This window comes from Camelus bactrianus, chromosome 19 (genome assembly GCF_048773025.1).
Source record: "Camelus bactrianus isolate YW-2024 breed Bactrian camel chromosome 19, ASM4877302v1, whole genome shotgun sequence".
NCBI classification, from domain to species: domain Eukaryota; kingdom Metazoa; phylum Chordata; class Mammalia; order Artiodactyla; family Camelidae; genus Camelus; species Camelus bactrianus.
In genome coordinates, this window is record NC_133557.1 from 20403396 (window position 1) to 20538577 (window position 135182).

General features: G+C 51.0%; 12 protein-coding genes and 1 non-coding gene across 23 annotated transcripts; 7 read left to right on the forward strand and 6 right to left on the reverse strand.

The window, feature by feature from the left end:
• Positions 1–1884: 1884 nt before the first annotated feature.
• On the reverse strand, positions 1885–4692 carry TNNC2 (troponin C2, fast skeletal type). Its single transcript, XM_010958668.3, has 6 exons — positions 4586–4692; positions 3120–3171; positions 2837–2980; positions 2629–2743; positions 2336–2472; positions 1885–2061 (listed from the first exon to the last, which is right to left on the reverse strand). The coding sequence occupies exons 1-6, from the start codon at positions 4586–4588 to the stop codon at positions 2030–2032; spliced, it is 483 nt and encodes a 160-aa protein (XP_010956970.1). The 5' UTR covers positions 4589–4692; the 3' UTR covers positions 1885–2029.
• A 3672-nt stretch (positions 4693–8364) lies between these two features.
• On the forward strand, positions 8365–13679 carry SNX21 (sorting nexin family member 21). Its single transcript, XM_074347351.1, has 3 exons — positions 8365–8931; positions 9374–9552; positions 12592–13679. Exons 1-3 carry the CDS (start codon positions 8670–8672, stop codon positions 13264–13266), a joined length of 1116 nt encoding a protein of 371 aa, XP_074203452.1. The 5' UTR covers positions 8365–8669; the 3' UTR covers positions 13267–13679.
• On the reverse strand, positions 13675–24611 carry ACOT8 (acyl-CoA thioesterase 8). Its single transcript, XM_010958667.3, has 6 exons — positions 24399–24611; positions 22972–23108; positions 18086–18311; positions 16020–16177; positions 15307–15501; positions 13675–13920 (listed from the first exon to the last, which is right to left on the reverse strand). The coding sequence occupies exons 1-6, from the start codon at positions 24515–24517 to the stop codon at positions 13802–13804; spliced, it is 954 nt and encodes a 317-aa protein (XP_010956969.1). The 5' UTR covers positions 24518–24611; the 3' UTR covers positions 13675–13801.
• A 153-nt stretch (positions 24612–24764) lies between these two features.
• ZSWIM3 (zinc finger SWIM-type containing 3) lies at positions 24765–39632 on the forward strand. Its single transcript, XM_010958664.3, has 2 exons — positions 24765–25175; positions 36349–39632. The coding sequence occupies exons 1-2, from the start codon at positions 25021–25023 to the stop codon at positions 38264–38266; spliced, it is 2073 nt and encodes a 690-aa protein (XP_010956966.1). The 5' UTR covers positions 24765–25020; the 3' UTR covers positions 38267–39632.
• Positions 39633–40860: 1228 nt separating this feature from the next.
• Positions 40861–42808, forward strand: ZSWIM1 (zinc finger SWIM-type containing 1). Its single transcript, XM_010958665.3, has one exon. The coding sequence runs from the start codon at positions 40861–40863 to the stop codon at positions 42229–42231; it is 1371 nt and encodes a 456-aa protein (XP_010956967.1). The 3' UTR covers positions 42232–42808.
• Positions 42809–42957: 149 nt separating this feature from the next.
• Positions 42958–45331, reverse strand: SPATA25 (spermatogenesis associated 25). The gene is made up of 2 exons (XM_010958663.3): positions 44484–45331; positions 42958–44092 (listed from the first exon to the last, which is right to left on the reverse strand). The coding sequence occupies exons 1-2, from the start codon at positions 44536–44538 to the stop codon at positions 43461–43463; spliced, it is 687 nt and encodes a 228-aa protein (XP_010956965.1). The 5' UTR covers positions 44539–45331; the 3' UTR covers positions 42958–43460.
• Positions 45332–45484: 153 nt separating this feature from the next.
• Positions 45485–47642, reverse strand: NEURL2 (neuralized E3 ubiquitin protein ligase 2). Of its 2 annotated transcripts, none has more exons than XM_010958661.3 (2): positions 46485–47642; positions 45485–45726 (listed from the first exon to the last, which is right to left on the reverse strand). In XM_010958661.3, the coding sequence occupies exons 1-2, from the start codon at positions 47224–47226 to the stop codon at positions 45611–45613; spliced, it is 858 nt and encodes a 285-aa protein (XP_010956963.1). In that variant the 5' UTR covers positions 47227–47642; the 3' UTR covers positions 45485–45610. The 2 variants fall into 2 exon arrangements, with proteins under 2 accessions (XP_010956963.1, XP_010956964.1); XM_010958662.3 differs by having other exon boundaries at positions 45485–45740.
• On the forward strand, positions 47514–53508 carry CTSA (cathepsin A). Of its 3 annotated transcripts, none has more exons than XM_010958657.3 (15): positions 47514–47645; positions 47850–48037; positions 48201–48312; positions 48542–48592; positions 48684–48770; positions 49013–49168; positions 49502–49593; positions 50019–50103; positions 50654–50745; positions 50826–50904; positions 50988–51127; positions 51721–51796; positions 52448–52537; positions 52712–52816; positions 53042–53508. In XM_010958657.3, the coding sequence occupies exons 1-15, from the start codon at positions 47592–47594 to the stop codon at positions 53123–53125; spliced, it is 1491 nt and encodes a 496-aa protein (XP_010956959.1). In that variant the 5' UTR covers positions 47514–47591; the 3' UTR covers positions 53126–53508. The 3 variants fall into 3 exon arrangements, with proteins under 3 accessions (XP_010956959.1, XP_010956958.1, XP_010956960.1); XM_010958656.3 differs by having other exon boundaries at positions 53055–53508; XM_010958658.3 differs by having other exon boundaries at positions 47584–47680; positions 53055–53508.
• PLTP (phospholipid transfer protein) lies at positions 53439–61884 on the reverse strand. Its single transcript, XM_010958659.3, has 16 exons — positions 61727–61884; positions 61020–61130; positions 60833–60932; positions 60035–60163; positions 59590–59745; positions 58531–58594; positions 58370–58433; positions 57437–57528; positions 56208–56384; positions 56066–56125; positions 55750–55914; positions 55586–55653; positions 54463–54505; positions 54317–54380; positions 54155–54231; positions 53439–53761 (listed from the first exon to the last, which is right to left on the reverse strand). The coding sequence occupies exons 2-16, from the start codon at positions 61117–61119 to the stop codon at positions 53630–53632; spliced, it is 1491 nt and encodes a 496-aa protein (XP_010956961.3). The 5' UTR covers positions 61120–61130; positions 61727–61884; the 3' UTR covers positions 53439–53629.
• An 11187-nt stretch (positions 61885–73071) lies between these two features.
• PCIF1 (phosphorylated CTD interacting factor 1) lies at positions 73072–85245 on the forward strand. Of its 3 annotated transcripts, none has more exons than XM_045519329.2 (17): positions 73072–73209; positions 75927–76197; positions 77459–77601; positions 77707–77831; positions 78983–79120; positions 79281–79411; positions 79533–79687; positions 80362–80509; positions 80610–80693; positions 80899–80998; positions 82054–82216; positions 82885–83057; positions 83197–83283; positions 83369–83553; positions 84255–84348; positions 84444–84619; positions 84705–85245. In XM_045519329.2, the coding sequence occupies exons 3-17, from the start codon at positions 77478–77480 to the stop codon at positions 84934–84936; spliced, it is 2115 nt and encodes a 704-aa protein (XP_045375285.1). In that variant the 5' UTR covers positions 73072–73209; positions 75927–76197; positions 77459–77477; the 3' UTR covers positions 84937–85245. The 3 variants fall into 3 exon arrangements, with proteins under 3 accessions (XP_045375285.1, XP_010956957.1, XP_010956956.1); XM_010958655.3 differs by lacking the exon at positions 73072–73209 and adding an exon at positions 73536–74184 and having other exon boundaries at positions 75927–76097; XM_010958654.3 differs by lacking the exon at positions 73072–73209 and adding an exon at positions 73537–74184.
• Positions 81353–104432, reverse strand: ZNF335 (zinc finger protein 335). 6 transcript variants are annotated; one of them, XR_012500653.1, is made up of 29 exons: positions 103225–104038; positions 101677–101917; positions 100795–100872; positions 100231–100536; positions 100009–100140; positions 99040–99186; positions 97605–97857; positions 97348–97525; positions 96452–96633; positions 95609–95627; positions 95362–95478; positions 95195–95271; positions 94953–95113; positions 93970–94202; positions 92978–93071; positions 92763–92857; positions 90045–90304; positions 88996–89107; positions 88539–88913; positions 87677–87819; positions 87442–87596; positions 87202–87305; positions 87031–87108; positions 86715–86798; positions 86568–86633; positions 86402–86483; positions 86130–86308; positions 82785–84610; positions 81353–82381 (listed from the first exon to the last, which is right to left on the reverse strand). XR_012500653.1 is itself a non-coding variant. In XM_074347348.1 (28 exons), exons 2-28 carry the CDS (start codon positions 103423–103425, stop codon positions 86181–86183), a joined length of 4101 nt encoding a protein of 1366 aa, XP_074203449.1. In that variant the 5' UTR covers positions 103426–103475; positions 104145–104432; the 3' UTR covers positions 85903–86180. The 6 variants fall into 6 exon arrangements, 4 of the variants coding, with proteins under 4 accessions (XP_074203449.1, XP_074203451.1, XP_074203450.1 ...); XR_012500652.1 differs by having other exon boundaries at positions 81353–84610; XM_074347348.1 differs by lacking the exons at positions 81353–82381; positions 82785–84610 and adding an exon at positions 104145–104432 and having other exon boundaries at positions 85903–86308; positions 103225–103475.
• A 7095-nt stretch (positions 104433–111527) lies between these two features.
• Positions 111528–111600, forward strand: TRNAD-AUC (transfer RNA aspartic acid (anticodon AUC)). The gene has a single exon. It is a non-coding gene; the product is annotated as a tRNA-Asp (tRNA).
• Positions 111601–127596: 15996 nt separating this feature from the next.
• Positions 127597–134778, forward strand: MMP9 (matrix metallopeptidase 9). The gene is made up of 13 exons (XM_074346908.1): positions 127597–127856; positions 128387–128619; positions 128993–129141; positions 129438–129566; positions 129656–129829; positions 130035–130208; positions 130597–130773; positions 130896–131051; positions 131781–132066; positions 132188–132327; positions 132663–132813; positions 132904–133007; positions 134389–134778. The coding sequence occupies exons 1-13, from the start codon at positions 127719–127721 to the stop codon at positions 134505–134507; spliced, it is 2130 nt and encodes a 709-aa protein (XP_074203009.1). The 5' UTR covers positions 127597–127718; the 3' UTR covers positions 134508–134778.
• The last annotated feature ends 404 nt before the right edge of the window (positions 134779–135182 follow it).

Here is a 135182-nt window from a genome sequence, read left to right on the forward strand (position 1 = left end):
AGGTAATGACCGTGCATTTGGGGCTGGGGAGAAAGGGAAAAGGCCACAGTCCTGTCCTCAAGGAGGATGAAGTTTAGGGAGTAAACAAGCATGTGAACAGAGTAGAATAAGGGCTGTACAGAGTAGTGGTTAAGAGATCAGACCAGGTAGGCAGAACGACTGTTAGAATCCCCCCTCTACCCCCATATATACACTTGGGCACTTAGATTTAACTTCTGTAAAATGGAAATATTGATAGTGACCTCATAGGATAGATGAAGGACCTTAGAAGAGTGCCTGGCACGTAGTAAGCACTCAATAAATTTTGGGTGATAGGCTCACATGTTGCTAGGAAAGCTCAGAGGTGGGGCACCTAGTGAAGACTAGGAGGGTCAAGGAAGGCTCCAGGGACAAGGGGATTGGGTGGTGAGGGAGGTAACTGGCAGTTAATGAAGCCTTGAGCAGGACAGTGACATGATCAGATTCAGTTTTCAAAAGAACATTCTGGCTGCCACCTTGTCTAGGGAGTGGATGGCTGGGAGGAGGTTCTCAGCACCTTGGTAAGCTGTGGTGATGGCCTGAGTTATGACACTGAGTGGACTTGGAGAGGAGGGGTGAAGTAAGGAGACAAAGGAGAAGGCATAGTAAGGAAATTCAAGGTACAAAACAAGCTCCAGAAGTCGTGACTTGGGTCGCATCCCTGAGATAGGGGACGCGGGAGAGCAAGATGGGGCAGGATCTGTTTAGGGCAGGACCGGTTTGAAGTTCTCAGGATGCCCGGGTAGAACCATCAACAGATAGGTGGTACCACAGTTAAGAGCCCTGATCCTGTTTCCACCACACAGCGATATCATCTAGGTTGTTATCTGTATGGCTGGGTACCTCACCCCACTCTGCCCTCTTTCCTCAACTGTAAAATGGGAAAAAGAGCATCTGCCTCTGGGGTTGTGTGGATAAATGAGGCGATGCTGGCACAGCACTGCTCCTGGCTGGAAGTACAATCTGGGAAATGTGAGTGAGACAGAAAGGGGAGAAGAGCACATGGAGCTGGAGAGGGAGGGCTGCAGCGATGAATAACAGAGTTCAGTGTTTCAAGATGATAATGATATGACTAATAGCATTTATTATACGCTCACTCCGTGCCAGGTTCTGTTCTAAGCACTTTGCACACATTAACTCGTTTTCACAACCCTGTGAGGTAAGTACGGTCATTGTCCGCATTTTACAGATTAGGAAAGGAAGCAGAGAGCGGTTTGTCACCAGCACTGAGGATTCAGTCTCAGCCTGACTAAAGCTCAACTGCCACTGCACTTAATTAGTTTTGACCCAACACCTGCTATAACCGAGTTGTGTATAAAAGGGCTGTGGGTGCCAGAGGGCAGCCAGTCAGGGCAAGGATCAGGGAGGAGATGCTGGTACCTGATCTGGGTCTTGGTAACTTGGAGATGGCATCTGAGCTGGGTAGAAGGATTTGCCAGACTTTAAAAGGAAGAACGGCATTCCAAGGAGGGGGGAACAGAATGTGCAAAGGCCCAAGGGCTTAAAAGGGCACCTTAGCTCCATAGCAAGAAGGAGGTCATTTGCCCAGGGAGGCTGGAGCCTCTCAAGGGGAGAGGCGGCTGTGGGAAGGCGGGGAAGGAATCTGGAATTGATTCTAGAAGCAAGGGGAAGCCTTGAAGCGTCAGGCGCCACCCAACCCCCGGCTGAGCTGCTCACTCCCAGCGCCAGCAGCCGAGTGCGTGGAGCGCCGCCTCGAGCTCCTATGACCCAATGCTTTGGGTCGTCTCTCCTTGTAACCTCGAGGGCGCTCCGGTGGCTCCGTCCCAGGTGGCGCGCTGGATGGTGCCCAGCCAGGCGGATCCCGACCCCCACTTCCCAGGTCCGCCCCTCACTCAGGCCACGCGCTTTGCAATGTTTGCTTTTATTCCTTCTAGACACAGACCCAGAAGGGGCCGCGCCTCCCTCCCGGGGCGGAGAATGGGACCCGGAGGGGGTGGCACCGCTCGCGTCCGAGGGGCGCGCGGTGCCGGCGGAGGCGAGGGCCGACTTCTTACTGCACGCCCTCCATCATCTTCAGGAACTCTGCGGGGAAGGAGGGGGAGAGGTGGTCACGGGTGCCCTCGGGACGAGAGAGACCTGCCCGGGCTCCCGGCCAGCGGAGGGGGTGCCTGGTCATTAGTGGATAAATTAAATTGCACCAAACCGCGGGGAGCTCCCTATCCGTCACCGGTGGGTGGGGAGGAACTTGGCCCCGCCCCTCATCGCCCCGCCCACAAGGCTGAGGAAGCCCAGCTGCACACCCTGGACCCTTCGGCGTGGCTCGGTCCCCCACTCCCTGCGCTCCCGCGGCCCTCACCATCGAAGTCAATGCGGCCATCATTGTTCTTGTCGCCGTCTTTCATCAGGGATTCGAGCTCCTCGTCCGTCACGTGCTCGCCAGAGGCCCGGAAAATCTCAGCCAGTTCCTCAGCATCGATGTAGCCGTCTGCGTTCCTGTGGGGGGAGACACAGGGCGGGGCTCAGAACAGGGGAGCTGCCCGGGCCAAGCCTGACGCCCCTTCCTGCACCCCCACCCTGAGAACCTTCGTGCCCTGCGGGCCAGATTCGGGCTGCTCAGCGCCTTGCTCGGCTCCCAGGCCCCCAAAGCACCTGTCGAAGATGCGGAAACACTCAGCCAGCTCCTCCTCACTCTTCCCCTTGGCGTCCTCTTTCATCTGGCGCACCATCATGACCAAGAACTCCTCGAAGTCGATGGTGCCGCTGCCTGAGGGAAGCAGGTGGTGAGTGAGCCTGGACCCTGGCTGCCAGCCTCTCCCCACCACCATCGCATCCTTGTCTCCGAGGGCCACCCGCTCACCGTCCTCGTCCACCTCCTCGATGATGGCGTCCAGCTCCTCTTTGGTGGGTGTCTGGCCCAGCATCCTCATCACAGTGCCCAACTCCTTGACGCTGATGTCCCCACCACCATCAGCATCAAACATGTCAAAAGCGGCCTTGAACTCTGCCCGGGGAAGGAAGGCAGAGGGCTAGGGTGAGCCTGGCTAGACTGTCAGCCTCACATCTACCCTCCCACCCTGCCCAGAAACCAAACATTCCCCAGCACACGTCCACCCAGCAGCAAGCCTGCCCACCCCACTCACCAGCGATCATCTCCTCGCTGAGGTAGGACCGGGCCTCAGCCTGCTGGTCCGTCTGCAGAAAACATGCACAGTCAGAGAGCCAAAGGTGTAGCCCCTGGAGCACATTCCTGCCTTAAACCCACACTATTCTGCACCCCCACTTCTGTAAGTACCCCTTGGTCCTCCAGAGGAACAGCTCCAAACCTGCACACCCTCTGCATTCTCCCACGGCAGCCAACCCCAGTTTTAAAGAACTAGGGGTTATGCCAAGACTCCCTCTCTTGTCAATAAGAGGTCAAGTCAGGAACCCCGTCCAGGAACCTTGGGCAAGTTACTCAATGTACCCTCACCCACTCATCTCTTCTCAGCAGCTTTTCAGGGATGAGATGAAATCAGAAGTGTGAGAAGGCTTTGGAAAGAGCCAGCACCATCCCAGTGTGATTTTCTAGTTTGCCCCACCTCCTCACAGTGCCTGGGACTTTAATAGGTGCTCGATAAATGTTTGTTGTCAAATAAATAATAATGCAACACAAAGTCATGGAGCCCCTCCTGAGGGTCAGGCACTGGGAGCCCCAAGAAGAGTCAGACACATCATCCCCCCATCTGAGAACTTGCAGAGATGGAGATTTTAAGCTTCCTTCTTATGATTCAGTCATGGGAGTCAGTACCACTCATGCTGGGCAGGATGTGATGGGGGCCTTGTGAGAGCGACAATAAGATGGCAATAGGGAGTTCTGGTCACATCCTAGCCAAGCCAGCTAGCCAGGGGGCTTTGGACTGAGGCTGGCGGCAGTGAGGAAGGGCTGAGGCATCCGAGGAGTTCTTCAGCTGGCTGGCTGCTGGCCCTCCAGCCTGTTTCCCTCCTCCTCCCCTCCCCGCCTCCCCTCCTCCTTGCTTATGCCAGAAGGGCAGGCTATTTTTAGTTAGGAATGGGCAACAGCAGCTGTCCTCCAGGGTCTAGTTACTCCTTGAAGTGAAGTGGGGAGGGCAATCTCAAGAAAAGGACAGCCTCAAATCACAACCCCTCTCCGGGAGGCTGAAGTCTCTCTAACTCGAGTCTGTCATCTTCTGCCCCTTCTCAATCCCCTTGGAGCTCTTGGGGTCCTGTGCCTGAGCTGGTTCGAGGCCCTGCAGATCTCCCATCTTCCAGAGGAGTTCTCCTCTCACTGGCTTGCTGGGTGACTCCCTCTGGCCCTCAGGGTCCCCATCTCCACCATGGACACAAACTAAGACATTGCTAGAAGCCTTAGAAAGTCCCAGGGAGTCGGCAAGGCTTGAGGATGTCTCTGGGAGTCCCAGCCCTCCCCTTCCAAGACAAGTCCGAGGCCTTCTTCCCAGCCTTCCTCCCAGGCACCTGGGTTCCAGGAACCTTCATATTACATCTTCAGACATCCAGGTTATTGGCCCATGGAGCACCCAGGTCTGGCCTGAAAGAGGCCCAGAGGTGCTCGAGGGAATGGAGGGATGAAGTCCCTTCTTGTCCTTACCATGGTTGCTTGTCACCCGGACTCCTCCGCTGCAGGTCACCTCTTCTGCACTCCACCACCCAAAGATACCCTGGCCCGCTCTAGCCCCTAGGATTTGTAGGGGCACCCTCTCCTCCCACCTCCCTGCTCCCCAGGACTCGATGCTCTGGCCAATCAGATCCTGGGGTCAGCGAGCCTCCCCCTCCCAGAGTCCTAGCCCATTACCTAATTTAGCCAAGGGCCCTTGCAGAGAAATTTAAGCCTCCGAGCAGGTGGCAGGACTTGACATCTTAGATTCTTGGGGGGAGAACCCGCCCTGCTCTGATGCCTTCATGACACCCCCCCACCACCACCAAGAAGCACACTTGATCCAAGATGGGTAATGACAATCAGAATAGAGAAAAGTGAGACAGCATGGGGGAATGGAAGAGCACAGGCCTCGAAAACCCAAGATCCAAGTCCTGTCTCTATAAGCTGTGCAATCTTGGGCAGGTGGTGATGCCACTCTGAGCTTCAGTGTCCTTATCTGTGAAATGGGGCCAGTCACAACCTCCTTCACAGAGAAACTGTGGTAAAGAAGAGCCCAGGTATAAGTCACCTAGCTTGTGCCAGCTCCATAGGGCTGGTGCTTGGTAAGTGGGATGTCCTGTCTTTCAACCATGGTAAGGAGCCAGGGACAGGAGGCAGGGAAAGTGACAGTCACAGGTATCGAACCTCGGCAACGTGCCACAGACTGTGCTAAGCATTTTAACGACATGCTCTCCTCCAGTCCTCACCCTGTGAGGTAGCAATTATTATAACTATTCCCTTTTTACTGGGGAGCCTTGTAAAACATAAAGATCTATCGTCATGCTGGTGATTCTTATTAACCCTAACTGAGAGGTCCAGGAAATGAGGTGTGCCCTTGGAGTAGAAATAAACATTGAAAGCAGATTCTTCCCTCAAGCTGACTTCTGTACGGAAAGAGCTATCGGGAGTCACTTTTTTGGTGGGGAAGAGGGGCAGGGGAAGGTTCTCTAGGTGAAGGGGCAGGTGGCCCGTTGCTAGAGCTGGCTGGAGAAGTCTGGAGGAGCTCAGCTGGCCATCTGGAGAGTGAAGGGGTGGGCAGATCGAGTCAAGTCCAAAGGGATCCCGCCTTGCGAGTTCACAGGGTCCACGCTAGGTGCTGGGGGATGGGGACATTCATGGACAGTATCTGAAGTCAACAGGAGCACTGAGATGGCTGAATACAGGGTCCGGGGCCAGTGAAAGGGGGCTGGACACCAAGGGAAGCAGATGGACAGTGGCAGCTGGGCTGCCCTCTTCCCCTATATATAAATATTCCCAAGGAAAGCTCAGTGGAGCCAGGCCAGGCTAAATAAGGCCTCCCCCAGCCAGGCAGAGGGCCAAAGGGCAGTGCCACCCAGGGGATTCCAATTTGGACACAAACATTGGAACCGCTTGATCTCTTTGGAGCAGAAAGTGTAGAACGCTCAGCAGTCCTTTGTTCATTAATCTGTTCTGTCATTTATTCAGGGAACTAGATAAGGTCCAAACTCAGCGTGGCCACGCCAGGTCCCACTGACCCTTCCATTCTCATCTCCCTTCCTTCTCTACCTCGTGTGCCGCTTTGCTCTATTCAGACTAAAATACAGCTCTAAGCATCTGCCTTTACACCCCTCAGGCCCTTGCACATGCTGGGTTTTTTTTTTTTTCCCCTGCCAGGAACCCCCATCTTCCCCCTCTTCACCTGCCTACTTCCCTATGGTCTTTCTCACCTTTAACATCCCTTCCTCCAGGATCCCTCCTCCCCTAGTCCCAGTCCAAGGTGGCCTCCTGTAGTCACCCCAGTCATAGCACTGGGCATGCCACTGGGTCATGCCCTGTGCTAAGTTCCACAGGCCAGAGACTGTTACCTGCCCATCAGTACATTTCCACACACCCAGCACTTGGCACTTAGCAAGTGTTCAATAAACCTGATGTTCTTGGTAAGAGTAACAGAACTGAATGGCATCCGGTTCAATAGAAGAAGGAAATTCCTCAGAGTGGTGGATGAATAATCTTCAGAATGGGCCGCTTCAGGAGGTAATGAGCTTCCTGTAACTGAATATATGCAAAAAGAAATTTGATGACCATCTCTCAGGGAGGCTGGGGGTAGATATCCGTACAGAGTCTAAGAGGAGTGGAGAATACAAGATATCAAGAGATCTCCTAGTTCTGGCCCTGTGTGTATGACCCAGGGTCAGCCCCTTCCCTCCACTGAGCCTTAGACCATCTGTAAAGTGGAGGTGCTGGACCAGATTTCTGGACCCTCCTCCAGACCCTCGTGGCTCTGACGACTCAGGGTTTTGTAAACACTTTCTTGGTACCCAGACTTGTGAGGCATTTGCCAAAGTACAAGTTGATATTTAGCCAAGGTCTGGTGAATGGGTGCATGCTGAGTGAATGAACAAATGAAGCACGTCTTTGTTTTTTTTGCCCCAACGCCCTGCTGGGAAGGTGAATGAAGCGTTGTTAAGGCTTTGAAATGGCACAGCCTAAGCCTCAAATCCAAGCTCCCCTATTTCCTAGCTGTGGGTCTTGGGAAAGTCAATTTGCCTCAATTTCTTCATCTTGAAAATGGATGATTATTGTCCACAGACAGCCTCCTCCCCAGGATGTTCTGAGGGTAAGACATGACCCCATGTAAAGGACCAAAGGGAAGAGTAACAGTTCAGTGGTAAAACACGTGCTGAGCATTCACGAGGTCCTGGGTTCAATTCCCAGTACCTCCATTTAAAATTTTTTAAAATAAATTAATTAACTACAAAAAATAAATTAAATGTCTAGAACAGGATAGAGGACACAGTGGAACCTCAGGTAATGAGAGTTCAGCTCCTTCTGCACAGAGGGAGGGCAGGGAGTGTGTGTTCCATTCAAAGCTATTCTCTCACCCCTCTCTCCTGTGCCGTTTAAACAGGGTAGGAGCTACCAACAGAGATATTTCGCTTCTTTGGTTGTATAACTAGCAACATCTGCCCTAGTAGGGACTAATATCTAGGCCTTCTGACAGGAAGTGACAATTAATTCTTGACCTTCTGCTGCTCTCTGGATAAAAGATAAAAACAGCGCACTGAGAAGTGGCAGAAATTACCAGGGCTGCAGCGTGAGAAGAGAACATGGTGCAATTCCGGAGACCTGGGTTGCAAGGCCCAACACTCTGAATCCTCTGGCAAGCTGTGTGACTTTGGGCAAGTCACCCAACCTCTCTGGGTCTCAGTTTCCCCATTTGCCTCCTTCCTATATGTGAGGCTCAGATGAGATTTGTAAAAGCCTGTGAACACTGTAGAAACAATAATCATTGTGTAACTGATCGTTCTGTCAGCCCTTGCTCTGTGCCGGGCACTGGACAGAAGAGCTGCAAAAATAGTATTAGTATTAATTATTCTTGTTTTACATATGAGAAAAACGAGGATCAGCAAGGTCAGAGGTTAGATTCCATCTCAGATCACGTGGCTTCTCTTGGCCTTGGTTTCCTCAACAGAGAGACGGGCTTCCTACTGTTGTTGGTTGCATAAGGACTTTGAAAAGTTGAAGAGTGAGGGGTGGAAATTTGGAGACTGGTTGGGGCCAGGCTGGGTCTCCCAGAGGGGCGGGAGGAGTTAAGAAGGGTGTGAGCTCCTCCAGATTGGGCAAGATCCCGCAGGAGGCCTAGGGTCACCCGGGCCTACCCAGGATTCCCAAATCCCTCCTAGAGCAAAGGGCCCGGGATTCCCGGGCGGCTCCGGGAGCGGGCGGGGCTGGAGGCGGGGCGGCGGCAGGAAGGGGGCGGTGGCAGGAAGGGGCCGGAGCGGCGCTCAGAGAGGCTTGGGCCCGGCGGAGTCCGGTCAGGCTCGCTCAGCCGCCCGGGGCTGCACGGGGGCCCGCCGGGGCCCCGGCGTGCTGCGCCGGACGCGGGAGGGGAGGCGCGCCAGGGGGCGAAAGAGAGCTGAGCAGAGCAGCAGGACCCCCGGCGGGCAGGGGCGGGGCCTCCGAGTTGCCCCTCCCTCCCTATCTGGGCCACGCCCCGCCTCCTCCCCGCGCGGGGCCGGGGTCAGCCTCCCGCCCTGGCCCGGGACCTAGCGTTGCACGCTCCCCCTAGGGTGCCATGGCCTCGCGGCTTCTGCACCGGCTGCGACACGCTCTGGCCGGCGACGGCCCCGGGGAGGCGCCGACCGGCCCCGAAGCCGAGCAGTTCCCGGAGAGCTCGGAACTGGAGGATGACGACGCCGAGGGCCTGTCGTCCCGCCTCAGCGGCACCCTGAGCTTCACCAGCGCCGAGGACGAGGACGACGAGGACGACGAGGACGACGACGAGGCTGGCCCTGACCCGTTGCACCCCCGGGACCAGGCTGCGGGAGAAGACGCAGGCGAGTGCGGGAGGATGGAGGCGGGAACCCTGGTGCTCGATTAGGCCTCCGCCCCGGCCGCGTTCCCGAGTTGATCCAGCTGAAACTCGCACTTTTTTAAGTGCCCCAGCTACTTCTTGGCTGTGTGACCTTGAGAGAGTCACAACACCTCTCTGGGCCAAGTTCGCTTTTGTCAAATAGGGAAAATCACTCCCATATCAGGGTTGTTTAGGGCATTAAATGTACAGGGTCTGGGAAACAAACGGTAGTAATGGTATTGGCAGCTATGTTTTAGGGGTGGAGATACTTGTTTAACGCCTACTGTCTGTCAGGCAGGTGCTTGGCACCCGGCCCCTCTCTGGCTCTCCGTTTCCTTTTATATCAAATGGGGATAAAGCCTTTATCACCTGTTGGGAGGATGACTGAGGTCATGGCACGTAATTTATTTCGAACCTGGCTCCAGGCCCATCCTGTGCTCATGCAGAACGGAGTCCCCCACCTGATGGGCAGCGAGGCAGTCAGCCCCTGGCGCGGCAGTTGCAAGATTTCTGGAAGAAGTCCCGGAACACCCTGGTACCCCAGCGGCTGCTCTTCGAGGTGACCAGCGCCAACGTGGTCAAGGACCCGCCCTCCAAGTACGTGGTGAGTGAGGGTCCAGGAACCCCTGGACTGAGTGAAGAAGTCTGGCTAAGAGAAAGCAGGGAAAACTCCAGCTTCCTGGGGGATCTGGCTGTGTAGTGAGAAATGGCTACCCCATTTTAGATGGGGAAACTGAGGCCAGACAGGGGATGTATCTTGAGCAAGTCCTCAGGCAAATGACTTAGCTTTTTTGAGGGATTATGGACCTGCCTCCTAGCCTGACTTTGAGTCTAAGAACTGATATATGTGTCCCCTGTCCCCTGAGTGTTTTCAAATTGTAGCAAGATGCAACATACACAGGGAAGAATATTATCCAAGTCAGATTTGAGACCCAAGTTGCATTGGTTAGTGGATAGAAAAATGGGTTTTGGAGCTTGATTCAGATCCTAGTTATTACCAGTTGTTTGACTTTGGGTGAGCTGTGAAACCTTGATGACCCTGTTTCCTCATCAGAGCAATGGGGATAATGCCGGGGATTGTTGCAGGAACTACAGGAGACGGTACACAGAAAGCTGTTAGCATTGTGCCTGGCATTATGAAGTGTTCCATAAAATGGCAGTTCTTTTATTATTACTTAAGTTTGGGTAGAACATGTCTGGCATCTAGGGCCTGTTGTGGCCCTTTTACAACCCAGGGGAGTCAGTTCTCCAGCACCCACAGCTGTACAGAATAAGCTTGTCCTAAGGATGGGGTTTAGGGGGTTGGTGGGGTTGGGGTGAAGAGCAGTGTTGGGGAGGCCCTGTTTTCCTCGCTGTGGAAAGGAGACACTGACGTGGAGAATGTGCTTAGCCTCCCTGAAACCCAGCCTAACTGGCTGGCCGTGGCAATGGCGGCTCCCTGCCTCTCACTTCCCTCCTCTTCACTACCCTCCTCCATTTCTGACTCAGCAGGAGGGGGGCCTGGAGCCCTGTCCCACATCTGGGCCTCTCCACCCATCTTGGAGACTCTTAGTAAAAAAAAAAGGCCACGCCCCTGGGGTGAGTGCTCAAATTCCAGCAGGCGTTGACTCTGATGATCAAGTCTTAAGTGGCAAAAGTCCTGATAGGGGAGCGGTGGGGGGTCATGCACAGGAAGGGGGCACCAAGGATCAGGTACATAGGAGAAGCTGAGAGGCAAGGAAGTAGTGGGGGGGTAACTCTGGGAAGAGAATGACAAGACAGCCAAGTATGGCCTGGCCCATGTCTGGGGAAATGAATCACCTTTGTTCAATGAGGACCCTAAATCCTGATTTAAAATCCCTTGAGGGTTAAGAGCAGAGGCTTTGGAATTAGGTCGGCCTGGGTTTGAATCCCAGCTGGGCTTTGTGACTTAGGGGAAGTCTTTGAGCCCTTTGCCTCCTCTTGGAGCCTACTTCCTCAGCTGTCAAACAGATGAGGACACCTCCCTTGCAGTGCTGTTGTGAGGATGAAGTAGTAGATGTGAAGTGCCTGGCACAGCACGTGGCACAAGGTAGGTGTGACTCTCACATCTACCTTAATTAATTAAGTTAGTGGAGCAACTCCCTCTTGTTACTACCTATCTCAGTGGGACATTAGAAGGACGAGATGAGTTAATGGATATAAAATGGGTTTTTGTCTAAAAATAAAAGCTAGATGAGCACAAGGGGTCACTACAGACCAGTGCGTCTGGTTCCCTGGAATATTTAATAACTGTTCCTTAAAAAAACAAATGAACAAAAAACACAAGGTTTTGCAGTAAATATGTAGTATGTTTGGGGAATGCAGAGTCGAATGAGAGTAAAATAAGTTTCTTTATTGTTAAACTTTCTAACCCTGAATATTAACGTACACGGTGAATCTTCAAGAGAAGGATTCAGCGGGCAAACCTAGTTGACCACGGGTGGCCAGGATATTGGCAGTTTCACAGAACAAATTCAAGAGAAAAATCTGGGTTTGGTGTCAGTAATGCTTTATAGATTAATCCATATTTGGGTTCTCACACCTAGGGGTAGGCTTCGTGGTCATCTTGTCCAGTATCGCTTTCCCAATTCTCGTCCTATCTAAATGCTACTTGGACCATTCTTTGCTTCACATTTGTCTTCAAATCAACCTATTTTTTTAAATTATCTTAAAAGACAACTTTATAGCACAACTGTATGGGGAAAGCCTCCCTTGCCATAAAGAGAAGAGAACCATTATAGTAAAAGCAGTGAAAGGGAAAGTGTCGTGAAGCTATGCCCCAATGGTGCTGCCTGAAGAAGGCCCTGACCTGAGATTCACTTTATGGCTCTTTTCTAAAACTGGAGATGAGAAGTGTTGGAGAAGAGCTTTTTTTTTAAACCAAACTGGAGAGCCTCTCAATTTCTAGTCAGAAAGATTCACAGAGAATAAGAGGGGGAACCACCTCCTGCCTCTGATTCACTGTTACTTACTCCAGTACCTGCCAGCTACAAGTCAACATCAGTGCACATTCCACATTTGAGTAAAGGCTGAGCTGGGCCAGCGTTGCATTCAGTAGAGCTGGAAGCAGACCCAAGAAGGGGACTGCCTTGCCTGACCTCACCTAGTGAGGGAGTAGCTGACCTGAGGTTAGAAACTGGCCCTGAGAATGGTGTACTTTTCACGATGGTCATGATGGGGGCTGTGATGGGCCCTCCAGGTCTGGATTGGGGTAACCTGGCTAGGGATGTGGGGCTGTGTGTCCAGAGTAGAACAAAGCTCCAAGCTGGTATAAAGTTGGCTTTAGAGGACCAAGCAATGGGCCTGGGTCTCAGCACACCGCTGTTTTCCAGAAGGGCTATCATTAGAGCTAACTGTCCCATGGGAAGGGAGTGCTCCCTGGCAGGGGCAAAAGGGGCGGTGGTCCAGGCACTGAAGCTCATCTCTGTCTTTTTCTCCCTGTGCTGCCTTGGGCCTGGGTCATTTCAGACGAACCTCAGGTAAGATGGGACTGGCCTCCCGAGCTGCCACCCCAGCAGCTCCCACCCTCCTGGGCCTAGCCCCGGTGGGAAGAGGTGGGGGACGAGAGTTGGAAGTGTGGGGGTGGGGAGGGCAGGGGTCCGTGGACAACTTGCACCCGCCCTGACCCCCACCCTCCCTGCAGCTCTACACCCTCGCCGTGATGGGCCCGGGGCCGCCGGATCGCCAGCCGGCCCAGATCTCCCGCCGTTACTCGGACTTTGAGCGGCTGCACCGAAACCTGCAGCGGCAGTTCCGGGGCCCCATGGCGGCCATCTCCTTCCCCCGGAAGCGCCTGCGCCGGAACTTTACCGCAGAGACCATTGCCCGCCGCAGCCGGGCCTTCGAGCAGTTTCTGGGCCACCTCCAGGCCGTACCCGAGCTGCGCCAGGCCCCGGAGCTGCAGGACTTCTTCGTGCTGCCCGAGCTGCGGCGGGCACAGAGCCTCACCTGCACCGGCCTCTATCGGGAGGCGCTGGCGCTCTGGGCCAATGCCTGGCAGCTGCAGGCCCAGCTGGGCATCCCCTCAGGCCCAGACTGGCCCCTGCTGACCCTGGCCGGGCTGGCCGTGTGCCACCAAGAGCTGGAGGACCCTGGGGAAGCCCGGGCATGCTGTGAGAGGGCCCTCCAGCTGCTGGGGGACAAGAGTCCTCACCCCCTGCTGGCACCCTTTCTGGAGGCCCATGTGCGGCTCTCCTGGCGCCTGGGCCTGGACAAACGCCAAACAGAGGCCCAGCTCCAGGCCCTGCAGGAGGCAGGTCTGACCCCGACACCACCCCCCAGTCTCAAAGAATTACTCATCAAGGAGGTGCTGGACTAACCTGGCCCAGACTGAAGGCCACTGTGGGGAGAGGCACTGCCCCTAGATGGGCGCTGGAGTTGGGGCTGATGAGGACATGGACAGCAGCTGGGAGGCTATAGGGGGTGCTGGGAACCCCTAGAAGCTCCACAGAGAATTTGCAGCAGACCAAGGAAACATGGTTCTGTTGAGCTGGGCTCAGGACAAGCTTGGGCTAGGATGGTGCAGGGAGAAAGTCTGATGCAGCCTCTCCAGCTTATGAATATCTGGGGACTGTGCCCCAGGTCAGGGTCAATGTTCCCCTTTCCTTGGGCCTCCAAGCCAGAGGCAGCCTGACCAAAGGGCCAGGGACTCTGCCTCTGGAATCCTGGAGTTGATGGCTGGAGGGAGGGCTGCAGTTCTGGCCCAGGGGAATTAAAGGCCAGCAGCTCCAATGGTATGCGTCTCTTTATTGGATGCCACAGACAGAGGGCCCAGCCCTGGACTGTAACTCCTGCCTCAGGAGTCTGGGTAGAAGGGAGAGCCTTGAAGCCCCAGGCCAAGCTGGTACCTCTGGCTACAACTTGCTCTTTGAGCCCTGGGGTGTCACTCGGATCACACCTTCCTGGGCACAGGTCACAGCCAGGACCCCGTCCTGACGCCACAGCCGCCCTTGAACCAGGCCCCGGGAGCCACCTGCAGGCAAAAGGAAGGGTGAGAACGGTCTTCTCTCTCCAGCACAGCCAAACGGGCTCCTTGAAAAAGGTGGGACTCAGGGTGGGCTACCCCATCGCAGGCACGCTGGGTGCTGTGGTCACTCCCAACCTCCACGTGCCCTTTTAGGAGTCCATTACATTGGGTCACTGGGGTTAACGCCTCCCATGGGAACCCCGCCTGGCAATTTAAAAGCACTTTCACGTATCTGCTGGCTTCCTCAAAAAGATCTCAAGGGGAGAAGTTCTGAGAACAGTCCTCATAGCTTGGTTAAATAGATTTGCCCTGCTTCTGGCCACTTGTGTTAGGAAACTAATCAGTTCCCTTTATAATAAGTCAAACCAGGCCCTCCAGGCTGGTCATTCATTTAAAAAACAAAGAAAAAGAGCTATGCCCAACCCAAAGGGGCAACCCTCCCTCCCCACCAAGGGATTCTCCCTTGCCTGCCCTGGGCCTGAGTCTGATGTTTCGGAAGGGAACTGCTGGTTTGTCTTACCGCAGTAGCGTTCACTTAGTTCTCACAGTAGCCAAGTGAAGCTGGTTTTGTCCCACTTTTCAGATGACACTACAGTCCAGAGAGGCTCAGGAACTTGGCCTTAATGATCAGGCCAAACCCAAACCCAAGAGAACGAACTTCAAGGTGGTTGTTCCTGATGCTGTTGGTACTTGAGAACCCCCCTGCCCTGAGTTTAAAGCGTCCTTTAAGTTTTGTCCCTGTTTCACAAAGCTTTTCTTCCCTTGAAATGTTACTTCCTTGAGAATTCTGGGCTTCTCTCTTATCACCATAAGGAGTGTCCAAGTAGTGGGGCCCTGGGAGACTGTCGAGTGCCCTGACCACCACCAACCAGGTTAATTGTCAGAATCACTCAGGGAGCTTCTTAAAAATAGTTTCCTGGACCTTATCTAAGACCTGCAGAGTCAGAATCTTGGGGGTAGAATCACAATGTTTTGAAAAAGCTCTCCCAAGTAGTGGTCTGATGGGCCACAAGCTTTGGATACCTCTGCTCTAATACAACCCTGTTTGTTTAGATGGGGAAACAAGCTCAGAGGAGAGATGGGACTTGCCCAAGATCATACAGAGAACCTGAAGTGGTTCTAGACTAGACCTGAGTCTGTGAGATAAAGTGAATCACTTTCCCATCATGTTATACAGAAATTAAGAGCTGAGCAGGTGTCCCAATCTCAGGCCTCACCCTGTCATTTTGAAGACAAGGATGCCACAGCCTAGGGGGGCAGGAGAGGAAGTGATCTGTGTGGTGCTCCAGGGGAAGTGGGCTGGAGTCGGGGGCGGGGGAAGCGTCACCCCAAAAAGCAGGCCCCTTGCCACCCCAAGGTCAACACCCTCATCCCATGTGGCCTGACACTCACCAGCCCAGGGGCTCTCACACTCATAGAGCATCCAGTGGTCAGCTCGGAAAGGAGCGTGAAACCACATGGAGTGGTCCAGGGAGACCATGAAGCGCACCGTATGCTGACACTGGTGGGGCAGTAGTGCTGTGCCCAGGAAGGCATAGTCCGAGATGTAGGCGGCCACGCAGCAGTGCATCTTGATGTCGCCCTCCCCTGCAACAGGTTCCGGCCCCATCATCCCTGGGCTCCTGGGCTTTACAGCTCAGGACCTGCAGAGAGGTGGGGCGAAAGGGGCTGCCATGCACAAATATGCAGACTGTTCAAATGCATGAGGGCACCTGGTCAGAGGTTGTTTGTGACGGGGAATAAGGGAGGTGGGGACGGGGGAGGGCGGGGTGAGTGAGGGTTGAAATCCAGTCTTCATTCCCCAGGTGTCCCTCCCTGGACCCTGGAAGTTTTTCCAATTTGCACAAAGGCACCTTACGGTTAACAGCGGACCTGGAGAATTTCACTCGGCAAGGTGTCTTGCCTTCCCCAGAAAGGGCTGACGTTAGGATGATAGTCACCTCCCCGTTCTCCCCATGCAAGGGGCTGAGCCAACTTCCCCATCATGTGGATAAGGAAACAGGCCCAGAGAGGGGAAGTAACATGCCTAAGGCCACACAGGGCAAATGAGGTGCAGGTCTAGACCCCCAGAGAGTGTTTTCCTCCAGTCCACAGGGTCCTCTTACCAATATAGCCCCGAGCTCGCACCCAGAACATCTGTCTTGGCTCCATGCTCTGCATCTGGCCCAGAGTGGGAGGGTTTACCAGCTTGATCTCAATGGGCACCTCCTGGGCAGCAATTCGGTTCAGCCCCACTCGGTACTTCTCCTGGAGGTTAGGGTCCCTGAAAGTAAAGGGAAGATGGACTGGGGGAGACCCAGGGAGATGGGGGGCCTCTCCTCTGAGCTGCCTCTTCTGACCCCCTTCATTCCTCTCTAGGGACTCCCGACTTATCCCCAGAGCTTCCCTCCCTCTGGCAGGCAGGACAGGATAGTATTTGCATCCCTTCATTGCCCCTTAAGAGCCCTGTGGCCTTGTGCAAGTTAGTAATCTCTCAGCCTGCCTTCCCATCTGCAAAATGTGGATAATGCCAGTAACCAAACTGGAGAAAACAAGATAATGCATCTAAAGTCAACACATCATAGAGTCCCATGGCGTACCCTGTAACAGGCACCGTTCCAGGCATTTCACACACCTTCCACACCCCTGTAAGATCAGTGCTAGCATCACTGCCGCCTGATAAATGAAGGCAGCACAGAGAGTGCAGGTAGCTTGCTCAGGGAGTGGGAAGAAGCGGGAAGAGAAGGCGGGTTTCTGACGCAGGCCGTCTGGCTCCATGGTTCGTACTCTTAACCACTTCTCTATTCTAAATACTCAGAAAACAGGCTCCCTGCTGGACCCAGGTATAACCTGAGTAACTGGGGACACTGTGTCCCAGCCAGGGAACCCCCTTCGCTCCAGTAACGATCACCCCTCATGCTCTTCCCTGGTATTTCCATTTCCATCCCTATCCTCTCGAGCACCGTCTAAAAGAACCTTCTGTGATGATGGAAGTTTCTAGATCTTCACTGTCCACTATGGTAGCCACTAGCAGCATGTGGCTTTCGAGGGCTTGAGCTGTGGCAGTGTGACTGAGGAATAGAACTGCTAATTCTCTTAAACATTAATCAACTTCTTATAGCCACCTATGGTTAGTGGCTTCTCAAGCACACCAGTAGATTTAGAGACCTTTAGGAACAATGTCTTCCTTTCATTTCCCAAACATCTCTGGGTTCTGACCACATCCCAGGCTCCCAGGCTCCATGCTTATATAGTGCTCTCTGTCAATAGTGCTATAACTTCAATTTACTGAGCACTCACCAGTGCCTTACTACCTATTCTCTCATTTAATCCTCACAGCAGTCTTCTGAGGTAGGAATTATGATTAGGAATTATGATAACTGAGAGCACAGGGTGGGAGAGCAACTCACCAAACTCACACAGCTGGCAGTGACAGAGTCCAGATTTGAACCTAGGGCTTTCCCGGGTTCAAGCCTACCTCCGTTCCCATCCCATCATCCTGCCCCACCTCGTGTGGCAGAAGAAGCGGAGCTCTTTTTATGATACAGTGGTGAAGCAGGCAGGGCAGAGACAACTGTTCCCGTTTCTCAGATGAAGAAGCAGGGCTCTGAGAGGCTGGGGAGTTGGGCAAAGGCACACAGCAGGTGGGCTGGCCCAAATCCATGTGACTGTCCTGTGTCAGGACCCAGAGCTCCTTCTGCTGCCCTGGCATTTTTCCAACTTTCTTAGCTGTGATCCAACTAAGTAATCTCTTTGACCAGGTGATGTTCAGAATACTTAAACACACTACAGGAAAGGCAGCGGGGCCATCACTCTGCAGCAGGGACCCTCACCCCTGCCAGGCTGCTGCATCATGGGAGACCCCGAAGTAGGGGGCAGATCACTCAGGGATGGGGAAGGTGAGCATTTACCAAGCAGTTATAGAAGTTTTTCAATATTTTAACAACCAGTAAAGCTGTACCACTACCTGAACTGTCTGAATCACAAGCCCTGTATTTCACATTGCAATCCAATACACATGCTCTCACACACAACAGGATTCCTGCCCTTATGACAGGCCAGACCCTCCAGTATCTTCTTTTCTAGTCTATTTTTTTAAAATGCTGGTCAAGATCCACTAAAGGACCCCAAGACCCGCTAACAGGCAGTAACTGCAGTCTGAACACAGTCCTGAAGGCTCCAGGTCTCTCACCTTAAATACCGGTCAATGAGGGTCTCGTGGCCAAGCACCTCCTCCGGTGGGGGCACAGTGGGCATGGAGAACTGGTGCTGCATGGGGCTGGGCTGGGCCCGCTGGAAGGAGGCCTGGCAGATGAAGATGGGCTTGCCATGTTGCACGGCCTTCACAGAGCGCACAGAGAAGCTCGCCCCTGTTCGCGTCCGCTCCACCTGGTATAGCACCGGCACCTTCGGGTCCCCTGCAGCAGGCACAGGGGACACGGTGAGCCTGAGTGAGCCCCTTAGTCCCGGTCACCATCACCATAGCGGTGGGGTGAGGGGGCACCTCTGCTGCTCGTTCTCCTCTCTTCTGCTCAGTAGCTACTGACTGAGGCCTAAGGCCCAGGTCCTGGAGATACAGAGAACACCGGATTCTGTCATCTAGATGCTCCCGGTGCAGGCGGAGCCCCTCTCTGTCAATAGTACAGAACAGAAGGGACATTGCCAGATTCCCTGCGTTTAAAGCCCAGCTCTACCGCTCACCAGCCGTGTGACCTTGAGAAAGTAACTTAACCTCTCTGAGCAGTTAACCTGCGAAACTGGGATCCTTTCAGGATTTTAATGAGGATTAAATGAATTCAGAGTTATAAAGTGTTTAGAATAATATATGGCACATAGTAAGTGCTCTGTAGGGGTTTGTTAAATAAATAGCCTCAGTTTTTGTCTTGTTCCCTGTGTGACTAGGATCTTGTCATAGTCCAGTACCATTTTTCTAGATCAGGGGACAGCAGATCTGGCCTGCTGACTTTTTTTTTCTTCTGTTTTCTTTCTTCTCCTTCTTCTTTTTAGAACAAGCAGAGGCTATTTACTCAGAGTTTAGTACAGCAAGGGAGTCATCCACTATCACTTAAAGTTTGGCAGAGACTCCAAGGCACACAGAGGAGTGGGAAAGCTTGACAGTGAGAAAAAAGGTTTCAGGTAAGCCCTGCTTGGAGGCTGTTGGCTGGGGGAAAGCTGTAGGCAGGCTAACTAGAAGCAGGAGCCTATGTAATTGGTTAGGGGTACAGGTTTGGCTTTCCCTGGTTGGTCCTAAGTTGGAAGCAGGGGCAGAAATTAGGGAAGCTGTCAGTTATTAATCAAGTCCAGGCCATTTGGGGCTGACTGTTACAGGGGCTATGGTCCAGCTTCTTGGATCAGTTACTAGAGATGATGGTCTGACTTCCCACAAGTCCCATTTGTAGCCAACAGGTTGGCTTCCTGTGCTAGTTGCTACCAACTGTGGGTCAGAGTTCTATTTTCTATATGATCTGGCCATTGTCTGAATATTCATTCTCTCAGGAAAAGGCTGCTGTCAGTTACTTCATCCTTAATGCAAATGGAAGCCACCTGGCCTTTCTCCTTCAGTATCTGTGATCCCAATGCAGGATGGAAGACACTGGCCCTAGGGTGAGGACTATCAGCCCCCAACAAACAGGTTGGAGAGGGTCTTTAGAGGGAGCGAGTCTTCCTGGTGTCCCTGAATTCCTTTCGTCTGAGTCAGACCGACCTTGGAGAACCCTGCCGCGTAGGTAGTGAGATGGGATGATTTTCAACATTGAGATGAAAGAAGCAGTTCTAGGGAAGTGTTACTTCCTCCACCCCAACCAAATGGAGAACCCTCCAGACACTGGAGGCTCATTCAACAGCAATAAACAGCACTGTGAACCCTGAAGCCCAGGGGGTTGGCTCGGAGGTTTATTACCCAACATCGCCAAAGGGGCATTTTTATCAGAATGGGGGTTCCTCAAGGTCAAAAGCCTTTGAGAATGGCTTCCCAAGAGTCCAGACACTGGAAATAGCTACAAGTGCAGCCTGATTCTAGGGGCTGGGAAGGAGGTCTCCCTTCCCTATCAATGAACTTAAAAAAAAAAAAATTAGCTTTCATCCAATCCTTGGGCTGCAGCAAAATGCAGTACTTTCAGTTACTAGTGATTTACCCTTCAATGTGAACGAGTTCCAGACCTGCTCTTCAAAATTCTTATTGGAGAAGAGCAGGTAGGCTCTGCAATATATTGAAGGAAGGGAGCTAACAGTTAGAGTGCATTAGTCATGTTGACTGGCAACAAAGAGGCTGCCAGATATTTCTCCAGCAAAGATGAGTTTATTAGGGAACAGAATTGCAATTCAGGATCTGCAACTATGACAATCCACGTGCAAGTCCTCTGCACAGCAGAGGAAGGAGAATGCTCTTATTGAGGGGAAAAGGGAGGGCTATAGTATAGTATAGTTGAGAGGGCTATAAAAAACAAAGAATACGTGGCTTTTCATTGGCTGAGTCCTCGGCAGGAAAGAAGAGAAGTCTCTTCTCTTCCTGCTGGTCTCTGCTATTGTTGTAGGGTGTGAGATCTTCCCCTTCTGGCCTCCCAACTCAGTAGAGGTTTCTGTGTACAAATCTTTTACAGTTACTATGGTATCTTTTCTCCCATTGGTCTCACATTAACTATGCAAAGTGGGCTTTACCCTCATTGTATAGATGAGGAAACTGATGCCCTAAAGAACATTTTTTGGTATACAGTCAAGCCCATTTGTTTATAGTGTCTGCTAGTGCTTTTGCCCACAAAACCTAAAATATTTACTATCTGGCCCTTTACAGAATGTTTTTTGACTACTGCTATAGAGTCTCCAAGTTCTAAACCTATACCAGTCAGATGACTCCTGGATTACACTCTTCTACCTATCCTATAAATACTTTTTTGTAAATCAAAATACAAACCAAAACCCCTAACTGACCAACATTCTATTCCAGGCTTTTACAAAAAGAATTGATATGATAAATGGCCAAGGACTCCCAGTATCTTTTATTTTCAAATAACATTGGAGCACCATCACTGTTCATAAATCTTGATGTACCTGGTCATCAAGGGGGTCACATCACAAACTAATAAAAGAGCTTCCCTTTTTGCCTTGCTGCCAGGAAGCTCAGAACTAATTTTTATATAAAATTGCAACAATATGCCTTAGCCTAATTTTTTGATCATTTCCACCAAATCCCATTACTACTAGCCTCTTGGCCCTTGAATTTTATTTACCATTATTTTTTAAAATTTTGTACCAAATGTTTTATTTTTTCCATACTTTGTTATTTATCTTTATTTGCAGATTATATTCCATTATAGGTTATTATAAGATATTCAATATAATTCTCTGTGCTATACAGTAAATCCTTGTTGCTTCTATTTTATGCATAGTAGTTTGTATCTGTTAATTCCATACTCCTAATCTGCCTTGACTTTTATTTTAATAGGCCTATAATAGCTGTCAATTATTTTAAGCCATCTTGCAGGCTTCCAAGAAGCAGGTAGGGACACAAATAATTGGTGATTATTATGAAATACGAGTGTGAGCCCAGCTCATTTCAGACTGCCCCTGGCTGGAGAATTTCCAAAGAAGTGGATCCTTCCCCTGGAAGCTGGGATGGGCTCTCTCATGGTTTGGAATTATTGCCCAAGAGTGGAAGAGAAAAGCGCAGAAGGAAGCCAGAGTGTAGAGCTTGGAGCCACACAAACTCAAGTTCAAATCTCGGCTCTGCCGCTCTGAGCACTTGTGGGAGCTGCTTACATAACCACTTTGGGTCCAAGGTTCCTTACAAGTAGAATGGTGGCAAGAATGCTCACCACCTCTGTTTACTTATGAGGATTAAACAAGGTACAAAGCTGTGCTCTGTAACATGCATATTTTAATTACTCCCATAAATTCATCATCAAAAAATACTGATAGCAATCATTTATGGAAAACCCATAACATGCCAGGCCCTGCACTAGTTATTTAACCTGCCTGCAAAGACTCTTAGAATTCTTTTCAGAAACAAGACAATGAAACTGAGTAAGGGATCAGGTAATGTCCCCACCCCCACAAAATAAAACAAGACTGTCTCACTAGGCTAGAAGGATTACAATATCAAAAGGCTAGCAGTTTTGGAGTTTTCAACCAAACTGAGGAAACAAAGAGCACATTTGCTCCCAACTAGCATAAAGGTTAACAAGGTGGCTGGCCTGCCCCGAGATAAGCATTCAAATACTTTATGACTGTCAGGGCAGGACAGGAAATAAAAGGATGGGAAGTGAGGGGCAAGGGAATGTAGTATGAAAAGGTGTATTTACTATTAACTATTTTTATATTTGTAAAATAAGGGGGGAAACCCATTTTTTAAGATATGGATCACATATTATAAAGTACCATAAACTCTTCTCAGCTGATGGAACTATGAAGAAGAGACTGTCAAAATTGGGAGCATTGGCTTGCAAGGGAGGGAAAGCAAGTGAGATTTTGATGTTTCTCAAAAGAGAGCCTGGGTTTTAAAAAATTACTCTCTCCTTCTTTATTTGACCCCAGACCTGTAAGCAGCTATAGAGATCTCGCTCGGTCCCATCCCTCCTCCACTTTTCAGATGGGATGAAGGAGGGGCCGGGGAGGGTGGTTATCTCACTCGAGGTCGCAGGGCAAATCAAAGGTAAAGCTCAAACTAGGCCCAAGGTCTCTAGATTCCCAGGCTGGTGCGCTGTTCTCCAAGTTAAGCTGCCTGCCTCCAAACACTCAGGTTACAGCACCCCTCTGAGGACCCAGCACAGCACTGGCACCAGGTGTGTAAGGAATAAAGAACCAAAGACCCACGGGAAACAGTTAAATAACAAACTCTTGAGCCAGAAAAGAAGTCCCCAGTGTCTTAGCAGGTATGAGATCTAAGGCCCTTCATGGTTCCAGGCCTAATTCCTCTCTAGGGTCCCCTGAGGGTGATCCACTAACTCTCCCTCACCACCCCTCTCTCCTCCTCTTCCCCCTCCATCTCTCTCCCTCTTCCTCCTCAGTCAGCACCCCCAAGGCCAGGAAGAAGTAGCTGCTGGGCCACCAGGGCTGGGGCAGGGTAGGGAGGGGGTGATTTACCTCTGCGAACAAAGTAGCAGTGCAGGGAGTGCACGTGGACATCCTCACTCACAGACTTGGCTGCAGCCACCAGGGCCTGGCCCACGATCTGACCCCCAAACAGCCGCTTGGTTGTAGGTACCCAGTAATGTGTTCCTCTGTAGGGAGAGAGAGAAAGCACGGAAGACTTGGGGGCTGGGCCAAATCCTGCAACTATCAATGAGCCTCTAGTGCAGGATCTCAAAACCTGATTGGGGTCTGGGATCCTTCGAGAATCTGGTGAAAGCCATGGATCCTTTCTCCAGGCAGATTTCCTAACATCACTCTACATACAACTTCTTCAAAGCCTGAAGGATCGCCCAACCCTTCTGTGGATTTCACTTAAGGATAATGAACCAACTGTATATTTTACACTAGGAGAACAGGGGATCAGACAGAGAAGTTGACTTGAGCAAGATCACACAGCTCAAATATTGCCATCCTGAGCAGCATCTGGATCTTTTGACCCCAAATTCAGTGTTTCTTCCATTGCCTATAACAGGGTAAGGCAGAAACTTCTCGAGGCGTTGAGTAGACCAAGACAAACCACCAAAGCTGGGAGTCGACTGCATTAAGGCCTGCCACTATGTCCCTCAACTTCGACAGTACAGTTCTTCTAGGAACTAGATTGAGTTCAAAGGGTCCTCAGACTTCAAGTCTAACCCCTTCAGTGTACAGATGAGGACACTGAGGCCCCCAAAGTGTAAAGTTTTGCCCAGTGCATGAGCCCTGTGGAGACTTAAGATTTAGGTTTCCAACTTCCCACTGCCCAGCCTAGCATTTTTTCATATAATGCATTGTAAATAGCTCTCCAGGGAGTTATTTGTAATTTGTTAAGAGGGGTGGGTGGGCAGGGAAGACAAGTTAATGCCTAAAATAGCTTCCAATCAGCCAGGAGGGGCCTTGGAAGCCCAAACTGTTAAATCTCCAGCAGTCAAGAATTTAAGTGGCATCAGGAAGGAAACTGGCACAGGGCTCAGAATGAATAAAGACCTACTAGACCCCCACCTAGTGGTGGTGGGGATGGGGTATATAAGAGAAAATGACAGTGAATATGCAATGAACTGCAGATAAGTTTGTGCCCTTGGACAAATCACTGTCCTTTGGAGCTGGCTCCCCCAGGGACGTGACTCCTCAAGGGAGTCTGCTGAGGATATCTTAGATTACCCCTTTATTTGCCCAGATTGCCGGGACCTCCTAGGGATGGGATATGCAGACCACTGCGCCGAGGAGGAAGCCGGGCCAGCTATGTCAGGCACAAGTTCCCTCCCAATCGCGGCAGAGGGATCCCGCGCAGAGCCCATCCTCATCCTGGGCGCTACAAGAAGGGGCAACGAGGTGGCGGCAGTCAAGATCAGAAGCCTCCGTCCCAGTAGTGGGTAGTCCGCGGACCAGATGCAGCCGGCTACCTGAAGAGATCCTCATCCAGCAGCTCGAGGTTGAGCACGCTAGTGACCAGGACGCTGCGAAGGTCCCTGGGAGGATCGCCGTCGCCCTGTCCGTCCTCTGGAGCCCGCGGGGACGACATGTAGTTCGTTTGCTGCCGGCCCAGGACACTGCGCTGGGCGGCACACGCTGAGACCTGGACCTAACGCGCAGCTTCCGGCAGAAGCTAAGTAACCGGAAGCCCCCTGCAGGCACTGAGAAAGTGGGATGCAGGTTATGATTGGTCGGTGCTCCTGTCAGTCTTCGGGTAAGTGTCCGTATCTGCTCTCTAGCGATTGGACAAAATGAGTGCCAGTCCGGGGAACCCGTGTGTAATTGGATGTGACAATGAGGGGGCGGATCCCTGGGACTGGATAATAAGGGCTGAGTGTCACTTCCCCTCTGTCAGATAGCAAAGACGCCCCCCAGCTCGTGGCAACCTTCCCAGGCTTAGGGCTTCTCCTGAGCTCCGTAACGGGCCACCCAATTGGGACCGACCTTTAAGGCATCCTGGGCCCACGCCAGCCTGTAGACCCTCATAGTGTGACCTGTGACCCCTGGTGTTGATTTGGGGGCAAGCCCCTGGTGTGGGCTGAGAGGGCGGCCATGGAGCTAGGCAGCTGTTTCAAGACTTACGAGGACTTCAAGGAATGCTTCAGCGCCTACAAGAAGGAGAACAGGTGCTCCTTCATTCTCAGGGACTGCGTCTCCGTCCGCTTCCACAACCTCAACCACGGCACCTCCATCCGCGAGGACATCCTGTAAGGGCGGGGCGGGGGCGGGGCAGGAGGGTGGGGAGGAGGCCGGAAGGTCCCCAGGAGGGCGGCCTGGAGGAGGAAGTGCAGTTGGGCCCCTGTCTCTATGAGCATTCCACAGGCATTCATTGAGCACCTGCTGTGTGCCTGGTGAAAAGAGACAAAACCTCCACAGGCATCGCTTTTTGACCACCCAGTTCACCTGCACTTACTCTTTCACAGCTTTTCTGAAATTCATAATAACTGCAGTTTGTCCCATTTTTGAGCACCCACAGTATCCCAGACACAAATTATGGCCTTCACAAATGGATAAAAACTCCTTGGCGAGAATTTTCTTCATCAGTCTTCTCTTTACAAAGCAAGAACACTGGTCCATTGTTGACTAGTTCGTTCATTCATTCATTCATTCATTCGTTTGTTTGTTCTATAAATGGTTCTTGAGCGCCTGAGATCAACAACCATTTTTCAGACACTTCCCATGTCCCAGGCAGCGTTCTATATGCTATATACGCTTTACCCCGCAAGGCCATGTTGAAAATTATAGGCAAATGTTATTTTTACCATTTGGCAGATGAGATAAGAGGCTTGGAGGCTAAGCCAAGGGTTGAAAACTCAGTTGCCTTCAGGACTCTGGTGAAACACCCCAGTGTAAGAAAGTTTAGCTTTTACTTTATAAGAAAAACAATGATAAAATAACAACCAACACCAAGTCTGTATTAGGGAGAACAGATGTGTGAACTGGGCAAAATGGAGAACAGGCTCTATCTAATGAACTCCAGCTGATGGTTGCCATGTGAATATGAAGATCCAGTGTTGCCAGAATTTGGGGCAAGAAGAATCAGGATTCCAGGCTTTATGTGAATTTATCCACTTTCTTTAAAAATGGAAAATCAGTTCAAATTTGAACACATACCATGTGGGCCAACTCTGAGAGTCAAAATATATCTGAATTTGAGACCTCTGGGTTGAGACATTCAGCCAAAGCTCCCTGTCTCGGGAGGCAGGCTGTGTTTTTTCCCCTTCCCTGAAGTCTAGCACTGTGCTGGGTATAGATAACATAAAGATGAATAAGTAACTAAACCTGCCCTCAAAGAGCTTGAGATGGCACACAGTTGGACTCAGGCAAACTGACTAGAATGTGATCAGTGCTTTGAAAGAGATGTGCAGAGGACGACTTGACAAATGCCTGTGGAAAGGTGAAAGGCTTCACACTGGAAGTAATGGTTTCTGCTGGGCCAAGAATGAATGAGAAGGGCTAGTGTACAAGTTCAGTGGGTAACTGTTGAGTAGCAAGAAGGATTTGACCAGAAGGAGCTGTGCTGAGGCACAGATATGTGAAAGAAGTTGGAGAAGCAGTGTGGGATGCCGTGCTTGGCGCGAGACCATGTCAGTTGCAGTTCACCTAAAGGGTCTTAGGTACCACTGTGCAGTGTTTGGACTTTAACCTATGCCAGTAGCATCTTTCTAAGCAGTGAATAATTACAAAATTATTATCACTGCTCTCAAGCTGCCCACAGTCTAGGTCAGATAAAGTTCAGTAGCCTCCCATTGCCCTCACGATTAAGTCCAGGATCATTAACCTGGCTCACCAGACCCTCGGACCCTTCTGACCTCTCCACCTTGCACTGTGTGCCCCACCCACACCGGGTCTACTCCACATTCAGCCTCTGTCCCAAGCCCTCAGCTTCCTGGTCCTTGCACTTACCACACCTACTGTTGGAATAACCTTGCCCATCCACTTAGCTCGCTTCTCCTCAGATATCAGTCGTTTTGCATTTTTAAAAAATTGTAGTTGATTTACAATGTTGGGTTAGTTTCAGGTATGCAGCAAAATGATTCAGTTATACATATATATTTATATTCTTTTTTGGGGGTTCTTTTCCATTATAGTTTATTACAAGATATTGAACATAGTTCCCTGTGTTATACGGTAAATCTTTGTTGTCACTTTGTATACTGTCCTCTCTGTACTATATATCCTGAGCTACAATTTACTTAACATTTTTCTTTAAGTTGTTCTAATGTTCAAAGAAACTTATTTTAGAACCTATCTAAGCAATAATATATAAGAAGTTACAGTATAGTGGCAAAAAAAATAGTATATAATTATAAATAACTATTATTCTTGTGTAATCTGAGATCATTTTGGGCCATTTGTGGAAAACTCTGTCTTAGCAAATTATTACTTTTCCTTCAGATATTAGCATGATTTCCGGGAAGCCTTTCTTAACTGCCTGAAGATTAGGTCAGATGCTCCTGCTCTGAGTTCTGGCAGCACCCAGTGCAGCTCCTTGCCTGTTGTTTTGGGATACACTTTACAGAGGTTTCCCCGGTTTGCTGAGCACTTCCAGGGAGAGACTCTGGTTTATAGTTTTTTGCGTTCTCACTGATGAACGTAGTGCTGCTTGCATAGGATCAAGTCCAAACACCTCACATTCGCTCTGAAACACTTTTCAGGTGGATCATCCCCAGGTCTAGCACAGGGCTTGGTGCATAGCGGGCATTAAGTAACTGTTGAATGAATGAGTCAAGTGTTAAACATGTGATTCACGGAAATTAGGACTGCAGGGACTCAGACAAATCACAGTGGGCTGGAGAAGGAAGCAAGAAAGGAGGCTTCAGCTGAGCACCCCCAAAATGGGAGGTGTCCGGAGGTGTATTTTCTATTTGCTGCTCTCACAAATTACCACAAACATAGTGGTGTAAGCAATACACATTTAGTATCATTCTGTTCTGCGGGTTAGAAGTCAGGCACAGGTCTCACTGGGCTAAAATCAAGGTGTCAGCAGAGCTGCATTTCTTTCTGGAGTCCCTAGAGGAGGATCCATTTCCAAGTCTTTTCCAGCTTCTAGAAGCTGCCTACACTCCTTGACTAGTGGTGCCCCTCCTCCATCTTCAAAACCAGCAATGGCTGGTTGAGTCATCACACCACATCACTCTGACCCTGCCTCGTCCCATCTTCTTCTCTGGCTCCTCTTCTGCCTCCCTCTTCCACTTTAATATTCCATTTTCTATTTTATGTTGGGCCCACTCAGATAATCTAGGATAATTTCCCTTTAAAGAATCAGCTAATTAGCAACCTTAATTCCATCTGCGATCTTAATTCCCCTTTGCCATGTAACCTAACATATTCCCAGGTTTTAGAGGTTAGGAAGTGGACATCTTTAGGGGACCATTCTCTCTATCACAGGAGGATTAACACCCTGGAGGGAGAAATGGTGTGTGAGCTAGTGCAGATGTTAACATGCTGTACTTAGAAGGCGGTGAGGAGACCTGCTTAGCCAGAAGGAAGATTTATGCTGGAGCAGTGGGAAGAAAAATGGAGGGACTCAGCTGATAGATTAGAGGCTGGGATTGGTTTTATTTCTTTTTGTTTTTGCAGGTTGAACCATTTAAAAAATGAGTTTGTTTTTGAATGGTTAACGTAGTCATTTAATTTTTTAAAATTTCAAACCATATAAAAGGGTCTAAAAGCCAGTGTCTCTTTCAGTGTGTAGTCTAGATACAACCACCATTACCTTCCTGAGATACTGTGAGCCTGAACAAACATATCTTGTGTGTACATATGTATCTTTTTTCTTTAAAACACAGGTGGCTGCCTACTATTTATACCCATCATTCTGCACCTTGCTTTTCTCACTTATCAATGTATTTTGGAGATTATTCCACATCATTTATTCCATCGTATGAGCCCTTTAATTCATTGATTTTAGCAATTGTTAACAGAAACCTGACTCCAGGCTGGTGTCTGGAGACACAGTGTTGAAAACGATAAATTGGGTCCCTGACCTCATGGAGCTTCCCCTCCGGTCAGGGAGACAAATATTAAACTCTAATCACAGAAATAATGACTTACTTAAAATAGTAGTAAAACTTCCAGAGGAAAAGTTGGGGAATGACAGGAGTGGAGGTGTTGGCTGACACTTAATACCAGTGCAGGCTCTTGTTTAGAAAAAACCAGTCCATCCCTAACATTTTGTAGAGATAGTTTACTCATGTTCGTTGTCTGACTTGGTCCTCTGAATCACCGTGTCAGAAGTAGGTTTTGTTATTTGCATGAAATGAGTTACCACGCGTAAAGTGTTTACTACAGGGCCTAGCACATAGAAAATATTCCGAAAGATTAGTGCTATTATAATAATATGAGTGTGCAGATAGATGGAGAAACAGCAAAAAGTTGACTGTTAAGAGAGCTAATAGTTCTCCCTCTCTGCTTTACATTAAGGCTCAGAGTTTCATTATGTAACTCTTTGAAAGCTGTTACCCTCCTGAGTTCCACATGCTGCAGCAAAAGGCGGGAGAGAGGATTGTTACAGTAAAGGGGAGGCCAGGAGCAGGGCCAGAAGTAAGCAAGACTTGAAAGAGGAGAATAATAAGAGAACCTGTAACAAAAAGCACAGGCACACCCAGAACCACCAGGTGGGAGCCAGGGAGGTCTGAATTGGGTACAATTACAGCCAAGAAAAATGAGAATAGGCAGAAAGGAGGGGGCAAGTAGGAGCAGAGAGTAGGGGAAGAGTTAAAGAAACTATAAGAAAGCAGCTTTCAATTAAAAAATTAAAAAATTTTCAAGTGCCTAGTTAAAACTGAAGATCAGACCCAGCCTGTTTATTGCCAGAGCTCTTAACTTCCCTATTTAACCACTAGGTTCTAGCAACTCTCTAGTATTTATTCATTACACAAACTTGTAGTAAGAGGTAAAAATGTTTACCCCAGGCATTGAGCTGTGTGGGGTACAAAGATGAGTCAGTTGTGGTCTCTCCCCTTGAGGACAATAATGTGCTGAGCTAGTCTGTGAGGAATTGAATTCTGAGCAGCTCAGGCCAACAGATTTTAGCAGGTTGACTGCTTGTGGGGATGTTGTAAAGAAGATTGTTAGATCCCGGATTGGATGCTGGCTCTGTGCAGAGCACACTGTGTGGGGCTTTTTGAGTGATACATAGATATGTGGGATGAGCACTTCCCCTGCTGGGCTGGAGGGCAGGTGGGGGAAGCGTTTTCAGGAGATAAATGAGCAGAGCAGTGTTTCCCGGCAACCAGATACGCATGTTACTGGTGGTCCGGGGAGATGATTCTAATACTAAGTATTTATGTTAATATCTAAACATAAAGATCCTTATTACATAAAGTGAGCTGATTCAGAGAAAACCATTTGAAAATAATAAGGCAAATGTTATATGAGTGGCTATGGCAGATGTGAAGGTGGTTTGTGATTCCTTGAAATCCAGAAAAAGTCAGCATAACGGTTAAAAGTGAAAGCTTTTGTCAGGGAGGGTATAGCTCAGTGGTGGAGTGAGTTCTTAGCATGAATGAGGTCCTGGGCTCAATCCCCAGTACCTCCACTAAAGATAAATAAGTAAACCTAATTACCCACCCCTCCTCACACTATATATATATTGAAATATATATATATATGTGTGTGTGTGTGTGTATATATATATATATAATTGTATATATATTATATATGTATATATATAATTTTTTATATATTATATATGTGTATATATATAATTATGTATATATATATATAATTTTTTTTTTTTAGAGTGAGAGCTCTGAAGTCAGGAAGGCAGGCTTTAACCCTGGCCTTGGGCAAGACTTTTAATGTCTATGGCACAGTTTCATCCTTTGTAAAATGAGGAGAATGTGGTGAAGATTAAATAAAATACATGTACTGGCTGAAACATAGAGGTCAGTAAATATTTGCGAAGTCATAACTGTAGGACATGATGGAAAGCGGGAGGTATTTGTAAGAGTCAAAGAAATGTGCTGTGGGAGTTCATGCTAAATGACCAAAACTCCCAGTCGACTGGGAGATTCTGTGATTTTATGCCCAGTTTCCCTTCCCATGTATTTATACATGGTTATTGTGTTTTTCTTTCTGTTATGTCTTTTGGGGAACTGATATTCTTCAGAGTCCATAAAGTATTCTGATGTCTCTTTCCATTGCTGTTCAGTTTAATAGCTATCTTTTTTTTTTTTTGTTATTGTTGTTCCTTTTTTTCTTTTTTAAGTTTGGGGTTTTTTTTTTGGTTTATTTATTTACTTATTAAATAGTTACCCTTTGAACACTTTTCTGGAAAGCATTCCAGACACTCTGCTGAGAACTTTACAGGCATTGTTTTAGTTAATCCTCATCACACTCTTTCAACTAAGCCTTTGTTATCTGAGTTTTCATTTTCCATGTATCCACAGTCACAAGATTGTGTAGGAAAGCAAAAATCTCCCTAATAAACTAGCCACTTTTAAAAATTAGCCCCTACTTAGTCATTCCTTCCTGCTGATTCCTAGCAGTCCCATCAACACTTTGGTAGTCAGTTTCTGGCTAATGAATAGATGTGGTGAACAACAGGATAAAAAAAAAACAAAACAGGATAATACAGTGCAAATAAAACTGACTGTGGACTGAAACTGCAGGTCTTCCAAGAGCTGGAGGACTTGCTGAAGTCCCTGCGAGTAATGACAGAGAAATCCTTACGTCACCCTCAGCCTTGTGTCAGTTGACAAATGGAGACGGGAAATCAACAGGGACAAAGATATGATACAAACTTGAAAAGCAAAGGATTTGCATAACAAAAAAATTAGGCCCTTGAGAAACGTGATAAAGCCCAGGAATATTCTGGTAAAATTGACTTTTACATATTACACAAGTGAGACAGGAAATAAAATATCATAGTGTTTGGGGAAAAAATACACCAGGGCAGGAGAAGGTTGACACTTTAAGTTATTCTTGATTAATCTGAGTTGGCAGGTAGCTGCCATTATAACTTCAATTTTGTTAAATATAATATTTTCATAATCCTAGTCTCATTTTTTTAAAGATAAAATTCCACTTGAATCAATTTTCCACCATTTTCTTTGAAATATGGTTTCTGGAGAAGTTTTTGGCTGCAATTAACTGAAAACCCTGACTCAAAATGCCTTATTACTTGGCCACGAGATGATCGTTTCAGCAGCCCAGGCTTCTCCCTTCTTGCCGCTTGGCCACGCTCAGGGCTCAGCTCTGCCCTCGGGACGGCTTGGCACAAATGTGGCAGTCACATCCAGGAGAAAAAGCCTGCCTCGGTTTCCTGCAGATCTCCTATCATGTCTCTTGGGGCAGAATTGGGCCAGTATCCTTGGCCATTCCTAATGAGATTGCCTTAACTGGTGCCTTAATTGGCTTAGACTAGCCCTGAAGCACTTAGCAGTGTGGGGGAGGAGTGCCAACCTGGCCTTCAGTGAGGGAGGAAGAAGGGGGCTCAGGGATGTTGGGTTGGCCGCCAACAGATCCTGCCACAGCCTCTTTTCTGTTTTATTGAAGAACAGTTAATGTCTAATATTATATACATTATGGGTATACAATACAGTGATTCACAATTTTTAAAGGTTATACTCCATTTAGAGTTATTATAAAATATTGGCTATATTTCCCAGGATGTACACTATATCCTTGTAGCTTATTTTATACCTAATAGTTTGTACCTCTTAATCCCCTACCCTTATATTGCCCCTCCAGTCTCCCCGCTGGTAGTTTGTTCTCTGTATCTGTGAGTCTGCTACTTTTTTGTTATGTTCACTAGTTTGTTGTATTTTTTTAGATTCCACATATAAGTGATACCATACAGTATTTATCTTTCTCTGCCACAGCTTTTTAAATGAATTCATTTTTGGTGGTACTGATTATTCTTGGATCAGGTACTGATTATCCTTAGACCAATACTCTTATTATTTGCATATTTATAGATAAGGAATTGGAGGCTTAGAGGAAGTAAAGTGACTTGTCTAAGTTCACACAGTTAAGTGGTAAAGCTGGAATTTAAACTCAGATCTGCTGGCTCCAGAGTCTTGTTCCTAACTCAAGCTTTATTGTCTAAAATAGCTTTTTTCCACCTGTAAAAATCCTATTTATTGCTCAAAGTTCAATTTACACAAAACAAGGACACAGATCTTAGGCAAACTTAAAAGCTTTAAATCTGTTCCAATCCCTATAGTCAAGGTGAAGTCACTCTTTATTCAGTTATGAGTATTTATTACTTGTACCTCTAACCATTCATTTAATTTTGACTTTACTGGCCATCTCTTTGCTCACTAGACTTTGACAATAGAGACTATCTAATCTGTCTCTGAAGCCTTCTGAGCAACTAGTATAGTGTTTGGTACATAGTAGGACTGTATGAATGTTTGAAATTAAAGGACTTGTCCAAAGTTACAGTAGTGCTAGGACTGGAAGCGAAGTCACGTGACAGAACTCTCCCAGTGGCTCAGTGATCTTCCTAATATACCACTCATGTTTTAAGAAGGATTTTCTGTGTCATACAATCACTAATTTAATGTTCATTCAGGATATGTATTCAGAGCACCCCGTCTGCCAGGGGCAGTGCCAGGCACTGGGAGTACATAGAAATAAGTAGAGATTTAGATGACTACAGTGCCCAAAGAATTCTTCCTGAAGATTTGTGTACTTCACTGTATGGAAGTTGTGTCTCAATACAGAAGATTAAAGGAAGCAGGAAGGGAAAAAATAAGAGGCTTCAACCTAGTACCCGTTAAGTATGAAATGCATGATGCCAGCAAGGACGGCATGCTTAGAGATGTCTGAGGAAGTTACTGAATCTGAACAGTCAAGAGTGTTGAGGCTCAAGTTGAAGAGGGTAAAAATGAGAATTCAGAGAAAGGAGAAATATTTTGAAAAAAGACAAGCAGCATAATGGTTAACTCCATAGACTGCAGCCAAACAGGCTTAGTTCAAATCCCAGATCCTCCAGTTTTAGCTGAAGGATTAAATCCCAGATTCTCATCCGTGAGAACCTCCTTAAGCCTGTTTCCCCATCTGTAAAATGTGGATGGTAGAACCCTTTTCTTGGTGTAAGATGATGCGTGTAAGGTGCTTACATGTAGCCTGGCATATAATAATCCTTAATACATGTAATAGTGGTAGGAAAGAATTTAAAAGACTTAACATAACATGGATATAGACATGGAGAAGGAGGAATTAAAAAGAATGCCGAAGTCTCCCCCTGCGAGATGCCGTCATTAATGGAACCAGGAAAGGTAGAAAGAGCTTTATGGTTGGCACTCATGAGTATCTTTTCTTCCTTCCTTCCTTCCTTCCTTCCTTTCTTTCTTTCTTTTTCTTTCTTCTTCTTTCTTTTTTCCTTCCTTCCTTCTTTCCTTCCTTTCCTTTCTCTTTTTCTTGTTTTTTTTTTGGATGAGGTTAACAAACATACACTTTGAGCACATAAAGTCAATATAATTTGATGAGCTAGAGCCATGCTAAGATGTTGAGCCCCCAGAAGGGTAGGGCCCAATCTGAGGCGTTGGGGAAGGCATCTTAGGAAGGATGGTGATTACACGAAGTCCTGAAGGATGAGTATGCTCTGAGATGAAGACAGGTGGGCAGGGCACAACAGAGACATGAGTAAAGGCACGGAGGTGAGACACAGGATAGTGAACATGGGAAGCTGTAGACAGTTTGTCTTTGTAGGGTCCTAGGGTACAATAAAACAAGGTGGCGGGGGCGGTGGAAAATGAGGCAGGAGAGTTAGGCAGGGGCCGTGCAGCGGTCTCCCCTTGCTGGTCTTGCTGAGCTAGAGATGACGTTGCCGCTCTGGCACTGTGCACACAGCAGGTGCAGGCATTTTCAGCCTCAGGCCTCTCCACCCTGTTCTTGTGGGCCTGACATATCCTATTTTTCTAAGCTTGCCCCACAGGGCAAGCAGACAGGACTGGCTGGATTAGAGTGTTTGGAAGTGGGTGGGTGAGATGCCCAGGCTGTGTGTCATGTCGTGCCAGGGCTGAGATTTTTTCTCTCTTCCCCAGTCTTTGGATTGGGACACTCCCTGAGGAGGCAGAGTGTGACCACGTCCTGCCCACCTATGCTCCCTGAGTCATTCATCCAGCATATCTTTGATAAGCACCTGCTGAAGGAATAACATTTATGTTAGGTACCTGGAATACACAGAGGACTAACTTAACTCTTGCCACTTGAAGATAGCCCCACCAATTGGAAAGGTACTGTGTAAACACCCAAGAGGTCACAAGGTTTAGGGGCTGTAACAACAGTAGATGACTTTTATTTAGAATAAATAAAAGGCTGAACCAGGCTCTGTGCTAAATATTATGACTGTGGCTAATTCTCATAATTAGACAACCCCAATTAGATAGTTTGACTTTATGATGAGGAAACTGCAGCAGAGAGGTGAAGTAACTTGCCCAAGGTCAAACAGCTTCTGAATAGTAGAGTCTGGATTCAAATTCCGAAAGTCAGCCCCCAGCGTCCGTCCCCACTGTTAACTACTACTGCTACCCAGAAAATCTGCTAAGCATTTTATTTTAAATAAATGTTATAAATCCGAAGTAAGGAGCACTTACTGTGGCTTGAGGGCATCCATAAAGGTTTCCTGGAGAAGGTGGGACCTGCTTTGGGCCTTGGAGCATGGGTTGAATGAGGCTAGGAGAGAAAAAAGAGCAGATACTCAATTTAATCACCATTCTCCTTTGAATCAGCACTGTCAGCCTAGAATGGCAAAGCTAGCAGCACCAGACAGACCGTCTGGCCCAGGGCTTCTCACTCCCTTAGGATGTGGATGTTTTTCTTTACAAAAAGATGAACACAGATCTTCCCTCTTAGAGAGGGAGCCCAGAACCCCTGAAGTCCTCTTTTATCTCTGCTGCCTGGAGCAGGAGGCGGTGGCTCCAAAAGGCAGGAATGAAGGGGAAATTTTATTTTATTGTTTTAAATTTATTTACTTACTCATTTTAATGGAGGTACTGGGGATTGAACTCAGGACCTCGTGGATGCTAGGTGTGTGCTTTACCACTGAGCTCTACCCTCACCCCAAAGGGGACATTTTAAACAATGAATAACCAGCTCTGCTGCTGCTGCTTATCCTCCCTTGTATCTTGCCTCAGACTGAATTGTTGACGACTACAGATGGGCAAATGAGAGTAAATAAAAGGGGTTGGGGCTTAGAAGTGCTACAGATGAAAATGAAGGGTGTTTTAGTTGGAGGGGTCTTGAAGAAAGGCCTGAGTGCTTCAGGACTAGAGAGTGAATGTAAGTCTTTCTTTCTTACTTCCTGTGCCGCACTGTGGTCTCCAGGAAACTCAACAGCAGCTCTAAGTCCCTACAGGGGCTTGTCTTATAAGAGAAAGAGGTGATCAGCACCTTTTTCATTGTGACCTCTGCCTTCCCTAGATACGTGCAGGTGAAATTTGTCTGTATTCGGACCCAGTCAAACAGGAAGAAAACACTGGAGGCGGACTTGTGCCCAGCATACTTGCTCCTGCAGTACAATGAGAAACTGGATAGACTATTTATCAGTGAACTCAACACGCAGCATGTACATGTTGACACCAAAACTGCGGGTCCTAGAGGAAACAAATCTCAGAAGACAACATGCCCGCCGAAACTCCAGCCTGTGCAGCCCGCAATCAAGAAAGACCTTGGCACGGCTAAGAAGTCCCCAGTTGAACCGTCATTTTGCTTAGATAAGGTCCATGCACCCTCAAAGCCAGAACAGGAGGGCATGACTCCTTCTGACCTCGCCAAGATAGCCAAAGTGATGAAGAACTTTCTTAAGGTGGATATGGGTTCCATGGCCTCGTTCAGTGTGGGCAGCAGCCAAGACCTGGACCGGCTCAGCTTCCAGAGCAGCAAGATGAGCGACCTATTCACCCGCTTCCCAGAGAATCTCTTGCTGCACCGGGTGGAGAACGCCCAGGGCCACATCCTCTATGCTTTCTTGGTGGAAAACAAGGAACGAGAGGGGCGAGTGGTACACTTTGCAGTGCTCAAGGCTGAGACAGCCACCTCTGTGGCCAAGATGCTGAATACCTTTACAGAGTTCAACTCCGATTGGTCCAAGGTCAAGGTGGTCTTTGTGGACCCATCTTTCCCTCATCGTGCCATCCTGCAGGAGATCTTCCCTGCTGCCCGCATCCTCCTTTCCATCTACCACACGACCCGACTCTTGGAGAAGAAGCTGCATCGTAGTTCAGCAGATCCGTCCTTTAAAAGGCTCATGAAGGAAGCCCTGCGGGAGGCTGTATTTGTCACTTCCGAGGCTAGCCTGCAAAATCTCTGCCAGATGTCCCAAGCCCTGCTGGATGAGCAGCTCTTCAGCTTCCTGCAGGCCCACTGGTTCTCCTGTGAACTGCTGTGGTACATGCATGTTAGGAAGGGCCTGCACGCGTGTAACACCTACATGGACAGCCTGGATGTCGTCACCAGCAAGGTGTCGAGCCTCTTCCGGGAACAGCAGTCCCTGCTGGACTGCATCCTTCGCTTTGTGGATTACATAGACTTCTTCAATACCAAAGGCTTGAAGAACTTGCCCACTGCTCCGCCCAGGTTAAAGAGAACTCGGTCAGCAAGCATGGCACCAAAGTCCAAGAAGGCTTTTGGGATGTGTGGAGGGAGCCTCACCAGGCTTCCCGTGCAAGAGACAAAGCCAGACCCACAGCAGGTACAGCTGCAGCCGCTGCAGCCCTCCCAGGGTGGCATGCTAGACTCCTTACACCAGAGTGGCTCCGATCTGGCCTACAAGCTGTGCCACAATGAGTGGGAGGTGGTACAGAACTCCACCCACCTGGTGGACATGGCTGGCTCCTCCGTGGACGTTCAGCTGCTAGAGGACTCCCACCAGGTGAGCAAAGACGGCTGCAGCTGCAGCTGCTCCTTTCAACAGTGGTACCACCTGCCGTGCCGGCACATTTTGGCCCTGCTGCACACCAGCCAGAAGCCGGTGGGCGAAGCCATGGTGTGCCGCCGGTGGCAGAAGAGGTACCAGCATCTCCTTGGGCCCAGCGGGGAGCTCCAGGACCCTGTTGTGATCCCAAACACAGGCCAGCCTGGGAAGCACACCAGGCACGACATGATTCAGGACCTAAGCAGGGAGCTGGCAAACCTACTGATGCAGAGCGAGGGACCAGAGCTGGAAGAGCGCTGTTCCACCCTGCGCAAGATTGTGGACATCTGGGCTGCCCCCTGCCAGCCGCCTGAGCCCTGTCAGCAGCCTGGGGATTTCAAGGATGTGGGCCGCCTCCCTTTCCTCTGGGGAAAGCAGGAGGAAGGGGAGGGACTTGCTCTTGCTGGAGCCACAATTCACAATTGAAACACTTGCACTGGGTCACTAACCCCTCTCCTTGGAAGTCTGAGAGGTCATAGTGGGCAGGACATGCAAGGGGTTAGCATTTTAACCAATGTCTTCCTAGGTGGGGTTCGGAAAATCGTTACAGTGGGAAGAAGAGGAACCTCACTGTGTGACAGTCCTTTGAATCTACCCCCTTTCTGCCCTACCTTTGGCTTTCCTTGGGAGCCTCATTTATTGTTCAAGGCCAAAGTTATCTCCATGCTGAAAGGTCATGCCTCTTTCTCCCTCAACCCCTGAGGTCTGGTCTTACCACTTTACAGAGATGAAACCTTGCCCCCAGGATATTATCAGGAGAGATAAGATTCACCTGGGAAAAGGGCCAGTTTGCAGGGACAAAGGGAAGGAGGGTGATCCTTGGCTGTTGTTGCTGCTCTTTACAAAGAATTTGTTATTTGTATTTATTTTTATTCATATTAAAGTTTTCGTTTTGTTTTGTTTTTTTAAATAAAATGAAATAAGCAGGGAAAATGTGTGCTGCTTGGACAGGGAAGGAACTAATGGGGGTTGTGGATCCTAATAGAACCTGATGTCTGAAATCCAGTGATTAGCAGTCTGCCCAGTACTTCATCCTCTTCCTCCACCAAGCCTTCAACATTGACCTTAGGCTGCCTCATATTCTGGCAGGAAGAAGCCAGGTAGTTTGGGAGGGAAGAAACCTGAGTCCGAAACAACAGCCAGCAACTTGCTCAGGGCCTGTCAGCAAGCCCCTAATTTCTTTGACCCCAGTTTCCTCATCTGTAAAAATTAGTTGGCCTGTTCTAATTCCAGTTTCCCCTCTAGATTCAATGCAGTTTTAAGCACCAACACTGACTTTTGTTGTTGTTGCTAGTTTGTAATCTGAATCAGGTGAAGCCTGGTAGCCACCCAGCTTGCTAGGAGCCATCTTCGGGGCAACCAAGATCAAAAGATAGTAGTCAGGCTTGGTTCTTGCACTAGTTCACCATGACCTTAAATGGTCACAGAGCCGTTCTGGATCTCTCTCTCTCTCTCCTGTAAAATACTAGAGGGGGCTGAGCTGAGGTTCTGCGCTCTCAAGGAGATCTGGAGCTCCTCAATTCCAAGGGCTGGGCCCCTTGACCCTTTTGGAGAGGCATAATTTTGTTCTGGGCCTCTGTTGCCCCATAAGGCAGAAGATACAGTACAATTACAGACACCCCTTCCTATCCCTTGGGCTTTGGAATTTGACCGAAAAAGAAAAAAAAAATCCGTGAAACACCGATATTTATTTTCTTTTTTCCTTTTTGGCTGAGGGGGTTTCCATAATAACGTGCTCTTCCCAGGTGTTAGGCTCCAGAGTTTCAGCCTCAGGGCTCAGACTCCCCTGGATTCAAGTGTCGTCAGGCCTTCATTGGTTGCCGCCAGCCGAGCCCCCTCGTAACCCTGGTAACAGTGCCCGCCTACGAGCCGCCGGGCTACGATTGGTCGGCCCTCTAAAGACCGAAAGCGAACTCCTCAGGCCATTGGCCCGAGTCACGGCGAAGCTGGCGCCGCGGTTGGTGAGCCTAGAGGTCAGTCAGAGTCAGAGGCAGGGTCAAATAGGGAGAAATGGCGACGGAGCCAAGGTGTGGGTGAGTAATTTCTGAAGGGGTGGAGGTGTGAGGCAGCTGGTAACCGCAGTCACCATGACACAGTTCCCATAGGGTTGGGAGGTTGACTTCTCTTCTGGCTCCGGGCAGACTCCAAATGGGAACGTCAGACAGCCGCATCCTCCCACCCAGGTTAGAGGTGAGAGGTCAGAGGCGGCGTCCCTTCTCTGTTCCCAGTTTTTGGACTTCAGGTACTGTGGAAAGCAGTCAGGAGCCCAAGCCAAAGACTCAGCTTCCAGCTACTTACAGAGTAATGGTGGGCAAGTCACTTAACCTCTTTGAGCCTCAGTTTCTCATCTGTAAAGTGGGGACAATAACCTGGTTTGGGGGCTACATAGAGGAAACATTTGAACAAAGTATTGCAGTTAATAGAGGGATTTACGTAGAGGTTGGAGAGGCTATGCACATTTGTTAAACCTATTTTATGGCTAAAGGGATTGAGGTTCAGAGGGTGTCACTGACTTGCCTAAGATCACACAGCAAATCAGGGGCAATTGCAGTTCTCTTGTATATAGTATACCAGGACCAAATGAAAGGATGGATGCCAAAAAGTAATTTGTAAATATAAAGTGCTATACAAATATTTTAAATGCTCTTCAAGGAGGAAAAATAAAGGTCACTCTGGCCTTCCCATCCATTTAAATCTCATGGAACCAAGTTATTGCCAGACTTCACTATCTGATATATCCTTGTTCATTTACGTGTTTATTGTGTATCCCCCAGAACAGTGCTGATACATAGTAAGCAATAAAATGTTGTCTGGATGAATAATTGAAGAGCCAAGCCTCTTCTGTCTGCTTAAAACTTCTGTTCTTCTCCATAGGCCCATCTTTGGAACAAGATCTGAGAACTACAGTCCAGCCTCAAGCCTCAACTTAGTTGGAGTTTGAAAGACTGAGAGCCTTCTGTATAGCAGCCTCACATTGAAGATATTTTGACCTTGGCGTCTAGACATCTCCCATCTCCCCCATGGCTCTGAAGATGCTGAATGAGCTCCTGATTGAGGACCCAAGCCCACCTCTGCTGCTCTATCAGGTTAGCAAGACTGCCCAGTTAGATACCCTCAACTATCAGAGCTGCTTTATGCAGGGTGTCTTTGCCCATTTCCCTGAGGTTTTATTTATCCACCGGACCTATAACCCAAGGGGCAAGGTGTTATATACCTTCCTGGTGGACGGACCTCGGGTACAGCTGGAGGGTCATCTTGCCCGGGCAGTCTATTTTGCCATTCCTGCCAAGGAGGATGCTGAAGGCTTGGCCCAGATGTTCCAGGTATTCAAGAAGTTTAACCCAGCATGGGAGAGAGTCTGTACCATCCTGGTGGATCCCCACTTTCTCCCGCTGCCCACCCTTGCTATGGAGTTCCCCGCAGCTGAGGTCCTGCTCTCTGCCTTCCATGTCTGTAAGTTCCTCCAGGGCAAGTTCTATCAGCTGTCCCTTGAGCAGCCCATGGAGAGGGCGCTCCTGACCTCCCTGCAGAACACAATGTGCTCGGCCACAGCTGGGAACCTGAGAAAGTTGTATACACTCCTGAGCACCTACATCCCCCCGGCCCAACTGCCAGAGCTCCACTTACACTGGCTGCTCAACGACCGCATCTGGCTGGCCCACCGCTGGAGAAGCCGAGCCGAGAGCAGCCGCTACTTCCAGGGCCTGGAAGTCACCACCCGCGTCCTCAGCCAGTCCTTTGGCACCACCCCATCTGTGGAAAAAGGCGTGACTGCTCTGCTCCGATACATGCAGCAGAACTCTGGAGACAAGGCAAGTTTCAGCCTGGGCTTGAGTTCCCTGAACCATCATGCGCCTTCAGACGTCAGCCCTGAAAGCCCCAAAGTGGAGCAGTTGGTAGAAGCCCACATCCAGCACTCTCTCAATGCCATCTGTACAGGCCCGGCAGCGCAGCTCTGCCTGGGTGAGCTCGCCGTGGTCCAGAAATCCATGCACCTCATCGGCTCCAGTTCAGAAAAGGTGAACATACAGATCCTGGAGGACACACATAGGGTGCAGCCCCAGCCCCCGGCCAGCTGCAGCTGCTACTTTAACCAGGCCTTCCATCTGCCTTGCCGCCACATCCTCGCCATGCTCAGTGCCCGCCATCAGGTGCTCCAACCTGACATGTTGCCAGCTCAGTGGCCAGCAGGCTGTGCCACCAGTCTTGATGACATCCTGGGCAGCAAGTGGAGTGAGACCCTGGAGAAGCACTTGGCTGTGGCCCTCCTCACTGAGGAGGTGGGTCAGCTTCTGCAGCACTGCAGCCAGGAGGAGTTTGAACGGCGGTACAGCACCCTGCGGGAGCTGGCTGACAGCTGGATCGGCCCTTATGAGCAGGTCCAACTCTGATTACCCTCAGCACCCGGAGAAATTCATACAGATGTATGTACACACGTCCACATCCACCCCTGCACCCCCCCACACACACACTCACACTGTACTTCCACCGGCCCTCCTTCCAGGAAAGGAGGACAAGGGTCTTCTATTCTGCAGCCTGCTCCCTAAAATATGTCTAGTTCCCTAAGACAGGAGTCAGCAAACCGTTCCTGTAAAGGGCCTGAGAGGAAATATTCTAGACTTTGCTGGTCATGTACAGCCTCTGTTGTATATTCCTGGTTCTTTTGTTTTGTTTTGTTTTTATGGGTTTGCTTTGTTTTTTTTTAAACAACCTTTTCAAAAGGTAAAAACCATTTTTAGCTCAAGGGCCTTACAAAAACAGATGACCCCTGCTCTAAGAGAAAAGATAAGACACTGGGTGGAGATCAAGGGTTGGGGCTTGGTAACAGCTTCCCCAGTCGGGAGATGACATCTGACCCACAGAGGAGAGGCCCCTCAGAGGCAGTGGCTCATCCAGGCTCCCAGCCTCACCACCCCGCCCCACCCCGCCCCATCCTGAAGTCATTAAAGTTGAATGTTGCCTGTTCTAGCATTCGTCTAGTTTTGTCCTGTAGAAGGCAGTTTAGGAAATAGTATGGAAAGAATAGACTTTGGCGTCTGACATTACATCCTGGTTTCTTCCCAGCCTGATTTGTGAGGCCGGGTTCTGCTTTGTCCTAGCTATGGGACTCCAGGCAAATCACCTCTCTAAGCCTCAACTTGTTCACCTGTGAAAACAGAGACCCCTACGGTTGGTAGGATTAAAGGAGACTGGGCCTGTAATGGGCCCAATGCCAGTTGGTGCTCAAATAAGTTAATTTTCCTTCTTTGCCTGTGGTCCCATGACCTGCCCTCAGCAGGCTGAGAAACTTAAGGTAAGAGGAAAATTCACACTGCCTGGGACTTCACACAAGAACTTTTGACTCAGTACCAAAACAATACAAAAGAAGCCTCCCCTCTCTCAGCAGGGCACCCAGCCTCAGGTAATTAATTTTCATGGTCACTACTCTGACAAGACCTGTCTCCTGGCTTCATGGTTTCTGGATGTTTCTTGGAGTCTGGGCCCTGATGTAGGACTGGTGTTCATCAGAGTGGCTCCAACCACCACCCTATCCCCATCCCTGCCATAGGCACCTCCAACCCTGCCTGCCCAAAAATCATACAGAGAAGCCACCCTGTGTGTCTGGTGCTATTTCATCCAGCTACAAGCAGGCGCCAGGAGGCTGGTCCCTCCTGGATCTCACTAGGGCCATCGGCCCAGGGGCTGTGTGGGTGTGCGCCTGCTCCCACTGCACCCCCTCCACAGGCCCTTCGGGTTCCGGATGGGCCATCATGAAAGCTTGAGCCGCCCGGATCAGGTCCTCTTCCCGGAGGCCTGGGACAGGCACAGTGGGGATGCCAGCGATCATCATGGCCAGGGTAAGGATGCAGATGTCAGGCTGGGAGCTGGCCTCCTTCCCCCCTGCCTCAGAGGGCATTGGCAGAGCACCTGGCGGCAGCCCACATAGCAGAAGGGGCCCAGGCCTGCTGGGGTCAGCCAGGCGGGGAGCTCTGCCCCTGGACCTGCCATCCTCCCAGCCCAAGCTCTCCGGCTGCCTCGCGTGGGGAAATTTGTGGCAGTATCGGCCGTATTCCTTCTGCTGCAGTGTCTCCCAGCTAGCCCCCCCAGGGCAGCCTCTGGCTTCCAGCACTGCCAGGGCTGGGCCCCAGGCTGGGGCAGCAGGTACCACCTGCTCAGCTTTCTGGCTCAGTGGGCCTTGTCCACCAGAGGTCACCACCACTGGCTCTACAGGACTATAGAGGCCCAGAGATGAGCCCGGAGAAGCAGCCCCACCTGCAGAGACAGGAATGAGATGGCATGTTATTCTGGATCTCTTTGAGGAGGGGGCCCTGAGGGGCAGGGCACAGGAGCAGAGCATTGGGAACTGAAGCAATTAAGACCAGCCCAAGAGGGCTGTTTAGTGGTTGGGAACTAGGTTTTACTCTATCCACACCACAAGTCAGTCCCTAAGGCAGGTAGCTGATGGAGAAGTGTTCGGTGAATGAATGAATGAATGAGAAAGTGGGGAGCTATTGGCAGGGACTTTGGAATGGCTTGTCTTTGAAGAGAAATGACTCCAGGGCCAGCCCCAAAATGCCCAGCAGAACCTCCATCTCCCCCGAGCCAGGAAGAAGTTCTCAGGGGAAGTTGTAGTACACCCTCCAGCCCAGGAGTCCCCTCTCACCTTGGCCAGAAGGCAGAAGAGCTGGATGAGTTTGTGGAGACACGAAATAGGACATGGCTGCCCCAAAGCTCCTGTTTGTGAGGGAACAGTCTGCCTCTTGTCCTACCTTCTCCACCCTTCTAGAATGTTACCTCATAGTCCCTCCCTTTTACACCTGGAACCCACCTCACAGAATTGCCTGTTCATTCTAGAACCTATATATGACAATGGGTGGGGTTAAAAGAGTGCTGGACCAGGACCTGGGCATTCTAGGTTCTTGCCTTTACCTTGGGCAAGTCACCTGGACAGTTTTATTCCTTGATGTCCTTGTCTGTAAGATGAGGGTAGTGACTGCCCACTACCTCACCAGAAGTTATGAGGATCGAATGAAATCCTTTGTATGGAAGCAAGTGATTAGAGATACAAATAAAGGAGCCTAGTGCTTTGTGCCCTGTATTGTGAGAAGGAATATTCTGCATTCATTCATTTGCTGTGTGACCTTGGACAAATACATTCCCATCTCTGGGCATCAGTTACCAATCCATGAAATGAAGTAGTTGGTCTAGGGCACTGGTTCTCACACTGGGCTGCAAGTTAGATTCTCTTGGGAGCTTTTAGAAATCCTGATGCCCAGCCTTATCCCAGAACATTTAAATCAGAATCCCAGGGGCAGACCCAGTTATCAGTATTTTTCAAAGTTCCTCAAGTGGTTATAATGTGTGCCAAAGTTGAGATCTTGTTCTAGGGACATGCTTCTCAACCCTGGCTGTACCTTAGACTTTCTAGGGGAGCTTTTACAAAAACAACGTCTAGCCCTAATTCTTCAGTAAATCAAATGATAATCTCTGGAGATGGGATCCGGGGCATCAGCACTCTAAGTATCCCAGATAATGAGTAGCGAGGCTAGGAACCCCTGGTCTAAGTGATGTCAAAATGCTCTCTGTTGCTCTGACCTACTGACCCCTAGTATTGTAAAAGAAGTGCCTCTCACAGGCTTCAAGGGCAAGGAGACCCTGCAAGGATCAGTGTCAGCATCAGCTGTGTTTATTTCCATCCTGGCTGGTAGCAGTATGGCCAGCTTCAGACCAGCCACAGTGCTAGGGCCAGGAAGCATTCTTATGGCCCTGTTTCAGGGTGGCTGCAGGCCTTCACTCATACTTGCAGAAATCCTTAAGTCCTTTGGGCAGGTGGAGCCCATCAATGGCCAACCGGTGCACCACGCTCCTCTGGATCACCAGGCGGCACAGAGTCTGCAGGGATGGCACTGTGAAAAGAAAGCTGTCAAAGGCAAAATGAACAGGAGGGTGGGGGCTGAGGCTGAGGCCCCGAAGATCTAGGTCTTGGTCCCCTCCCTTTTGTTGTTAACTTGGGCAAGTCCCTTCTGGCCTCCAGGCTCAGCCTGGCACAGGGCTCTTCATGTAATTGAGATAAGCACCTCTTTTGCAACACGTTCATAATGCCGCAGCCCTGTTTCTTTGAGAGCAGCCCGCATGCTCACTTAGCAGCTCCTGTGCGACCCCAACCTCCAGCACAGATCTGACACAGAGTGGATTCCAGTTCACTGAATTCATAAAATGTGATCATAGATATAAATAAAGGGCTTAATAGGGCTATCATGGACCCGACCTCAGGATTAAGAAGCTCCCATCTGGGGTCAGTGATGCCTTCCAGCTGGTGTGCCCAAATCTATGAGCATTTGTCTAATAAAAGAGCACATAATTCTCAAAGAGGACCAAAATTTAAAATCGGTTTAGAATCCATGCCCTAGGTTAATAAAGAGAATATTGGCAAAGCCAGAAGAGAAGTTAGAGGGCATCCTAATCAATCACAGCCAAGATGGGTAAATTGAGGTCCAGAGCCAGGGAGTGACTTGTCCAAGATCACAAGTAGAGGCAGAACCTGAAGTCAGATTCCCCAACTTCTACAGTAATGCTGGACAGACCAAGGCCTTGAGAGTTCTAGCAGGTTCCTGTCCAGTGGCTGGGCCAGAAGGGGTCGCTGCCCAGGGGGTGGGATACCTACAACCGTACTCGAGCTGGACCAGGCGCACGCTCTTGGTGGAGGCAAAGACGTCCACCACTGCGTAGAGGGGCTGGGTGGCTGGTAGCCCCCGGGCGCTGGGGCCCATGTCCTCGCCGTTGATGACAATGTGCATGTCAGCCGTGCCGTCTGGACGCGGGCAGAAGAGAACGCCCAGACGGCTACGGCGCGCGGTCGGAGGCAGCACGTTCAGTTCATAGAGCTGGTCCAAGAGGTGGCTGTACAGCCCGGGCCGGCTGCGGCCCACCAGGCGGTCGCGGGGAATGCGATACTGCTCAATGCACAAATACGGTTCCATCAGAAGGGCTGGAGGTCGGCTGGGGGCCGCTGCCTCCGCCTCCGGGCGGCCTTCCCTGGGCACACGGTTGTGATGACGCGTGATGGCGAAGACCCAGGTGTGGCCGAGGCTGACCAAGTCGGGCAGCGAAAACTCGGGCACGATGGTCAGACTGGCGGGGTCCAGAGCCGTTAGGCCGAGACGCAGGTGCCCGCACCAACCCAGCTCTTTCTCCTCGATCTCCACCAGGAATACCTGGCCGGGGGCCAGCGGCTCGCGACTGAAGCACACGCCGTGGGCGAAGCTCTCCACGCGAGTGGCCCGCGTCCCCGAGGGGTCCACGCGGATGTTGGCACCGTGCACTGGGTGGAAGCGGGTGGGAGGGGGCTCGGAGCGCACGGGTCCCCAGGGCGCACCCAGTTCCACAGGGTCGGAGACAGCAGCCATCTCCCGGCCATGAGGCAGGCCAGCCAGCGCCGGGGGCTATTTTGGGCAGCAGGCTCACAGGGTGACCACGTAAGGTATTGCCCCCCTGACTCCCTTCCCCGAGGCTCAGCCTGGGGGTCCTAGCGCCGCTGGCTCAGCCATCCAGCCTAGAACAGGGCGCCCGGGAGTCTGGGGGATCCTGGCCGTCCACACCTGGGTCATGTGATCGCCGGCTCGCGGGATACGACCTGTGAGGCCTGCGGACCTTCACCCGGCTTGAACTGCCGCTGCCACCGCCCCCTCCTTGCGCCGGGTCCGCAGAGACCGCAGAAGGGCGGGAGGAAGACTGTCACGTGACGCCATATCACACGTGACTCGGAATACACATGACTTCCATTCGCCGAGCACCTCCTGGAGAGCAAGGACGCAGGGCAGCAGAGGTGAGGGAATCCGGAGGCTGGAAGAGATCCCGGAGGTTGGAAGGGATCCCGGGGCCCCTGGGCGGTGCGCGGCGTTGAAGGCTAAGCGGGTGGGAGCTGGGGTTAGGCCTGGGCTTCCCCCGAGGCTGCGCCGCCAGCTCCTCCCCAGGGGCGGCTAAGCAGCCTCGGAGCCAGTAAACAGCCGGCACCGGTTTCCTGCCGCAGATGTTCCGAACCGTGCTGTCTCTGCCGTTCCTCCTGCTGCTGCTGCTGCTGCTCTCCTGGGCGCCCCGAAGCGAGACAGCCCCCAAACAGGACGAGATCGATTGCCTGCCCGGCCTGGCCAAGCAGCCGTCTTTCCGCCAGTTCTCCGGCTACCTCAGAGGCTCCGGCTCCAAGCACCTCCACTACTGGTCTGCAGCCCTGCCTCCCAGGGCGCGATTTAGAGGGGCACTGTGATGTGCACTTAGGGAGAAAATGGGGGTGGTTCTTAAGACCCCTGAGGGAGCCTGGGAGCAGGGAGGGCTGGAAGGAGCCCCTCCACCTGCACCCACCCTAGCCTGACTCCCCTCCCAGGTTTGTGGAGTCCCAGAAGGATCCCAAGAGCAGCCCTGTGGTTCTTTGGCTCAATGGAGGGCCAGGCTGTAGCTCCCTAGACGGCCTCCTCACGGAGCACGGCCCCTTCCTGGTGAGTGGAAAGCCGCTGTCGCCTCCGTAACCCCTGGTAAGGGGGAACAACGGGACAGTTCCCGAAGCAAGGGCCGGGGAAGAGGGAGAAAAGGACTTTGTGACCTGGACCATTGGCTCGACTATCAATGCATTTCAGGGGTTTTGCCCGACTGTAAAGTACCCAGCATGGGGGCCTTTTCCCTCCACCCACCTGGCCCTTGGGACTTAGCCATCTCTTTCCTCTGCAGGTCCAGCCAGATGGTACCACCCTGGAGTACAACCCCTATTCTTGGAACCTGGTATCACTGTCACTGTGGGTCTTATGAGGGTGGTCTGGGCACTTGGATGGGGTGGGGTGCCCTCTTCAGCCTGTTTTCACTTCCCCTCTAGATCGCCAATGTGTTATACCTTGAGTCCCCAGCTGGGGTCGGCTTCTCCTACTCTGATGACAAGTCTTATGCAACTAATGACACAGCGGTGAGTCCGGTGCCTGCCCACATGCCCTAGCCTCCCTGGTTGGCATGGTGCAGGGAGAGAAAGAGCATGGTCTTGGAGTCCATTTTTGGCTCTGTTGCATGCTACTGTGGTGTGCTCTCAGACAAGTAACAGCTCTTGCACAAACAGGGTGGGTTGGTGTCATTATCTGAATTAGAAAGAATCTCCGAGATGATGACACCAACACCAGCGCTTCCTGATTCCCTCCATCCCGCCATCCCCAGGTCGCCGAGAGCAATTTTGAAGCCCTTAAAGATTTCTTCCGCCTTTTCCCGGAGTACAAGGACAATGAGCTTTTCCTGACAGGAGAAAGCTATGCTGGCATCTACATCCCCACCCTGGCTGTGTTGGTCATGCAGGACCCCAGCATGAACCTTCAGGTGCAGTGAGGCTGCAGGAGGGAGGGGAGGCAACTTAGGTCAGAGCCTTGCAGTTAGCAAGGTCAAACAGGTCAACTCCCCCATCCTACCCAGTCTTCCTTCATGACATCCCTGCCACTAGCTGGCCTCTGCTTGTGTGCCTCCCACGACCGGAAGCTCACCTGTCAGGCTGCCAGCTGTTTCTTTACTATGTCGAGTGGCCTCCCCCACCCAACCACTCCCACAAACCAGCCTGCGTTTCAGCTTCCAGATTGCTGAAGCTCTGGGTGGAGGTCAAGGGAGGCTCTTCCTCCTCACCATCCAGCTGAGCTGAACATCCTGAGTGTTTCACAGGGCCTGGCTGTAGGAAATGGACTCTCCTCCTATGAGCAGAATGACAACTCCCTGGTCTATTTCGCCTACTACCATGGCCTTCTGGGAAACAGGTATGGGAGGGGACAGCTGGGCAATCTCTGGGGTGGGGCAGGTCATGGGACCTCAAATCTGTCCTCCAGGCACATGATATCCCAGGCTCTACTCTGGTTTATGAGCTGAAGGTTGGGGCTGGGGTTGCCAGAAGGGTTTGGGGCTGAGTGGCTAAAGAATAAATATCATAATTTAAAGGGACTAAGGAGAATTGCAGTATGGCACCAGGGCAGCTGGGTTAGGGACCTACCTACCATGCCCTGGGGTATGTCTCTGTCCCCTGGGATCAGGTCCCCTGAGATCAGGCCCTGCTGGGAGGTGGAGATAAGGTACCACCATGTCCTGGGATATATGTCCTTGTCTCCTGGGATCAGGTCCCTTGGGTTCAGGCCCTGCTGGGAGGTGGAGTAGATGGGTCTCAGGAATTTTCACTCATCTCCTACAGGCTCTGGTCTTCCCTCCAGACCCACTGCTGCTCTCAAAACAAGTGTAACTTCTATGACAACAAAGACCCAGAATGCGTGACCAATGTGAGGTTCTGCCCCCATCGAGAACGGGACCACACACCCTCCCTGGAGACTCCCTGTTCCCCATCCCCTGTTGTTTCCTATCCTGCACCCTTCAGCAGTCGGGCGTTCTCTGGGACACATGAATATGTCTGTGTTCCCACCACCACTTCCTGGGCAAATCTTGTGACCCCTTTGAGGAGAAAGGACGTCTCACTTAGCAGACGTTTGGGATGTGCCAGGACTGTGCTGAATTGTGGCAGTGTAGATTGTTTCTTCATCAGGATTCTCCTTCAGGGGAGATCATATGGTCCACATTCTCCAGATAAGGAAACTGAGACCAAGAATGTTGATGTCACTTGCCTGCAGTCTCAGTGAGAGGGAGTAGAGGCGCTGGGAGTTGGACCAGGCCTAGCAGATGCCTTCCACTGAGCCTCAGCTTCCCTACCTGTGAAGAGTCGGGGAAGGGTAATGACAAGTCCAAGTAGGAGAGCAATGAATCTTGGGGCACGCTGGTGAGGTCGTGGGGAGGACAGGCTTCTGTAAAGCATGGTGGCTTGGTGTGTCATTACAGCTTCAGGAAGTGTCCCACATCGTGGCCAGCTCTGGCCTCAACATCTACAACCTCTACGCCCCATGTGCTGGGGGGGTGCCCAGCCACCTAAGGTAGGCCCTGCTGGGAGCCCCTGGGGCCAACCCCAGCCCCATCTGGAGGCTCAGGCTTCCATCTTCCACTTCATTTACAGGTACGAGAAGGACACTGTCGTGGTCCAGGATCTGGGCAACATCTTCACCCTCCTGCCACTCAAGCAGATGTGGCATCAGGTGTTCAAGGCCTTCCTCCCAGCAGGGTGGGGAGGGACAGGGTAGGGACGTAAAGATCCTGACCTTCTGTCTGTGCTCCCCAGACACTCCTGCGTTCCGAGAGAACGGTGCGATTGGACCCTCCCTGCACCAACACCACAGCCGCCTCCACCTACCTCAACGATCCTTATGTGCGGAAGGCCCTCCACATCCCTGAGCAGCTGCCCCAATGGGACATGTGCAAGTGGGTTTCTGTGGCCACTCCTGGCCTGGGGCTAGTGGGCATCGGCAAGGTTCCCAGGGGTCCTTTGGGTAGGGCTTCCCAATGGGGGCGTGCTGGGCGTTCAGGGTGTGACAGTGAATTGTTCAATAGGATGTTAAGATCCCTGACCCCCTACGTTGATTGATAATCAGCCACTTCATTCTTAAATGGCCATACTAGTTAAAATATCAACGACTTCCACAGTGTTTAGTAAAGAGAGACTCTCCCACTCCCTACCCCTGCAAGTAAGAGGGTGACGCCTGACACAGCTGGGGCCACTCAGGTCCATTCTGATTGGTCGCCACAAGCCCCTACACACTGATGCCAGTTGCATCCCAGTCATTGTAACAAACCATTCCTAGTTCTAAATGGGGGTGGGTTGGGGACCTCTGAATTCCAGCCCCCCATCAGGTAAGTCCCAGAGAGGTTACACGCCCAAGAAGGGACTGAATCCCAGCTGTCGGCCTCTTAGGCTGGAGCTTGGGAATAGGAGGGGAAAAGGAAGGAGCACTGATCAATTGTTTCTCTTTCTCCCCTAACCTGGACCTGGTCTTCCTGCCCACGTGCACCTGCAGCTTCCTGGTAAATATTCAATACCGCCGTCTCTACAACAGCATGTCCTCCCAGTACCTCAAGCTGTTCACCTCCCAGGTGAGTGGGGGCAGCACAGCTGGGTCCACTAGCAGCCTCGGCACTTGAGCAGCCTGGCAAGGCAGGGGCACCTTTAGGGTGCCACTCAGGACAGGAGAAGCTGAAACTCCAAGAACTGAAGTCCTGTGCCTGGGGTCCTGTGGTTGGCCAGGTCAGGATTTGAACCTGGCTTTCTCCCTGCCTTATGCCGCTCTGTTGGAGGAGCCTTGAGGGTGAGAAGAGCTAGTCAGATTGTGTTACAAGTGGGCAAACGGATGTCTAGGGTAGGAGAGGGCCCTGTCCAAGGGAGACACTGGCAGAGCTAGGTTAGGACCAGGTTCTGTACAACAGTTAGAGCCTGGGCTCTGGGGTCAGATGGCCTGGGTTCAGGTCCCTTTACTAGCCACGTGACCCTGGGCAAGGTTTTCACATATCTTGAGATTTGATTTCTCCATCTGTAAAATGGGGTTAGTAATGGTATCTACTACTTTCATAGGTAAAGCGTTTAGCAGGGCACTAGACATGTAGGAAGTGGTCAGAAAACACAAGAATTTGCTGGTGTATGCTATTTAGCTGGGCCCCTTGAATTTCCTGAGGGGTCAGGCTTGAACCAGGGAAGGGCTGGGGTATGGGTTTGTTCCACACTGTGTTTATCCCCCTGGTCTGCTCCAGAAATACCGGATCCTGCTCTACAATGGAGATGTGGACATGGCCTGCAATTTCATGGGGGATGAGTGGTTTGTGGATTCCCTCAACCAGAAGGTAAGGCGGAGGTCCTGGCCCCAGGGTAGGGTGGGTGCAGGGGGGTAGGGCAGCTTGATTCTGGCGGATAGAGGGCGAACCTGGAGGAGTTCCGGGCCCCTGGAGGTCTTGCTAGTGGCTATGAGCAGAAATGAGGGGGCGGTTGCAGGCTGCTAACCTTTCCTGGTGGGGCAGATGGAGGTACAGCGCCGGCCCTGGTTAGTGAACTACGGGGACAGCGGGGAGCAGATCGCTGGCTTCGTGAAGGAATTCTCCCACATCGCCTTTCTCACCATCAAGGTAGGGCCTGGGCCTGGTGAGGACTGGTGGGGCAGGACCCACCTGTCCTTTCCTTCCGGCCTCCTTTGATGTTGGGTTACCATCTGGACCCTGGAAGGGCGAGTTTTCTGGAGGGATGGGGAAAATGGAAGGACTGGGGAGAAGGAAGGTCACTGGCTAGAGTGACCTTTAGGATGAAGGAAGCGCCCAGGGGCAGGGGTTGTACAGGGAGGGAACCTCGCAAAGCTTTGCTCTTCAGGGCGCCGGACACATGGTCCCCACCGACAAGCCCCAGGCTGCCCTCACCATGTTCTCCCGCTTCCTGAATAAGCAGCCGTACTGATGACTACGGGGCCCAGCGCCTCACTGCCGGGTCCAGACTTCCCCATCCTCTCCTGCTAGGGGGTCTTCTCTATGCAGAATGCCCCTGTGGGGCAGGTCTCGGCTTCCAGAACTGCTCTCACCCCACCTCCATTGCCCTGTGCATCCCAGACGTGGCCCCAAGGCCTCACATAGATGGTCTGGGGGGAAATTCGCACTTTATTCCTGGCTGGGGTGGGGCCTGGCCTCTTCTTTGCTTTAAGATTGCTCTCAGCGCACTGATCTGCATTCTAGGAACACAAGAGAGCTCAGGACAGCCCACTGGGAGGGTGGACGGACTGTAATTGATGAACTGACTGTGATTATGGAATTAAATTGGGTAAGGCTTAAAACCCGTCTTCTCTGTGGCACTCGGGGGGGTTAGAGAGGACACTAAAGGCTGTGAGGGGGTGAGGGAGGGGATGAGAGGCACTGGAGTCCTGAATGCAGCTTGCCAGGGTGGCAGATGAGGGCTCAGACAGCTGCCGTGGATGGGGATGGGGCACTGGATGCCTGGGGGTCCCTGGTGTAAGTAAGCTGGTTCTTCTCAATCACCTCTCGCAGCCCTTTGGCAAAGTGGAGATCGGCCCCGATGGTGAGGAAGCCCTGTGCAGGAGGGCAGAGAAGGGAGGCTGTTCATTCCGTTACTGAGACCAGAGTTTAGAGATAGAGATTGAGTCCTAGGCCTCAATCAAGTGGGAGAGACAGAACAGCAAAACAGTTCTTAGAACTCCCTGTGAAGGGTACTGAAATAGAGGCTGCAGGAGCACAGCCTGTAGAGGTCAAGGAGGGCTTCCTGGAGGAGGTGAGCTCTTAGCTAAGACCGGAAAGATTAGTAGACATTGGGGGTGGAGTCAGGGAAGCGTGGTCCAAGGTGAGGACACAGCCTGTGCAAAGGGGCTGGAGGAGTCTGATTAAGATTAAAATGAGAAGGGGCAACTGGAGAGCTGTAGAGGAGGGGCAGGCTCTGCCCTCCTTCCCTATCGCGCCATTACTCACCGCGTGGTTCGTCACCACCTCACGCACAAAGTTGATACCCTCAGGGAGTGGAATCTCCACCCCACGCCTGGTCCGCTCTGTGGGTGGGAACAGCCGGCTCAGTCTGGACCCACCCAGCTCCCCTGTCCTTTCCCCCTCCCTCTTCACATCCCCCACCCCTACCATTGAGCATGGGCATCACCCCAATCTGCAGCATAGTCTTCAGAGGGGCCTGCAGCGGGATCAGCTGGGAGGGAGGAGGTCTGAAGTCAGGGCAGCAAGTAGGGGGTGGGCCTGCCTCCGCTGCCCAACCCCCATTCTCAACTCACTGCCAGCGACTCCAGCGCAGACTGATTCGAGTAGATTCGGAACCTATGGGAGAGAAGGAAGGGTCCAGTGGGCAGGAGCCCTGCAAGCACCCCCTTCCCCAGGCCACCCAGGCCTCCCCTCCAGAGTTTCAGTCCCACATGCTCCTCCCACACACCTTTCCAGGGCATTCTACCACTTGCCAGGTGTGTAACCTTGGGTGAGTCATTTCTCCCTCTTTGGACCACCTATTCTCCAAGTCACCTACTTTTATTCGTGGCCCACTTCCTATATGCCAGTCTTCTGCTGGCAGCTTTACCAGTGTTGTTTGTTTTTCTTTAGCAAAACTTACAGTGCTTACTCCCTGCCAGATACTATGCATGTTAAAAAAAAAAAAAAGGTTAAATATTAAAATATTTTAAAAGGCCACCTGATTTAAGCCTCATAACAACCCTAAGTAGGCACTTTTAGGATTTGCACTTTATAGATGAGGCATATGAGGCCCAGAGAGACTAAGTAATTTGCATGAGGTCACTTAGCTCATAAATTGCAGAACCTGTCTCTCGAATCTAGGCTCTTAACCACAACCCTGCATTATGTCATTTAACCCCAGAACAACGCTGTCCAATAGAACTTTCTGTAAAACATTCTGTATCTGCACCGCCCACACAATAGCCACTAGCTCCATGTGGTCACAGAAATGTGCACCTGAGGAACTCCCGAATTATAATTAGTGACAGGTAAGTAGCAACATGTGTCTGCCACACTGGACAGCACAGCCTGAGAAACTACTATAGATGCTATTATCTATATTTAGAACGTGAAGAAAATGAAGCTTAGAAAGGTAAAATGAGTTGTCTTAAGATCACAAAGCTGAGCTGTACCAAAATCTGTTCTCATGTGCTTTGCTGTGACTACGGACATGTCTCATCTCTGCTCTGCCTGCCTCTGGGTGGAGAGAAGGCAGAAAAGTTATACTATGATGAAGCACTTTTTATGCCTTGACAAAGACCCCAGCTCTCCAGTGGCTTATAGGTAGGACTGAATTTTAGCTCCCCAGGATTGTTGGGCAGCTGTGATTATCCTGAAGACACTGAGGCTCAGAGAGGTTACGGGCTGGCCCTAGACCTTCAGACACCTGCCCACCTGCGCAGGTCCAGCTGTGTGCGCAGCGCCTTCCCCCGGAGTGCCATCTTGGCGCTGAGACGGGCATCCTGTGTAGGCAAGTGGGGAGGGCGGTGTTACTGACCCAAAGGGTCTGCAGCCCACCTCTCCCCAACCCTCCGCAGTCCCCACTCTGGTGCCCGCACCATGGTCATGCTGGACAGCTGGACCTCAGGCTGGTTGGGTGGGACCAAGGCGATGGTGACACTGGCAGTGACGGAGATGGTGGTGCCAGAGGGCTTGATGGTGCAGCGAGGTGGCGCTATGACTCGCAGCTCTAGCTTCAGCGGAGAGTCGATCACTGCTGGGCTCTGGGGACAGAACAGGGAGGGCGGGTTAAGTCCCAGGTCTGTTCCCTGGTGAGTCCCCGGGGTGGAGGGGGTGACTCAGACTCTACCCTCAGGGAGCCCAGAGACACAAATAGGAAGACTGGCCACGTTCCTACCTCCCGCCAACACTCACCAGTAGGACGATGCTCCCAAAGTAGGTGGCCCTCAGCAGCATGTCCAGATCGTGGGGCACCTGGACAGGGGAATTGAGGGTAAGGCAGGAGCTCCATCCCAGGCCCTCCTCTTTCCCATCCCACAAACAGACCCTGGCATACCTTGTCCCCCACCAGCAACAGCTGCAGGGCCCCTGCCCGGAAGTAGCTCTCCATGGCAGAGTCGAAGAAGAACTCAGAGAAGGCCACATACACCATCCGCTCTTCCTCTAGCAGCTGGGGCTCCACCGCCTGGTTGGGCAGGCTCCAGTTTCCCTCGGCCAGGGGAAAGAAGGCCCCCTGGGGTTGGGGGATCAGGGTCAGGGGCAAGGCAGACTGGCCCAGCACCCAGACGTCTCCAGGTCCTGCATCAGTTTGGACCCAGCTGCTATCCTTGGGGGACTCAACAGGTACTTTTTGTTGTTAATGGAGGTACTGGGGATTGAACCTAAGACCCTATGCAGGTTAAGTATGCGCTCTGCCACTGAGCTATTGAGCTATTACCCCATCCCCAACCAGGTATTTTCTTAAAAAGCATAGAAAGGAGCAATTCCATCAAACTGGAGAAAGGAGATTCAGGAAAGGATTCAAGGAGGAGGTGGCATTTGAGTGGGCCTTGAAAGCTAGATGGCAGCAATGATCGTAGCTGGTGGTTACGTATACATAGCAATTCTTCCGTGCCCCTTACCTAGACAAACTCCTTTAATCCGCAATTCTCCAGGAGGTATGTCTTCTTACTGTATTATTTCTATTTACATATTAGGGAACAGGCACAGAGAGGTTAAGCCACTGGCTTAAGATCACACAGCTAGAGAGTGGCAGAGCTGACCTTCAGGTATTCTAGCTCCAGAGTCTGTGCTCTGAAACTGCTCCAGTCCACTGGGAGGAGCAATGGTAATGGCCACATAACTAGCTGTGCAGCCTTGGACAAGTGACATCACCTCCCCGAGCAGGTCTCCACATCCCTAAAATGAGCATAACGTCAGTACCAGACTTATGGGGTTGTGAAAAGATGAAATAAGATTATGTGCATAGAGCTGAATATTTAATTCCTTCAGGGGAGATAGGGGAAGACAGTGCATGAGCAAAGGCCCTGAGGTAGGAAGTGAAGGGCATGTTTGGAAAAGAGTAGCTGCAGAGGAACAGGATGAAGTTAGAGATTCGGGGCCAGACAAGATTTAACTAAGGCTCAAATATCACACCCAGGAGTTGAGCCTAATCTTGTAGGCAACGGGGAGCCAGAGCATCCCCAGCAATGGATTGGCTGCATCAGAGCTTTGCTTTAGGGGACTAAAACCAGCAACCTCGGGGAGAAGGGGGTTCTGGTTACACACACCAGCTGGGCAGCTCACCCGGAAGTCCATGTCCAGGTTGCTGGTGGAGGCCACAGGGTCCTTCAGGAGGGAATAGTCAATGCCGACCAGCTTGTCCACAGCTCTGCGCACTGCAGGGAGGGGCTCGAGTCACTCAAAGCTGTGTGATGCTGGGCAAGGTTCTTAAGCTCTCTGGGCCTCAGTTGCTTGTGCATAAAATGGTGATTATAATACTCCCTTCACAGGGTTGTTATGATGATCAAAGTGGTTTTCTGTGGAAAGCACTTAGTGCCTCGCGTGCCATAAGTGCTCAACAATGTTAGCTATTATTATTGTTGTTGTTGTCATTGTTGTTACTACTACTACTACTACTACTACTACTACTACTACTACTACTACTACTACTACTACTACTACTACTACTACTACTACAGAGATCTCATCAAGTCACTAAACAAGATGGCAAGGGAGTCCCTTCTTTCATTGGTTTCCCCTGCCTTCTCTTTCCCATCCTGTGCCCTATGTATGCGGAGTGACGATCTAGCTCACAGCTTAAGAAAAGGGAACCCACATTAATTACCTACTGAGTACCAGGTGATGAACACAGACAAGAGAATTCACCTTAATTGAGCACCTATTAAGTGCCAGGTGATGAACCCAAATGAGGCCCCAACAGCAATCACATATTAAGGATCTTGACAACCACGCCCTCAGTTAACACTCAGAGCAACCCCAGTGGAAGTGGCATCAGCCAAGCAAGGAAACCAAGGAAGTAAGAGGAGTACTTACTTCCAGACATACAGGAAATTGGTGGCAGAGGCCACATTTGAACCCAGGGCTGTTGCATGGCAGGGCTTGGAAGGGGCCAACTCTGGTGCTATGTGACAGCGCTCACCCGGCCTCCTCCCCACCCCTACTCCAGCTCCAGGGCCAGGGCCCAGACCTCCCAGCCCCGCAGCGGTGCCAACTCACCAGGCACCGTGTTCAGAAGGGAGTTGAGAAGCACTGTCCCTGCGTGGTAGAGCACGGAGCAGATCTGGTAGGTGGGGGCCAGAGTCAAGGTCTTCCAAAGAGAGGGCATGCCCACCCCTGCTGGCCCCAGCAGCTCGCCCCCAACCTGCCTCGGCCCATACCTGCTGGTTGAGGAGGAAGCGCATTCCTGAGGTGATAAATGTGGAGAGGAATTCATATACCTTCCTGTGAGGAGAGGAGAGGCCAGGTGAGCCCATCCCCTGTCCCTACACCAACCCAGGTCTGGGAGAAATCACAGTGACTGGAGATGGTTGGGGCTGGGGCTAAATACCTCCATTTCAACTTAAATTACTACCTCTTTAATAGATGTTTTCCATGACTTGGGCTCAAATCCCCTTCTCCAGGCTGATTCTCAAGACTTTTCCTATCCCTGCCCCACACCAACCAAATTAATCTAAGCAGAGTTCCTCAAACTTACTCTGAGCGCCCCCACCTCTATGTGCTTATTCATGCCCTCCCTCCCACCTTCAATGCTCCTACCCTGTATTTCCCCCTGTCTGGGCACAGATGCTTCCTCTTTCAGGCAGTCCTGCCAGATTACTCTTCTTTGAACTCCCCAGAGTACTTTCCTGGTCCCTTTTTCAAAGCCCTGACGACAAATGTTTTGTCCCTCCAGCCAGGCTTTAAGCTCCTTTCTGAGTCCTCAGGGCCTGGCATACACTTTGTTTGCTAAATAAATAAAATAATTGACAGTGTACCAACACCAGATAATAAATCCACCATCTTCTCTCCCCTACCCTTTTCCAGAACCAGCACAAAGTCCCCTTCTCAGCCCTAAACCTAGAACTATGTGACTATTTTTATTAGTTGTAGTAAGAGCTACGAATTACTGAGAACCCAGTGCATGCCCACTGTAAACACTAGTCCTCACAATTATTCTTAAGTGGCTAGTTGCGTATTATATGCGAGGTACTTTCCTAAATATTTTTACCTAGATTAACACAAACACTCCTCACAACCAACATCTTATAAAATAGGTTCTATTACCATCCCCATCTTAGAGCTTCAGTGACTTGTCCAAGGTCACACAGCCAGGAAGTGGTGGTGCTGAGATTTGGACTCAGCTAGTCTGACTCCCAAGCTTGTGCATTTTGCATTGCACTAGGCAAAGGGGCTGTGGGGCTCAAGTGGGGAGCACTGGGGTTGGGGATGGGGCTTACTTGAAGGTTCCCCCAAAGACTGCATGCATTCTGGAGACAGAGGCCTGGCAGGAGACATTGGACACTTTGATCCGGCCAGTGGGATCCCGGGAGAGCTGCAGAGCCGTGTGGATGGACATGCCCTCGGCGGAGGTGTTTATGTAGCCCCCATCATAGCTGCGGCAGGGGTAGGGGTGTTAATGTTCATTCCAGCTGGGAGCTTAATTAAGTTGTCACTGCTCCCCTCCTCACTCCGCTACATCATGACCCCTGTTAATAAGGCTTCACTTTGGAACAATTTACCAGACATTCTACCAAATCCCATCAACTCTTATGAAGTGGGTATGAATGTCTCTATTGTACAGATGAAGAAACTGAGGCTCAGAAAGGCTATAGGATTGCCCACAGCTCCACAGCACCCTCAGCCCTCCTAATCCACCCTCTCCCGGCAGTACCGGGTCCTCACAAGAACCAGTAGAGAAGCTGTCTCTGGAAGCGCAGCCCCAAGGAGGCATTGTTGATTTGTAGCATCAGCTCTTGTTCTGGCTGGAAATGGAGCTCTGAGGATGTCAGCTGCAGCTCCGTGACCTTCACGCTGCGGGAGGCCTCAAGGTCAGATGCAGGACCAAGAAAAGGGGACCCCAACCAGTCACAGTAAATTAATTCCCTTCTCCTCCAGTCCAGGTTGAGGAAACTGAGGTGGTGTGGAATGAATTCTTCCATTGCCCCTCATGTGCCCAGCCTGTACTTGGGTGGCTAAAAGTTGGACTTGGGTGGCTCAGAGATTAGCTTCTCCTGACCCAGGTGTTAAAAGTCAGCTTCACCCAATCTCTTAGAAGTCTCATTGCACTCCCCTCCCTACCCGAGCCTGGGAATGCCAGACCCTGTCCCCAGGATCCTAAACCACAGGCCTTTATCTCCTGTTCCTCGGACCTCTGGCATTAGCTCCACCCCGGTGCCGGACAACCCCACTCTCATCCATTGTCAAGTTTCTTGACCCCGCCTCTCTGTCGCTCTTTGGCCACGCCTCAATTCCACAGGTTTGGCTTTGCTTTTCTTGGTCCCACCCACATCTTCTAGGCCACGCCCATTGTCTTGGTCCCGCCTGTGAAGGCAGGCTTGGCCTTTATCTTTTCCGGCTTTATTCTGTTTAAATCCTGCCTCGTCGATTTGGACACGCCCCCATTCCACATGGGCATCCAGTCTCCCGAGACTCAGTAGTATTTCCTAAGCCCCGCCCCTCCCAGGCCCCGCCCCCACGTACTCAGAGATGTTGTAGAAGAAGTGGCCCTCTCTGCCCCGCAGGTCCGGAATGGTGATGGTCTCCAGCTCTTGCTCCAGAAAGCGCAGCCCCTCCTGCTTCACTGAAGTATCAGTGAGACCCTTAGATCCTGCACTGACGGCTGGGGCGACTCCACCCACATAGGCCCTCGCCCGCCCCCGCGCCTTACCCAGATCCAGAGCCTTAGAGGTGATGCGGATCTTACAGCCGGGGAGCTCGGCGTGAGCGCCTGCCAGCAGCGCTAGGACGAGAGCCCCGAAGAGGGCCATGGCGAGTGGGCCTGGGGGTGGAGTGGGGTCGCGGGAGTCATCTGGGCCGCTAAAACCCACTCCTCGGATATCCAAGCAGAATAGGGGGCTGGCCCCTATCGTTACCCTTGAGATAGCTGTTCGGGGAACTTAGAACCAGTAACATTGCCTCTATTTGGCAAATGCGAAAACTGAGGCTCAGAGAGGCCATGTGACGTGACCTCTGGCTCCCAAAGGATTTGGGGCACGAAGGAGAGGGAGGGAATATCCTCGGTTTCCTCGTGCAACCGCCACGTGACGAGTATGGACCTCCAGGGGACCAACACCCCCCACCCCCAACAACAACCTCCCCTTTCCTTCGGCGGAGGGAGGGCGCGGCTTGCACGTTACCATGGGAACTGCTGCACGCGCATTCCTGGGGGGTGGCTTGCGGTCTCCTAGGCCCCGCGCCGGGGGAATAGAGGGTGCAGCCTGCTCCACCAGGTCCTAAATCTCTGTCATCGGGATTTTATCTGGTGCCCCCCATCTCAGCGCTCTCTTTCAGGGTATCTCTTCCCCACCCCGGGTTCAGTAGAACATGCGGCTGCGCGAGGGTCTGGAGGGTAGATAGGGACGCGCCCCAACTTACTCTGCGGTGGAGCTGGTGGTCGGCTCGGTCACGTGGGGGCGGCGGGCAGCGCAGGGGATCCGGGCGGCGGGGTCTGGCGGGGCAGCGCTGTTCCTGCCGCCTTTATAAAGCTGGGCCTCCCCGACCCCCCCCCCTCTCTCTTGCTCTCCCCTCCTCCCTCGGGAGTTGGGAAGGGATGGGGCGGGACGCTGGCAGCAGAGAGGGCGGAGAGGGCTGTACGGAGCCCCGTGACAAGCCCAGCTGCTGTCAAGACTAGTAGGGGACCCAAGCCCATCAGGAGGGAGGAAAGTGCAGAAGTTAGACGGCCCAACCCCAACAATCCCTGATTTGCTGGGAACTTGGTTCAGAGTCCAGTTACCCATCTCTTCCTGCAAGATCCTGGGCAAGACACTTCACTTCGGTCCCTGAGCCTCAGTTATCTCATCAAGCAAAATGTGCTGTGATAATAGGAACTACCTTAGATCCAGGGCAATTCACAAAGTCGATGCCCAAGGCACGTTTTTCCTTTCCCTTCCACCCACTGTCATCTCAAGACCTCTCCTTGTCAGGTTTCACTTTGGGAACCACCCGACTGTTTCTGTGTCAACTACTTGCAGACCTTAAGAGCCCAGAGACCTCTCCCACTGGGGTTCGAGAAAGTGCTACCAGCCCAAGAGGACATTCCAGATTGCTGGAATCACCCTGAGGGAGGTTTGGCATTTCCTCAGGGACTGTGGATTTGGGGTGAACCTTTGGCGCCAGGGTCTCTGCGCAGTACCCCCATGTACTGTCTGCCAGTGTTTCCAGCTCCTAGGACTGGCACAGCGCAGGTGCTTGCTACTTTTGTTATCAAATTCATTAAAGTGGAAAGAAGAACAATATTGAACACATATTTAGCACAAAGCACTCATCCAGGCATGATGACCAACTCATCTTGATTTGCCCAGGACTTTCCCAAATTTTGAAACTGAAAGTTTTCTTTCCTGGGAGCCCCTACAGTCCCAGGCAAACCATGATGGTTGGTGACCCTAGATCTAGATTCATTTAATCTTCTTAACAACCTATGAGGTCAGCACTACTATGTACCCTCTTTAGCAGGAACCTAGAGGGAAAGATCATCCTTGGCTGCTATTGGGGAACCCACAGACTGTTCATGGCAGGATGTGAAGGGGTGTTTACAGCCCAGTAGTTAAGTGCTTAGACTTTTGCATCTGACAGACCAGGGTTCAAATCCTAGGCTATCAATTCTTAGGTGTATGACCTTGGACTCCTTACATTAGCCGCCCTAAGCCTCAATTTCCCCATCCTAAAATGGGGACAATTAGGTAATTGCAAGCATGAATGAAATAGGCACAGCGCACGTGCTGGGCATGATACATGGCACACCATTAATGCCAAATAAATGCTAGCTATTATTAGGGGCACGGATCACAAGCAAACAAGGCAGAAAGGGTGTAGGAGGGGAACAGAGAAAGTGCTAAGGCTATCCAGAGGAGGAAGTGCCTCTGTGCCTTTGAACTCTAGTAACCTTTGCTTTTCCTGGAGTCTGGCTCTAGCAGAAAACCTGGTGAACGCTGGTTTCCTTTCCTCTCAACTGGAATGCAAGCTGTCTTTGTATCATTGTTATCTCTTGCAGAGTCCTGGCCCCTGTAACTCACTGTCCCCACTGCAGCCTCAGTGAACTTTAAATGTAGCTATGTGACCTTGGGCAACCTCTTTAGGCTTTTGATTCCTCATCTATAAACTGAGGACAATCAAAGGACCTCCCTCTTAGGAATGAGTTAATGCATTTCAAGGGCTTAATAAGCACCTGGCATTTAGTAAGGGCTCAAAAACTGTTAGCTACAATTATTAGCATCATTAACCATCATTCAGTGGCTTTCCATTACACCTGGAATAAACTGCCTCCACGCCCTGATTTCTAGGCATGGGAAAGGGCCTTTCCCTGCCTCTTTTCCCACTTCTCACCCTTTTCATTCTGCTCCAGCCACACTGATTTTTGGTTCCTGAACATGCAAGTGAAATTCTTCTTTGCTCAGATCCTTTGCACTTGCTGTTTCCTCTGCCTAGAATGCTTTCCCCTCTGCTCTTCCCTCTGGCTCCTTGTCATTTTGGTCTCCATTTAAATGGCTCTTCTCCAGAAAGGCCTTCCCTGCTTATCTAGAAGTTAACTCTCAAGCACATGAGCCTGGTTTCTTTTCTTTATAGATCTTATTTCTACTTAATCTTAGTTTATTGTCTGTCTTCATGAGAGCTGGGATCTTGTTCACCGCTTATTCCCAGTGCCTAGAACAATGCCTGGCACAGAGTAGATACTGAGGAAATATTTGCTGAGTAACTGACCTGGTTTGGAGCCCTTGAGTGTCCCTGGGGAGCAGGCGATACCTACACCACCCTGGGATTCTTGACCAACTCCTGCACATTGTGAGTCTCAGTCCAACTGACTCTAAACACAGCCTTGACCTGGGCTGCAGGCCAAGAAGGTGTGTCTCTAACCTGGATTCCAGGGGCTCGCCTGCTCAGCCTGCCCTTCTCTGTCACATGGGATTCCCCTTTCTCCCACAACTTATGTGCCCAACCCTCACACTTCAGACTGATGCTGGCAGATGTGCAGCCCAGGAGGGAGGGGCTTTGGCAGCCTCCCTGAGTCCTTGCCACTTGGCTTGAGGGATGGAGAGATCAGAATCCCCAAATCCCTTTCCACATTCACCCCTGGCTTTGAGAAGTTAAGGGAAGCCTTCCCAGCACTCAAAGTGACAGGAAAGAAATGCTTTTCTAGCCTTTATAGCCTTATTGCAAAAAACCAGGACAGCAGAGCTGCTAAGCATTTTGGATCCAGGCCGACCTGGTTCAAATCCTGCTTCTGCTATTTTTCAGGGCAGAGGTCAGCAAGCTTTTCCTGTAAAGGGCCAGAGAGTACATATTCCAGACTTTGCAGGCCCTTCAATCTCTCTCACAGCTTAACTCTGCCACTTGAGCAGGAAAGAAGCCAGAAATGATACTTTAATACAAATGGGCTGCTTGCTGGAGTGGGCCCATGGGCTGTAGTTTGCCTACCCCCTGTAGTTTGCCTACCCCTGTTTTAGAATAAATTAAAAAGTAGATCTCTTGAAGCAGCACGAATGGGCCTGGAAATCGTCATACTAAGTGAAGTAAGCCAGAAATAGAAAGAAAAATACCACATGATATCACTTATATGTGGAATCTAAAAAAATGACACAAGTGAACTTATTTACAAAACAGAAACAGACCCACACAAAGAAAACAAACTTAGGGGGAATGGGGGTGGGAAGGGATAAATTGGGAGTTCGAGATTTGCAGATTCTAACGACTATATATAAAATAGCTAAACCACAAGTTTCCACTGTTTAGCCCAGGGAACTATATTCAATACCTTATAGTAATCTATAATGAAAAAGAGTTTGAAAAGGACATATGTATGTACATGTATGACTGAAGCATTATGCTATATACCAGAAATTTACACAACATTATAAACTGACCATACTTCAATTAAACAAAAATATACTTAAAAAGGGGGGAATAAAAGGAAAGCTCTTTATGAGCCTCAGTTTCCACATCTGTAAAATGGGGATGCTCTAGTACCTGCCTCCCTCTCTGGGTGGCAGTGATATTTTAATGTGATAAAGTATATAAAGTGCTGAATCTAGGAGGGGAGGGTATAGCTCACTGGTACAGTGTGTGCTTAGCATGCACAAGGTCCTGGGTTCAATCCCCAGTACCTCCATTTAAATAAATAAGTAGATAAATAAATACCCCCCCAAAAAAATTTAAATAAAGTTAAGTGCTGGATCTAATATTTGGCACACCAAAGGGCTCAGTGAATGTCTCTGATTGTTAGTATGAACTAGTTGTCTAACAAAAAGTGCTTTGCAAATATGAACTCACTAAAGCCGCCTAATACCCTCTACAGTATCATCACCCCCACTTTACAGATATAGAAGCTGAGGCCCAGTGGGGTGAAGTCATTAGCTGCGGTCAGTCTGGCTTCAGAGCCCTTGCTCTTAACCACTCCACTCTCTTGCCCTTCTCTTTGAATGGTCCCATCTGATCCTCACAGCAATCCCCTGAGGTAGCGGGTATGGCCCTTGTTTTACAGATTGGGAAACTGAAGTTCAGCAGGGGGAAGTAACTGTTCCCAGTAAATAAATACACTGACCACAGGATCCCAAGTTGGATTTCTGCCCAAGATGTCAACACATGCGTCGCCTGGCTCCCCCTCCCTCTCCCTGCTTCCAGCTGTGTTTTCTTTGGATCCTTGCATGGCTTGGAGAAGCTGCATCAGCCCATCTCCCCTCCTGATCCTTCCCCCACCCCTGATGCCCACCCAAGCTACCCCTCAGGACATGACCCCCCTCCCTCTCTCTCTGCCTGAGCCCGTGAGCACTGCAGCCTGTGTGCCTGGCAACGTGTGATGGTGGCCCAGTTGGAATGAGCAGAGGGGTATTTGTTGGTGGGGGGAACGGATGTCAGATCAGGAGGCCCTGATTACATCTACTCAAACCACCTATTTCCAGCATGCAGCTGGACAGAACTTCCCCTACGGGGGCTGGACATTTATCAAAGGGACAGGGGGAAATAACGGACTGGGACCTTCTGGGTTCAGCCAGGATGGAGCTGTTGACTGCCTTTCTGTGACTTCTAAAACTTGGAGACCTGCTCTTTTTGGTTTCTCCTTTTCATTCTCATTTCTTCCTTTTCTTGGGGAAGGAGTTGACCACCTGGTCCCTGAAGGTCCTTCCAGGTTGGAAACAAGGATTCTAACAGTTCTCGCAGGATGCTGCTTCCCCAGCTCCTGGGTCCTTTGCCCCCTGGTCCCTGATACCTCTCCAGCTCAGCTCCGATATTGACCTCGGGCAGCTCACTCATTCTCCCTGATTTCTTCTTTGTTTTCTTCATGGTCCACCCTGCTTTCCAGTTTCTATGCCTCTTGCAGCCTGCGAGCTGACTCTGACTCATGGGTGCCTCTCTCTCTCGATGGTCCTCTCAGCCTCCTATCCTTGCTGCATTTGTCACTCAGCATGGGCTTCCCAGCCTCTCAGTGATTTGAGGAAGGGGTGGAGGGTCTGCAGTGGTGCTGTCTAGATGTTTGGAGTTCACAAGCTATCAAGAGCATGGGCTTTGATCTAACACGGATGGCCAACCCCCCCAGCCAGGAATCAAGAGGACAGCACAGCGCTCCGGCCTCCCTCCTCCCCTCCACAGAGCTAGAGCTCTATTTTAGCACCCCCACCTTTGGTACCAATTCCACTCCTCTCTCAGGGTTCTCCGTCTCAGTTCATGGCACCATCCTTTACCTAGATGCCCAAATCACAGACACAGGAGTTGTTCTTGTCCCTCTTTCCTCCTTCTACCCCATGTCAGCAAATCCTAGTGTCTCTAACTCCAAACGATGTCCCACATCCATACGTCCCTCCATTTGCATCAACAACGATCCAAGTCATTTTCCTTTTACCTGGACAACTTGCCTCGTCCCCTGGCCTCACTACTGCCCCTATAGGTCTAGTTTCCCTACACCAACCAAACTGATCATTTAAGAGTAGAAATTGTAGTATCTCCTACTGTGCTCAAAACCCTCCATTCGCTCCCCATTGCATGCAAAATAAAACCTGGACTCTGGCCATGACCCCCGAGAGACTAGCTGATCTAGCTCTTGCCCGCCTTCCTCTCCAATTCCACCTTCCACTACTGTTCGAAACAGACCAAACTCAGGCAGACTCAAGCTTTCCATTAACTCTTCCCTCTACCAGCCACATCTTTGCACACTGACTTTTGCAATAATTAGCCTCCTTTACTGGCTCAGAGCTCTACTCAAACACCACCCCCACTCAGAGGCCCCCTCCCCATCATTACCCACCATTCTATTTAATTCTTTATTGTCTGTTTCTTCCAGTAGACTGTGAGCTCATTTGTGGCTGTCTCTCATGTCTAGCACAGGGTCTGGTACACAGAAAGTGGGCAGTTATTATCATCTGCAGATCTTTCAAGAGGAGGAGATTTTATCACAAAGTATGGCCCTGGCCTAATTCCCCCCTGAGCCTCTAAGCTCTCTACACCTCCTGCTGGCACTGCCCACCTCCTTGGGTTTCCTGGGGGTTTTCTGGAGCTGGTCTGCAGCCAAGAATGGCATACTTTCCTTAATCTCTTTAGAGGCCTGAACAATCCCTAAGATGCCCCCTTAGGATGTCAGCTGGCTGTGCAGAAATCAGGACCCCAACCCAACCCACCCCCAGGCTCCTTCACCTCACCTTCCAACAAGCCCCTCTGCTCTGGGGCTGCATGTGCCTTCTTGGGAGGTTTCTTGGTTCTCATCTCCAAGTTCATATGTTTCCTGGTGTGGGAGAGGCTGCTGACCAGCTGGAGCTCCCTCTCAGTGAAGTCAGATAGAAGTTCAGGCCTCAAGTTAGATCGCTGGTTCTCGACCCTTCTGCACATCAGTAGCTTTTAAAGTAGGGAGGTTTCTGCTTTGTTTTCTTATGTTAAGAATACCTATTCCTGGGCCTCATCCCCCAAGATTCTGATTTAATTGCTTTGGGATAGAGTCTGGGCATCAGTGGGTGTTTTGAAAAAGTTCCTTGGCAGGTTCTAATATAAAAAACTGACACTAATAAGTATTTGCAAGGATGTGGAGAAACCAGAACCCTCATATGTTGCTGCTAGGAATGTAAAATGGTGCAGCTGTTTTGAAAACATTTGGCAGTTTCTTATAAAGTTAATCATAAATCCTCTATATATACAGCAATTCCACTCAGAAAGGAAAATATATGTTCACATAATATGCATACATGAGTGTTCACAGCAGCACTATTCATAACAGCCAAAAAGTGGAAACAATCCAAATGTCCATCAGCTGGTAAACAGAAAGACAAAATGTGGTATATCTGTACGACAGAATACTGTTCAGCAGTAAAAAAGAATGAATTACGGATTTGTGCTAAAACCTGGATGAATCTCAAAAACATTCTGCAAAGTGAAAGAACCAAGACATAAAGACTATATTTTTGTATGATTCCATTTATATGAAAGGTCCAGGCAAGGCAAATCTATAGAGGCAGAAAGCAGATTCGTGGTGACCTGGGACTGGAGCATGGCAAGAGGGGTTAACTGCCAACAGGCACGAGAGATCTTTTGGTGGGGGTGAGGGAGATGTTCTAAGACTGAGTTGTGATGGTTGCACAACTGGCTAAATTTCCCAAAAATCACTGAACAGTTATTTGAAACCAGTGGTATGTAAATCTTGTGGTATGTAAATCATGCCAAATCAAGCTGTTAGAAAAGGGTTTACCAGCCAGAGTTGAGCTTTCCGGGTTAGAAGCCAACTGTTCTAGAAACCCCTCAGCTGGGACCCAGGATCAGTTAGGGTCCTCCCCTTCCTCTCTGCAGGTCAGCATTTCCTCTGGTCTCAGACTTTCAGGAAGCTGCTAGCTGACACCCTGGTTTCTCTTTTGGAGAAGTCTGGGATCTAATTCTGCAGACTCAGCTGGTATGGGTATAAACATCCTGGCTCTTGGCCATGCTGCCCAAAGTAGAAAAATGGGCATCAGAGGGAATGGATGGGAGGCTGGAGGGGACCACCAGAGGTGCCCCCTACCCCATCCTGAGGTGACTCAAATACCACCTGGCGGTGCTGGGCTCTAACCCAGAACAGGGACTGAATTTGGGTTCCAGAGCCCAGGTTCCATCTGTGAGCCCCTATCCTTGGGCTGACTATTTCTCCAGATGAAATACACCTTTTCACACCTCCAGGCCTCAGCACAGGCCATACCCTTCCCCCTTCCTTGCCCACCTGGAAAATCCTCTTCTTCCAACAAAATTCACCTCATTGTTATCTCTTCTGAAGCCTTCTCCTTTGCACGCCCACTCCCCTGGTCATCCCAGTGAAGCCCTTGTCTCCTCGGAGCTGGGGGTTGATTTATGTGTCTGCCTCCTCTACTCTTCCATGGGCTCCCTAAGGACAAAGGGCCTGTCTTATTTATCACTGCTTCTCAAGGTTCAGGGGCAGAACTCACTCAACACATCTCGGGCAGTGACCAACTGGAAGGGAGCATCAGACCACATCAGACACTTGCGGGGCCAGGGAGGCCAGAGGAGACGCCCCGTTTCCCTCATCTATTCTTGGACTAAATGGCTTCTCTCATCTGCCCCCAGAATGGCCAGAGAGCCACTCCCTGTGGAAACCACAGCTCAGGGTGGAAGCCTCCCTTCCACAGCTTTCCTAGGGCTGGGGCCCCTTGCCTTGGAAACCGCCTGAGTGTTATCTAAACTGTACAACCGGGTCTCTGAAAAGCTCAGGCTTGGCCTTGGCGGGGAAGGAAGGCAATCTGGAACTGGATCACATTGGAGCCTCCCTTCCCCAACTGTCAGGACCTCAGGGCTTGATCTCAGCAGCTTCTTGCTGTCGTGGGAAAGAACTAGGGGCTGAAGGTATATGGCAACTTGAGGCTGTATGTTTATGTTTCAACTCTAATATGGCGACTGGGCTTTGTCTCATTTGAGGCCGGGGTCCTTGGGGGCCTGAGACCAGGCTCCCAACAAGGACTGGCCAGAGCTGGAGGAACTCTGCTTACTCCAGCCATCTTTCCCAACCCAGACCTGCTGTCAAGCAAGGCTTCTTCAGAAAAGTTGAGACACAGCTTGAAAGCCCCAGGATCTTTGCTCAACCCGCTGTTCCCCATCTTAGGGGTAGAGGATGCCTGGCTGCCAGCAGGGACTCTGCCACAGTGGGCAGCTCTTGTTTTTCTTGGTGTCCCAAAGTGGGGGTGCGTTGGTGTTCCCACCACAGAAACCAGAGCCTGGAACAGAAATGGGGATACCTGCAAAAGTCACCCAGACTTCAACCCAGTGTGGTCTGTCCATGGTCAACAAATATTTATAGAGGGTCGGGCACAGTTCTGGGCCCAGAGACTGCAAGGGTGACAAGACTTGGCCCCACCCTTAAGCAGTCCACAGACTCATGGATGGAGAAAAATGGACAAACACTGAGCGCAGGTGGCTATAGGAATACAGAAAAGGGGGCTGACCTAGCCTAGCCTGGGTGGAGGCAAGTTCAGGGAAGGCTGCTTGGTAGAGATGACATCTCAGGTTAAGACCTGAAGGCTGACTCAGGCAAAGAGGGGAGGAAGCAGAGGGAGAGTGAAAGCAAACAGCATATGCAGACATCCAGGGTCAAGGGAGAACTCTGCACATTTAGGGAAATTACAAGTAGTTCAATATTTCTGGAACCGGATGAAAGCACGATGGTTTAAAGGTCCAGATTGTGAATAACATGAATATATGTAAAGTGCTAGGCCCAGCCCAGAGTAAACACTCTGCCATAGTAGCTCTTGTTATAACTATAGTCTTGTAAGCCAAGTTAAGGGTTTGGAACATCATTGTGCAGTCAATGGGGAGACATTCAAGGGTTTTAAAGCCAGGGTGACTTGATCACAGATTTGCAACATGACCAGACTTGAAGAGATCCCTGTGCTCGCATGGTGGATTAGGGACCACAAAAGAAGCAAGGCTGGAGGATCAGAAGACCAGTTTGGAGACTGATCTCTAAACCAGCAGTAATTCAGAAAAGAGGTAGGGGGTGGGGGGCTTCAGATAGCCCCCGACAGTAGAATAGAGAAATACACATTGGAAGACAGAACACAGCAATGAAAATGAACTATCTACATGCAGTAACATGGATGAGGCTTACAAGTGCAACGTGGAGCAAAAGAAGGCAAACACATATATAATTCTATTTATATAAAATTCAAGAAACAGGTAAAACGAAACTAGTGTTTAGGGATGCGTGCTTAGGTGGTAACACTATAAAAGCAAGGAAGTGATTATCATGAAAGTAGTGAAGGCAGTGATTACCCTGTGCTTGGCAATACCTTGACTTGAATGATGTAATTTACCAGGTTTTCACTCTGTGACAAATCATTTCCATTTCTGTTTTGTGTACTTTCCTGTATGTAGGCTGTTTTTAGTAAAAAAAAAAAAGTTTTTAAAAATAACAGGGCTTGCTCTAGGCAGTGGAAATGAGGATGGAGAGAAGGGATGAGGTATATATTGGAGGAACAAGTTTGGGGAGGCAGACGAAGGTGAGGAGTGTGTTTAACACTCTAAATTAGAGAGACCTGCAAGATACTGAAGTGGAAATGCCCAGGATCCCCCTGTGAGCTCAGACAAGTCACCTGCCCTGAGTCCAGATTCCCTTCTCCACAAGTGAGAGAAGCAGTGTGGTTTTAGGGAACCAGCCTTGGGTTTTGGTGTTGGAAACCCTAAGCTTAAAATCCCAGTTCTCTTACTTCACGGCTGTGAACTTAGACAATTACTTCACCCCTCCTCTCCACTCCCTCAGCTTCAGTTTCCTCATGTGTAGATTTGATATAATCATTTCAACTCTCAGGGTTCTGGCAGAGGATTACATGGTAAAACAGGATAGGCACTTGGGGTGTTCAGTGCTTTGATCATCAATTAAGAGAATGAATAACGAATGAGAAAATACACTGAGAACATGGAAAGCAAGAATAGGTAACAATCACTGTGATTTTTACACTCCAGTGCTATTAAGAACTAGCTGGTAAGCTTGCAAAACTGGGCATTCTGTAAGTCCAGAGTGACCACATAATTTATTGTCCAAACCAGGGCCCTTTTGAGAAAGGAGGCAATGTTAATAATTATACCAAAAGACATAAATCAATACTGTCAATATTAAAAAATAAAAAAGTCCCAGGCAGAGGGGGAGGGTATAGGTCAGTGGCAGAGTGTGCTTGGTATGCATGCAAGTCTAGTGGTTCTACTGGGGTTCAAACCCCAGAACCTTCTTTAAAATATATAAATATATATATATATATATATATATATACACACACACAAACAAAGCTAATTCCTCCCCACCCCCCCCAAAAAAAGACTGTCCCAGGCAAAGCAGAACATGTGGTTCTCCTGTGTCTGTCTGAGATGGGGAGTCTGCATCTGATTTCCTGTCAAGCCTCTCAGGTGAACTGTATGCACCACCAGGACAGGATTGCTGCACCTACAGTGCCTACACGGAGCTGGTTTATTTACAGAAGGCTCAGGTTTACTTGGAGTAATCCTGCCAACCCTGTGAGGTGGTAACAGATAACATCTATTAGTTCCAGGTACTGTGCTGAGTACTTCTACAGGCATCATCCCCGTTAATTCTCCCCAAACCTTTATGAGGTAAGCGGACTTAGCGTCCACTAGAGAAAACTAAAGTTTAAAGATGTTAAGGAACTCCTCCAAGGTCACATGTAAGGTGGAGGAGCAGGGGTTTGAACCCAGTCACTGATGGGAACCCTACTTAATTACTGTTCATACAACGTCCTCAGGTTTTACTGGAACTCCCCCAACCCCACCAAGCTGCAGGGAACATGCACCACGGATACCGGCGGCAGCACAGCTGGGGTATCTGCATCCTCACTCCACCTGGGAAGCGCAAGTCGAACAGCAGGTGGCAAGCTTGTCTGCCTCTCAAGCTATCACTGGTAGGTCGACTTGCTTGGGAGGCCTGAGGGGAGGTGGAGTTAGTGAGTCGTCCGCCCGCCCCTACCAAAGAGTCCAGTGAGCTAGATGGGCGTGGGGTACCTAGTGCTTGCCAGTCTCCTTCTGGGCTCACTTTTGCAGCCGGCTTGAATTCTCAGTTAAGTTTTTGCATTGCAACTCGCAACCACTGATCTGTTAGAAAGCTCCCTGATGCATTTAGTTTATGTAACTTCCCTACTTTGCCAAAAGCCATCTTTATTATGTCTCCTATAGCTATTTTTAGTTTCTTCTACTCAGGAGCTCTTAGGACTTGTGCAGCCTCATTACAGAAGGCTCGATTTGAGTGCAGCCTGGATAGGGGAAATGGTTGGAAAATATTCTGAACAGACCTAGCGTGGGCAAGCAACTGGCCGGAAGTGGCAGAGCCCCGGCGGAGTTAGGACCCAGATCCTCCGTACGTCTAGAGTCTACGTCACCAGGACTCCGCCCCAGGGTCGGCGTCGGAGCTGAGACCCCGCAGGTTCCAAACTCTCCCCGCGCCCCCTGCTGCGCACACTCAGTCCGACCCTGCCCGCGCACCGCCCACCCAGGTCCTCGGGCGCCAGCGAGTGTGCTCACAGGGGAAACTGAGGCAGGGAGTGTGCTTATGAGTCTGTCCCCTCCTCGGTCCACATCCCAGGGCCCGCAAAGCTGCCCCCCCTCCTTCAACCCGCATGGAACAGCAAGGAAGAACGGGAGGAAGGGGAGGGGGCCCACAGCAAGCAGGGTATAAGGAGTCGGCCGGTCCTGCCACACTCAAGATGGCGGCGCAGCAGCGGCGAGGCCCCTCAAAGGCGGTACCAGCGCATGCGCAGCGCGGAGTCCCGGCCCGGGACACAAGATGGCGGCAGCGGCGCTGGGGAGGGCGAGGCGGAGGCGGCAAAACGGGCGGTCGAGCAGAACGTGTAGCCGCGTCCCCTCGAGTCCGCTGCGGGCAGGTAAGAGCCCCAGGAAGCTATGGTTCCGCCGCGAGCCGCGCCAGGGTCCGGGGATCCGAAGCCAGGCGGCGGTGGCCCCTCCGGCGCTTTCCGCTCCGGGTTACCGCTCGCCCCTCTCTGCCGCCGCCGCCATCTTAGGCCCACGGGTGGGCGGCCGGGCTGGTGGCCTGGATGAGGGAGTTGGGTCCAGAGAGCGCGGGCGGAGCGGCCTCTAGGGCCCCTCCGCTGCTTCCGCCGCCACCGCCTTTGTGTCGGGCTCCGACTCTGAGTCGCTTCAGCCCGGGGGCGGGAGCGCGCGGCGGGGCGGGGGGCGGAGCCCGGGAGATGGGCCGGCGCGCGCGCGCCAAACAGTCCGCCTCCGCTGGGGTGGGGGGAGGGGAGAGCGCGCGCGCTGGGGGTCGCCCCTCCCCGCCATCGCGCGCCCCCGCGCCTGCGCGCTTTGCGAGCCCTTTGACGCCTCCCTACTGGGCAAGAGGATTCTCATTGGTGCGTTACTGAAATAATCCCGCCCCCTCTTCCTCCAATCCTGGAGTCGGAGTTTCTTTTCCTTCTGGTGGATTCCTCCGGTTGCGCAGATACAGTTTATCCTTAAGCCCCTCGGCACTTTTAGACTGCGGTGTGAGTGAGGGTGGGAATCCACAGGGTAAATAAAAACGTTATCTTAGTAGTAACAGTTACCTCTTACTGAGAGTGTACAGTATGCTAGGCTCTACTCATAAGAGACCACAGAGGTTGAGTGATTTTGATTTGATAAATCGGAAAATGGCAGGAGGGTCTGGAACCCCTGTCTTTCCAAACCCAGAGCTGGTACTTTGGCCACCGACTTGCTGCATTCAAATTACGTGGGGAATTAGAAAAACTTTTTAGTAATAAGTTGGTAGAGAACTGAAACGGTGTAAAGTGGAAAAATTAGTCATCCGATCTCTCATTCCCACTTATGCGGTGCGTTTAAAAAATACAAATTTTTGTCTGTCTCCCCTCCCCACTTCTGACTCCTACAATGTGGAGTGAGGGACAGGAATCTGAGGGTTTGTTTTGTTTTGTTTCTTTGACAAATTCTCTGATGGTTCTGGTGCATAGCTGGTTTTGGAAACACTGCAGTGTCCCCACTTGACCTCACTAAACTATGCTGTTTGTGTCTCCTCGGCGTAGTTCATCTACCTGGTGCATCAGTATCACACAGTGTTTCTTGGGGAAAATAATTTTCCAATAAAGGGGAACGTGCTCTGTTATATAATACATTTACACGTGTTATTACTATTTTTTTTAAATTAAACACCTGATGCAAAGAAGTGTTTTTCACTCACTGTGGGTGGCTTGTCTCTGTGTCCCCCCATCTGTGATATGTCTGTTAATTTTTTTCTTACCTTAGGTGTACTTTAGTTGGCAAGACCAGGCACACAGTTTGTGGGATCAAGTGTGCAAAGTGAGAATGTGGGCCCCATGTTAAAAACTTACTAAAAAGCTGAAGACGGTGACAGCAGAGCATTAAACCAGGCTCAGGGACCTCAAGTGGGGGCCCTGTGGGACTGTGTGGGCTACAAGTCTGTGAAGGTGAACCTGTTGGTTGGAAGCTTGAGAAGTACTGTTTTCATCCCCTAAATCTCCAGCTCTCCCACAGTGTGTCCTGCCCTGTGTTGGGGGCTCCCGATGTGCCCTGTGTCTTTGCCCCTCCTGCTGTTGTCCCTGCTCTGCAGGATTTCACAGGTCTGCAACTCTCTTTTCTTCTCTTTACTCTGCAGTTGCTGACGCGAGGAATCCCCTGGGACCCCGTCCACTCCACTGCTGAGCAACCACCTGCCCACTGAGCTCTCCTGCAGGCCTGCCCACTGCCTCTGTGGGACCCTGTGACGTGGGGGTCTGTCTGGCCGGAGAAGAAAACCCTCTCATGCTAGCGTTGCAGACCCCAGAGGGTGAGAGAAAGAGGGACTTCGTTCAGCCTTGAGACCTGTGGGCTCAGCCCCAGGGCACCGGGAATTCCTCCTCCCCAGAGAACCAAGGCAGCTCCCCTTGGTCAGTGGTTCCAAACCTTTCTACTATCCTCGCCTCCTTTTGTTGTATGTATGTTCCCTTGTTCCCTGCATTCTTATCTGCCAAACTGTACAGATGAAGTATATTTATTTTTCCTTTTTCCAAATTAAGACATCTGTGACTGAGTGTACAATAAAATCAAGGACCCCAGTGATTTCTATGATGTTGTCAACAACCAATCTGAGCTTCTGATCAGCATGAGATAATCAGCGTGCCCACAATGAATTGATAAAATTTCAGCAGCAATGATAACCAACATTTAAATGTGCCTTTGTGGTCTTTTTGGGTCTTTTTGTGGGCAAATGTTTGATTTCTTTTGGATATTGTTACATTGAAAACAACTTTAGGAGCATCAGTCTGATCTCAGTTGGCTCTTAGGAGTCTAACAGCCAGGTTGGGAACCACTTTGGCCATTGAGGCTTGTGGTGGATGTGCTTTGGGTGGGGTGGTAGGGAGCACAAACCAGAAGGAGCTGACCTTCCTGGTATTTAAAGTAAATTTTCACCTGGGGATTTCACCTGAACTCAGTTCCTTCTCAGTCCCATTGGTTCTTTTAGCAACAAAATTGCTTCTTGCTCTGTAGTGTAGAATGGGGCATCTAATTAGATGCCATGTCCATTCCTGGGCTGCGCTGTGTTCCAGTTAGATTTTACTGGATAGGAAAAGGGAAGAGGAGGAGTTACTCTTCCCTCCTATGGGGATAGCTTTTAAAAGGCACACCCTGCTCTGTCTTGGCTGCCACTGTTGGTTTTGGTAAACACTGGCAGAATGAATAGGTACCATGCTGAGCACTAGAGAGGGCTGAACTGGACTCAGTTCTGAGTCCTGGGAGTGATGACAGTCCAATGAGGAGACAAACCCATTTGATGGACCAGACTTTGCGTACACAGTGGAGATGCTCGTGGCCTTAAGGAGGGGCTCTGAGCACCTAGCCTGGGGAAGGGAGAGTCAAGGAGGAGTTTCTGGAGGATGTGAACCTAGTGATGAGCCAGGCAGAGAATTGGGGAGAGTATTTCAGGCCAAAAAAGCAGCAGGAGTGCACCCATTTTACAGCTGAGGGAACTGCAATCTGAGGGCTCTTTCTGTGGCACCAGGCTGCCCCTCCAGGACAGGACTGGATTGATTTCTTCACATGTGCAGGTGGTCACTGGCGCCCCTGGTGGATTGTAATTGGTGGGTGGGGAGGTGGAACTGACCTCCATGCCCCGCTATCCGTGACACCCTTTGGTCCTCTGTGTGGCAGGTCCGGTGTGGGTGCTGACATGGCCAATGAGAATCACGGCAGTCCCCGGGAGGAGGCGTCCCTGCTGAGTCACTCCCCGGGCACCTCCAATCAGAGCCAGCCCTGTTCTCCAAAGCCCATCCGCCTGGTGCAGGACCTCCCAGGTACTGGTGAGGGACAGTGGGTGGAGGGAGGTGGTGGTGGTAGCAGGGTAGGAAGGGTGCCCAGGAGCAGCCCTGACCCTGGCTGAGTTCCATGCTTGTTTGCAGAGGAGCTGGTGCATGCAGGCTGGGAGAAGTGCTGGAGCAGGAGAGAGAACCGTCCCTACTACTTCAACCGATTCACCAACCAGTCCCTGTGGGAGATGCCCGTGCTGGGCCAGCATGACGTAATTGTGAGTGGCAGCCCTGGGCAGGGGTCTCAGAGCAGCTTCTGGCATCTGGGCCTTCCCCAAACATACCCTGAGCAGCTGTTACGTACTTAGCCCTGTGTCGGGACCCAGGGACACAATGACAAGCAAGACAAAATTCCTGCCCTCTCAGCACCTACACTCCAGCATGGAAGACTCGTAAAAAGATGATTAAAATAATGTGATACTGACCTTGTGTTGCACGTTGGGCACAGTGCTCACGATGCGGTTGTGAACGAGATAGACCTGGTCCTGCCCTTGCACTTTGCACGCTTAGGGGGCACGTGGTCTACTGGGGGGGGGGCGGGAGGATTACAGTGTAGCACCTACAAGAAGAGGAATGTCATAGTAGCAGGGATCCTGCCCAGGCCTGGGGGAGGGGAGGGGACAGGGAAAGCTCTGCATCAGGGTTTAAGGTGAGGAGGTTAGCTCAGTGAGGGGAGGAAGAGGTGAGAAGCGCTGTCTAGAAGCAGAGATGTCAGCGTGTTGGGGAAGTAGAGGCACTGGCTGCCTGGTGGAATGTGGGCTTTGAGGTCTCTGTCAGTTGAGGCACTTTCTTTTTTGGGCACGCTCAATCCCCATTTTGCAGACGGAGACACTGAAGCTCAGAGAGGGGGAGTGATGTGGCCCAAGACCTCAAGCCAGTAAGAGGCAGAGCAGGACTCACACCTGATGGCCTTTCAGGGCCACACCTTGCCCACCATCACACTCTTCTTCTTAGTGTCACCAAAGGAGTTCCATTCACAGGGAACTTTTTAAATGCTTCTTAAAAAATGAGCATTTCCTAAGGTTTTTCTTTATTTTTGATTTTCATCCTGTTTCTTAAGGAAAAGAAACTAATATGTACTGGGCACTGACCTCATGTCAGATGTCACGTTAAAATGGTTGTAGTCATTTAATCTCTTCAGTGGTGAGGCAGGAAAGGTGAGGGAATTAGGAAGGGAAAGAACTCCCCCAGGTCACACAGTTGCCAAGTAGTAGGCAGGAGTGGAGCCCAGCATTCCTTCGGCCTCCCAGCCCTCTCTGCTTTTCTCCAAGGAGTAGGAACAGGGGGCAGGAGGGCATCAGGGTTCTGCAGTACTGGGACTTCTAAGCCTCTGACCCTGGTTGTAACTCTGCTGGTCTCCCTCCACCAGTCGGACCCTTTGGGGCTGAATGCGACCCCCCTGCCCCAAGATTCAAGCTTGGTGGAAACCCCCCCGGCTGAGAACAAGGCCCGAAAGCAGCAGCTCTCGGACGAGCAGCCCAGTGGCAATGGCGTGAAGAAGCCCAAGGTGAGTGTGTGTGGACGCTCAAGAACGGCTGGTCGGCAGCTGCCCAGGCAGGCAGCTGGCAGGCCCCCACGAGGGCTGGGCATCAGCAGGCTGGTCGGGGGCGCAGTGTTGGAGCTGTGGGCCAGCTCTCTTGACCTGATGCCTTTGATTCTTTCTCCAGATTGAAATTCCCATGACACCCACAGGACCGTCGGTGCCCAGCTCCCCCAGTGTCCCAGGAACCCCAACACTGAAGATTTGGGGGACATCCCCTGAAGATAAACAGCAGGCGGCTCTCCTCCGACCCACTGAGTGAGTCTTGGCTGATCAGTGTGGGGGCACCCATCGTTGGTGGCCAGCTTGCCTGGGATTGAGGGCTGGGGTCGCAGGCAGGGCATCCCTCCTTTTCTCATTGCTCCTGCCTGTGCCCCAGGGTCTACTGGGATCTGGACATTCAGACCAACGCCGTCATCAAGCACCGGGGGCCTTCAGAGGTGCTTCCTCCACATCCCGAGGTGGAGCTGCTCCGTTCCCAGCTCATCCTGAAGCTCCGGCAGCATTACCGGGAGCTGTGCCAGCAGCGAGAGGGTAATTGCCTCCTGGATCCCGGCCTTTGTCTCCATCCACCGTTAGCACGAGCTGGGGATTGGCCATCTGGGCTTGGGGAGCACACAGTGGAGCCCAGTGGTTGAGAGTGTGTGCTGTGGGAGTCCAGCTCCACTAACTGCTGGCTCTGTGACCCCGGGCTCATAGCTTAACCTCTCTGCACTTGTGGTACCTCATCTGTGCGATAGTGACAGGAACAGTGCCTACAGAGAGGGTGGCTGGGGTCAGTAATACCAAAATGACAGATATAATTAACACTTCCACAGTGCTTACTATCTGCCAGGCACTGTTCGAAGCCTCTTTATGTATCTGTAAAATGGCATAAAAACGAGAGCACCTACCCCTCACAGGATTACTACAAGGAGTAAGTGCTTAATAAACCTCAGCTTTTATTAATTAGTAAATAAACTTGCTTAACTTCGCTGAAATATAGAATCTCTCCTTCCCTTCTTTGTTACCCTTTGCAACACTCCTTATAAAACTAGTGATTCTCAGAATGTATTTTGGAAACGTTGCTGAGGATGTAAGCTCCTGACATCACAGGGGCCGGGTCTTGTTCACTACTGCACCAGTGCCCGCACTGCGCCTCCTGTGTACTAGCCCACGTGGAGCCTGCTGGCTGAACCCAGACCTTCATCAGCTTTCCTGTCCCTCAGGCATTGAGCCCCCTCGGGAATCCTTCAACCGCTGGATGCTGGAGCGCAAGGTCGTGGACAAAGGCTCTGATCCCCTGTTGCCAAGCAACTGCGAACCGGTTGTGTCACCTTCCATGTTTCGAGAAATCATGAATGACATTCCCATCAGGTACAGCCCCAAGAGCTGGGGCGGACCCAGGCAGCTTGGCTTGTGTGCCCAGTCTCACAGAGAAGGGCTCTAACTCTGTCTTCTAATCTCTCTAATGCAGGTTATCCCGAATCAAGTTCCGGGAGGAAGCCAAGCGCCTGCTCTTCAAATACGCAGAGGCTGCCAGGCGGCTCATTGAGTCTAGGTTTGGCTCTGTGACCAGAGTGGGGAGGGCAAAGGCCATATGACCTACTCATAGGGCTCTGTCATTGTTGGTGGCAGGAGTGGGGCCAGCTCCCAGAGGCAGAACAAGGGCTGTGGTGTAAGCCACTATTGGAAGTGGTGGGGGGAGGAGCTAGGAAGGTGGGGTACATTAACAGCCAGCCCCTTGATGCACCCTCGCCTGGCAGGAGTGCATCCCCCGACAGCAGGAAGGTGGTCAAGTGGAACGTGGAGGACACCTTCAGCTGGCTGCGGAAGGACCACTCTGCCTCCAAGGAGGACTACATGGTGAGTGGCCCTGGGCAGGTGGCCAGTGGACTGGCTTTGTGGCCACTGCCTCTGAGAAGCCCACTCTGCCTGCTGAGGCGGGCAGCCAGTTTTTGTGCAGTGCAGCACACCTGACACTCTTCGGTCCACAGACTGACATCTGTAGAGATGTTTGTCTAGGCTCCTGGCTTTCTCCCAAAGAAAACTTCCATTCAGGTTCTTAATGGAATCCTTTGCTCGACCACACGTCATAAACAGCTGCTTTTTCCACTTAATGAATGTTCAACACCTCCCTTTAGATTTTTAGAAACAGACCAACAAACTGCCTTTTCTCGGCTGTGTGTGGTCCTGTCACAATTAAGGGCTACCGCCAGGTTCAGTTGCCCACTTTAATGCATTGAAAACAATTGTTTCCTGGCCCAAACCCATCACTTTTTTAACTCTCCACCAGCACTAGCAATGGACTTTCTTTTCAGGACCCTTTTTCACAAGAGACAAGGTTTCGCACTTCACGATAGTAACTGTGTACTTGACACGTAGAATGACAAAGGTAGGTGTACTCACTAGCCAGAGTGACTCATTTTCACCCATCACTTTCACACGTGCAATTCAGCAAAATTACAAATGCCTACAGTTAACCTTACAAGTCACTAAAAGCTCAAACGGCAAATCTGCAGTGACCAGGGGGACCCTGACTTACGAGGGTCCCTCTCCCCGATAGACTGCACATGCCTTATGAGCAGGGATGGTGCCGGTTTGTCTGTTCCCCAGCAAGTATCATGAGATTTGGCACAGTGTAACTCCAACAATAAGTGCTGGCATTCATTGGGCACTTACTGTATGCCAGGGGCTTGGTAAGCCCTTAATGGAAGTGATCGTATTTGATACTCCAACTGCCTTGTTAGGTTAAGTGTCGTGTGTTCCCTTAACAGTTGAGGAATAAGGTTCACAATTCGGGATTTGTCCAAGTCACACAGCTAGTAAGTAGCAGAGACTGTTTTAAAATGAGGACTGTTGGAATCTCATAGCCCTCCCTGCCAGCCCACTAAAGCCCTGATCAGGAGTGTCTCCTCCAGGATCGCCTGGAGCATCTACGGAGGCAGTGTGGCCCCCATGTCTCGGCCGCAGCCAAGGACTCGGTGGAAGGCATCTGCAGTAAGATCTACCACATCTCCCTGGAGTACGTCAAACGGATCCGAGAGAAGCACCTTGCCATCCTCAAGGAAAACAACATCCCAGGTAGGGGGCTGGTGTGATGCCATCAGCTCGGCATCCCAGGCCCTGGCTGAAGGGACAGGTGAGGCTGAGCTGCAAGGCTGCAGAGTGGTTTGGGGAAGCCCGTTTCTCCAGGCAGTGTCTGGGCAGGATCAGCTTTGTGCTTGGCTCTGGGATTTCGGCACTCCTCTAGGAAGCAGAAGTGATGAGAAAGGGAGATCCGGAGGTGGGAAAGGCAGGCCAGGGATGAGTAGTTATGTGGATCTGCGTTTACACCCAGTCCCTGTAAGCCTCACTGAGGTCACACCTAGCCCCAGGATCATGAGGATTCACTGGGAATTCAAAGTGCTAGGCCCCAAAAGATCCCAAAATAAGGTACTGTGACTGGTGATGAAGACACGCATGGCAGCAGACCCACAGCCTGGAGTTTGCCTCCCTGCCTGCCAGGCCCCGAGGCGGGCGGACCGGGCCCCGTGTCAGTACAGAACAGGCGGACATGACCCACGGTTGTCGCCCTGCCAGTGGCCTGGCTGTTTCCTTTGTTACGGAACTGTCTGAGCTGCAGTTTATTCCTCCCTGGGATGAGACTTACCTCCCTTGGTTACTGCATGTGTGAAGCTCCTGGCCTGTGGTGGGCACTGAGGCTGTGCAGGGTGAGAGTTGGTGGCCCCTCACTGATCTCCTGCCCACAGAGGAGGTAGAGGCCCCCGAGGTGGAGCCCCGCCTGGTGTACTGCTACCCAGTGCGGCTGGCCGTGTCTGCGCCTCCCATGCCCAGCGTGGAGATGCATATGGAGAACAACGTGGTCTGCATTCGGTACAAGGGCGAGATGGTCAAGGTCAGCCGCAACTACTTCAGCAAGCTGGTAAGAGCTGGGGTTGGGGGGGCGGGTCCCCTCAGGTGGGAGACATGAGGCTGACTCTTCCTCCACCTGGAGTCTTCTGCAGGAGGCCAGTGAGAGAGGGAGGGGTCGCTGCTGAAACCTACTGCTTTCTGTCCCACAGTGGCTCCTTTACCGCTACAGCTGCATTGATGATTCTGCCTTTGAGAGGTTCCTGCCCCGAGTCTGGTGTCTTCTCCGACGGTACCAGGTACAGGCCTGGGGCAGCTGGGGCAGGGCTCGACTGGAGGGGGCGGGGAGGCTGCACCCTGGAGGCTGAACAGGCTGCTCTGCAGATGATGTTCGGCGTGGGCCTCTACGAGGGGACAGGCCTGCAGGGATCGCTGCCTGTGCACGTCTTCGAGGCCCTTCACCGACTTTTCGGCGTCAGCTTCGAGTGCTTCGCCTCGCCCCTCAACTGCTACTTCCGCCAGTACTGCTCTGCCTTCCCTGACACAGATGGCTACTTTGGCTCCCGCGGGTGAGAGCCAGGGGTTCCCCTGTGGGTCCTCTCTCACCTAAGCAAGTGTCCTCCAGAGCACAGAGGCCCACCTTGATCAGCTGCTTCCTAGAGCTTTTGGGCTTTGGAGTCAGGCAGTCTTGGGTGGAGTCCCTGCCTTCCCCCCTTACCAGCTATGTGACCTCGGACCTGTTGCGGAACCTCTGGGAGCCTGCAAAATCTCCTAACCCAGCCTGTGGCTTGCTTGTTGAATTAGCCCAGGTTTGGAGTAGGAGCACCTGGTTCTGGGCATTGAGAGGAATGCAGGGTGGCGACTTTACAGACTAGCATGGTGGTTGGGGGAGGACAGATGAGAGGGGAAGATAGTGCTGCCTCCAGTAGGAAAGTGTGGCCAGGCCAGCAAGAGGGAAAAGCTTGGCAGTTGGGGGATTCCTGGGTGTGGCTTGTGCTGTGGTGGCAGCGGGGTCAGAACTGGATTTGGGCTCTAGCTCCTCCACTAACCAGCTTGGTGAACTTGGGCCCACCAGCCTGAGCCTCTTTGTTGCCATCCATTCAACAGAGATAGCCACACCCTATACCAGGACAAATTAAGGGTGAATGTTGGCCTCTGGCCTGACTCCAGCCATCTCTTCAAAGTGGCTGTCTAGGAGTGGGGGCATCGCCTGTTTTTGGTTGAGGGACTGTGTCCCGGTAAGACTTAGAATGCTCACCTCTGTCCCCAGGCCCTGCCTGGACTTCTCCCCGCTGAGTGGTTCCTTCGAGGCCAACCCTCCGTTCTGCGAGGAGCTCATGGATGCCATGGTATCTCACTTCGAGGTGGGTGTGTTGCTGCTGGGGGTGGGTGTGGCGAGCAAGCTGCCCAGCCAACTGGAGGACAGCCCCTGACATCCACCCCGGGCCCCCTCCCACAGAAACTGCTCGAGAGCTCGCCAGAGCCCCTGTCCTTCATCGTGTTCATCCCTGAGTGGCGGGAACCCCCGACACCGGCGCTCACCCGCATGGAGCAGAGCCGCTTCAAGCGCCACCAGCTGGTCCTGCCTGCCTTCGAGCATGAGTACCGCAGTGGCTCCCAGCACATCTGCAAGAAGTGGGTGCTGGGGAGGGTGGGGCAGGAGGGCCTGGCTGACCAGGCCAGGCCGGGCCCCTCCCTGAGCTGCTGCCTTTGCCCACAGGGAGGAAATGCACTACAAGGCTGTGCACAACACAGCCGTGCTCTTCCTACAGAACGAGCCCGGCTTTGCCAAGTGGGGGCCGACGCCTGAGCGGCTGCAGGAGCTGAACACGGCCTACCGGCAGTCAGGCCGCAGCCATGGCTCCGGCGGCTCCTCATCGTCCTCCTCAGAGGCCAAGGACCGGGACTCAGGCCGCGAGCAGGGCCCCAGCCGCGAGCCTCACCCTACTTAACACATCCTGCGGGGAGGAGGAGCCCCAGAGTGCTGGTATGGACTGCTGGGACTCAGGCCTCTCGGGGCTGAGCGGACCCTAGGACTCTCCCTCTGGGGGGCGGCAGGACTCAGGCTGCCAATGACATAGGAAGATTATGGCTCTGCCAGGGCTCCCCCTCCCTGCCCCCAACTCCCACCTTCCCATCTCAGACTCACTCCAAGGCCCTTGTAAATAGGCCCTATGCCTTCCCTTCCTTTCCCCACCCCCATCCTGTTGCCACCTTGTTTCATTTGTAAAAGGAAATACAGATTCCCCCCCCCCCAAGAATGTGTGAGGGTCTTGAGGGCAGAGAAGGCTGCAGAACCTGGAGCTCCTTCTGGGACCACACCCCTATACCTCCAGGCTCACCTTCTCCTGACCCCTGGGCCTTCACACCCTAATCCAGGGCTCTGGCATTTAACTTCTCATCCCGCTGTCCCCACAGCTGGGCCCTGCGCTCGTACCCCTGGGGAGCAGCAGGTAGGTAGCTGTGTCCAGGTAGAAAGCTAGACCCTTGTTGGCCCTGGAGCCACCAAAGGGAGTGGGAAGCCAGGTATGTATGTTTTACAGTTGAGGGTCAGAAGGAAGAGCGGCTCAGAGCCACCAGGTCTTAGGGTTTGGCATCGGTACAGGCACCTGGCTGTGTTCTGAGGATCTCTGGGCATGGTGCCAGTGCTACCCTGGGGCTGGGAAGGAAGCAGGGTCTGAAGGTGCTCAGTGGGGTTCTCACCAGCTTAGCCATCTCCCAGTTATCAGGCCTCTGCCCCAAGCAAGGGTCTGCCTTGCTGCTGGGCCACTGTACTTACAGAGCCCAGGCAACAGACACCACAGGGCTGGGCAGCCTCCACCTCACTCCCCTCCTTGTGGGCTGTTAACGGGCTCCTCCTGCTTCCTAAGTCCTTGCTGGGTTCAGGCTGTAGCAGCAAGTGGACAAAGTGAGCGGGCCAGGGCTGGACGCTGGTCCCTTTATTGAGACTGAGGGTCCAAACAAAAATAAACCTCTCTTCCAAAGCCTGCCTGCAGGCTGGGGCCCCAGCATGTCCTGGCTGGGGCCCATGGCTGTCCCCTACCCTCAGCAGCACAGATCTGGCTCCCCAGGAGTGACAGGATGCTGGCTGCTAGTATCTGAGACCCTAGGTGGAGCAGGGAGTCAGTCCCCGTGGGCCCCTCACCCCCAGCTGGGCTGGCCCCAATATCCATGGTCTGAGTTGGATCCCTGGGGCTCAGTCATCCGTCAGGGTGATGACGTCGTACTCGATGCCCTGGTGTTGCAGCTGTTGGATGTGTTCAGGCACTGCCTCCTCTGTGCCAAACAGACCTTGGGCTTGGGCCATGGCAGCATCAGCCACCGCTGCCAGGGGAGGGGAAAGGATAGTGAGCCTGAGGCCCAGGTGCTAGGCCTGGACCTCAGGCCCCCATGATCCTCAGGGTCTGGCCTCCATACCTGTGACAGCTGAGTGTGCTGCAGCCTCAAGCTGGGCCTGTGTGACAAGCTGCTGGCTGGGGGACACGGGCACATACTGGATCTGGAGGAGAGAAGCCAATGAGATATGGCCTTACCGGACCCTAGCTCATGCCCCTGCTCCACCTGGTTCCCCAAAGGGCCCTACCTGGGACTCCTGAAGAAAAGGGGCCCCTTGTTCATACTGGATGTGTGTGATCTGGCCCTCCTGTACCTGGAGAGAGGAAGCCAACCCAGTAATCCTAGGAGGAGGATGTACATCCCTCACCTCACTCTTGTCTCAGGTCTGGCCTACCTGGATGTGATGGCCCTCTGGGACCACAACATATTCCTGGGGTAGCAGGTGCTGGACACCATCCTGAGAGATAATGTACTGTACCTGAAGAAGGGTAGAGAAGAGGCAGGTACTGGGGGCCTGCTCACCAGGAGCTCAGCAGGGAAAGCAGACCCGGCGACCAGAGACACACCCCTGATCAACAATGGCAGCTGCAAGCAAGGAACCCCCAGAGTGGTGGTTTGGAAAGTACTGTCCCTCCTCGAAGTGGGCCTGGGGCTGGGGGGGGAGGGAGGAGGGCGGGCACTCATGTCTGAGGTGGTCAGCAGCAGCTCACCTGGTTATCAGACGTCACCAGGTGCTGTACTGTCTGGCCGTCTGCCGTAGTGATCTCTTGGATGTAGGTGGCTTCCTCCTGCCAGGGCCAAGCCACCTCTAGCTTCAGATCTCTAGGCATCCCCACCCCTGCCTGTGACCTACCATGAGGGCCCCCAATTCAGGCTCTCACCTGATTGGTCACTGTCTGTTCCTGGGCCACAATGATGTGTTCCTGGCCCAGCGCCTGCTGTAGCCGCTCTGGGCCTAGGACCCCGTGACTGGACTGGAGTGCAGCTGGGCAGAGAGGAAGACACTCACTCAGGGGCTCTGGAGAAACCTGAAATGCCCTGGCCCGACTCTGGCCCACGGGTGCTCTCTGGGGCAGTGGCTCAAGTCCCTTGTCCACCCTGGGGCCCCAGGGGCAGCTCACTGTGCAATGTGGCCAGTGTCTCATCATCACTGTTCAGGATGATGGTCTGGGTGGGGGTCCGGGCTGGGGCCCGAGCAGTTGGGTTTGCTGCTTTTCTCCCATCAGGACTATGCAGCCGCTGGATGTGGAACTTGAGGTGCCCGTTGCGGTTGAACCTGAAGGGGAAGGAAGAAGGCTCAGGGGCAGCCCCACCACATGTGCCCAACAGCCTGTACCCCCGTGCACCTGGCCTTACCGCTGCCTGCAGAGGTGGCACTCGAAAGGCTTCTCATTGGTGTGGGTCAGCATGTGCCGGCGCAGGTCCTTCTTATTCTTGGAGGCAAAGCTGCACTGGCTGCACTGGTGGGGTCGCAGGCTTGAGTGCTGTGCCATGTGGGCCTGCAGACGGGCAGAGTCAAGGGTGTCGGCTGGGTCAGGACAGACAGCTTTCCCCAGATAGAGCCGCTAGGGACCCTGACCTCAGTGCCATGGATCTGGGAGGAGCCGAGTAAAAAATACACGTCAGACTAAGGTCTAGTGCTGCTGGGTGTTGGGGGAAAAGCCACAGGCTCCGTCACTAGTTCACCTGGAAAGCCCTGTCCCTACTCAGACTCAGTTCGCCCCCCTATGTAACTAACACACAGGCTCAGATGAGGGCCCACTGAAGGTCTCTTGCAGCCCTGACGCTTGAGCCCTGCTTCCCTCACTGTGCTGCTGATGAGTCAGTGTGGTTGGATCTGGGAATGGGTGGTCCTCAGGCAAATGGCCAGGGGCCCTGGAACCCAGCCTTCACACCGCCGCTGCTCCCTTGGACTCTGCCCTCTGTGTCCTGCAGGACTTGAATCTCCCTAGCGTGCCACTGCCTCTGTGCATCTTCCCCAGCACCCCAAGCCCACGTGACTCATCCCGTTGTGCTCTGCTGTGTTCATGTAGTTCCCCCTGGGGACACTGTCAGTCTGTTAGTCACGTGTGGCCTGGTTTGCCTTCCCACCAGACTGAGCTCCCTGACAGCTGGGGCCCCGCTGAGTCAGTGGGGAGGGAAGGGCTTTGCCTGAGGGGACACTCAGTCAAGGTTTGTTACACAGTCGGGTGCCAGCAGAGGCACATGGGACACCTACCCGGACCTCAGGCCACTGGCGAGCACTGAAGGGGCAGTCAGGGCACTTGAAGGCGCTAGGCCCAGCGTGGGCCCGTTTGTGACTCTCCATCTCAGCTCGGCCAGGGAAGGCCTCAGCACAGATCTTGCAGGAAAATTTCTTTGACGATGCAGTGGCTGCAGATGGTGGCGAGGAGGGCACTACCAGGCCCAGGGCTTTGCTGGCTGCAGGAGGTGGGGAGGCAGAGCCCTGGGGGTCCCCTACCCGGTGGGTCCTGGCTGGAGACGGGGGCTCAGGGCCGTCTCTGGGCAGCCCCCCACACTGCAGCAGGGGCCACTTTGCTCCAGAGGCCAGGGCATCCGGACTTGGGAAGGAGATGGAGCCATCTGCAGTCAGCTGTGGAGAGATTGGGGAACGTGAGGCACAGAGGGAGGGAAGGATGAGAAATGGGGTAGTGGCGGGCTACCCCGAGCTTCACCTCAATGTGGTGCAGCTGGGTCCCATCGGCTGCCATGATGTAGTGGGTGCCAGCTTCTTTCAGGGTGTCGCTCACAACCACAGCCTGGGCTGCCTCTCCTGGGGGCTCCTCACTGTGAGCACAAAGGAGGGGAGAGGTGAGGCAATGTTCTCTGAGAGGCTGGAGGGCCACAGGAGTCTCCTTCCCCAAGAAAGTCATCAGCTGAGTGACTGCCACCACAGGTAGAGCCCCAGTTTAAATCCTGGCTGCGCCTCTTACCATCCAGTCCTTCACTGCCTCTTCAGTAAATGGTGACCACGTGTCTAATGTATTGTCCTGCTCAAAAGTGGTCATCCCTACTCTCTTAATGGGCATGGGTGGCGAGGTGAAAGGCCCCTGGGGTCAAGCCCAAGTCTGGCCAAGTGGGGCAGAAAGAGAGCAAGTGGGGGCGGCAGGGCTGATAAGGACCCACAGCCCATGAGCAGATGCTGAGACTGGGCTGCTCAGGTGCTGGCCCCGGGATCCGGACTCCCGTCCCAGCTAAACAATTCGGTACTTAGATGCAGGGCTTCCTCAGAGTGCCCAGGGGTTCGACAAACGTGGAAAACAAACACTTCTGCCCCAAACGTGCTCAGTGTAAAGGAAGCCAGGTGCACCTGCAGGGCCTCCAGTTTTGTTAAGGCACCTGAGCTCCTTCCGAAGGTCAGAACTGGAAAACACCTTCGAGACCATCCAGAACAAAGCACACATGAGCCAGCGTTCAGATCTACTGCATGTCTGACCTTAGGTGAGTTCCTTCACCTCCCTCCTCGTTTGTAAAGTGAGGGAAACGTGGATCTCACGGAAATGGTTTAAGCGAGTTCATGAATGTCAAGTACCTGGAACATCTTCAGTGGCCAAAAAACTGTAGCTCTTGACCTCCTGCAAGGGATATCACTTCCCTACATGCCAATCATTTTACAGGTATTAGGAGCCAACTAGGCTTGGGTGGGAAGGTGGGGTCCTCATCTGACTCCCCCCCAGCACACCTACAAATGGCTGAATGGGGTCTTGCAGGCGGCAGGTCTCACCTGTAAGGTGTGCCGGGAGCTGATGTGCCCTCCTCCACAGGGGGTGCCGTGATGACGCTGTAGCCAGCCCCGCTGAATGGCCCAGGCGCCAGGGTGATCTGCTGTAGGTCAGGGGGGCCTAGCTGGCTCTCAGCAGCCACACTGCCCCCTGGCTCTGCCACGTGGAGGGTTACCACTTGGGGAGTGGCACCTGCTGGGGAGGGCTGCCCACCGGAGGACGCTAACTCTGCTTCCACGTCCTCTGACTTCACCACAGCCACCTGCAACAGCATCAGTGGGCATCATGAGTAAAGTCTGTGGCAAAGGAGCTGGCATTCAAGGCCTTTTTCTATCTCAGGGCCTCAAAGCTCCCCTACACTCTGGCTAGACCCAGTGCCACTGCCAGTCAATTGCACAATAACAACTGTGTGCTCCCAGCAACTGGAAAGAGACTTTGCCATACATCCCATGATGAGGACAGGCCCCACAGCAAGGAATTATCTTGCCCAAAGTGCCAAAATTAAGAAAGCCTGGGGTAGAGGAACAAGCAGCAAACCATTTAAGAAAAAAAATGAGTCAGAGCTCTACCTCACATCCTCCTCCAAAGTCTGCTTCACATTGATTAAAGATCGAAATGTAATAAATAAAACTCGAAATATCTTAAACGAAAATGTGGATATTTTTATAATCCTTGGGATGGGAAGATTTTCCTAATCACGACAAAGGACGCTAAAACCTACAGCAAAACAAACCATAAAATGAGATCAGAAAACAAAGGGAGGTATTTAATGATCCATATTAGAGATAAAAGGCAGACTTTCCTCATATACACAGAGACCTTACCAAGTGATAATAAAAAGACTAATAATTTAATTGAAAAATAGATACAGGACACAGGTAAGTCAGAGAATAAGTAAAATGGTCTATGAACATACAGAAAAATTCAATCTCATTTATGACCACAAAATTACAAAATAAGACCATGACATCTACTCCCATCGCACAGAAGGGACCTGTAAAGACTGACGCTACCCAGTGCTGACGGGGCTGTGGGGAAACACACTCTGGCAGTGGTCATGTAATTAGCGTATCTTATTTTGAGGCTCCATACCTCGGGATCCATTGATTCTACTTCTAGGCGGCTTTTTAAAAAAACTAAAAAACATGTTTATGAGCACCTGAAAATGTGTGCACACTGGAGCACTGCCTTGAGTTAATAAAAAATTGGAAACTATCCAGTCATAAAGGACTGACAAAACTTCAGGAAATCTATCTGATGGAGTGATGTGGATAAGTCAGGACACAAGAGATGGGTGTGTGTGGCCAGGCGGTGCCTCATGTGCTATCGAGGGAAGAAAAGGCAGGCTGTCGATCAGCATGGGGAGTGTGATCCCATTTTTTGAGGATCACAAGATCTATGTGTTGGTGAGCTCATGGACAAAACTCTGCAGAAATGCTTATTAAGCTGTTCACAGTGGAAACTAAGGGGAAGGGAGGAATTTTACGGACTTTCTAAAGAGAATATTTTTTAATGTTCATTTTTGTTTGTTTGTTTTTTTTCTTAATGCTCATTTTGAGTTTTACAAGCATATGCTTTTGTAACCAGAAAAACAAAAACAAGAAACCCAAAATGCATGACACTGGCATGAGAACAGCAGACAGAGCAACAGAACAGAACTTGTCTAGAAACAGACTCCTGTACACGTGGGAATCTAGTGCACAATAAAGAGGATATTCTGAACCACAGGGAAGATTTGAGGATTTGATCTACTGCACTGGAAAACTTTTGGAAAAAAAATAAAGATAGTCCCCTACCTTTCTGTATACACCAAAAATAAATTCCAGGTGGAATAAAGATTTAAGTGTAAAAAATGAACCCCTAAGAAGAAAATACAAACGAATATTCATATAATCTTGAGGTGAAGGAGGCCTTTCTACGGATGATATCAAAGGCGAAAACTGTAACAAAGTGATACATTTGTCTAAAAATGTAAAACTATATAACCCCAAACACTGCAAACTAAACCCTATGAAGATTTCCAGGTCCAGCACCAGGCTTCCTCCTCCATGGAGTTTTGTCTGTCCCTGAGCAGCATGTTACTATTCCAAGTTCTTGGAAATTATCATTTCAAACATACGATCTACATCTTTTCAACAAGCTGGGAGACAAGAGGTGCTAACAACGTTTCCCTGCCTTAGAGAAGCACATGGGGAGAGGAGGGAGGCAGTGGGGTGGAGGAGGGAGAAGTAAAGACAATGAACTTGAGGGCTTCAGGTGCATGGAACAAGCAAGAGCTCTGAGCTGGAGAAAGCCTTGGGAGTCCGTCAGGCTGTGGGAGGTGGCACAGAATCAGGACACAAGGCTAGATGGAAAGCTACTTCAGACCCACAGGCACAGGACGGCCACAGAGCTAGCAGAAAACCAACGAGAACAGGGTCCCAGAAACAACAAGGGTCGTGCTTACTACTCAGCATGGTGGAGGTCGCTGTTGACTCCAGAGAGTGGAGTGGGAGATCCTTTGACCTCCCTGGCCTCTTGGGGCCTCCCTGGCACAGCTGGTCCCCATCCTCTGCATTTGTTTGCTCGCTGGGTTTCAGTGGATCTGTCTCCCCACTAACTGGGAGCTCCCTGAGGACAGGGCATGTCCGCTTCATCACTCTCCTCCCTCCACCCGTGTCCAGTGCAGAGCTGGCATCAAAGGTAGGCGGGCCGGAGAGAATTCCCAGCAGCTCACCCACCTGCAGGGCTGTGCCCCCCAGCTCCCGCTGAGTGCTCATGTTCAACAGCAGATCCAAGGCTGTCTGTGTGGCCATGGCAGTGGACTCCTCAGCTCCTGCGTTGGGTGAGACCCGAGCCTTAGAAAGGGCTAGGAAACTGGCACCCAATGCCCCCTTCCCCACCCTCCCCATCAGCACAAGCCCTGCCCCTGCTACCACCCTCCCTCAGAACTCACCTTGCTGGTAGATGATGGTGGCACCACCCAGGGTGTCAGAACAGAGCAGTGGGGGGTTCTCAGGGGACTGGAAAGGTGCTGCCTCTGGGGGGATCTGTGGGGCAGGAATATGGCCAAGTGTGAGAGGAGGCAGCTCAGATTTAAGTGCATCACTAAGCACTTCCTGCATGTCAGACACTTTATGTCTATTGGCTTGTTTCATCTTCACACAAGCACTTTTCAAGATGTTTAGAGCTCAATGCTACTGATGATCTGACTACGGTTAAAGATCCCACAGCTAGTAAGTAGCAGAACTGGGACTTGGAACACAAGACCGTCTGACTCCAGAACCTCTCTGTGTTCTACCAGCACATTGTGATGGTCCATCTTTTGGGGCAGGCAATATACTTAACTACAAGAGTGTATTTCTCAGTCTCCCTTGCAGCTAGGTAAAGTGTGGCCATGTGGCTAAGCAGAAGCTTCTGGTAATGTTCACGAGGAAGGTAAGATGGCTAGATGGCAGGCATCCTTTTTACTCTCCCCCTAGCCCTTCCTCCTGCTTCTTGCTTGAGCTGTGGCTAGGAAGGCTGGAGCTTCTGCAGCCATACTGGATCATGAAGCAACCACAAATATTGGGAGCTGTATGCCTAGGATGACTGGGAAAGAATACTAAGAGCTTGGTTCCTGATGACTGACCATGGAACCAACAAATCAGCCCTGGGCTGCCGACCTTTGGACTTCTTTTATGTGAGAAAATGCTAAACTATTACCACAATTAAGCTAGTGATATTTTCATTCTCTAATACTAGTGCTAGAAAACCACCCCTAGTCTGAGCTTAGGGATGGCATTTGTGACCTCAGCTGTTCTTTACCATAATCCAGAGAGGCAGAGGTCATTTCGTTGTACCCAAAGTGCAAATGGGGATGTTGGGGTTGGGAGAGGTGGCATCATACTGGCATTCTTGCCCTGCCTGCAAACCTCTTCTGTCTGCTGCCTGCTTGGCTGAGCTTACCTCAGGAGGCCCTGGGGAGCTGGGTGGTGGTCTAGGGGCTGCACTATGCTGCTGCTTCAGCTCCTCAATCTGCTGCAGAGAGAAGAAGGGGCGACGGCGGGAGGGGGGCTCCTCAGGGTGGCGCCGCCCCCATTCCTCGAAGCTGCTAGCGTGCCGGCACCGCACGTGCAGGCGTAGATTCTTCTTGTGCCTTGTGCTGAAGTGGCAGTACTCACAGGCAAAGGGCTTGGCCCCTGCAGGCACACGTGAAGGGGCGCTTGGGCTTGCCTACCCCCTCTAGGAAGCCTTCCGTGACCTCAAGGCCCTCCCCAACTATTCACTCCCAGAGATGTGTGCTCAAGCTCAGGGAACATATGCTCTGTCCACTCCAGTGGGCCGGGACACAGACGAACCAGGTCCACCTTCCACATTCACAGCCTTCCTGTGAGAGCCTATTTTTAAGGTCACTCAACCATGGCTCCTCTTATGAATCACCTCCCCTCAGGGAGCCAGGATTCCAACTAAAGGACCCCTGGCTCCCTTTCTCTAATCTTCCCCAGCGTGCCTGCCAGAGGGCTGTACACCAGTGAGGAGGAAGAACCAGCTTTCACTGTCTATCCTCCGTGGGCCAGCTTCAGCTGCTTCATCTGCCAAGGGCAGGGCCTATGGATGACCCGTCTCTAGCCCCAGCGCCCAGCACAGGCAGGGCTCAGGAACAAATGGAACTCACTTTTATAACAACCACATGGTTGGTATCCCCCCTCTCACTGCTAAGAAAGGCTCAGAGAGGACAAGTGACTGGCCCCAGGCACACAGAGAAGAGCTGGCTGAGTTAGAGTCGGAGCTGAGGTTAGAGTGCGTCCTAGAGGCGATTCCCTTGCAATTGAAGGGCAGGGGCTGCCGAGGCCAGTGGGGAGGACAGAGCTGAGCCTCCGACTGGGGGCCACGGAGCCTGAGGGCTCACCATCCATGGTGGGGTGGGGCTGGGGCATGGCCAGCCTGACCTGTATGCTTGACTGCCACGTGGGACAGTAGGAAGTCCTCTCGGAAGGTGCGGTAGGGGCAAAAGGTGCATTTGAAGGGCTTGTCGCTGACATGGGACAACTGGTGGTTCAGCAGTGCTTTCTTGTCCTCACAAACAAACTCGCAGAACTCGCACTTGAACCTGGAGGTGGTCAGAGGGGGAAAGCTCAGTGTTCGGGTGCGACAGGGGTGCTGCAGTCCTAAGGCCTCCTTGTCAGTGTACCTGCGGTTGGCGACAGCCTGGATGTGCGTGAGCAGATGCATCTTGAAGGTGTAACGTTTCTTAAAGGACTTCCCACACTGCGGGAGGGCGGAGTGAATTAGATGGGGGATCCCCCAGGCAGGTCCTCACCCCGACCCCACACCAGCCCTGCCCTTGGCCCTACCCACCTTGTCACACATGTGGGGCTTCTCTGTGCTGTGTGTCTTCATGTGCTGTGTGAGTCTCTTCTGCATGGGGTAGACACGGCCACACACGGGGCAGGGGAAGGAGCTCAGCTTCGGGGTCTGGGAAGGGACAGGAGGGGCCAGACGGAGAGAGGAAGGGAGGAGGGAGAGTGAGACCTCATCTCCTGCCCTCACCTCCATAAGTGGCCCTGAAGCAGGCTCTCTTCCCGAGTCAGGGCCCCAGACTCACCGGATCTGGTCTCTTTTTCCTGGGGGAGAAAGGCAGAGGAGTCAGACCATTGCTTCCCCAAGCCCAGCCCAGATCCTCTCCCATCAACCAGACCCAGGCTCAGCCCTGAGTGTCCCCAGGCCCCACCCAAGCCCCTTTCTCTTAGAACAGTGTTTCCCCAACTGGAGTTTGCTAGGGAAAATGTGAAGAGATGTGCTATAAACAGGTTTTGCAGTCAACTAAGTTTATTCAAGAGTACATTCTCTCTCTGTGTCACAAAATATATTTGCATTTTGAAGGTTCTAAGAAGTTCTGCAGGAAAGAGAACTGTCAAACCAGGTGTTTGACCTGGTGTCCCTAATCTTATTTAGACATAGAATTAATTAGTTAATTATCTACTTACCTATCTAATCCATCCATCTATCTATTTAAACCTAGACACATCTTGGAGAGCTGGCTTTCCCACAAATAGATCGAGTCACTGTCCTCATGGATCCCCGTATCCAACCTTTGCTCACACTGCACCCCTGTGCATCTCACTCCTTCCTGAAGCTACAGATCTAGTTATAATTCAGTGAGTAATCACTAGGCCCCTAAGGGTTTTTGTTTTTCATCCTCTTGTCCTAGGTCTGCTCTATCAGGGCTGTGAGATAGCATGGGCCTGGAGCCTGGAAGATCTTTAGATCATTCTCTGATCCCCTTTAGGTACACGATTTCCCTTAACCCTGACAACGACTCCCATTTTGCAAAACTTGAAGTAGGAAAGAGACCAAACAAGGCCCTGCTACTGCTCTACTCTGCTGTGATCTGGGATGAATCGCCTTGCCTTCCCCATGTTTGTCATGTGCCGTGAATGCAGCTTACTCAGAGCAGGGGCTTGGTAAATGGGAATCTATGGTGACCCTTGGCCTCTGCCGCCCCATCTGCACTGACCGGTCCCGGCTGTGCACCGCCGCGTGCCGGATGACGTCCTTCCGATAGACGCTGGTGTAGCTGCATTCGTCACACTTGTACGGCTTACTGCCCACGTGATTGAACATGTGCTCCTGTGAGAGAGGCAGAAGGACGGCACTGGGGCACAACCTCCCTTCCTGCCCACCTGCCCAGTGCCCACAGCCTGAGAGTTGCCCCTTCCCCACTGCACTCTGGGACTCCCCCCTCCTCCAGGGCAGGGTTCCACAGAACAACTTCGCATCCAGGGCCCCATGTGAGGGAGGAAGTACGGTATGCAGAAAGCACAGGGGCTCTGGCCATCCGTGCTCAAGGTATCTCAACATCTGCCCATGACAGCCAACTCTGCCTCTCTTTGTGCAAGCCAAGCTGCAGTTTCCTGGGTCAGATACCTATATGACCTCATCAGGCTGTGTGAGGATAAAATCAGAGTGCCTAGGAGGCCCGGGATAAAAGATGGGCTCGGGCTACTGCAGGCCCACCTGGCACCTCCGGGTAGAAAAGGAGCCCCTCTCCTGAGACACGTTACTGCCACCTGCTGGAAGAGCTTCTAACACACTGAATTAGACTAAAGCAGCTTTGCTGCCACCTGCCAGGTGTGGCGGGGAAGAAGCAAATCTCTGAAGATGTGAGACCGCCACGCAGTGTGTGCCCACCTCTGACATCCTCCAGTGAACCTGTGGCCCAGACATACCCTGCAAAGGGGCAGGAGGGTGCCCGGTCCACTCCCTCTCAGGGCCTTCTCCTGCCCAGTGTCCCTTCCTCCTCCTGCCCTGGCCCGTGCCTGCCTCCCGCCTCCCTCCATGCACCTTGAGTGAGGACCAGCGGCGGGAGCGGTAGCTGCACTGCAGGCACTTGAAGAGCTGGGGGTCTCCAGCCTCGTGGGAGTTGACGTGGAAGCGCAGGTCCTCGTGGGACAGGAAGCGGGAGCCGCAGATGCGGCACAGGAAGGGCCTCAGGAGCGGCTTGGGCGACTTGTAATAGTACCTGTCAGGAGGGTGTTGAGGAAAGGTCTGGCTGGGTGGGGGGCCTGGCCGCCGCCGCCCCCCATCTCTGCTCCGCATACTTGCGGTATTTCTTGCCCAGGAAGCGCCTGGAGGGTCGACCACGGCGGCGGGGTGGGGCGTCAGGCTCGTCCTGACAGGACAGCTCCGTGTTCTCCGCATCTGACTGGCTCACACCGGGTTCCACTGGGGGCTTGTCAGCCTTGCCCAGGGCCACCAGGCGTCCGGGGCCCGAGGAGCTGGGGGCCTCGGGGTCTTGTGGCTCTTGAGGGCTCTGTCCACTCTGGGAACTCACTAGAGGCTCTACTTCCACACCTGCCATGGACACACCAGAACAGATGTGGACAGGTGTGCCAGAGGCCAGGCAAAACATGCCCCCCACACTGTCAGACCACTGATGGGCATGCCAGGTCACAGGACTGACACACACAGCCTGTGGTTAGAGGGCAGCATGGACACCCGCCCTCTGACATGCCATTAGCATGACTTTAACAGGACAGTCTGGAGCAGTAGCGAGAGAGCAGGGACCGCCCAGCCAGGAGACCTGCATGTAGGCTGAGCTCTGCCACCAACTTGCTGTGTGTCCTTTGGCAAAGCCACTCCCCTCCCTGAGCCTCATTTTCCCTATCTGTCAAACAGAGCCTGTAACTGCTGCTGTAGTGACCTCGCAGAAACATTCTAAGATCTGGGGAGCAAGAGCAACACTTAAACACTGGTTTTCCAGAGGGAGCCCAGGTGGCAGAAGGGCCAACGGGAGGAAGGAGAAGACCCCACTATACACGCTCACGAAGCCTTTGTAGCCTGAACAACGCAACGTGCTACCTATCCAAAAACATCAACACTATTCAATGTGATGTTTTAAAACTTAAAAAAGTGAAGCATGCAGTGCTGGTAACATCCTGTTTCTTGACTGGAGTACCAGGTTACTAAGATGCATTCACCTTGTGAACACTCACTGAGCCGGGCACTTAGGAGACATGTGCTTTTTTCCACACATATATCTTGGTAAAAAGTTATTTTAAGAAGGAGACTCAAAAACATAACACCCCTCCCACCTCCAAACAGCTACTGTGGGTCTTTTGTATCTATTTAACCCTTGAAACAATCTGAAGAGGCAGGTGCTATCACCTCCATTCATAAGGGAGCGGGAGATTTAAGAAACAAAGTTTAAAAAAAAAAAAAAAAAAAAAAAGGAAGTGAAGCGACATGCCCCAGGTCACGCGTCTGCTAGGCTGCAGAGCTGGCACTCACACCCGCAGCAGGTCTTTCCTGTCCCTTGCCCTAACGCTCTACGTTGTGCTCCTCAGACACAGCTTCAGGCCTCAGACTTGTCCTCATTTCAGTAATAATTCTTAAAACTTTCCCCTTGATGAGCAGGCCTGGTCACCCTGGTGGGTTTCAGACTGCTGCTCTGCACAGCACACTCAGTCCCCAGGCTCCACAGAAGCAAGCAGGGAATGAGGCCATCCCTGAGGCCCACCCACGTGGAAGTCTCACCATCCGGGAGGTCCGAGGTCTCCACGCGAGGCAGCTTCCGGGGCCGGCCAGGTCTCCTGCGGGGTCTGGGTGTACTGGGAGTAGGGCGCTGGGGCCGTAGCTGCCGGCCCCGGGGCTCGTCCTCAGCCGGGTTGTAGTCACTGTCCTCTGTAGAGACGGCAGAGAAGGTGGGCATCAGTTTCGACCTTTCAGCCCTGACCCCTTGCCAGCTCCCCTGGAAAGAGGCCCACTTCCCCAACCCTGCCTACTCCTTCCTTCAAACCCATCAGTGATGCCTCCTCCAGGATGCCCTCCTGATATTCCCCTGGCTGACTGTGAGTGTCCCTATCCAAGCCCCTGCAGTCCTTTCTCTGCACCTTTCCTAATGCCTACCACTAGCTCAAACGGCACCTTTATGCAAATTAGAAAGCACCCCTTCCTCAACACACTTTACAGCCAATGTTAGAAAATACTTGTAATAAACATTCAAGTCTACAAACTCTGCAACTTTGCTATCCAATGCGGGGGCCACTAGCCATATGTGGCTATTGTGCACTTGAAACGTTCCTAGTCTAAAATGAGACATAATTTAAGTGTAAAACGCACACTGGATTTCCAAAAGTTAGTATGACGAAAGTAACTATTAATTTTTTATAATGATTGCATTTTGAAATATTTTAGACATCATGGGTAGACAAAATAAATTATTAACCTTAATTTCACTTTTTTAATACAGCTATCAAAAATAGTACATATGAGGCCTGCATTCTATTTGTTGGGCAAACATCAATGTGACCCTTAGATATGGTGCTATTTTTCAGTGCAGTCTGTACAACTGCACACAAAGGTCCTGGTCCCCAAGCCCCAACTCCTGTCTTATACTGGAGGTGCTTCTAGCTGTGTCTGTGCCAGTTCTCTTCCTAGCCCTCCATGGGGGCCAGAGGGAGCTCAGTATTTGCAGATGTGGGTGGGGGTGGCACGGTAGCCTACCTTCCAGGTCGTCAATGGCACCAGCATCTACGATGTCATCGTCATCTTCCTCCTCTGGCCCCTCTTCCTCCTGGGTCTTGGCCAAGGTGCCCCACTTCCGCAGACGTCCCTTTTTACCAGCTGCTGCTGCTGCTGGGGACAGGATGACAAGCCTGCCACATCTGACCCTAGGCACCCTAGCTCCACGTGCGCAGTCAGGCAAGCAGGCTGCTATTCACACACCTGGGCGGAAATGCCGCTCCCGCATGTGGCGCAACAGTGTGGCTTTGGTGCTGCTCCGGTACTGGCACATCTTGCACTTGAACTGCTGCACTACCACCACCTCCATCATGGCCTCCAGGCTCTGCAGGTCTGGCTCCTCAGTGCCAGAACCCAGGCGGGGCTGTGCTGGGGAGCTAGGCCCACCCTGTGCCTCTTCAGGTGACTCCAGGCATGTGGATGTAGACGTGGGGCCATCGGCAAGAGCCTCAATGGCTGCCAGGCTGTGGGCCAGGGCAGAACTCGACATTGGCGATGCCATGGGGGCACCTGGTGGGGGTGGTAGTAAGGGAATCAGAGGGAAGGAAGTGGAAGGGGAGGTTGACCATGAGCTACAGCTACCCCCTCCTAGGCAGGTCCAGGGATCCTAGAACCCAACTCCCCACCAGACTAACAGTGGGGAAACTGAGGCCTAGAGCAGTGGATAACCTACCTGCCAAGATGACACGTTGAGTCTGTGGCAGAGCCTCTGGCTCTTACTCCCTGACCCACTAAATGGTTCCCTGGGTCTGGTGCCTGGGGTCTTACCATCGTCTGGTCCCTGTAGGATCAGGTACCGTGTGGTCTCGGCCCCGCTACCCTCAGCACTGGTCACGGTGATGCAGCCTAAGCAGAGATGTGGGGAGGGGATGCCCAGCTGATAATGACAGTTGTCAATGCCCACACTCATTCTTACTTACCCATGATTGTGAGCCAGCTGCACTGCCCCTCTGAGCCTCAGCTGCCCCGCTGCCCACCTCTCGTCCAGGGCAAGGGTGTTAGGAGGTCTGGTGTGAGTGACATGCTGGCCCAGGAGCCAGTTCCCAGCTGCCTGCCTTAAACCATTAAACATGGAGGGTCCCCTCTTTCCTTGCCAAACTTCTCCAAGGTCAAGGCCCTGCTCCTGCATCATTTTCTTAGGACTGGTTTTCTAGACCATCCCAGGGCTTTTCCAGGTACTACAGCCCTTACATACATCTTTAATAACAGAAGGTAGCGTGGTCAATCATGAGCACCAGCTCTGGAGTGAGACGGTCTGAGCTCATGGCCCAATGCTTGCTGATGACAGCGGGTATGTTATTTTATGTCCTCTGTGCCTCGCTTAGCTTTCTCATCCAGACTGTGGGGATAATAATAAAACCTACTTTTTGGGGTTACCAAGAGGATTAAGGAGCTACTGCATGTAGAATATTTAGAACAGACCTCAGTACAAAGTTAGGAATTACTGTTTCTATATTTAGTGAGTGCTTCTCATGTCAGGCTCTGTACTGCACTGTCTCATTAAACCTTCACATCATTTACCACCATGAGACCAGGTTACTGTTCCCATGTTACAAACTCAGAGTGGTAAGGTTATTTGCCCGAGCCTGTACAGCTGGTTCTGCAGGGAAACCCCTGTGGGCAACTCTTGCTCCAGGCGGCCTGACTCACTCTGGATGAGGTCGGGCCCGATGGTGGACTCGATGATCTTGTCGATGGCTGAGCCCAGGTCTGAGGAAGAAGCCGTGCAGTCGGACACCAGCATGTTGGGGTCTGGGAGCGCACTGGAGTGCACCAGGGCTGGGGGGCCACCTGTCACCCCTGCCTCTGGCCCATGGGAAACAGAAGATGAATCAGGGAGGTAGCCATGGGGCAAAGGGTCTGTGCTGGAGCTGCTCTCAGATACCTCCTCCTGCGGGACAGGAAACAGGGAGAGAGGGAGTTCAGGAGCTAGGGATGGGGCAGGGCAGGCTGCCACCCACCTGGGGCCCCTTGGCCCAAGGACATGGTGAATGGAGCCACCCACACCCTCAACCCCATTGAGGACCAGTGGGAGAAGCTCTGTAGTCACGGAGCCTCCCAAGAACAAGCCCCCGGATCCCTGGCTCTGGTCAGGTAAAAGGCCTCACACCCTCCACACCCTCCACAAAAGCCAGGTGGACCTGTTTTCATTGGGCTTTCGAATAAGCTAATCCCCTCTACCTGAAATACTCCCCAGCACCATAGCATGGCTAACTCCTACCCAGCTTTCTCATTGCCCATTTAGATGGTACCTTCTGGGAAGGTGACTCTGACCCCTAATGCCAAGTTAGGACCTCTCCGTCTTCAATGCTGCAGGCGTCTGTGTCCCCCGATCTCATCATGGTTCACTCTGCAGTATAAGTCTGCCTGGTCAGACTCTACCCTCCATAAGGGCCAGGACCACATCTTTCTCGTGTCCTGCTGTATCCCCAGGGTCCAGCACAAGCTGGGCACATGGTAGGTCCATCTCTGCTGAATTAATGAGACCCGTGGACCCCAAAGTGAGGGCTACTGTTGGGCACCCCTATAATGTGATGTACTGAAAATGATCACTGCCTTGCAGATAATGACAATGGTAATGGCTAATACTTATGAGTGCTTACCATGTGCTGAACACTGTTTTAATTGCATGTATCAGTTCATTTAATTTCCCCCCAAAATCTACTGAAGCAGGTACTTTACAGATGAGAAAAGTAAGACTACAAATTGGGTAGCTTGTCCAAGCTCACAGAGCTAAGAGGCAGCAGAGCCAGGAGGAGACTATTTTACAAAGCGTTTCCAAGAAAATGTCTGGTAGGAGCTCACAACAGAGCACCCTCAGCAACTGATATTTCTACTCCATTTTACAGACCCAAGACTGAGGCTCAAATAAGTCTCCCAGTGAATCAGAGGTAGAGCCAAGACTTGAACCTACATCTCAAAGAGTGAGGACAATGAATAGCACAGTAGATCTGGATCCTGGCTCTGTGCCTCAGTTTCCTTCTCTGTAAGATGTTGAAAAGAACGGTTATGTGTCTTACAAGGTATGAAGCTTAAATGAGAAAATCCATGCTAGGGGCTTGGCATGATGCCTGGCTCACAGTAAACCATAAACAAATATTAGTTATAAGCAAGCCTTGCAGACTGCTTCCCCTTGGCTGCCAGGCTCTGCTGCCTGCGGTCCCTGCTTCCACCCACGCCGGCCAGCACGGTCCATACCAGAGAGCTGCTGCCGCGATCCGAGCTCTGCCCCACACCAGTGTCGTCGGCCTCCGCCGGCGCTGGGGCGGCCGCGGCGTCGCTGCTGTCGGCCGACACGGCTTCAGAGGTGCCCACACCCAAGCCGCTCTCAGAGGGCTCCTCGGGCCGGCCAGGCCTAGGGGCCGCGTCGCTACTGCTCTCCACCTCGTTCTCCTCCATCGGCTCCGAGGGCCGCCCGACAGGGGGGCGCAGGATCCGGAGCCTTCACTCTGCGAGAGGAGCCGATGGGGTCTGGAACAGGTGGGCCTCCTCCCCAGCCCCGCCGGCCCACCCAGCTGCACCCGTGGGCCCATTTCGCTGATGCAAAGACTGAGTTGTAGACAGGGTGGGGCTTCGCTCGTGCAGAGCGAAGGGAGCTTCGGGAAAACATGACCGAGAAGCCTTGCCTCCCAGTCTCGGGCCCTTCCCCCATCCCCGGGAGGGTGGTCAATGGCGGGTAATCTTGACCCTTTCCTCCTCTCCTCCATGACTCCCGCAGAGTGGTTCGCTGTAAGGGCCCCGTCGGACTCAGTGGTTCAGCCCTTCGGTCCCCCGAGTCCCCCCGGGTGCAGGGTCGGTGGTACAGCCCGCAGGCCCCCTGGGTCAGCGGCTTGCTCCCCCCTCCTCTGGTTCCCGTGCGGAGGGGGCTGACAGCTACGGTCCCGGGGCCTGGAGACTCGGGGCTGTCCCCGGCGCTGCCTGCGCTCCAGGCCCGACGCCATCTTGTGGCGGCGCCGGTTTCCGCTCAGGCAAGTGCGAGAGCGACTAAAGGGCCTGGGACCCCGGGGCCCTGTTCGGGCAGCCCCGCCGGCCCGGACCTCGCCGCCGGATATCCCCGCAGTGTTGCCCCACTTCACGGCAGGGTGCGGTGGGGCGACCTGAGTCCACCTGACGCTCACCTGACGCTTTCGTAACCGCGTTCCTCTCCGACTCCGGCATCGATGAGGTCGCCATCCTTTTTCCCTTGCTGCGGAGGGACCCATCGGCCTACCGTAGGCCGGAACTACTTCCTACGACGATACGGAGAACGATAGGCTTCCAGTGTACCGGAAGGTGGCCCCAAGGCCTCACAACCATAAGCGAGTCCGAAGAGAATCTAGAATTTTATATGTCGCCTAGTGTGAGAGACTGAGTCCACTAGGGGTTGGGGACTACTTTCACGGCGGAGGCATACATAGGATGATTATGTGACGTAACTGCTGGGTCCCTTCCCTGGGCCGCAGGGTTGGGCGCGGCTAAGGCTGGTCCCACTTCCTTGGGCGTGGCTCCCGGTGGCCACGCCTTTCCCGGAACAGCTCCGAAAAGCGAGCAACCGGGAAGATTTGGCTTGGCTCGGAGACGAGGAAATGTTACCGGCTTTTAACCGATTAGTTTACATTCTCATCGAACCCAATCAAATCCTTCCCGATTAGGTTTGATAGTCGTGGGAGGAGGGGAACATATAATCTTTTTACAGATGGGGAAACAGGCCTGGAGATGGAAATGGCTGGTCCAAAGTTACAAGTAAAGGGACTCGGGTTGTAAGCCTGGATGGCTGGAGTTGGGGAAGGGGAGAGTCAGTTCTCTGCTCGTAGCTTTGTGTACAAATCTGTTACATAATAAAGCTGGACGTCAAGATATTCTCCGCAGCTGTCTTCTGGTCAATATAAATAATATAGATATAGTTAAAGGTGTGCAGCCTTTCGGAAAGGTATGACCTCCTGATGCCCGAAATGCCACCTTTGGCAGTATCCTCTGTTTAAACCTTTATATAATTTTGCGCAGGAGCCTGGCGCCCTGGTTTGTCTCTTAGTGTCTGTGTTGCATAAGTTGTCAATTGAAAAGTACAAATTTGGGGGAAAAAACTCCTGCAAAGAAAACTTATTTGAAGACAAAGTGCTTTGAGCACCTTGTGTGTACCTATGAGTTGACTATGAATTGGTTTCCTGGGTCCTTTCCTAGGAGCAGGTTTTGGTAAGGGGAATAGAGCATGAGGCTTCTGGATTGGCTACGCCCTCCACCCTCTCTTCCCCCGCTTCTGTAGGACTAGGTCCGCAGAGCAGCCCTGGAAAGATAGGTAAACAATGACATGATAGCAGGTTGGCTTTCTACCATTGGGCAGTTTTCCAGTGTGGACTGGATTCCTCAGCCCTGCAGAGCCACCTCCAACCCCCATCCCATGTCAGTAGGCTGTACCCTGCTTCTGACCAGGTCACCTCCTTCAAGGATGTTGGGGTACTTGGGAGTAATTCCACAGCACCCATTCCCAGCCCAACTAAGGCCCAATCCTAACCTTGGCCTTTGCCACCGAATCACAGGATTACAGAATATCATGATATAGAAGGTAACAGCCTTTTCATGGAGCCCAAGACCAGAGAGGGAAAGCTCGTGGCCCAAGGTCATGACTGCTTGAAACAAGATATAGAATTCTGCCATACAAAGACAAGCAAGCCAACCTACCTGGTTTTCTGCCTGCCAATCCAGGGTTCTTCCTACCAGAACATGCAATTGTAGTTCTGGCCTCAGTTTTGATGGAGAGACTTCTAGAAGCCGTGAAGAGACTCTGGGTCAGAAGGATATTAAAGTGGACCATTGAGAAAAATGCTGAGGAGAGGAGCTAAGAGGGAAAGAGGAGGGAAAGCACCTTGCATGAGCACCTACCACATGCCAGGCACTGTACATGTGCTTTGCTGCATCATGGTACCTGAAGGAAGCAAGGGTTGTTACAGTCTTCCATTGTAGAGAGGAGACTGTAGAGGCTCAGAGAGGGGAAGAGACTTGTCCAAGGTCACACACCCAACAGGATAGAGCTGGGATACAGTCACAGGTCTGTCTGATTCCAAAGCCCTAAGCAATTTAAATACCATGTGAAGTATGCCTCCTAATTATAATACCTAAAATACGCTGTGCCAGTCACTGTTTTAAGCATTTATCTGCATTAATTTATTTCATCTCATAACTACTCTATGAGGTAGTTGCCATTATTTTTTCCATCTTACATATGAGAAAACAGGCACAGGACAGTAAATCTAAGGAATCTAAGTAAGAGTAGAGCTGGGTCTGAGAACAAGGCGATCTGGCTCTAGACTCCACACTCGTAAAACTGCTGTCCTGTTTCTCATGTAGTAATACTACCACTACCTGGTTCTTAGATGATCCTTCAACTATCTTTTCCTGAGCCAGGAAGAGTGGTTACTAGTTTACCATTTTCCAGATGAAAACACTGAAGCCCAGAGAAAGTGATTTGCTCAAGATCACACAGCAAGTTTCCTGGCCTAACGGAGAGGGCTGCCTTTCTAGGCCAGATCTCCTGCAGCAAATTCTAATCATGCTGGTATATGTTTATTGAGCCCTCACCAAGTACCAGGTGCTTCATCAGGTGCTTTATATGCATTTTTAAACTGTAATCACAGCAACCTGAGATCCTAGGGATTCTCAATATTCCCATGTTACAGATGAGAAACTGAACCTCAGGAGCAGTGAAGGGACTTGTCCAAAGTCATGCACTTGATGGTCAGTAGATGGTCAAACTCTGGTTTCCTGACTCCCAGTCCAGTGCTCCTCCCACAGTCTGAGGTGCCCCAGGAGGACAGCAGAGCTGAGAGGAGGCGGCCAGCAGGTGGATGCTGTGGGGCTCATCACTACCTTCTCTCTGTATGTCATTGTCATCTTTGGGTTTAGCCAAACCTGTTCTTAAAAGACCTATTTATAGCTTAAACCTGTACCACCACTTGGGATGATGAGACCTTTAAGTTGACTCCCTGTGGTGTAAATTAAGGCTTCGTTTTATTTGTCCTAAATCTTTCTTTGTCAGGATTGGAGGATGGAAGGGGAAGTGAGGGAAAGGCCCTCGAACCAGAACACTTGGATTCAGAAAACAATTGCCCAACTAGAATAGTAGGCCAAAGAGTGTTTGCCTGTGCAGGCAATTCCTGAGACCCAGGTAGCAGGTGTCATTTATGTAAATGTCTCATCTGATCATTACACAGACAGGACGGGTAGGAAGGATTTTCATGTCTTTTCATCTGTCTCATTTCCTGTGATAGTCCCAACACTTAGCACAGTTTTGTGGTCCCAAGGGAGCTACTGGATCCTCATTACTGAATGAACCTTCACTTTACAGACAAGGAAACAGGCCTAGAATATGAGGGAGTCTAATTTGGAAAATTAGAAACAAAGTTGTTGGAAGGGCTGAAAGAGTGATTAAGGGAAATTGAGGCAAACCTGAGATTAGCAACTCAGGAGACCCACGCCTTCCTCTAGGACTAGAGCTACAAAGAGAGGACAGGGCATTACCTAGACCAGGAGAGATAAACAGAAAAATTAACTCGCCCAATAGTCCCATACCTAGGAAGGGGCCATATCCTGCATGTGTTGTCAGGCAACTCTCCACCAGCCCCCAACTCTATTTGATTCTTCTAGGCTCTTTACCTTTCCATGCCCAGCTTAAGCATCACCTCCTCCAGAAAGCCTTCCAGGACTCCTTCCCGGTAGAGTTGTTGTCTCCCTAGTGTGAGTTCCCCAAGCACCCTCTATATGCCTCTGTCATAGCATATATACCACAGTGCGAGGCTGCCAGTTACCTCCCAGACTCCTCAAGAGATTGAGCCTCCCAAAGCCAGACCGGGGTCTGATTTGTTTCTCTGCTGGGAAGAAAATGATTGTTGAATGAGTTGGCTCGGTAGGGTGATGTGGGGTCTGGAATCAGGCCAAATCTAGGCTCCAAATATCCCAGCACCCACATTTATATGTTTTGTGACCTTGGACAGCCTTCATTCCCTCTGAGTCTCAGTTTCCTCATCTGTAAAATGGGAACAACAATAGAACCTTTGAGGAGTAAAAGGGAGATTCATGGGCAGTACAGGGAAGCTCAGGCTCTGGGCTTGGACTGTCTGCAGTCAGCCCCCAGCTCCTTTTTATGCTTCTTAACTCTGTTCCCTCACCTATAAATTAGAGATGACATTAATACTTCTGATGAGATCTGTGAGGATTAAATGAAACAATGAATGAGAAATGAGTGAGTGCTCAGAAGTGGGCCTAATATCATTATCGATGGTGGCTAGCCCCGGGGCTGAACACTGAGTATGTAAGTTCTCAATGATAGACATCAAACAAGGATCTCGTCTTATTTACCACGGTAGCCCCATTACCAAGAACAGTTACTGACATATAGTAGGTGATCAGCCAACCTGATGGGCCACTGAACAGTGGCTGAGTTATATATGGTAATGTTATTCTGCCCATGGGCCAGTGTTTGTATGCCTGTCCCCTCTACCCCAGGCAGCAGAAATGATGTGTGTTCTACACCAGCCCAATTCTGGCTTGGAGATATCTTATACAGGTCAAGAGGCCATCTTGGAAGAGAAGGTGGGGGCTTCTGGACCTGTGAGAAGGGGACATGAATGGCAGGGGACATAGACCTGGAGCAAAGGATTAGCAAAGGGATCTAACATTTACTGAGCACCTACTGTGTACCAGATGCTATGCACACTTTATTGCATTTCATCCTCACAGGTACTTGCAAAGCACTGATCATTACCCCCATTTTAGAGGTGATGAAACAGGAGTGCAGGGAGGTGATGAAGCTTACCCAAGGTCTTGCAGAAATGAAGAGATGCAAGTGGACTCAAACCCTGGACTATCTGGTTCCAAACCTCCAAACTCCAGCTCCTTCCATGGTACCAGCTGCTTCCCAGAGGGCAGGGGCATGGAATCTGAGCCCTGAGCCATACAGGAAGCCTCGGGAGCCAATGCCAAGGCCAGGATCTGGGTGAGTGACAGCTTGAGAGCACAGCTGTGACAGCTGTGCTGAGGCTGGCCTGAAAGCAAGTGGTGCTGAACTCGGATGCCTGGGAACAGGAGCTGTGATCATAAAGACAAGAGATGGCCAGGGGTTGCAGAAGGGTGCCGCGGAGGTGCTGGGCCCCCATATAGAATGTCCTTGGGCCCCACCCCCAACAGAAGAAGCTCCCTACTAAGTGGCTCTGTGACCTTGAGCAAGTCACTCAACCGTCTCAGTTCAGCATCCTCATTTGTCACACAGCATCACCATGCTGGCTGCATTGTCAGGGAGTTACACTAGACAATGCAAAGAGACAGAACTGGGGTGAGTCCAAGCCAGGGCTCCAGTGCTAATTAGTTGTGTGATTAGAGGCAAATCACTTCACCTCTCTGAGCCTCAGAGTCCCCAGCTCTATAGTGGGCAGAGTACCCGCCTCACCAGACAGATGCAAGGATGTAGCCGTAAGGTCCAGGCTCTGGAGTACAATTGCCTGGGTTCAAATAACATTCCACCACCGACAGGCTGTGAGCCTTTGGGTAAGCTGCTTGATCTCTCTGTGCCTCAGTTTCCTCCTCTGTAAAGTGGGGGTGAACATAAGCGCACTCACCACATGGAGTTGTGATGATTAAATGACACAATCAACAGAAAGAACATAGAGCAGCAGCTGGCACAAGTAAGCTCTCGGTCACAGGGAGAAATCTTAGCCCTGGACTTGGCATCTAAATAGTAACGAGTCCTTGCTGAATACCAGGCATCATCTTAATCCTCAAAGCAGTTCTATGAGGTAGGTGACATTACTGTACCATTTTATTCATGAGGAACCTCAGAGTTATTCAGAAGTCCAATGACTTGCCAGAGGTCACATAGAGATCAGAGGATGGACCTGGATTTGAGCCCTGCAGATTCTCAAAGGCGCTCCTTTATTCTTAATAAAGGCTCCATGAAAATGAGCTATTAGAGTGTCTATTTTATGTGTGAACGTTCTTTAAAAGCAGAGGAGATGTTAGTTATTTGTGTCCCAGCGGAGTTGGCCTTAAATGAGCGCTAGAGGCTGAGGGTAAAGGCTGGGTGAGGGCGGGGTTGGGGGTGGAGGGACGAGGGACCGATCAGCTCGGCTCGCGTTTCTCTCCAGCAGGGGGCGCGCGCTGCCTCCATCATGCCTCCCGGACGGGAACCAGGTCGCTGGGCTGGTGGCCTGTGCAGCAGCCCATCCAGGAAAGGCCGACCTTGGGGACCACAAGGAGGGGCAGCAGCAAGAGACAGTGTTAGCCTGTGCAAAGCCAGGGGCATGCCAAGAGGCGCTTACCTCTCTGCGGTTTCCAAATCGGGCTGTTGAGCTGCATCTGGCAGAACTTCCCAAAAGGTGCAGATGCTTCAGCCCATGTAGCTCCTTTCCTTCCTTCTGGGTGAGGGGCCGGGGATCTGAAACTTTGAAAACTTTTAAGAAATACTGTGTGGGAGTGAAAAAATCAACAAACTGGAGCTATAGATATTAACATAGATAATGCTCAAAAATGTAATGTTGCGTGACAAAGCAAGTTGCCAAATGCACATAATTTAATCTCTCTCTCTCTGGGCGGGCGGGGGTTGGGGGTGGGAGCGGAGTCCAAGGCAAGAATACCAACTAAGGCCAAGCCTCCATCTGCATCCCACACCATCCCCCGTTTTGTGTGTGGGCGCTCTAGCCCAGGTTCAGCTCCATTTAGTCCTCATCCCACCCCTCCCCAACAGTCGGCTCTTGTCCACCTCTCTGGGCTAGGGGTGCACACTTAGGTAGATGGTCCACCCTCAGCGGGCTGGACCCTGAAAAGAGTCCTGCATAGGAGGTGGAGGCAGACTCGGTGCTTTTTGGGCTGGATGTTCTGGGGTCACAGGTACCCTGGGTTTGATCTCAAAGAGGCTGACAGGCGTGCACATTTCCTAGAATCCTTGCCCTGTGAAGGGCGGCACAGACAGAGAAAGGCCAGAGGGAGACCCATCTAAAGCCAGACTTGCCCGGATCTAAGAGCCATACTATAGGTTAGCACTATTTGTATAAAGGACAGACATGCAAAACACTATAGTGTTTATTGACAGATAAGGAAATTATAAAAGACTTTTTAAATGCATGGGAATAAAAACATGTATATTGGATATCACCAAATTTAGAATGGTGTTCTCTCTAGGGAGGGAGGAGGGGAGTGAGATCACGGAAGGATGCACAGGGATCTTCAAATTGTGACTCACGTTAAATTACTTAACCAGGATGGCAGGAACCTGAGTTTATTTCATTATTATTTATATTTTTCCTATGCCTGAACTATTTCATCATAGAAAAATTAACCTTAAAAAGGACTGTATGCAAAAAGTAGTCTATGTTCATGGTTAAAAAAAATTCAGTAAGTACAAGAGATATGAAGTTCAGGTAAAAATCGCTCTTCCTGTCCCTCAATATCAGTGTGACTTCTTAGAGGTGACCACTGTTATTGGGTCCTTGTGTACCATCCAGAAATGTCTTTTAAGAATCTGTATATACTGAAAGGGAGGGTATAGCTTAGTGGTAGAGTGTGTGCCTATCATGCTTGAGGTCCTGGGTTCAATCTCCAGTGCCTCCATTAAAAACAAATAATTAAACCTAATGACCTCCTTCCCCAAAATAAAAAAAATGAAAAAAGAAGAACCTGTAAACACTGGATGTATAATATTCACTGTTGGAGACATTGCTTCCCCACCCCCACGCCAAGACACACAATATTTCTTGTCTTGGACTGTTTTCCATAAGAACATATAAATACACAACATTGTAAACTCAGTTTTGAAAAAAGAACGTATAAATATGTATCATTTTTTTTTAATGACTGGATAGGATTCCACTTTATGAATGTACCCTATTTAATCAGTTCCCTACTAATGGGTGCTTAGGTTCATTGTGATGATAAGCATTTTTGAACCTGTATATTTGCTTGAGTTGCAAGAATAGTACAATGGAGAGCAGGGAGGGTACAGTTCAGTGGTAGAGTTAGTGCCTAGCATGCATGAGGTCCTGAGTTCAATCCCCACTACCTCCATTGAATAAATAAATAAAATAACCTAATTACCCCCCCAAAAAGATAACTGATTAAAAAAAAGCCAAAAGAATAGTACAATGAACACTTGTGTAAGTATATTTGTAAGAAAAAAATCCTGCAGTGACATTGTTGGGTCAAAAGTTATGTCTATTAAAATTATTTCCAAATTACATTCCCCGAAGTTCACACCTATCTGCATTCTGAGTAATGACATATGAGGCTGTCTGTTGCTCCATGCCCTCGCCAACACCAGATTGTTTATCTTTGTCTTATTGATTTGTAGGCACTCTTTGTATGTAGGGAAATGGATTCTTTGCCCTTTGTGTTGCAAACTTTTTCCCAGTGGAGTATTTGGTAGTTTTTTTTTTCTTAGTGGACCTTAAAAAATTGTATTCTTATTTATTTATCTTTATTGAAGTAAAATTCACATGATATAAAATTAATCATTTTAAAGCTTACAATACTAACAATTAGTTAGTATTTAGTACATTCATAATGCTGTGCAACCACCACCTCTATCTCACTGCAAAACATTTTTTTATCACCTCAAAAGAAAACCTCATGTTCATTAAGCAGTCTATCTCCATTCTCCCCTCCCATAAAGGCCATTTTGGTTTTTGGCTATTTATTTTTTGGTAGCAAAATTAATTAATCTTTTTCTTTATTTGGGGGGGAGGTAATTAGGTTTATTTATTTATATATTTTATTATTATTATTTTTTAATGGAGGTACTGGGGATTAAACCCAGGACCTCATGCATGCTAAGCACGTGCTCTACCACTGAGCTACCCCCTAGCCCGGTTAATCTTTTTTATAACAGCTTTGAGATTTTGTATTGTGCGTAGAAATGCTTTCCCCACTCTAAGATTATTAAAAGCAAATCATTTAAAAATTACTACTAACAGTTAGTGAAATCTGAGAACCTGGGAACCATGATTCTAGATCACCATCAACAGTGTGAGTTCCCCAAGAACAAGGGTCTCCTGCTGCCCCTAGCTCCAGCACCGAGCACAGAGTTAGGGGATCAGTAGTCAGAGAATGTTCATGAAAGGCAATTCCTACCTCAAGATTATAAACAGAAAACGTCTCACATTCTCTTGTAGTTCTTTTAGGGCGTTTTTTTTTTTTTCTCAGTTACAATTTTAATCCATCTGGAATTTATTTTGGAGATTGGAAGGAGGTAGAGATACAGCTTTATTTTCTCCCAAGTGACTAGCCAGTTGAACCAACACCATATTGAATAGGCTGTCCTCCTCCACAAATTTAAAATGCCACCTTTAGCATATACTAAATTCCCACACATATTCTGCTCTATTTCTGGACTCCCTATCCTGTCCCGGTGACCTCTCTGTCTGGGATTCTGCAGTTTTTAAGGCTTCCCACGTGGTTTTGGTGCAGCCCAGCTGCAGCCAGTGCTTAACTGTGATGAGACATGTTTTCGGATTCTTACTCAAATGAATGAAAAAGGTGTCATAAAGTTAAACGTCATTTAATGGGCCCCGTCTCTTATTTTGAGATTGTCTTTACAAAAACTTTTTCTTTACAATTTTTAAATAAATGAATGCCAATATTAAAGTGTCATTCTAACTTATTTAAGTACATTTTAAAGGAGCTTATTGGAGAAATACAAATCAAAACTACAATGAGGTATCAACTCGCACCAGTCAGAATGGCCACCATCAAAAAAGTCTACAAATAATAAATGCTGGAGAGGATGTGGAGAAAAAGGAACCCTTCTACACTGTTGGTGGGGATGTGAACTGGTACAGACACTATGGAGAACAGTATGGGGTTTCCTTAAAAAACTAAAAATAGAGTTATATGATCCGGCAATCCCACTCCTTGGCATATATCTGGAGAAAACTATAATTCGAAAAGATACATGCACCCCAGTGTTCATAGCAGCAATATTCACAATAGCCAAGACATTGAAGTAACCTAAATGTCCATTGGCAGATGATTGGATAAAGATATTGTGGTATATATACACAATGGAATATCACTTAATCATAAAAAGAATGAAATAATGCCATTGGCAGCAACATGGATGGACCTAAAGATGATCATACTAAGTAAATCAGAGAAAGACAAATATCACATGATATTGCTTATATGTGAACTGAAAAAAATGATACAAAGGGACTTATTTACAAAACAGAAATAGTCTCACAGACATAGAAAACAAATTTATGATTACCAAAGGGGAAGCGGGGGGAGGGGGCATAAGTTAGGCGTTTGGGATTAACAGATACAAACTACTACATAGAAAAAAGATAAACAAAAAAGTACCTACTATAGCACAGAGAAGTCTGCTCAATATCTTGTAATAACCTACAATAGAAAAGAATCAGAAAAAAATGTATATATGTATAACTGAATCACTTTGCTGCATACCTGAAACTAACACAAACTTGTACATCAACTATACATCAATTCAAAAAATAAAGTTTAACTTACATAGAGAAACATGCACAAATCTTAAGCATACAGCCTGATGAATTTTCTTTAAGTGAACACACCAGTGTTAATGTCCTAGAGCTGCTGTAATAAATTACCAGAAACTTAGTGGCTTAAAACAACAGAAATTTATTCTCTTAGTTTTGGAGGCCAGAAGTCTGACATCATGGTGTTGGCAAGGCTGCACTTGACTCTGAAGGCTCTAGGGGAGAATCCTTCCTTGCCTCCTCCACCTTCTGGTAGTTCTAGGAGTTACCTGGCTTGTGATAGTGTCACTCAATCTCTCTGCCTCCATCTTCACATGGTCTTCTTCCCTGTGTCTCTGGTTCTCAAACTTCCCTCGGCCTTTCTCTTCTAAGGACACAAGACATTGGATGTAGGGCCGGCTCTAATCCAGAATGATCTCATTTCAAAATCTTTCATTTAATTAATCTGGAAAGACCCTTTTTCCAAATAAGGTCACATCCACACATTCCAGGTGGACGTATCATTTTTGGAGAGGGGATTGCAGGGGTTGGGGAACAATTAAGTCCGCTGCACCATCATGTAACCAACATCTCACATCATGAGCTAGAGTCTCAGCACAGCCCCACAGGACCCCTCCTGCTTTGCCCCAGCAGTGAAGTAACCACTGTCTTGACTTATTTTTCCCCCAATTTTTTATTTTGAAAAATTCTCAAACCTTCAAAAAAGTTACAAGAATAATACAATGAGCACTCCTATAAGCATCAGCTAGACCCACTCGTTGTTAACACATTCACACATCTGCTTTCTGTCTGTCTGTCTCTCTCTCTACAAATATATATATCTATATAATACTTTGTAACTTTTTTATTTTTATTTTTTATTGAAGTATAGTTGATTCACAATGTATTAGTTTCTTGTGTACAGCATAGTGATTCACTTATATATGGGGAAGGGGAATATAGACATATACACACATACTCTTTTTCATATTCTTTTTCATTATAGGTTACTACAAGCCATTTAATATAGTTCCTTGTGTTATACAGTGGGACTTTGTTATTTATCTGTTCTGTACATAGTAGTTTGTATCTGCCAATCCCAAACTCCCAATTTATCCCTCCTTCCCGCCTTCCCTCGCAAGTAACCATAAGTTTGTTTTCTATGCCTGTGAGTCTCTTTCTGTTTTGCAAATAAGTTTGTGTCATTTTTAAAAGATTCTACATATAAGTGATATCATATGTTATTTGTCTTTCTCTAACTTACTTCACGTAGTATGATCGCCCATCCATGTTGCTGCCAATGACAATATTTCATTCTCTTTTATGGCTGAGTAGTATTCCATTGTATATATGTGTGTGTGTATATATATATATATATATATATATATATATATATACACACACACCAGATTTTCTTTATCTATTCATCTGTCGATGGACATTTAGGTTACTATATAATACTTTTTTTTCCTGAACCACATAGGAGTTAGTTGCAGACATCCTAAATCCTCCACCCCTAATCTGCAAAGAACTAGGGCAGTCTCCTACATAACCACTTTCAATCTGCAGTCTGTATTCAAATCTTTCCAGTTGTCCCACCAGTATCCCTTAATGTGGGTTTCTTAAATTGAGAACCCAATCAAGAATTTCATATCACTCTTAGTGTCCATGTTCTTTTCTTTTTTAATCATTGTTATTGCTTTTAAAATTTTCTGGCAAAACAAAGAGTTGGCAGCCTTATGTCAATTCCCAAATACTCTGAAAATTGTACTGGTCCTAGGAGTCGCTCTAGACCAGCAGCACAATTCCAGAGAACTTTTGTGATGATGCTGATGATCTGTGACATTCAGGATGGTCACCACGAGCCACGTGTGGCTTTTGAACACTAGAAGTGTGGCTAGTGAGACTGCAGAATGGAATTTTAAATTTTAGTTAATTTTAATTAAAACAACCATATGGACCCTGCGGCCACCAGGTCACACGGCCCAGGTCTAGACCAATCAGAGCACAAAGTTCAGGCAGAGCTTGGGTCTGAGTTCTCTTGTCCTCAGCCCATCTCTGCATGGGGGCTGAGTGATGGGAGGAGGGAGAGGGAAAGATGAGAGCTCTGAAGTCTAACACGGCCCGTCAGCCTACGTCTCTCCTTCCTCAGGCTCCACACCTATGTATTGAGCACCTACTGTGTGATAAGTTCTGAGAATAAGGGATGAATGGTCTCTGATGAGGCTTTGTCAGAGTGGATCATAAATATCTCTGCATGTATTTGTCTTACGCATCAGTTTGCCACCCCCTGAGGTCAGGGGCTTGGCTGGTTACCTGACACTTAGAAGGAGCCTAGTAAGAGTTTGCTGAATGATTGAATGAAGCTGTGTAGGAGGGGTAGAGTCTTCCAGATTGCAATTAAGAGTTCAGGACAGGACGGGCGGGAGAGATGGTGCTGTTTATCAACAAGAGGCTGGTTCAACTCAGGAGACCGGACTTCCTGTCTAGGTGCTGGCTCTGACTTGCTCTGCATTCTTGGCAAAGCTCTTCCCTCCTCTGGACCTCAGTTTTCCCAGCAGTAAAAAGAAGTGGCTGCGCTAGCCCAGGGTTCAGGGGCCCTCTCAGGGTCAGGGTCAGCAGGGATGGGGAGCCACACAGCACTTTCTCTTGATCCATTTTTTGTGCTGAGGTTCCCTTGAGATTTAGTTTCTTAAAAGAGTTCTGGGCCTTTAAAAGTTAGGAGACTCCTGAGCCCAAGGCAGCACACAGAGTTTGTGAGGTCACAGGGAGGATAGCCTGAGTGGGGTTTTGGGGAAACTCCCTGGCTCTCCTCTAGGGCCCCAGGTCTGCTCTGGGCCTGCACCTGCCGGGAGGCAAGCTTGCTGGGAACTTCCCTCTGAGATGATGATCCGAATAATCCCTGCAAGGAATGGGGTGTGGTTTGGGAAATGAGCCTTGAATCTTGGGGCAAGGTGAAAGAGAAGTGTGCTTCTCACCCACACAGAGACTAAAGGACTGGAGCCTCAGGATGTGCGTAACTTGCTTCGTCCACCCATGGGTGACTCAGGCTGAAACTTGATGCTGTCAAAGGCACTCACTCTGTCTAGGCCTCCTTGGAGAGTATCTAGAGAGCTGGTACTTGCCTTCCATTTGCCCTTCAGGAGAATGCTGCTGCACTGGGGCCCGGACTGGAAGTTGTGAAAGCTGCAAAGCCCTGCTCCTTTTCCATGTGGCAAACTCCTATTCACTCCTCAAAACCCAGCTCTGGTGTGGTTCCTGATGAAGATTTCCCTGACCGCTCACCTCTCCCTCATAGGGTTAATCACCCCTTTTTCCAATATGCAGACACTGGAGCCAGATTGCCTGGGTTTGAATAACTGCCACTTAATTGCTGTGACACCTCAGGGAAGTTCTTTAACTTTTCTGTGTCTCTATTTCTTCATCTGTGAAATGGGAAAAAAATCACCCTCCTCATTGTGTAGTTGTAGGATTAAATAAATTAATACATATATATACCTAGCACCATGCCTGACACATAGTATGAGCTCAAAAAAAAGCTGACCACTATTATTGTTATTTTTCTATATTTAAGAAATACCTGCAAAGACAGTGAACACAGCAGATAAGGGTCCTGCCCTCAAAATGATCTCAGCCTGTGGGCAGAGATAGATAAATAAACAGGAAATTCACTCTGAATTTTGAAAAATGCCGCAATAAGGGAAGTGGTGGGTTGAGGGGAATCATGGGAGCATGGAAAAGCCCCCCTTCCCAGATTGGGTGGTCAGCAGCATTTTTCTGGAAGTTACATCTCAGCTGAAATCTGAAGGATGAATAAGATTTAGCCAGACACAGAGGGGAGGGCAGAGAGGGGAGACATGGGAAGGGTTTGTGATGGGGCGGAGGTGTGTGTGTTGGGTGGTGGGGGAAAAGGAATGCTCAAAGGCCCAGAGGCCAGAGCATGGGGATGGAGGAATGGGGGACAGAGTGGGTGGTTTGGGCCCATGGCCTGTACACCGGTTACTGAATGCATGCCTTTGTGTTCTGTCTTCCTCCTGGTTTGTGAACTCCTACAGGACAAAGCTCCCATCTCCGTTCCTTCCATCTGCCCGATGCCCAGCACCCAGCCTGGCACTCGGCAGGGCCTCAACGAATGTTTGCCAAATGGAAATGAGAGATGAGAACCTTGCCTTTCCCATCAGGGAGCCATCTCTGGCAACTTTTTCACTTGTTTATACTTGCGAGTTAGAAATTCTTAATAGCCTTGCAGAGTCAAGTTCATTTGTGTGTTCGGAATTGTCATCTGCTGTGTATCCCAGACTCCTGTGAGTTGGATGGCTGTGTTAGGACAAAGTCAAGTTTCTGACCCAATGAGGTGACCACAGGTCCCATTCCTATGAGTCCCTCTCTGGACACCTTTTGTGTCTGTAAACCATCATGCTTCAGTGTGTGTTCAGGTTCCCTGGGGTCTGTGCAGGTGATGCAGATTCTGATTCAGCTGGTCTGGGGCCTGGCCCAAGACTCTGCATTTCTAACAAGCTCCTAGGTGATGCCAATGCTATAGGTCCACAAATTATACTGTGAATAGCAAGATGCTAGACCACATTGCCATGGCCTTCACTGCAATGGCGATTGAAAGAGCAGGTTGGAGCCAGGTTCTGAGGGGCCTTGGATGCCAGGCTAAGGAGTTCAGTCTATATTCTGGAGACACTAGGGAGCTATGGAAGTTTTCTGAGCATAGTCAGGGAGAGCTGATCAATGAGATGAATCTGGAGTGTCAGGGCTGGATCCAAGAGGGGCTGAGCTATTGTACTACCAGGAGAGAAGTGGTAGCTGAAGCTGGAGCAGTGGCAGTACAATGCAGAGGATGGAGATTGTCACGGGGTGAACCGTGGTCCCTCCCACCCTGCCCCAACTCCCCCTCCCCCCACTGCTGCAAATTCATATGTTGAAGTTCTAACCCACAGTATCTCAGATTGTGACTGTCTTTGGAGACAGTCTTTAAAGAGGTAATTAAGTTAAAGCAAGGTCATTAGGGCACATACGAATGCAGTTGGACTGGTGTCCTTACAAGAAGAAATTAGGACACACAGATGCACAGAGGGAAGGCCATGTGAAGACACGGGGAGAAGATGGCCCATCTATAGGCCAAGGAGAGAGGTCTCAGAAGAAACCAACGCTGCCAACACCTTGATCTTGAACTTCCAGCCTCCAGGACTGTGAGAATGTAAATTTCTGTTGTTTAAGCTCCCCCCACCCTGACCCCAGTCTATGGTACTTTGTAATGGCAGCCCTAGCCGACTAATATGGAGGGGATGGGTTTAAGAGGATTATACAGGTTGTCAACTGCTTGGATGACATGGGAGTGGGAGGGCGGCACCATAGGATTACGTTCAGATGGCTTGGAAATTGGGAAGCTCACAGAGGAGAGAGTGCCATGAATAGAAGCAGGAGGGGGAGCCTAGAGGGAGGAGCAGGGCTGGAGAGGAGTGGATTTGGACCGTGTTGCACTAGAATAGGCTTTTGGAAATGAGGCTGGCGGTGCTTGCAATCAAAGCCAGACACTCAGGAGGTTGAAGAGAAGGAAGAGAATGGTCCTTGTGTCAGTTGGGGCCCTTGGCTGCAAGCAATCAAAACTGGTTCGGACTAACTTAAACAGAAAGGAAGGTATCAAAAAGGTTTCTGAAGGCTCCCAGCAGTAATGTGAGGCCAGACTAGGAAAATGAGCTGGAGGGAAGGGGAGCTGATGGGCTGTGAGCAGGGACAGTCTTTGGGAACTCTCAGGGCTGCTGGGCACTCACTGCCACCTGTACCCATTAGCAGATTCCTTCCCAGCCTCAGAAGGGGCCTCAGAAAGATATTTCATTACTGGGAAACCAAATAAATACACGAGTCCCATTACCCTGTAATAAGCTTAGTACTCCCATTATGAAGATGAGGAAACTGAGGCCCAGGAGGGAATGTCATTTACCCACAGGTCATACAGTTCAAACCTACGTCTGTCAGATTCCACACACACATCCTTCCACGGCACCAGCCCTCACCTGGCAGGCTCATCCTGGGGCCCATGGTTGGAGCTGGAAGAGCCTGAGGTGGTCTCCAAGCCAGGCCCCTTCTGAGGCTGAGAAGGACTCTCATCCACCCCTCTGGAAGGTGGGGCTCCCTCACCCCTCTGCTGGTGCTCTCTCACTTTTCCCACTGGAGAAATCCTACATGGCCTCTCATCAGGGGCAGGGCTGGAACTGCGGGTTCCAGACCTCAGGAGGCTTCTAGCGCTGTCCTCTCTGCCAGCTGCATCCACGCGGAGCCCACGCCATCTTCCCTTCATCCCAACACCCTGGCTTCAGGTGTATCAAAGTCCCAGCGCAGCGTGAGGTTCGAACACATCTCAGCGGGCTTTGTGAATACATTAGTTTTACTTTCCTCCAACATGCCACTGGGGTGGGGGGGCGGGGGAAGGAGGGGGGCACTGGAGCTCAGTATGCAAATATATGCAAATTGAATTTAAATGAGGGTGTTCCAGGATTAATGGGAAGGAAAGGCAACCAGCAGGTCTGGGGCTCTGCAGCGGAGCAGCCAGAAAAAAAAAAAAAAAAAACCAGCTCTCCTGGGAGGGTGTCTTGGGCTGTGTTTCAGAGTGTGTTCTTTGAAGCAATGTCTCTGCAGCACAGGGGAAGGAAGAGCTGCAGAAATTGGTTCTGGATACTTCCTGGCAAAATGTTCTCAATTGCTTCAGCTATGTGGGGGGTGGGCTCGGGGAGGCGGGTGTGGAATCTCTGAGCCTCTCTCAGTTACCACAGCCTGCGGGAGTCACTGATTTCTAAACCAGGGGAGCTTGCTAACATCCAATTCCGGGCCCCACTGATTACTGAATCAGAGTCTCTTGAGAATCTGGGTGTTGTTTTTTTTTTAAAGTCCCCGGCCTTGGGAAATACCGACACAAACCAGGGTCTCTTAATCTGGAGTCTTTTACAGGTTTCTGGGGCCAGGTATAGCATTGCTCTCATCCCTAGCTCCATATGAGAGTCATGGAGGCTTTAAAAAAATCCCAGTGCTCAGGCTGCAAGCCAGACCAATTAAGCCAGACTCTCTGGGGGTGAAACCCGAGCCTCACTAGTCAAAAGAAAATCCCAGGAGACTCCAGTGTGCGGCCAAATTTGAGAAGCATTGCTGAACAGGTATTCTCATAAGACATTTGTTATACCTGTGTTCTCTTTGAGGCTAAATTTAGCTCCAGGCCCTCCACCGGTAGTACAAGGAGCTTCTAGGAAGGGGACTGTAGTCACGGCTGATGTTCAGCTGGGAAGCACCAGTTGTTAAAACATTGAAATATTTCCCTACCCATTGTTAACAGGTGTTGCTTCGAATCTTCCAAGTGCACCACAGCTCCTTTCTCCAGATCCCTAGGACAGTAGATCCAGGAATTACAAGGTCAATAATGGTCAGCTCCCCCTCCCCAAGGGGCCTCCTGGAGTTCCTTGGATGGAATCACTTCTGACGTGTGTGGTGTGTGTGTGTGTGTGAGTGTGAGAGAGAGAGAGAGGTCCTGGTTGTTGTTAAGTATTTGAACATCAGTCCTAGTTATAATACTGCAGTGAGGAGTATCAGCTTTATAGTCAAAGAGGCCTAGATTTTCACCTAATTTTGGTACTAGCTGTGTGACATTGGGCAAGTGGCTTCACCTCTGTAAGCCTCAATTTTCTCATCTGCATATAAGGTCAAAGCCCTCCCTCTCAGTGCTGGGATGAAGCTCGACTAAAGCAGAAATCTCAAACTGGATATGCCCAGCTGATTTGTTAAAACAGAGATTGCTGGACCCCTGGCAGAGGGGCTGATTCAGTACTTCTCGGGGGTTGGGGGGCAGGTGAGGGTCTTCCTGTCTAACCGGTTCCCAGGTGCTGTTGATGCTCCTGCAGAAATAGAAGATGCCTGAGAAAGTGTACCTTGCCTAGAGTAGGGGTGCAACCCAGGTTTGTAAAAGGGGCAAAGAGGCTGCCAGTTGCCCTGTGTGCTGTGTGGACGTCTCTCTCCTGCCCTGTTTCCCAGGGTTCTCGATTTATCAGGCCAGCACTGCCGAGTGACCACTGAATTTTTAACTTGGGGTTTCTTGAGGGTTAGGGCCTCCACCTGCCCCCCATGGTGAAGAGGATCAGATTTAGACCTTTGGAGGTGGCGATCACTGAGAATGTTTGCCTTTCCCCATAAGTCATTAAAGTAAAACAACACTAAACCAAAAATGACTATATAAGGAAGTCTACCGAAGATCTGACTTTTCCCATGCTGGCTACTTGGAGGATTTCTTTTTTTCAAATATCAAAAACAATCTTTGTGGCAGGAAGGGATGAATAAGTGGAGGGCAGGGAATTTTTAGGGCAGTGAAACAACTCTATGATAGCACAATGATGGATGCGTGTCATCCATCACACATTTGACCAAACCCATAGCATGTGCACCACTAAGAGTGAACCAGAAACTATGAATTTGGGGTGACTGTGATGGTCTAATGAAGTTTCATCGATTGTGACAGATGTACCATTCTGGTGGGGGGAAGTTAGTAACAGGTGAGGCTGTGCATGTACGGGGGTAAATCTCTGTACTTCCCCCTCAATTTTGCTGTGAACCTTAACCTGCTCCAAAAAAATAAAGCCTTAATTAAAAAAATTCAACCTTTCAAATGTGTATTTGGGGGCTATACCTGCTTTGCTGGGACCCAAAGCATAGTCTTACTTGCCAGTGGGCAATCCGATGCCTGGGGAGCTGGAGCCAGGTGCATCCTCTTTCTCCCCCGAATTGGTACACCTCTCCGTCCACAGCGCCGTCTCTTCTTGTGCACATGAACTTCTCACCTTAATGGAAACTCCACTTGTCGTTTCTCTGTCTTTTCCAGCTACCTTGATCTTTTATTCACCCCACCTCCATTTTTTTCCCTATGGAGACCAGTTAAATGCCCCACACCTGTTTTCTCTGTCGGTTCCTGGCTTTAACCCCCTCCAGCCTGACTTCTGGGCATCCCCCACCCTCCGGACTGCTTCCCCCACTGACTTCCTTCTTGCCAGACCCAGTGACCTGATCTTAGCACGAGATTTGGAGTCAGAAGGCCTAGGCAGGAGCTCTGTCACTCACCAGCTGTGTGCCAGTGAGCAACCTGAAGCACTTCTCTGGGCCTTGGGTCTGTCACCTTGAAAATGGTTTACAATCTGCAATAAAGTGCACCCCGCTCCTGCCACCCCCACATTAACTATTAGAACGATCGCAGACCGAGGTGGCTGGAGCACGTGCGCAACGTGATGGCAAGAACAGGGTGCTGCTGTCAGGTGTGGGCTGGGTCCCAGGTCTGCCCCTTGCTAACTGTGTGGGCAACTCCCTAAGCCTCCCAGATTCCTCACCTGTAAAATGGGCTTATGAATCTTATTTGTAAAGTTAACTGAGATCATGAGTCCTAACTTGTAAAGGTGAGAGCATTAGAGTAACAGAATCATAATAGCTAATATCCCCCCATGCATACCTACTATGTGCTAAAAACTTGCAATGTCTAATCCCATTTAATCCCTCCATAACATGTTGAAGTAAGGACTATTCTCTTCCTCATTTTACAAATGGGGAAATGGAGGCAGAGAGAGGCAGAGTGACTTGCTTAAGGTCACACAGCCAGGAGTAGGAGCTGAAACTTGAACTTAAACTCTGATTCCAAATTCTATACTCTAGGACTTCCTATAGAAGGAGCTCAATACAGATGGGTGGCTGGCATGACAGTATTATTATTGGGGCCTCTGCAGTTAGTGTGGGAGTTGCTGACACCCTGGGGCTAGGAAAGTAGGTGTGTTTGTGTGTGTGGGGGGGGACACGCTTGAATGATGCTCTCCCCTCGGGCAATGTCTTGCAGTGCACACAGTTTCCTGCTTCACATCCCAGACACCAATGTCTTCCTCACATCCTGCCAGGGCCTCTCAGGCCTGGCTGCCCCTCCCTTCTTGGGCAGGTTTGGGAGAAACAGGCTTGGAGTTCCCCCATCCTAGACACAGGGAGAGAATTTTCATCTCGTGAGGCTGACCCCAATCTGGGGCCTGGAGTTACTAATAGCAGCCTGCAGGGCTGTGTCATCCAACTGATGACTCAGAGCTTGAAGATCAGCCCCCTCCCAGTCCTGTTGGGGCCTCCACCTGGGTAAGGGGCTTAGTGTCCAAGCTCTGACTCTGGACAGCGTTAGGGGGTGCCCACCTGGGGGTGTATCCTGCTCTCCCAGTGCCTTGGCTAAACTCTGTTGTGGTATTGAAAGGAGGGGCTGGGGGAAGTGGGGAAGGGATGTGGTGACAAAACCACTTCCTGCCCTGGGCTGTGTTGAAAGCCAAGCTCCCCCTAGTTCCCCTTGAGGCGGGCTGGGGAGCCAAGAGGTAAAGGAGGAAGTTGGGAGGGGGTGAGGAAAGGAGGGTTCTTGCTTGGACTGACTCCAGGAATCAAGCTCTGGGTTTCCTAGCGGGGTGCTCTCTCTCTGCTCCCCACTTGGTAAAATCAGCCAGCGAGCCCAGAGGCAGTCATAATTAGAGAAGCAGCAAGCACTTATTACCATGTGCCAGGCACTCTTAACTCAGTTGGTTCTGGCAGCTGCATGAGGTAAACACCATTATTGCCCCCGTTTTACAGATGGGGAACCCGAAGCACTGAGTTCTGTCATTTACTCAGATCACACAGTAAGTTGGTGCCAGAGCTCCTTTTTTTTTTTTTCTCAGCTAATCTCCACAGTATAGGCTGTTAGCTACCACTCCTTTTTGCCCCCCAACCCCACACATACTCTGTCCCTGGCTTGCTCTGTGACCTCAGAGAGGTAAATTCCCTGCTCTGGGCCTCAGTTTCCTCATCTGCATGGTAATTAGACTAGATAAATACACCTCCCTCTTATGCTGATTGTCTCTCCAGTGCTTAATTACTCATTCAATTTCTCCCCAACTAGATTTCAGCTCCGTGAGCACAGGGACAAAGCCTATCTTGGCCATTACTGTATTCCTAATTCTGGCCCATAAAAACTCAACAAATATTTCTCGAGTAAATGATCTTTAAAGGTTTGAGGGCCATGATCAATGGTTTGAGTATATGATAAAAGCTTTGGACTCTTTACATAGAAAAATCAACATATATCAACAGTCCTCAGCTGGGAGCAATTTTGGCGCTCCCACCCACCCAGGGAAAATTTGGTAATGTTTGGCAACATTTCTGGTTGTCATAACTGGCAGGAGGAGGTGCTACTGGCATGGGGTAGAGGCTGGGGAGTCTACCAAACATCCTTGAGGATAAGCTCCTCAAGCAAAGAATTATTCTGTCCCAAATATCAATTGGGTTAAATTTGAGAAATGTGACATAAATACATAGATATGGCATTTTGTACAATTGATGGCCTGTTGAGGGTGGTTCAGATGAAGATCCCCTGGACTGGGGAGTCTCTTTGCTTCCATCTCTAAAATCATATTTTTCTATGACCCCAAACTCTGAAGCTTGGAATATAGTTCCCCTGGGTCCCCTGTCCTAACCTCTGATTCCCCAAAGACATGAGCCTCCTCTCGGATTTTCAGTGGGTGCAGAGGATTAGGGAGGAAGGGTCCTGGTTTTAAGCACCCCCCATCCCATTCCCATCCATCCCCTCCAACCCCTGGACATCTCAGTTCCCTGTAAATGGTAATAAAGATGAAAAACTTCAGAACCAGGCAGCCCTAGACCTGAGTTCTGATTCTGTGTAATTCACTCACTGTTAATAGCCAAGTTCCTCAACTACTCTGAACCTCAGTTTCCTCCTCTGAAAATGGGAGGGGTATTCATTAAACATACCTCACAGAGTTGTGGTGATGAAATGAGATGCTTACAGGGAACTTACCACAATACTCAACACAGTGAATCTCAAAAAGTGCATTATTATTCTGGTTCAGAGGTAAAGTGACTTGTCCAGGGTCGCATAGCAGGGAGATGGCAGAGCTGGGTGCTTCAGTTTTCCTGTAAAGGAAGTTACCTGTCTCCATCTCCCAGACTCATTTATTAGATAAGCACACAAAGTGCCTGGCATATAGTAAGCTCTTTAAACACAGCTTGTTGCATGTTGCTGTTGTCCTTCCCAAATAATGCTTTGAAGAAGGCAAGTACAGATCCTGCCTTACACTGGCAGGCTGGGAAGAAGGGAGGGAGGGAGGATCCTGGTTATTGGCATAGTGGTGGTGATAACTGGGGCTGGAGTTGTGCTGAGTGGAGAAGTGAAAGGGCTCCTGGAGATCACCACCCACCACCCCTGAGTTTGCAGTTGAAGAGTCAGAGGGGAAGGCATTTACTCTAGGTCACACAGCTGATTAGAGTCCAAGACCCCAGTCTCCTGACTCCAAGTCAGAATCACGGTCTTGGCCCAGGTAATTAAAAGCCGTCTCCTTAATACTTGCCACATACACTATACTAAGTATTTTATGTGTTTGATCTCATTTTATCCTCACATCAACTTAGGGACAAAGGGCCTCTTTTTACAGCTGAGGAAACAGAATGGTGACAACATTTGCCCAAAGCACTGAAGGAAGCCATGTCTGCTGGCCTCCAGATGTCATGAACTCCCCCCTTTACTATCCTGAAGGATTCAGAGAGGGGGTTGCCCCTGTGGAATTTCCCAGTTCCTGTCTAGCAGAGCCCACTCCTTCTGCCCCCAGGTGGAGCAGGGAGAGGAAGCTGAGTCAAGGAAGGATTTCAGGGAGAAGAGAAGACAGAGCCTGGGAGTGTGGGGAGGGGCCCACAGAGGGGATCTGACCAAGAAAGGGGATCATTAGGTTCAGAAAGAGGCCTCAGGGAATCTTCCAACTCTTTCCCTTAGGCTGACCACTTGGGGTCTTCAGATGGAAGGCTTGGGAGTCCTCCAGCCTTGTCTTCCTCCCTCCCTTTCATACAGTTCTCACAAGCTCTGCAGTTTGCAAAACCCAGTCCTTCCCCTATGGGTCTGTGGTTTCCTGTGGGTCTGGGGTCCTGCCTGACTCGGCATCAGGGACTGTGGGCAGTGGGGAGAGGAGGTGGTGTAAGCCCTTTCTTTGCCTTCTCATGCTGGGGCTGCCACACACACACAGACACACAGACACACACACACAGACACAGACACAGACACACAGACACAGACACACACACACACACACACACACACACACACACCATCCCCTGAGTCAGCTCTTGGCCTGGCCAGGAGGGGCGGGGTCACTGATTCAGTTAAAGCCCCCACAAGAGCAGCTGCAGCCAGACGCTGCTACCCTCACCATGAGCCCCTGGCAGACCTTGGTTCTGGTGCTCCTGGTGCTGCGCTGCTGCTCTGCCGCCCCCAGACCACGCCAGCCCACCTTTGTGGTCTTCCCAGGAGACCGGCAAACCAATCTCACCGACAGGCAGCTGGCAGAGGTAGGCAATCTACCCCAGTCTAGAGTTGGGAAGAACTGGCCAGGAGTCCCAGGAAGGGCATGGGGCCTTACAGGGGATACTTCGGGGGCATGTTGGGGGTGATGGGCATGTCTAGAGAACAGAGGTGTCCAGGATCGGGCACTAGGGGATGGTGGTGTCTGATGGAGGCTCTGGACAGTGATGAATGGGAATGGGCTAATGAGGTTTTCCTAGATGGGCAATGCGAAATGGTCAGGCATTGGAAGGTTCTGGTGTGGGGATGGGCTGGGGGTGAATAGGGGTAAACCCTGGGGAGTTTTGAGGTTGGCACGTCCCAGGGGCATTCGGGGTGGAAAGGAGCTGAGGATGTCTGCAGGGAAGGGAGGGAAATTCTTGGGTGGGCACACTCACTGCTATCCAGTATACCAAGTCCTGGATACAATGCCTTTTTGCTAGTCCCTGAGCACTTGGAGGGTTGGAGTCCTGGCCCAGTGAGGCAGAGAAAGGGATTTGGCACTGTGGGATGTCTCTATCTCTCCCTCCATCCACAGGAATATCTATACCGCTATGGCTACACTCACGTGGCAGAAATGAACGAGGACGAGGACTCCTTGCGACGGGCACTGCAACGTCTCCAGCGGCGCCTGGCCCTGCCAGAGACTGGCGAACTGGACACCACCACCCTGAATGCCATTCGTGCCCCGCGCTGTGGCGTCCCAGACGTGGGCAAATTTCTGACCTTTGAGGGTGACCTCAAGTGGCACCACCAAAACATCACCTACTGGTGCATGGCCGGGCCCCACGGAGGGGAGGGGGCAGTTGAGGGAAGAGGCGGGTCCCCGCGGACTGCCTGGGGGTGAACACGTCTCCGTCTTAGGCTGCTCCATGGGTTTCACGAAATGTGCAGCCTGGGGCAAGTGGGTCCACCTCTGAGCCTCCGTTTCCCCATCGGGGAAATGGACCTCGCAATCTCAGTCCTTCTGCCAGGGCCGTTTTGAGAGTCCAAGGAGAAAAATGAGCCTGAAGATGCTTTATAGATGAAAGCGTGGAGGGCAGGGAGCCTTGTATACCTGAAGTCGCTGAGACACCGGGTGTCGCTGCTGCCCCAGTCCCTGCCTGTGTCTTCTGACCTCTATCCTCCTGCCTTTCCCCTGCAGGATCCAAAACTACTCGGAAGACTTGCCGCGCGATGTGATCGACGACGCCTTTGCCCGTGCCTTCGCGCTCTGGAGCGCCGTGACGCCGCTCACCTTTACTCGCGTGTACGGCCGCGAAGCCGACATCGTCATCCAGTTTGGTGTTAGGGGTGAGAACTCGAGAAGGGGAAAGCCAGGAGGGCTGGGACGGGGACAGGGGAGGGAGGACCATCGAGAGAGCAGAGGGGGGCCCTGGACCCGGCTTTCTCTTGCGGGTCCCCGCAGTCCTGGCTGCAGCTCGCCCTTACGGCGCCCCCTCCTGCCCGACGCCGTACAGCGCTAGGACGCAAGTCTTCAGCAGCTGTTTGCAGGGGAGATTTTAGACGCATTCAGTTCAGCTTCCTTGGGCAGTGCACAATCTGCGCAACTGTACGTGGTTAACTCTCTTCTCCACCTGCTTCTTCAGAACACGGAGATGGGTATCCCTTCGATGGTAAGGACGGGCTCCTGGCACACGCCTTTCCTCCTGGAGGGGGCATTCAGGGAGACGCCCACTTCGATGATGAAGAGTTGTGGTCCCTGGGCAAGGGCGTCGGTGAGATCCTGAGCAACCCCAGACCCCGTTCCCTTCCCTTCCCACGCGCATCACCAGCCGCCTTGACCCCTGGCCCCCTCTTCCTGCAGTGGTTCCGACCTACTTCGGAAACGCAAATGGCACCGCCTGCCACTTCCCCTTCACCTTCGAAGGCCGCTCCTACTCGGCCTGCACTACGGACGGCCGCTCCGACGACATGCTCTGGTGCAGCACCACGGCCAACTATGACACAGACCGCAAGTTCGGTTTCTGCCCCAGCGAGAGTGAGTGCCTACCACCTTCGGGGGTCCAGACGCTGGGTTTTAATCCCAGCTCTGCCACTAGTGCTGTGAGGCTTGCAAATCACTGTCCTGTTCTCTGGGCCTAGTTTCATCATCTGTGAAAGGAGGCGAGGAGGGGAGGAGTTCACAGGTGGCCCGTGGGTCAATAAACTCGTGGCACATTGGGGTAATTGTGTGGCCCTTCCAGGACTCCACACCAGGGACGGCAATGCCGACGGCAAGCCCTGCGTGTTTCCGTTCACTTTCGAGGGCCGCTCCTACTCTGCCTGCACCACCGACGGTCGCTCGGACGGCTACCGCTGGTGCGCCACCACCGCCAACTACGATCAGGACAAGCTCTATGGCTTCTGTCCTACCCGAGGTACCTCTGCCCCACCTACCTGATTCAGCCTCGCCCCCTCATTCCGCGTTGGTCCTCGAGAGCGTGGCTCCTCCACCCATCAGTTCCTCTTTCCACTCCTTGGTGGTCCTCAGGACCGCCTTGACTCTGCCTGCCATCACCTCAGATCCAGTAACCGCCGCCGCATCCGCAGTGGCTTGATCTTTTAGCCCCAACTGCTGCTTCTGGAGCCCGGTCTCCAATCCCCAGGCCCTGCCCTCCAGCCTAGCCTGGTCTCAGCTATGCCACGCAACACCCCATAGGCTTTTAAAAGAGGCCACCAGGATTTTCTAGCTCTTTGATTGGCCCGTCCCCTGACTCCTTATTGGACCCACCCACTTGGCTCACCGGAGGCTCTGGGTCTCTCCAGCCGACTCGACGGTGACTGGGGGCAACTCGGCGGGAGAGCTGTGCGTCTTCCCCTTCACCTTCCTGGGCAAGGAGTACTCGACCTGCACCAGAGAGGGCCGCAATGATGGGCACCTCTGGTGTGCCACCACCTCGAACTTCGACAGAGACAAGAAGTGGGGCTTCTGCCCAGACCAAGGTGGGCAGGGTCCCAAGGCTCTGGGGCTGGGGGCCTCAGTCGGGGCAGAGATTTGGGGGAGAGATGGTGGGGTCTGGGAACTCAGCCCAGGACTTACGTCTCAGGCTCCTTCTTTTGTCCAGGATACAGCCTGTTCCTTGTGGCTGCACACGAGTTCGGCCACTCTCTGGGCTTAGATCACTCGTCTGTGCCAGAGGCGCTCATGTACCCCATGTACAGCTACACTGAGGAGAACCCCCTGCATGAGGACGATGTGAGGGGCATCCAGTATCTGTATGGTGAGGACATGGGGCAGGGATGGAGGGAGGAGAGGAAAGGGCTGGGCTCTGCCAGCCCGGAGTACTCTGAGAATGGAAAGGGGTGGGGGGAAGTTAGGACCCTAGCATTAATCTGCAGGAGACCCTGGGGCCAATGGGTACAGTTATTGCCAGGTCAGTGCTTGGAGATGATAAGAGCCCAGACTCTAGAGTGAGACAGACGTAGGTTCAAAAGCCACTTGTGCTAGATGACCTTGGATATGTTACTTCACCCCTAAACTTCCTCATCTGTACAGTGGGGCTAATACTTGCCTCATGGGTTGTTAGAAGGTTTACGTGCTTTAGAATAATGCTTGGCATATAGTAAGCACCACATAAGTGTGTGATATTTTTATTATTGTCATCACTTATTATTAGTAGTATTATTTTCTCATTTAAAAAAATGGGGATACTAAAGAATCTACTTCATAGGGTTTTTCTTCACCTGAAGATCAAGCGAGCTAATGTGAATTTATAAAGCTCCTAGCAATAAGTTTGGCACTCAGATTGAGAGCTCAAAAACCCCACCAGCTTGGGGTGGGAGTGAGTGTGTGAAAGAAGCTGTGTGCCCAGGATCGATCAGGCTGGGGGAGGGAGGCTCCAACATCTAAAGTGAGAAAATTGGGGGCCAGGTAGGCCTTGGGGGAGCAGATATTCCATGGGCATTGAGATATGTAGGTACCGAGTGTCTTAAGCCCTGCTTCTTTTCAGGTTCTCGCCCTAAACCTGAACCACGGCCTCCAACCACCACCACAGCTGAACCCCAGCCCACGGCTCCCCCGACGGTCTGCGTCACCGGGCCTCCCACTACCCGCCCCTCAGAGGGCCCCACTGCTGGCCCCACAGGCCCCCCTTCAGCTGGTCCCACAGGTCCCCCCACTGCTGGCCCTTCTGCGGCCCCTACAGCGCCCTTGGATCCAGCAGAGGATGTCTGCAAAGTGGAGATCTTCGATGCCATCGCCGAGATCGGCAATCGTCTGCATTTCTTCAAGGACGGGTGAGGGGGCAGGGCTGTGTGGTTGAGGAGGGAGCTTGAGGAGGGACCCGCCTGTGTCTCTCTGGCCACTGGCCTTCCGTTCAAGGTTCAGTGCAGCACCGCTCCCTTTTCACGTTCCCAGGAGGTACTGGAGACTCTCTGAGCGCGGGGGACGCCGGGTGCAGGGCCCCTTCCTTATCAAGAACACGTGGCCTGCGCTGCCCCGAAAGCTAGACTCTGCCTTTGAGGAGCCACTCACCAAGAAGATTTTCTTCTTCTCTGGTTCGTTTTTCCATTCTCCCTCCTCTGTTCCCACTCCCCTCCCCGCCACTCCCCAACACCAACCTAGGAGAGGCAAAAGACCGAGGATCATCCATAAGTCACCTGTACGAATTAGAAAAAGGCATCCCTTTCTGGTAGATGCAATTTAGCAAGGGCTGAATGTCTGCCCTCACTGCACCCTTGCACAATCATACTAAGCAGCTTTGCAATTTAGGCACGGAGACTGAGGGCACGCAGAGAGCAGAAAGGCCCCGCTGGGTTCTCCCTCTTGACATTCGGAGAAAATGTGTGTCCCCTGCCTGCCCCCAGATCGATGTAACCCTTATCTCCTGCAGGGCGCAAAGTGTGGGTGTACACAGGCGAGTCGGTGCTAGGCCCGAGGCGTCTGGACAAGCTAGGCTTGGGACCGGAGGTGCCCCAGGTCACCGGGGCCCTCCCGCGCGCCGAGGGTAAGGTGTTGCTGTTCAGCAGGCAGAACTTCTGGAGGTAAGTCCCTAGGACTGCCGGCAGGGGGAGCCCGCGCGCCATCCGCCTGCCCACCGGCACAGCACTTTCCTCCTCGCCACCGTCCTGCAGGTTCGATGTGAAGACGCAGAAAGTGGATCCCCGGAGCGCCACCCCCGTAGACCAGATGTTCTCCGGGGTGCCCTTGAACACTCACGACATCTTCCAGTACCAAGGTGAGGGCTGCGGACGAGGGTCGGGGGAGAATTTCTCCCTTAGATACCTCATGGTAGGCTCCCCTGCCTTAGCGGACTGGTCAAACTGAGGAAAAAAAAACAAAAAACAAAAAAAACAACCCTGGAGACTGAGGTAAATCCTGCATCACAGATAAATTCCCTATAGAGGCAGGGACCGGCCCCAGATCATACAGGGACACAGGAGCACAACCAGAACCAGGACCCAGATTTCCTGGCTCTCCATCTGGAAGCTTTTTCCCTTACAGTACAGGACACCTCGTTTGCAGGAGGCTTATTCCTTTATTAGACAATATTTAGCAAGTGCCTGTAATGTGCTAGGCACTGTGCTGCCACTTGGGTTACAGTGATGACTAAGACAATTCGTAGTTGTGTCTTTGGGCAAGTCACTGCTACTCACCGAGCCTCAGTTTCCCCATCTGTACAATGGGGAAGGTAGCTAAAGTTACACTTGCTTTCTCTTTCTCACCACTCACATTCAATCAGCTGACAAGTTCTGTTGACTCTGCTACCAAAATACTCACTTTTCACCACCTCCTTTGCAAACACCCTAGTCCAAGCCATACTGGTTGTCCAATACCTTTAATATACTCTCTGGGAGACTGGGAGAGGTTAGAAGTGGAGAGCAATGGTCTTGAGGGTGACTCTAGACCCATTCCAAGGTCAAAGAAACTAACATGACCTGATCTGATCTCTCTCCTCTCCCCCCTCCCCATCCCCTCCCACTACTCCTGTCATTCCCTTTGCTCTGCTCCACTCTCATCTGCCTCTGGCTGCTCTCTGAACACATCAAGGTCATTCCCAGCTTAGGGCCTTTGTGCCAGTTGTTCACTCTGCCTGGAAGGTTTTTTCCCCAGATTGTTACTGGGCTGCCTCCCTCTCATCCTTCAGGTCTTCGCACCAAGGCCACCTTCTCTGACCCTTATTACCTATTCATCACTCACTTTAATTTCCTTCTTAGCTTTCTCCATTGTCAAAATCCATCTCGTTTATTTATGCATTTGCTTATTAACTGTCTGTCTTACCCCACTAGAGTGTAAGAACTGAGATCATGACTGCATTTTTCTCTACTGTATCCCCACTGTCTTTAACAGTGCTTGGCACGATAAATATTTGTTGGCCAAATGAATGGATTTCTTGAATGAGTTGTTCTGAGCATTGACTGTGTGCCAGGCTCTGTGCTTTGGACATGGAGGTCTGTGCCCTCCAGCATCTCGGGGTGGGGGGGGCAGAGGTGTCATATGAAAACCTTGGAAAGATCTAGAAAGGGAAGGAGGGATGATTGCGAAGGTCTCACTCCTGTTTCTGTATTTGTATGTGGGGGGCTGGAATCACCCCTTTTGGACCTGCCTCTCCCTTGCAGAGAAAGCTTACTTCTGCCAGGACCGCTTCTACTGGCGTGTGAGTTCCCGGAATGAGGTGAACCAGGTGGACTATGTGGGCTACGTGTCCTTTGATCTTCTGCAGTGCCCCGAGGACTAGGGCTCCCCATCCTGCTTCAGCACTGCAGTGTGGGTCCCCACGGGGATCAGTCTGCTTGGTACAAACTGGTGGGTCTTTTCTGGAGGACAAGGAGGAGTGGAGGTGGGCTGGGCCCTCTCTTCCCACCTTCCTATTTTGTTGGATTTTTTTTTAATAAACTTGGATTCTTTAACCTTGAGGAGCAGATTTATGTATGTCTGTACAATGCACGTCTGTATGTATGCAACCTACAGGGTGCGTACCATGTGCCAGCCCGTGTTCTAAGCACTTCATACATATTAACATTAATCCTTCCTATTAGGAAGGTATAATGTAATTAGTCCTATTTTATAGCCAAGGAAATGGCCAGCCTATTATTTATTCATCAAACATTTATTGAGCCTTTACGTGGAAGCCGGCTGTGTGCTGGGTACTGGGGATAGAGAAATGAATTGGACTATGTTTCTGTCCTCAAAGACCTCTCAGTGGTCCTCAAACTTTAGGATGCATAAGAGAGCCCTCAAAACTTACTTAAGGGGGAGGGTATACCTCAGTGGTAGAGTGTGTGCTTAGCATGCAAGAGGTCCTCCTGGGTTCAATCACCAGTACCTCCGTTAAATTAAAAAACTAATTACTTCCCCCACAAAAAAAAAAAAAAAAAAAAAAAAAAAAGAAAAGAAAAAAAAAGAAATAAAA

Bases quoted from the DNA above. Each gene is read 5' to 3' on its own strand.
- ZSWIM1 (XM_010958665.3), top strand. From the start codon at position 40,861: ATGGCTCTGAAGATGCTGAATGAGCTCCTGATTGAGGACCCAAGCCCA.
- SNX21 (XM_074347351.1), top strand. From the start codon at position 8,670: ATGGCCTCGCGGCTTCTGCACCGGCTGCGACACGCTCTGGCCGGCGAC. The intron at 8,932-9,373 runs GCGAGTGCGGGA...ACCTGGCTCCAG, and splicing joins GGCTGCGGGAGAAGACGCAG to GCCCATCCTGTGCTCATGCA. The intron at 9,553-12,591 runs GTGAGTGAGGGT...CCCTCCCTGCAG, and splicing joins ACCCGCCCTCCAAGTACGTG to CTCTACACCCTCGCCGTGAT.
- ZNF335 (XM_074347348.1), bottom strand. From the start codon at position 103,425: ATGGAGGAGAACGAGGTGGAGAGCAGTAGCGACGCGGCCCCTAGGCCT. The intron at 87,597-87,676 runs GTAAGGCCAGGT...CTTCCCCTTCAG, and splicing joins TGCCACCTCTGCAGGCAGCG to GTTCAACCGCAACGGGCACC. The intron at 86,799-87,030 runs GTGAGCTGCTGC...ACCCTTCTTCAG, and splicing joins TGGTGACGTCTGATAACCAG to GTACAGTACATTATCTCTCA.
- MMP9 (XM_074346908.1), top strand. From the start codon at position 127,719: ATGAGCCCCTGGCAGACCTTGGTTCTGGTGCTCCTGGTGCTGCGCTGC. The intron at 127,857-128,386 runs GTAGGCAATCTA...CTCCATCCACAG, and splicing joins CCGACAGGCAGCTGGCAGAG to GAATATCTATACCGCTATGG. The intron at 129,830-130,034 runs GTGAGTGCCTAC...TGGCCCTTCCAG, and splicing joins CGGTTTCTGCCCCAGCGAGA to GACTCCACACCAGGGACGGC.
- ZSWIM3 (XM_010958664.3), top strand. From the start codon at position 25,021: ATGGAGCTAGGCAGCTGTTTCAAGACTTACGAGGACTTCAAGGAATGC. The intron at 25,176-36,348 runs GTAAGGGCGGGG...TGCCTTCCCTAG, and splicing joins TCCATCCGCGAGGACATCCT to ATACGTGCAGGTGAAATTTG.
- PCIF1 (XM_045519329.2), top strand. From the start codon at position 77,478: ATGGCCAATGAGAATCACGGCAGTCCCCGGGAGGAGGCGTCCCTGCTG. The intron at 80,510-80,609 runs GTACAGCCCCAA...TCTCTAATGCAG, and splicing joins ATGAATGACATTCCCATCAG to GTTATCCCGAATCAAGTTCC. The intron at 84,620-84,704 runs GTGGGTGCTGGG...CTTTGCCCACAG, and splicing joins TCCCAGCACATCTGCAAGAA to GGAGGAAATGCACTACAAGG.
- PLTP (XM_010958659.3), bottom strand. From the start codon at position 61,119: ATGGCCCTCTTCGGGGCTCTCGTCCTAGCGCTGCTGGCAGGCGCTCAC. The intron at 58,434-58,530 runs GTATGGGCCGAG...CCCACCTACCAG, and splicing joins GCTTCCTCCTCAACCAGCAG to ATCTGCTCCGTGCTCTACCA. The intron at 56,126-56,207 runs GTATGCCAGGGT...TCCCCTGTCCAG, and splicing joins TGTTGCTGGTGGGGGACAAG to GTGCCCCACGATCTGGACAT.
- CTSA (XM_010958657.3), top strand. From the start codon at position 47,592: ATGACTTCCATTCGCCGAGCACCTCCTGGAGAGCAAGGACGCAGGGCA. The intron at 48,038-48,200 runs GTCTGCAGCCCT...CTCCCCTCCCAG, and splicing joins TCCAAGCACCTCCACTACTG to GTTTGTGGAGTCCCAGAAGG. The intron at 49,169-49,501 runs GTGCAGTGAGGC...AGTGTTTCACAG, and splicing joins ACCCCAGCATGAACCTTCAG to GGCCTGGCTGTAGGAAATGG.
- TNNC2 (XM_010958668.3), bottom strand. The intron at 2,981-3,119 runs GTGAGTGGGGTG...TTCCCCGGGCAG, and splicing joins CAGCGAGGAGATGATCGCTG to AGTTCAAGGCCGCTTTTGAC. The intron at 2,473-2,628 runs GTGCTTTGGGGG...CTCCCCCCACAG, and splicing joins TGTTTCCGCATCTTCGACAG to GAACGCAGACGGCTACATCG.
- NEURL2 (XM_010958661.3), bottom strand. From the start codon at position 47,226: ATGGCTGCTGTCTCCGACCCTGTGGAACTGGGTGCGCCCTGGGGACCC. The intron at 45,727-46,484 runs GTAGGTATCCCA...TTCTTTTCACAG, and splicing joins GGTCCAGCTCGAGTACGGTT to TGCCATCCCTGCAGACTCTG.
- SPATA25 (XM_010958663.3), bottom strand. From the start codon at position 44,538: ATGTCCTATTTCGTGTCTCCACAAACTCATCCAGCTCTTCTGCCTTCT. The intron at 44,093-44,483 runs GTGAGAGGGGAC...CTGTCTCTGCAG, and splicing joins TCTTCTGCCTTCTGGCCAAG to GTGGGGCTGCTTCTCCGGGC.
- ACOT8 (XM_010958667.3), bottom strand. From the start codon at position 24,517: ATGTCGTCCCCGCGGGCTCCAGAGGACGGACAGGGCGACGGCGATCCT. The intron at 16,178-18,085 runs GTGAGAGACCTG...CTTTACTTTCAG, and splicing joins CTCATTGACCGGTATTTAAG to GGACCCTAACCTCCAGGAGA. The intron at 15,502-16,019 runs GTAAGAGGACCC...AACCTGTTGCAG, and splicing joins GCGAGCTCGGGGCTATATTG to GGGAGGGCGACATCAAGATG.